Here is a 144179-nt window from a genome sequence, read left to right as displayed (position 1 = left end):
TCAAGATTACAACTACCCAAAGAGGCCAATCTGCATTAATTACTTTAGTTCAAAAGACATTTATTAAGTTCTGCAATACATTGGCCACACAAAAATTCTCTACACAATAAGACTAATGTGGGTCTCTCAAATAAAAAAGAAGAAATAAACGAAAGTAATTCCTCAATAAATGAAAAGGGCACTCAGACCGAATAAATTACCTGATATGAGTACTGAGTGTGCACATCTACTGATGACAAGAAACAAGTTTGGGACGGATGTGTCTGAAAACGAAATTAAAAAATTAGATGATCATGTGAACAAATACTGATAAGTTTTATCCAGAACAAACTGGATGACTAAAAAACATGGGGAAAAAAGAAAAAAAAAAGACCCTCAATAGATGCTGAAGCCTTAATTATTGTGAACTCAGGAAATCTTGACAAACTTCATTGTGTTATTGAAGCCAAGACCCAAGAAATCTTCAAGTACTACCAGTCTTTGAGAGAGCATTGGGAGAACAAAAGAAGTAATGAGAAAGGAATATGCGAAGAAAAACATGGACAGGTATGCATACATGGATCCAACCCACAGGAAAGAGTGATTGCTCATTTTGAATGGCAAAAACTTCCTCCTCATTTATAGCCTGACACTGTCAATTCAGAATTTAAGTCAGCAGCAAGGATTAATGGATTTAGAAATTGAGCAAAAACACAATCAAAGTGAATAAAAAGGCCCTGAATACTAACAGAACTGGAAGTTGATTCCTGTTTGGGTATGATAAGCGTGGTCACATAAAAGACTCCTTCTTCCTGGACACATGAAGGAGACGAACATATCATAACTTCGAGTTAGCAAATCAACCTCTTGAATCAATCCCCACATCTCTAACATTCAAGGAAAGCACACCTAATAAAGAAGGCTTAAACCAAAGTATTAAAAAAAATAATAAATAAATAAAAATAAATAAAAAAAAACGTGACTTTTCCCATGACTATTTTAAGATAGCTATTAGCATAGGATGACACAAAAGATTTGAGATTCTGAGAAGAGATGAGAGACCTTGCAGAAATATTGGTGAAACCTGCAAACATAAAGCATCTAAGTCTGGGTTAAAAGAAAACGACCATCTAATAACTTTCTTTTGATCGAACTACTATCCAATAACTGGACCAATCATACTGTATGAAACACATTCACGATCTAGCATTTAGTATGAAAGCATGATTCTTACAAGAGAGGCACCAAGAATGCCACAGGTTTCCAGATCCTTGTCTGTGTTGTCTTTAGAAAGTTCAAGAAAATCCTCCATCAACCTTGTCGGCTAACACAAATATAATAATCTCCTATTAGCCACATTATTCCTAAGGCAGACATAATCATAGAAAAGGCATGTGCTTGAAGCAATTCAGGGAAGTTGAAAACTGAAAAAGAAGATATTGTTTCAGGTAAGCTTAAAAGCATTAGGCTCAGAGAGATGATTCTGCACAAGTACGGTGTTACCACAAAATAAAGATAACAAAGAATTAAAAGGAAACAGAATAGGGAAATAAAAATAAATAAATAAATAAATGCATTCAGTTCAAGTGTTCTTACTATATGTACATCTCGCAAGACCGTAGATGTCGTCGACTCATCATACGACTTTGGGTGTCCATGTTCTGAATCAGCAACAGTAATATTTGAAGATGTTTCACCTTGAGGTACCTTCTCTACACAAGAGATTATAGTAGAAGGAGAAGACAATGTGACAGTATGAACTGTAATATGCTGACATTTGCAAGCTTTCTCAATTGTTGGACAACGAAATTCCAGTGAAGAGCTACTAGTTTTAGAATCCACTGTATATATAGATACCGTCCCAGAATTCTTGTTGTTAATCATCCTCAAGCTATATAGTGGCAAAACAGAACACAAATTAATATTCTGCAATAACAAGATTCTGCGTAGAAATGGTAAAATTCGAAATTTGCACTGAGGTTCCTGGAAATGAACATAATTTCTCTGGAAAAGGTGAATTATCATTACCTTTGGTCTCACATTTCTGTTGTGACAGAATTTCTAACTTGAAAGGAACTACAGCCAATAAGGAAAAAGCTCAAGATGGGTCATGGCAAATCTGAACAACATAGACCATTCACCCAGGGAGCTATGATCTATTGTAATATTTAACTTCAGCTCCCTACCTTGAACTACAGCCCATTCAAGTTAAGCTCTAAGATTATCCATGGATGCTCAATCCATTTCAAAATAAAAGGGTAGTAATAAATAAGTATTGTTTTAAAAGATCAACATTTGAAAGTAAATCAATTGAGTCGTTATGGCTCTTCATGCCCCATAGAACTTTTTTTCTCTCAAAAGAAAAATAATTAAAGCAACAGTAATGCCAAGTTACACTTTAATTTTCAGCTTAATTACACTTAAAATGCCATAACCTTGATGAGATAGAGAAACACAGGCCACTAGCAGCAGTTTAAGTTGTTTGCATGTTCTTCAACAGACTCTGGGAAATCAGTATCAAGTATTGGAAACATTGAAAAATTTAATTTAGTTAAGAAAACATTTCATAATTAAATATATATCTCATGTGCAGTCCAAATTCTAGAATCTGTGGGGCAAACATACCCCTTATATCTTATGTCTAGCACGTGTTGACTCACTAATTATCATCTGCCATTCTAGATATATGATCGATATGGTTTCAAGACAGGCACCTACAGGGTTTCTGTAACTTGTTATGACGATGTTTTCCTTTTGACGAATTATCACTTCAAATCAGAGACAAAGTCTTGACTAATCCTAAGAGTGAACAGGTCCTCAGCAAGGACTTTCCCACAAGTGCACCTCGACTAATTGGAGGTGAAATTCCCCAGTTCAATTGCGTCAAGAGTGTGAACATGGAATTTCTAACCCAGGATATTCAGTTTCAACGGCTCACCCCAAGACCACTTCGCCACTCCTTAGAATTGCTAAGTTTCATTGGTGACTAGGGACACCTTTTCTCTATTTTTTTCCTTCATTTTAAGAAAGAAAATAGAGAAAAAGTGTCTCAAATCACCGCATACATAGGCGATGCTCTTGTATATGTCCCGTATACTCAGGTCTTTGTCTACTTTATGCTCAATAAAAAATTTTTTATGGATAAAAAAATAAAAATAAAAAAAATACCAATGCCCCCTTGGGGTTGGCTCAAGTGGTAAAGGCCTTGATCTTGGTGGTATGCTCACTCCAGGTCTAACGTTCAAATTCTCTTAGGTGCAAACAATTTCTAGAGCCCATTGAATGTGGGGAACTTCCCATTGAATTATCCAAGATGCACTTACGAAAAACTCCTTAAAGGGCCTGTGCACCCCCGGAATTAGTTGGGACTTTGTTCTCCGACACCCAGTGCCAATAAAAAAAAATCACCAAAGAAACATGGAAATTCCCAATTAGGGAAAAATTCCCTCGGTCAAATACATCTTCAGCTTTTAGACACCGATTCTATGAAGAGAGCTACAAGGTGCAAAGCCCTGATCTTAAAGCATCATTATAATGAAATCAAATCGAACATCTAAAATTGCTCACTAAAAAAATCCAATTCAAAAAGTCACCAATCAGAACAGTTCTGGTTATCAGAGACATATTCTGGTATTTATACTCCAAAGTACCTATCTTTTCCATAAGCAAGCTTTGACAAATTAAAAGAAAACATAAAATTAGAGCATTATTAATTTCACAAGAGTCATTACAAGTCAGTTTCAAGGGGATGTTTTCAAGCAAAAACGAATAAAGAAATTAAGAACTTGCTTTCAGTCTTCGGATATGGAAATTATATACAAAAAAAAATGGTTATCATTTTATTAAAGAACGTAGAAAGAACCTGATTGATGAGGTTGTTGGCGATTCTGCAGTTAAGGATGATCGGAATTCGGCTTTTCAGCTTTTCTTCCTCTACTTTTCCAAAATCAAACTTATCGAAAGAGCTTATCATTTTTCCCTGCTGATCGGTCTGCCATGTCGTTTTTGCGGTCGTTGGCATCTTCGTGTCGTTTCTGTCGTTCTTCTTACGACACGCATTCTAACCTCGTCGTTTGATCCAGTTGTCCGTAGTAAAAAAACAAAAATTATATTTAAAATCGTTTTTGTGTACTCTTTCATGCATTTTACTTATATAATTAATTATATATTAAAAAAATTAATATAATTAATCACATCAATAAAATATATAAAAAAATATGTAAAAGTGACTGTATATAACATTACTAGTAAATAAAAGTAAATCGCAAAATAAGTAAACCATTATTTTATAATTTAGCTTTACTATTCATCATTTTCTCATATTACATACTATATTTATTTTTATTTTATTATTTTATTATTTATAAAACTAATTAAATTCTTCTACTCATTATCTATATACTATAATTTTGTAAGAGAAAAATAATTAAAAAATTATGTGTGGTGTTAGGATAATGAATATAAATTTTTTTTTTTATAATTTTGACACAACTCTTAAATGACATATTATTATTCTTTGAATTCAAGTTCATAGATATTTTTTTTTTTAAATATGAATTTGAGTCAGGGCTAATATTCTGACTCCATTATTTTTTGTGTGTTGGTTTTTATGTGCTATTTTTTATATGTTTGTTAATTTATCAAAATCTAATTAAAAAGAAGTAAGTTTTTATTATTAGTTTTGTTTATAATTTTATTGGATGTGATCCGATGTCTTATTTAAAAGATAATTCATATTTGCAATCTTAGAATGTACAAGTTTCATGCATTCTCTTTGAAAAAAAGTGGACAAATTTGATATTTACATAAAAAAAATATTTTTTAACGATAGATCTCGTACTTTTTTAAAGAGAATGCACAAAACTTAAACATCCTAATACTATATATAACATTGCTCAATTTAAAAACTCTGTTTTCAGTTTGCATTATAGTTGGCATCAAAATATAGCCAGGTTTAGATACAAGAGTGATCTCAACTCATTTCATCTTATCTCATCTCATTTTAAATGAATCGCTTCTCTTGAATAGTGAATAAAACAATATTTATGTTGTTTAAACTTGTTTTATTCGCTTGTTATAGTTTAGCCATAGGTACAAAAAATAAAGGTGAAATATTAAAATAATTCTTGTCCGAAACAATAGAATAACTTTATTTAAATGCATTCTCATATAAATGGCAAACGAATGTATTGTTATTTATTCTTTATAATATTAAAGTACAAGTAACAACTACAGCAAGATACCTTACACAAATTAACTTGTATGGGCTGACGTGGCACTATCACTTATTAATGCGTGGTAGTGCTCGGCCAGGAGAAGTTTTACCGTCATAAAAATAATTCACAAACTAACATAATTTTATGTCATACATTAAATCTAGAGCTAACAACCGAACCAACTGTTACTTATTTGCCCAAAACCAGCAGAACCGAGCTACTAGGGGGAGAGAACCAGCTAGACCAGTTCCTGTCTGTTTGACAATTTGAGGGTCGGTTGTGGGCCTTGGATTCGGCTTCCCTCCAGGAGCTCAAGAACTGGACATCTCCAATTATAAGAATTACAGCCTTCCACATTATCAACAGAGAAAATAAATGGATGGGATCAAGTTTAACAAAATAATATTTTATCGGTGAGCACCCCACCGAAATGAGATCCTACATGTTTAAACTTTTGTGCATATCCGGCAGTAATCTTATTCTTAGTTTAAAAATTGAAAATGGATAGGATGTTTAATATATGCCGTTTATAGATATATTTCTCTTTTTAAAATTTAAAAAGTATATATTAATTACAAATATTTCTCTTAAAATTTATATTTCTCTTAAAATTTAATTACAAATTAATACTTAAATTTTGCGATTTCTCAAATAGCTAGATCGGTTTTCAATATTTGTATAACTTGTGTATGAAGAAACTTAGTTTAATTATACTAATATTGAAAACCAAAGGAAGAATATATTAAAGTACATGAGTAATCCTATACCTATTAACTAAAAATCTCATTTAATAAATTCTTTCTTTTTTAATTTAAAATCTCAAATTTTAAATTTTAAAATTTTCTCAATTTCAATAGCCGACACGTGAGTATGTATAGTTATATGTATAAAATTGTAAGTATGGATGAAATAGGACTCCCACTTAATTGGTATAATGTTGTAGAAGCTTATAGTTTAATTTTATAAATAACTTAGTTTAATTATGTTCTTGTCTAACTTATTTAATCTCTTTTATCCATAAAAAGTATATATTAAACATCTTATGTTCTTTTAGTTTTCAAATTCCGGAATAACATTTATGTTGGATATGTTAAATTTGATCCATGCTGTTTATATTTTCTGTTGATGATGTGAAAGACTGTAATTTTAATAACAGGAGATATCTTATTCTTGAGCTACAGGAGAGAAGCCGAATCCATGGGACTTATATTCATTTCTTTGATCATAACCAAACAAGTAGAGTTACATCTCCAACACCTTCAACATAAGCTAACGCCGATTAAATTCACAAAAGAAAGATTCAAAGAACACAAATATTAAAATTATTATCAAAGAAAGTATTCAAGATTCAACCAAAATGAAAATAAATAAAAAAATAGGGTTTCAGAAAATATTCAAGAACACCTTTGCTTTGCTTCACGCACTTTTCGAGTTGGTGAGAAGGTTTGAGAGAGAGAGAGAGAGAGAGAAAGGCGACATATGGGCTACAGGGCCGACGAGTTGAGTCTCACCTATGGACAGTTGTGCATTGGTAAGAGGTAGAGTAGATAGAGCTTTAAGAGATGAGAGAAAGAAAGGAACTAGAGATTGGGGCTTAGGCTTCAGCCCTAACCCAAACAACAACTTTTAGTTTACTAAACCAAACAACATCATTTTAATATATATATATATATATATATATTTTTTTTTATAACAAATTGGTGCAAAACAACGCGGTTTAATTGAATTAAGTTAAATGGCATCATTTTTTACATGAATAAAACAATATATATTATATCGATTGGTTCATCGATTTGAATCAAAATTGAACCGACCTACGTCGATTGCATGATATTTGGACCATTGGCCCATGGCCGGTTGGTTCTTCACTGGTTTCGGCCAATTTTGACTATTCATTTTCAGTCCTAATTAATTTTTTTTAAAATAAAAATAATTTTATAATTTGACATATCGAATCAAATGATACCAACTTGTAAGTTTATTTTTGTAAAATTTTTTGCGACTAAAATATTTCTACCTTCGTAATGTTCAATTCACGAAAAAAGCTAAGATTATGTTTGGATGTTGAGATTATTTTAGATGTTTTGAGTTGATATATGAATAATAGTATTTTGTGGGTTCTATTGAGATATGTTTGAGGTTAGATTTGGATGTTGAGATTAACTAAATTGATATGTGAATAGTAGTGTTTTGTGGGTCCCATTGAGTTATGTTTGAGATTGCATATGGTCTTTTTGATGCTGAGATGATTTCAGATGATCTGAGTTGATATGTGAGTAGTAAATTTTGTAAGTCCTATTAAAATGAATTTTGTAGGTCCCATTGAAATGTGTTTGTGGTTGCATTTGTGAGGTGATCTAAGTTTATATTTGAATAATAGTGTTTTGTAGATTATATTGAGATGTATTTGATGTAAATAGGTTGAGATATGCATTTGAAATGTATAAAATATATTGAGATGAATTTAACTTTTTTATAAAAATTTTAAAAAAATAGTAAATTTCATTAATAATTAATATGAGATAAATTGAGATGATTTAAAAAAAAAAAGCATATCCTAAGAAGCTATTGAAATAAAATATATATATATATTAAAAAAAACGAAAGTGTGTTAAAGCACTTAAACAAAAGTCGGGCCGAAGAACTGGACCAAACTCGAAACGCCACTCTCGACACTGCCAAGTTGGAGTGGGACAGATTTAAATGATTACATTGAGGAAGTCAGAATGTGGAGCCAAATTACAACTAAAGTGGAGCCAGAATTGGATTTAAAAAAGAAAAAAAAAAAAAAGCAAACTTGTGTTTTGATATGGGCGCTGCAAATATGGTTCAATTATAACATAATTACGGATCAAGCTCAAACTGGTCAATCCCCAGTCCCCATTCCTCAACAACAAGAGTACCAACTACAGATTTCAGCAATCCTATGTAATCTGCACAAACCAATGGAAATTCTGACCAAATTATACATCAACAGAGAAGCTGATTGGGACCTGCGGAGAAGAAGCGTAATTGAGAGACAAAAGCCTTGAATATAATGGCGGCTTTCACGGGAAATTTTTTGACTAATGGAAACTAACTTTTGTTTTGTGCAATGCAAAAGACATAATAAAAAGACGACTTTAAAGCAGCGCAAAACGAGTGGCTTCGGATGATAATGTAGAAGGTGGGAGATTCCGAGCCATAGGGATTTGAGCCCGTGTTGTCTCTACCTTTCCATCGCTTTCTTTATCCCCCCCACAGGCCACTCAGTCGCCACTCTCCAACTGTTTCAATCATGCCCGATAGTCTTGGATGTCTCCCTCATCTCGCGCGGTGGATTTTGTAACAGCGTGTTTGAACTATTCGTTTATGGCTTATTTGATCATAAATTGCAGAAAACAAAACAGACCATTACTTATGTGATTCGAAACTAAGGCCTTACGCGTAGAATTTGATGCAAATTTTCCAATCCTCACTAACTATTTCTGCAATTACTCCCATAGAGTTATCTCTAGGAAAAATAGTTTTGGAGCTGTCTAGTTCTCACATTCTCTCAGCGTCTTCAAATCTCAAATGAAGTAGCCCCTCTCTCTTCTGCCTCCCTTTTTCTTCAGGTCATTTCTCATTATTTTATGTTTTATCTCTCTCTTTTTTTTTTATGTCAAATCAAGTCTTGTCATTATAAAATCCTCTTTTTTTATGCTTTCCTATCATTGAGGACTTCTATCTTTCACGAGATTTTAAAACTTATCAATCCAACCCTTTCATCTATTAGTAGTCAATTGCAATGGAAAGTGCTTCCATGTGCTGCTTACATGCGTAATATTTACTGTAAAAACAAAAGCATCCCTAATTGCATCGAAGGACAGTATATACACATGCCAAATTACTCATTTTCATATAAAGAACATATAAATTCTATCATCTGAATACAGACTTCGACATGCCCATTGAGCGAAGAAGATAGAGAGCAATTTGATGAAGAAGAACCAAAAACAAGCCACTCAAATTGGTGTGTTTCCCACAAAACACTAGTTCTCCTTCTGATCGTCACCATGAGAATAACAACCGATGGTTTGGTCTGGATAGAAGAAAAGGTGTTGACTTAGGGTTTTTGAATTTTCTCCTTGAGTTTAGGGGCAATGAAGGCATTGGTCCTTTTATCTTTGTAGTGAATGTTATACACGTGAGCAGCATGTGAAGGCACTTCTCATTGGATTTGATGCTATTGGTAGACGAAATGGGAGGATCAATAAGTTTTGAAAGTTAGCGAATCCACTATAACGAAATTGTTAGTTTGAAAGGTATATTGTGAATTGCATGGAAGTTTGAGGAGGCAAAATGAAATTAACCCTAATAATTTAGGTGGACCTGACACTCTTGCCTATGTCCACAAGCTCTAGATGAAAATTTTAACCATAAAGATGTACAAACTACTAGCTCTCACTCTATTTTTCCCCCCTATTATATGGTGAAGAAGAAATGAAGAAGCAAAATCCAATCCCAGCCCTTGAAATAAGATATCCTTTTATATTGAAACCATTTTCTTTTCTTGTTTTGGTTGATGTAGTGGTCAAGTAACTCTTTTTCTTGTATTAATCCTCAAATTTTTGTAAATATATAAATGTGCATTGACAAGGCTGGTTGGTGGAGTCTATCCGTCTAAAGAAATTACCTCATTGTGAGACCTATAAAATATAATAAGACTCTGTTTGGATGTTGAGCTGAGTTGTATTTTTTATTAATAGTAATAATCAATTGAGATAATTGAGTAAGTTTTATGAAATCGACTAAAGATGAGTTTAGATGTATTTAGATGTTAAGATGAGTCTAGATATATTTATGAGAAATTGAAAAGGGTTGTGGGTCTCCCATGTAAAGAGTTATTGAGTTGAAAAATGTTATATTCCATGTGTAAAGAGATTTTGAATTTAGACAAATTTAATAATAGAGTTGAGTGTTTTATATGATAGATTTAATTTAAAATTAGACTAAATTAATTAATTGATCTTAGTTCAGTTCAAATTCCAAATAGACACGGGTAAGAGATCACATAAACATTTATAACTAGCCACTTGCATCGATCAGATTCGACTTCGAGTTGCACAAATATCATTCAATTATTTTCAAACCCCAAAACACCGTCATGGAGTTTGGTGTAATCATGTAAATAGAAAAACTCTTGGCCAGGGTCGTCAACTTCTCGCCCGGTTGTATCCATCCCCGTGTTAACCGCACATATCTTTTGTCTAATCCACATAATTTATTTTTGAAACCTGACATGATCCATTTTATTTGACTTTATGTATCAAAATATTCCAATTTTCCTTTACCCCTATTGCTCACACGTTGCATGCACCAATCGGCACACAGAATATTGGTTCATCACTCCATTTATGAGAATGCCTCTTCATTGGACAAACGCTGAGATAAGTCTCTTTAATCATCAATGAAAATTGTGGTTACAATCCACTTGATTAAGGTCTATCGAACTTTAATGGGTTTATACCTTTTTCCAAGCTATTGTCCACAAAGACATCTTATTTATTGGCTTACACTTTGACATATTAAATTTTAGAACAGATGTTGAAATTTTTTTAAAAATTCTATATATCATACTATTATCGTATTTTCATCTCATTATATATAATGTGATACATTTATCATCATTAAATAATCTTTTATTAAATAATTTTTTATCATCTAACGGTTATTAATGTACCACACACTTATATAATAAGATAGAAGTATAATGTAGAACATTTCTCGATATTTCATCTCTACATTAAAATCTAATGATCAAGATTTATCTCATCACTTATTTGTATTCATCTCAACGGCGATAAGCGAATTGTGATGCAAAGTGTCTATTCTTATATTAAATCTTAAAAAACAAATTTTGTTTTTATTTTCCATATTAATTTAAATTTATATGATAGTATCCATCACTTTTAAATTATTTCTTATTTTTTTACAAGTATTTAAAAATTAATAGACAATATAACTTTATTATTGTGTTGTATGATGAAATAATAATATAATATATATAATTATTTTTATCAATTTAAGATGGCTAGCCTTCCAATCGTAGACACGTTCCCTCGACAGGCCATGTGGCTACCATCATACGTCTGCTTTAGTTGACTTTCCCACCGGCCCACCCTCTTCGCCTGCTGTTTTACTTTTTCATTTTTGGATCGTTGGATTGATTTGGTCTCTCCTCCTTACCAAATAGTTGAAAACCCTTCTTGTTTTCAGTTTGAGACTTTCTAATAGAAGAGTTGTACCATATTTAATTTGACATCATTGCTTATAAATAATTATTTTTAGAAAAAAAACTTAGCAATCCTACGCTACGTAATTGTTTTTATTTTAAAAAATTTTACTCAACAGTCATACACTATATATATACTGAATAAAAAATAATTCTTCTATTCAGCACGTGTAGTGTAGAATTGCTGAACAGGTGTGGGATATAAGACTGCTGAGTATAAGAATTTTATTTTATAATTTTTATTATTTTTAAGAATCCTTTTGCCATTCAAAAAAAGTGAAATTTAATATTAAAATAATAAAATTACGGATCTATGATCAAACATAATTAAAGAAACAAAATTAAATCTAACTCAATTTAACGTATGTATAATCAACCTGATTGATAAGCATATCATTTCCAAGTTAACTCACGTAACTCGAGAAGAAATAAATGCATCAAACATCTATTTTAGAGTCAAATCCAAAAATTCATAATTATTGAAAAGTGAAAACCTTTAATTAATGATAAATAATCTTTTGACCTTTTGTATCGTAGTTTTAGACCAAAGATCACTCCAGTTGGTACCGTCCTATCGATGAGAACATAGAAACTGAAGAGCAAATCTATACTACGTTTGAACTTTGAGTTTTATGTAAATTTTGCTGGTTTTTCCAAATTCCTAAAATACTTGAGGTATTTTAAATATCTAGTTTATATTTAATTCTTAAATATTATTTAAACCTTTCAGATTTATTATATATCTTAATTTTATAGACGTTGCTAATGTATTGATGTATCCATATGGGTGACAATAAAATGTTTAGAAGTCCTTTACCACTTGAACCAATCTCTAGAGATTCGAATAGTAGACAAATTTTATAATGAATCCACTCCATTAATACACTATTACTGTATGCTTTCTAGGAAATACAGCTTAGAGAATAAGTTGAGATTAGAATTTTATGAATAGTAGTAAAATAGTTTGTGAATAGTAGTAAGATAGTTTGAGTTAATTATTTTATATATTAGGTTTTGGAAATAAAGGAGAACAAATTAAATAAAAAATATTATAAAATTAAAATATTGTTACAATATAATTTTTTAATATTTATTTTTAAGATTAGAAATTTTTGAATTGTTTTTTATTTTTTGTTTGATAATTTTGAAAGTATTTACATTTGAATAATATTTAGAATAGAAATAAAATAGGATGAGATGAGATATATTTCTAAACATCTCCCTAAAATTGTGTTTGGATGTTAATTAGCTGAGTTGCGTTGAGTTAAGATGAAAGTTAAAAGTTGAATAAAATATTATTTTTTAATATTATTATTATTTTGAGATTTGAAAAAATTAAATTATTTATTATATTTTGTGTTAAAATTTAAAAAATTATAATAATTAGATAAGAGGAGTTGAGATGAGTTTGGAAACCAAACTGATCGGTCTTGGCGGTAGTTCCCTCCAAAATCTAAGATTCAAATTCTATTGAGGACAAACAATCTTTAGAAATTATCAAACTGAATGATTTCCTTCTTAAGTTGGTCGAAGAATCCAATTGGACAATGTTAGGGTGATTATCAAATATGCTCATCAAATATGCACACTAGTACAAATGAGTTTTTTTATTTATTTTTAAATATTTTTTTAAATATTTTTAACTATTAAGAAAAAATTAATATATATATATATATATATATATATGAGTGGACATATTTGATAGACATATTTTATAGTCATATTATCATTTTTTTTTAAAATGTAAATAACTTAACATATCTTAGGTTTTCTCAGGTAAAGTATTATCCAACCAAATTTTAAATTACTAGTTTAATTTATTGTGAAATTATACTTCATAACCAATCAAATAGAGGATTTAGATCTCAGTTTACAGCGGAAAAAACATAGATGTATGAAGTGAATTTTATAATATTTATTAAATATTGAATGATATATGTTATAAAAATTCATTCAGGCAGTAAATTCGACTTCATATATCCATATCTCTGCCTATATCTATATCTGTACCGGTCTAAGCCTTGAATGATCTCAATCCCAAAATCTAAACTACTTGATTTATATTATCAATTTTCTTAATAATTTACCTATAGTTATCTTCAAAGAATGTGTACCGGATACTTTTCTATCTTTGTCGGTCTTGAATTCAAGATTTATGACCTCAACTGGCGCCCACCTCTACCGTAATTAATGATATCTATTTGAAAAATTTTATTTACAATGTTCACATGATATATTGTACATAATTTTTTAAGAGTTGTTCTAGATTCAATCACTTATACGTATTCTTTATATATTCTATTAATATGATTAGTCAAAATAGTTATTTTATATTAAAAAAAGTGATGCATCCAATCACATTAATAGAATGTGTAAAGAGGACGTAAAAGTAACTGTATATAGATTTTTTCATTTTTTTTTATCAAATATGTAGAGTATAGATGATGAGTAGAAAAATTTAATTAATTTAAAAATAAAATAAAAAAACAAGTGTGGTATATATATATTTTTTTGAGAAATAGACTCCATTCATTCATAAAGATGAAGTTATAACTGTAACCTAGTACAATTACAAATCAACTATTCACGATTGGAGCTCTCCCAGTATATAAATTCTTTTGTGATTGACATGATTTTAACTTCTATAACTCTCTACATATAAAACGTCTGAAAGATACATTATATCTTAAAATAGAGATTTCATCATTCACTTTTCTTTTTCAAATTAAGAGAGGATATTTTGGGGGTTGTTATTTATTTTTAGTTAGATAAAGATAAAAAAAAGAATTAGTATCTTGGACAACTCCCAAAAAATAACTCTTTTCATCTTAATGAGAATTATATTTTACACTTCCAAATTTTCATTCATTTGTATTCGATCATTAAAATCTTGGAACTTATGATTTTAACTCTTATATTAAATTTTTCCCAAGAACATTCTATCTTCTTGTTAAGTATTTTAATTTTTAATCCACTTAACTGCTAAACTTTAAGGACGGAGCAACAACTTATTATTTATGAATAGAATATCAATTTGGAGGTAAGGTGAAAACTTTGATAATTTGATGGTAAAAACACAAATGTAAAATCCCGTAAGTTTTTTCTGGTCATCTTCGGACTAAACGGACGTCTAGTCGCCCACAAAACAGGAAATTCACAATAAAATAAGCAGGGTCTATTCCTGCCTTTATCTAGCACTTTATACCTGAGTGGTGGAATGGTGGGTGTCGGAGCCCTTAAAAAGGGAGCGTTTGTGATAAATTTTAGGTCCGTCCTTAATTAATTCTCTTTCAAAACCCAGAACCAGGGATCAGAAGGAATCACACAGAAAGGTCCGTACAGATACTCTTTTTTCTCCTCTCCGAAACTACTCACGCCTTCTCCATGTTTTGACGTCTGTCTTTCTGAAACCTGGATCAGACTCGTTAACTGTACCATGTACTGCATCATGCATCTTCTTCGAATTTGATTTCGATCTCTCGATTCTTGCCCACAATTCTGTATTTCTTTTTTTAATTCCATGATCGTTTTCGAAGCAAGTCAACCGGCTTTCTACCTGCCATAATTGTTTTAGCTGAATTCTTGCATAAATCTGGTGAACTGATTTAACTGCCGATCTATTTTTCCGGCATAATTCTTCTCGTTTTTGCCTGATTTGTAATCTCTGTGAAGTAGCTTCTAAACCAAATCCCAGTGAGAACACAAATCCATTGAATTCCTTTTTCTATGAATAACCACGCTTTTTTAAATCCGTCGATTTGATGATTTCTTCCTCATTTTTTTATCAAAAAGATTGGAACTCGTTCATTTCTTCGATTACCAAATTAATTATGACACGTCGGTTTTCTGGAATTGGCAGAGGGAAGACATGGCTACGGAGTCATACGAGGAGGCCATTGCAGGACTCTCGAAGCTTCTCAGGTTTGCAGTTTTCCATAGTTTCTAGTGTCCATAAATAGAGAATTAATTATATATGTTGCCGTCCTATAATGCCATATCTTACTCCATCTATAAGAACTAGAATGGATTATTCAGACAACCTTGCAACACCGCGTCGGGGTAGTTAAAATTCCCACGTGGGATCCGCGATATGAACGGCTTGGATCAGCCGTCCACGACACCGGGTCCCACTTGAACTAATCGTAGCAGAAAGTCTGAAAATCTGACCGAGCTTTAAACCTCTTTTCGGTTACAGTGTGAAAGCTGAACTCGGGGGCGTCGCCGCCGCAAGGATCAAGCAGATAACGGCCGAGTTGGAGGCGGTCGGTTCGAAGCAGTTTGATCCGGTCGATAGGATCAAAACCGGGTTCGTCCACTTCAAGAAAGAGAAATTTGAGTACGTTCACTTTGTCCTTCAAAAAAAAAAATTAAATGCTGTGGTATTTAAGTAATTTTATATTCTATTTTACTATAAAGAAATGTAGTTATAATCCTAATTGTATAAATATTGCATAATTATTTTTAAAAAATTAAATAATTACATAATTCATGTAAAAAAGATTAATTTTTTTAATAATAGATCTTATTTTTTTAAAAACAATTATATAATATTTATACATTTTATGATTATATATAATGTTACTCTTTACTAAAATATGCCACAAAACATTTCATTTTAAGTAATTAATACGTACGGCAACGCCATTTCAATGGCCTGAATTATTATTTAAATGCAATATAAAAAGGGATAAGGTAGGGTGGCGGTCCACTAATTTTAATTGCTCGTGATGAAGACATTAATTATATGTGTGTCGTCAAAAGTGCATGATTCTCGAAAATACTATAAAGATGCCAAAGGTTTGGATGATATGGACAGGACATTTCACGGATTGTTGGAGAACAAAAGGCTTCGGAGATTCTAGAAAAATAAAATGTATTTGTTTCTGGTAGCAGAGAGAAATTTGCACTGCAAACTTACTTAATTGGGGATGATTCCCAAAAGTTTTGTAGATTATCCGTAAATTATTATTATTATTATTATTTTATAACACTGATTGGTGAGGACGGCATACCTTATTTTCAGGAAGAATCCTGAGTTGTACGGTGAACTTGCCAAAGGCCAGAGTCCAAAGGTTTGTTACCCATTGGGTTTTTATTTTTTATTTATTTTTATTTTTTATTTTTTTAATAAAGTTTAAGATGGTAGCTACTTAGTCGTGAAGAAAAGATTAAGATGGTAGCTACTTCGTCGTAAAGAAAAGATTCTTACACTTTATTGGCATAGGTCACGAAATAAATGAGACGCACCTTCATTTACGCAAATATTTTTTACAACTCTGTTTTATAAATTATTTTACAAAATCGTTTTTCATTTAAAACATAATTTGAAATTGTTGTATAAAATGTTTTTAATATATGCAAGAGTACTTTTAAATTGTCATTTAGTCACAAAAAGATTTTATAAAAGTAAATTTATAAATTGACATTTCATATAATATGTTAAGTCTATTTTATAATAAAATTTATTTTACAATTTAACATATCATATCAAGTTATGGTAATTTATAAATTTACTTTTATAAAATTTCTATTTAGATAAAATATTTCTCTTGAATATAACACACTATAACTATATCTAACATCTTTCGTATATAAAATAAGGCTCGACTTTTTAATGGTCATGAATAAATTGGGTTGGATTTATGTCAATGTTATCCGTCCCTATACATGACGTGTTGAATAGTACCTTCAATATTTTCAACTATTGACTCACGGTCTTTGAAATGTTACTAATGAAATCATTGATGTAAAAATAATTATTAAATTGTTTTAAAGTGGGGGACATGTCATGTAAAAGAATAAAAATATACGTACGTCCAATATCCCATAATCTTGATGTTGTCAATAAGCACACGCTATTTGGTCGGTACTGTAATATTAGAGGTTCAAATCTCTAATATTGTATGATCCACATAATTTGCATATCCCAAAGTCATAATCAATAATATCAGTAAAAGGGGCCAATTAGACCAATTTGTGATTTCTTTTTTGAATGCCAATTTTTTTTAATATACAACCAATCAGTACATAAAATAATACATAAAAGTAACTGTACATAAATTTTTTTATTTTTATAAGAGTAATACTACCTATAGTCATTTTTACGTACTCTCTATACACTTTATTAATATGATTGGTTGTATTAACTTTTTTTTTTTTTTTATATAACTTGTGAATTTGATCAGTTTATAATAAATAACACGGTACATGAGTATTGCATGGATGAAGCTAAACATAATTATATGAGGCATGCTACACAGCAGCTTTACATCCAACATACTAATATTTTTATAGTGTAAAATAAAAGAGGGCAAAAGAGTAAAAATATATTTTTTAATAGTATAAAAAAGTGTAGACTGAATTTCACTAATTATATATATGCCTATGCGCGCAGTTTCTGGTATTTGCATGTTCAGACTCTCGCGTTTGTCCTTCCCATGTCCTGAATTTCCAACCGGGCGAGGCCTTTGTGGTACGAAATATCGCCAACATGGTCCCGCCCTACGACACGGTTTGCCTCCCAAAAACTTTCCTTACTCATTTAGCTTTTTGCTTTCATTGCATTCATAACTCATTTATTACATTGGTTTATGGATTCAAATCTTGACTTTAAAGCTTAAACTTGGTCAACCTAGGCGACATTATTAATTGGTTCATGGATTACGTACTATATGACAATATATAATCAATTCTTCAAGTTTATTTTTGATTGCGATCATTTTTATAAAAAAAATATGAACATAACTATCAAGATTTTTGTCACTTGCTTTATTTTGATTTATGCTTGTGTTTAGATGCTGTGTTGCAATTTTTTTTGATAGTTTAGCATGTAAATCATAATCTATTTGTTTATTGACTGGTTCTGGATGGTGCAGACAAGGCACTCAGGAATGGGGGCGGCCATTGAATATGCAGTGTTGCATCTGAAGGTGAAAATATATGAATGACCACACTTTCTTTTTGCCGTCCGAACTTTATTTATACGCGTAATCTAGACTTCTTTTAATTTAGTGGTAGTTGCTCTTCTGGCAAAGCAAAGGGAGACCTTTGTGGGGCCAAGCTAGCAACGTTAATATATATGTCTTCTAGGCATGTGCGTTGACTCTAGATGCCAACCCAACTACTACCTCATGTGCCATCAGAGCAAAAGATCTGCTAATTTACTCTATGAATTCTGCAATTTTCAAATCCAAGGCGTCTCGTGACCTTGAAATAGCAGCCCAGCTAATCTCAATGTTCCCACTTTGGGGAGAAATAAATAGATCAAAGTACCCTATGATGTATTTATTATTCCTAATAACATGTAAAACAAAAAAAGAAAAAAACGATTATTTCGTGTTAATCTATGTTATTTGTAGTTATTCAGAAGAAATGCGAAGACAGAGTAGTTAAGAGTCTGCCTAAAATGAGAAAGTGCTAGTAGCGTGGACGCCTCCTTTCCTCTTTATTCTGATATTGGATTAACAAGAGAATGAATTTCAGGTGGAAAATATTGTGGTCATTGGACACAGCTGCTGTGGTGGTATAAAGGGGCTCATGTCTATCCCAGACGATGGGACCATTGGCAGGTACGCAATTAAGGGATGAGAACTGGTTAGTTTGATAAAAGAAAAGGAATAGGACTATTTTATTCCAAGTGGTGCCATATTCTTGGAGGCATCCTAAAAAGTATGATAAAGAAAAAAAGGGAGCTTTCTTCCAAGTTTTCTCCAATCCATTATTATGTCTTTCCATGTCAACTCGAAAGGAATTCACGGTGATTTCGATTACAGCACCTAATGGATAGGCTTATCTCTTTAGGCCCGGTGTCATTCAGATTGGCCATTGTTGAAATTGGATCTAATCCACTATGTATTGAACCTTTTATATTTTTTTTTTGTTGCTTTCCTCTCATCAATGAGAAGTAATGACGATCTATCAACCTTGATGCTAGCTACCAAGAACTGTATGAGTAAAAATAAGATAAAATAAATCATGGGAGCAAAAACTCTAGTGTACTCAGTCTTCCTTTCTGTGAATTGAACTTGCAGTGAATTCATCGAACATTGGGTCAAAATATGTTCCCCCGCAAAGACCAAGGTCAAGGCAGAGTACAGTGAGTTAAGTTTCCATGAGCAGTGCACCAACTGCGAGAAGGTAAATTACTCCACACACCAAGTATTATTATCTTATATAATTACATTAATTTAGGGGAGATTTGAATACCAAAATTATCGTAATTTATCTCATCTTATCTTATTTTATCATTACAAGTTTTTCAAATTTTCAAATAAAATATAATAAATAATTGAGTTTTTCAAATCTCAAAATAAAAATAATATTTTAATAATATTTTATTCAACTTTTAATTTTCATCTCATTTCAACTTACTATCAAAACCTCTACTCACGGTCCTTGAAAAAGAAAATGATGTTTAGAGTAAGATCCATCAGGGATTACACATTTGTTAATCTAGGCCCCAATCTCAAAGTCCAAACACCATTGACAATAGTTAGGCATCAATCAGGAAACCATATAGAATATAAATTAAGTAAGAGTCATGTTACATGCACGGACAGTTTTCCCCTGTGCAAGAAAATTGCATGCATCGTGTACTTGTCATGTTTATTTCGGATTAAATATTTGTGACTCACCAAGCAGTAGATGCAAATCAAACCATTCAAAGATCCACTTGTCATGTTTATAAGGAAGATTAAGGGAAAATTAACGTTGTTTGGATCGAAAGTAAATAAATTTGATCCTAAAGATGAATGGCATATTTTGTTACACCAATGCAGGAGGCTGTGAATGTATCACTTGGAAACTTATTGACATACCCTTTTGTGAGAGAGACTGTGGTGAAGAAAACAGTGGCTCTCAAGGGTGCACACTACGATTTTGTCAAAGGAACTTTCGAGCTCTGGGATCTTGACTTCAAAATTATCCCCTCCCTGTCTGCATGAGCATCTGGTATATATTGTCATCCTCAGATCGCAGTCTTTTTGTTTTTTTAATGCCTCCTACGGAGAATGCTGTAAATTAACAATAAATAAGGTATTTCCATCTGGTTGTTATGTTGCCTGAATAATAATGTCTATGAACCATATAAACTTTGTTTATGTCATCTAATCTATTTTGATAATTATTGACGTATTCTCGAACATGTTTCGGATTGGTTTATAATCTTTAAAGACAAAGACGAAACTTTTGAATTCTATAGCTTCTTATTGGCAATGGTTTATGTATCTTCATATGTAAAATCACATCTTTTGAATATTGATTTTGCATATAAAGAAAAACTCATACTTGGATTATGCATTTTTTATCCAAGTAATAATAAAATATTAATTATTTTATAATTTGTTTTCCTATAAATTTGGATGGTCCAATAAATTCAATAAACCATCAACCAACTTAGCAACACTCACAGAAAAATTTCATACAATGTAATTTCTAATTTCATACAATGTAATTCTATACAAATTCAACTCCTAATCAAAATAAATTCCATACAAATTCAACTTCTAACCAAAAGAAATTCCATACAGATTTAAATCAATCCCATATATAAAAATCAACTTGATAGACAATTCACAAATTTGATTTTAACACAACTTGGGCTACATAAAAGTTGGACATGGGAGCTCCACAACAACTCCACTGTAGCAACATTTTGCTCCACAGCAACTCCTAACAGTTTCTATGTCATTGATAGCAACCAATAGTACCAAAAAAAATTATGGAATTTGGGGCAACCAATAGTACAAAAAGACCCAAAATATATCACCACAGTCAAAACAATCACAAAATATCCAAAATATATCGCCACATTCAAAACTATGTACTAGATATGACCTTATTTCTTTGTTCCTCAATGATCTCCATTTGAAAATTATGGAAATACTCTTGCTGCACACCATTCATAGAAACATTATTCTTGCGCATAATTTTCATATCAATTATTCTCTTTTTACGAGCTACTAATTCAGATTTATCTTCTTCAGGCTTAATTTCTAAATCAAGTTTTCTCTTCTCAAGAAGTAGTAACTCAGATATTTCATTCTCATACTTCAATTGTGATTTTCTTCTCTCCATCATACAAGTCCTCTTATCTTCTATCATTTGGCTTAAAGCCTCCTTAATTACTATATTTTGTCTTTCATTATATTTTCTTTTTTTCTCTCATATTTTTTCAACCCTCTTGCCTGTAGGTCTATCGCAATCGACAGTCACATTTTCAATATCTTCCCTTAAAGATATTGAGTTTAGAGTAATACTTGAACTTGACCCATTTTTCTTTTTTATGAGGTCCATGTGTGCTTTCCATTTCAAGTGATGCCTCAATCAATTCCAACAATGATCCATGGTAAAGTTATGTTTTTGGTTATTTTGGTACAAGATTTTTGCTTTATCAATCTATAAAATGGTGGAACAATTAGTACTGATATCATTGCAAATACTTAATAATTAGATCCATAAAACATTGAAAAAAACATTATACCTTGTATTACTCAGTTATACTGCTTGGATGCATTCCTTCAACTTGGGCTACGCTACCACATAATTTATTAACGCATTTTTAAATGACTGACCACCGTTTGGTCAAAGAGGGTATAGACCGTTCTTGACAATTAGGTTTTTTTTTTTTTTATATGTGGAGTAATATTCATAAATTATACTCCACATTTGTGTGAATGATTGGTCAGTCCCCTGTATGGAATCCATACTAATGTTGAGCCAAACTGAAATGAGGAGAGTGTCTTCCTCTGTAGTAAATGACACACCCCGCTAGGATTTTTGTTTCCTTTTTTTTCTGTTGGGGTTGTGTCGCTTGGACATCAACACTTGTACTGCCCATAGGGGGTTGTTAATATCACCTTCATCACTTTCCAACAATGTGGTGAAGAAGAGATCCTCATCAATTAAACAGTTCATCATTCAAAAAAATATTGAAGGATAAAGTGTTACCAAAATAGCACATGGGAAAAGTATGTATATAGTGTGAAGACAGAGCATAAGAGAGCCGTTTATATAGAGAGAGAAAAAAATATTAAAAATAATGTTTGGAGAGTGAAAAGTGGGTCTTCAAAGTTGAATAATCACTGTTTATAGCTATGCATAATTTTAGAGATGTATAAGCCAATGTGGATGATTTTAAGGACATATTATTCTAATTTGAAGATAAAGATAAAGATGAATAACCCAATACTAGTGCTTTAACATTGGTGGTGGAATGTTTCGAGTAACATCAACAGATGTAGATCTACATCCCATACATTTTGCGTTTCACTAGCTGAATTTGAATTTAAAATTAGGCAAGGAAATTCGAATGTATCTAAATCCAAACTAGTCTATTCCGTCCTTGATTCTAGAAATGATATGTATACCGAAGCGGTTCTAGTTTGTGTCAGCAGCTTAAGGTACGTTGGAATGGTTCGGCCCAATTTTGTAGTAAATTGAAGTCGAGTAGGCCTTACAAAACTAGGATACTTTATCAAACCGGAAGTGTGTGGTTTGGGCTTTTCCTCATTTCATGTTGGTTTCCAGCTTTTTAATGAATACACGGGACTTAGGCCTACCCCAAGTTTTGGTACTTCCAGTGCCGAGGTAATAGGGTTGCTGGGCTTAATTTCTACTTTTTATGTTTGAGGTTCGGGGTTACTTTTAAAGGTTTGATGGCACGTAAACTAAAGGGTTTGTGGGGATTGGGTAAAAGTTAAATGACGTGGGTCTTGTTGAAAGAAAATTTTAAAACATAAGCTCATGCACCTCATACTATATTTTATTTATTTTTATTTTATTATTTTTAACCAAATATTTAGTATATAGATAATGAGTAGAAAATTTTAATTAGTTTAAGAAGAATAAATCTAAAAAAATTAAAAATAATATAGTGTGTAGTGTGTGGGATTATGAGTAACAAAAATTGGATCTAATCCACTGTGGAATGGCTACCCCCTTTTCCCAGTTTATGGGGGTGCCCTTAATTTCTAGGGGTTCATGTCAACTGTAATTAGTACCGAGGTGATGTTTATGTTTATGTGGGGGTGAGCTCTATTAATGGAACTAACATTATGGTAGTGAAATAAGTAGAAGGATAGGCGCATGCAAAATATAGAAAAGTCTAGGGTTTTTAAAAGCCAAACCATGAAAATTGAAAATCATTCTTTCAATATATTATTATTATTATATTAGGAAGTTGTGATTTAATTGTAGATGGTGAATTGGTGTTCTATCATCCCCATATTATATATTATTATTATTATTATTATTATTATTATTATTATTATTATATATGCCTCTTTAATATATAATTAGGAATGGGGACCACATGCATAGTATTAATTGTTTTGCTGGAAGAGATAGTTAGGATTTTTTTTTCCCGCTCTTTAATTTATTTGAAGACACGTAGTGAGGATCTAGTGAAATATACCTATAATAACTTTACTATTCATTATGCTCACACACCATATGTTATATTTATTTATTTATTTTTTGTTTGTTTAATTTTATTCTTTCTAAATTAAAATTGATTTCTTCTACTTTTTATGTATACACCACACATTTGGTAAGATAAAAATAAAAATAAAAAATAAAAAATTATGTGTTGTGTGTGATGTAAAAATAATGAATATAATTTTTTTTTTTTTTTTTTTGTGAAATGTACTACAACAGAGCATTCTGCCCTTAAAGAGCACCACACGCCAAAATAAGGACAACGCTTTTTTCCTAATACTCAAAAAGTTTTTTAAAGACAAATGCTATATCTACAGAATGTTGGGTCTCCATACGGGTTAATTAATACAAATTTTTTTACTTAATGATTAAAGAAATATTTTTTAATGATGTTGTGATTTTTTTTAAATGTTTATGATGATTAAAAAAATGCATGAAAAAAAAGAAAAGAAGAATAAAAAAGTAAAATGCACATGTCCGAACACTTTCTCAAGACCATTTTTCGGTGACTGTAGAAGTGCTCTGCTCGTAAAAAACCAAAGAAAAACCTCATGTGTTCTTTTGCCAACACTTTAATATATAAATGTATATAACCACGGTTAAGGACGTATTTCATATCACCAACTGCACAGATACTTGTAACGAAATGAAATGGTAGCACGGGTGCCTGGTAGGACTTTGATGCTTAAGTTAGAAAAGTGATCTTAGTATGGGAATATGAATGAATCAATGTGTTACCTTTAGTTGTTATTTATAAAGGCATGACGATGGTAATAACGACCAACTTTTAAAGTATATATTGAAAACCCTCCATATTAATTTGAGTAATCACTTTCTTGATTAGTCAGAAGCATTATATATTATCTACAATATATATTCACAAAGCTCATCATTGGGCTTGTACTCAGCCATTGGGCTTTTATTACACTTGGTGAGCCTATCAAAATGAGGGTACTGAATATACCTTATATATATATATGAGCAATGTTACATACAGTCATAAAATTGCAAACGCCGCGCAATCGCTTTGAAAAAGAGTGAGGTCTACGATTAAAAAGTTAGTTTTTTTTTTATTTTTTTTTATTTTTTTATATGGGTCCCATATTAATTCATTATTTTTAAAGTGACTGCATGCCGCTTGCACAACCACGACTGCAAATATCATTTCTATATATATATATATATATACAAACAAACCTGGCATCAACACATCAAAATAGAGTGGTGTTAGGGCCACCGAGAATTTCACTGAATTTTTGTACCAAATAGTGTAAAAACAATTATTTTATTTTTTTTGTAAACATTTTTTATATCATTTTAAACATCTAAAAATCATAAACTCATTAAATAAATACTTTTTTAATCATTAAATAAAAAAAAAACATTCGATAGGTTTTTTTGGTAGCCATTCTATCATTCGATATAGATAATAGAACTAGTATATAGCCATGATACAAGATAATAATTAATAGTATATGCAAGAGGACCATTCTGATCAGTAGAACTAGTCATAAGAGATGAAGTGGTGTCCAACCTGCACAGAGACACTTCTACTGCATAATAAATTGAATAATTTTATATATAATCGTAAAATAAATAAACAGTACGTAATTATTTTAAAAAAGAGTAAAATTTATTATTAAAAAATTAATTTTTTCTTGTAGGTCATATATTTTATTATTTTTTTCAAAAATAATTATATGATAGTTATATAATTTATAGTGTACAATTGTGTTTGCATGTCACCCAATATATTTTGTGAATTACATGATTACAGACTGCCGTACAAAGACAATACATGACTATTTTTTTGTTTTTGGTAATGGGAGCCAAAACAACCGTTCATTCGGCCCGATCATGCCAGCCTATCCCTTGAATTATTGTTGCTACTTCACGTGATTAAATTATTTAATCACGTGTAATTTAATCACGTGAAGTCCCCGTGAAGTGGGACAGGCATTTTGGCAAAGGATCCAAACAGCACCTTTCTCCGGGCCGGGCGAGGGTCAAATGCCTCAACCTCACTGTCACGGCTCCAAATTATTTTGTCATCATTTGATAATCATTAAACCCTTTTAGATCTGTTGTATATTGTGATCGTGTGTGTAGTAACCCGTGAAGAATTGTCGCAATCGCTGTTCCAAGCCAGCCCCGCCACTGGCTTTATGCATGCATGGGTCAATGGCTCAAAGTATCTTCTTGTCTTTTCCTTTCTTCCGGTCTGGAATCTATATCCCACAAAGTAAACTTGTCCATTTTGGATTTTGTAAGTCAATAATATGTTAAATCAACGCTTATATAAAATTATAAGTTACCACTCTTCTTAGATGTGAGCTAGAATTCTCTTTATTAAGTGAGTGCATTACGTAAAATATTTTATTAATTGGGAGAACTGTAGAGTTGGTTAGACTAAGACCTATACTTTAATGAGTAATGCTACATATAGTCATTTTTTCGTACTTCCTGTGCAGTCCACTGATATGATTGATTGGATTAATTTTTTTTTAATACACAACCAATCATATCACTGGAGTGCACAAAGGAGTCCGTAAAAATGACTGTACATAGAATTTTTCTACTTCAATATAATGTGAAAATCACCAATTGTCTTGCCAGCTTTGAGAATATGTATATGTATATTTTACTATTTGTATTATATTTTTAACATTCACCTTATGAGATTTTTCCTTAATGAGTAAGCTCAAAATGTGAAATATTTAATTAAATGTGTTTGATTTTGTGGAGCCTGGTTCATGAGTTGAGCGGAGCAAGTTGAGAGTTTACTCGACTCTTGCTTGATATAGTGCTCAAGCAAACATAAGACAGAAAGTTTGCTCGAGGCATACTCGCCAGTTGGCTCGAGTGAAGACCAGACAAAGAGTTTGCTCAAGGGTCACTTGTCACGTGGCTCGAGTGATGAGTAACCCTTGAGTAAAGATTCGGCAATACATTCGCTCAGGGCTTATTCGACTCCTCGCTCGAGCGAATAACGCAATAAATAAAAAATTAGTACTTCTGCCTTGTAACCTTATAAATATGCATATTATAAATAGTATAACCATTCTGAGCATTGTAATTTCACGCCATAATGTACTTTAACATTCCTCAAGAAAATAAAATCAACTGCAACTTTGTAGATGTAAACACGTTGTTGAACCACATAAATTTTGTGTCGTGTGATTGATTGTCTATTTATTTTAGGTTTACTTTTACTTTTATGTTGTCGTTATAGAATAAAAAAAAAAATAGAGGAGTTGATCTAAAACTATTATTTCTTATTTAAATGAATGGCAACGTAAAACTTCAGGCAATACAAGAAGACGAGTATTTAAATCAAGTTACATGACGTAGTTGTAATTCAAAAAATAGTATAAATCCTATAAACCTGCTTTGTTGACATATGATCTTCAGATTTTGCAATTTACGTTGACCTTGAATTTTCTTATTTTGACAGCTTTAAATCAAGATCTCCCTTATTAGTTGAAATTGATGGATTTTCGTGCTGATTTGAATTTTCCTTAAGTGTAGGATTTGTTGAATCATCTCTTTCGTTTGTATTTGTTGCCGTTAGAGCTCCAATATCCATCAATGTCTCTCCATTGATTTCGACTAGATTGTGAGAGGCTTCCACCTCTTTTCTCCAAGAATCCTGTACTTCCTTAACTTTCTTATTGCTCCATTGACTCTCACGGTTGTTGAGTGTGTCGAGTTGTGATATGTTGCTAATAATTATTTCAACAATTGGTATCAAGAGCTAAGGTTTGGATTTGAGGGCGAACAATGGTAATGGAAGAAGGTATTCACATAAAAAAGAACTATAAGAATCATAAGAAAACGGAGAATGATAGTGCAAACATGGTGACTAAAGAAGTACATGATACACTAGTTTTCGTAGTCCACGGTTTGGTTGATGAATGAGTTTTAGATTCAGAAGCTTATTTTCACATCTCTTCACATCGAGAAATCATGCAAAACTACGTTGTTGGTAACTTTGGGAATGCGTACCTTTATGATGGAGAGGCACTGGATGTAATGGTAGTGGGAGACGTTGACATTGTACTCCCTAATAAAAATGTACGGACCTTGCATAAAGTCAAACATATTCCTGAGGTGAAGAAAAACCTAATTTTTGTAAGACAACTTGATGATTGTGGTCATTCGATGGTGTTCTCAGGTGGCATGTGGAAGATTACTAGAGAAGTGATGGTGTTAGCTCGTGGTTAGAAGACGGGTACTTTGTACATAACATCGATGTCGAGTGACACAATTGCTATAACTACAACAGAGTTATGGCACTACTGGCTTGACCACATAAGTTAGAATGGCATGAAAGAACTTCTGTTACAAGGAAAGATACCAAAGCTAAAGTTAGTGGATATGGAAATGTGTGAAAGCTACATATTTGGAAAGCAAAAAAACTTAGTTTTTTTATGGGCAGTAGAGCACTGAGATCAAGAAAGCTAGAACTAGTGCACACGTCTATGGAGGACTTCTTTAGTCCCATCCCTTGAAGGCTCTTGGTACTTCCTCATGTTCATTGACGAGCACAACATAAAGGTATGAATTTATTTCTTGAAATTAGAATCTGATGTGTTTGATGTATTAAAGAAATGGAAAACCCTGGTTGAGACAGAGATAGACCTGAAGATGAAATGCTTGAGGTCTAACAATAATGTAGAAATGTCTTCCTAGCCACCATTTCTATATTGCCCATGCAGTGGAAGTTGTAGGTACATGAGCAACCTAGGAATACATCATTAGAAGGAAGTGAAGTGGATCTGGAGGTACTTGAGAGGCTCCTAAAAGACGTGTATGTATTTCACTTGGAGCAGGTTTGAAACTATAGGGTTATGTTGATGCTAATTTGTTGGTGACACTAACAGCAGAAAGAGTACCACAAGTCTTATATACACTTTGGGAGATACTGTTGTGTCTTGGGGTTTCTAATTTACAGAAGATAGTTGCACTGTCTACCACAGAAGTTGAGTGTTTCACTGTCTCAGAAGCTTCAAAGGAGATGATTTCGCTACAGAGTTTCTTGGAGGAGTTGGGTCAGAGTGTCATATTCCTTGCTAAGAATCCAGCATTTCATTCCAAGACTAAGCATATTCAAATCAAGTATCATTTTATACTATCTCTTCTTGATAATGGTCAATTGATAATTGAGAAGATTTGTAGAAGCAGAAACCTCGCATATATGTTAAATAAGGTTGTTACGCTTGAGAAACTGAAGTTGTGTGCATAACTTTAGTTAGTCTTCTAGCTTGAAGACGGAGGTAGAAGATATTAGTTTTGAGGCAGTGATTATATGTTGGTAGTACCAATCTCTAAGTGGGAGAATTTTTGGGTTTTGAGGAGCTTGGTTTGTGACTTGAGAGGAGCAAGCCGAGAGTTTGCTCGACTCTCTCTCAATATAGTGTTCATGCAAACATAAAACAGAAAGTTCGCTCGAGATGCGCTAGTCAGTTGGTTCGAGTAAAGACTAGACAGAGAGTTCGTTTGAGTGTCGCTTGTCACATGGCTAATGAAGATCTGGTAATACGTTTGCTGGAGACTTGCTCGAAAAATTTTGCTTAGAGAATGTGTTGCTTTGTTTGCTTCCTTTCTAATATGAACAACATAACAACTAGCAAATTCGGATAGCATTTGTTTTGCATCTAAGATAAGCAATCATGTGTTGTTCCAGCTTCCTTCTATACCATTGATAGCCTTGACCACAGGTTGTGCATCACCTTCGAGAATGATCATTTGAAGTCCCAGATTAATCCAAAAAATGATAACCTACGGTGCAACAAAGGATTTTGCTAGTAAAGGGTTTGGATATAAAGATTTGTTCATTCTCATAGAGGCTATGACTTTTCCTTCTTAATCTCTAACAATTGTTCCATACCCCCATCTTGCTTTTATGTTTTTCAACTGTAGCAGCATTCTACTTGATCTTGAAGACTTTCCTTGGAGGTGCCACCCATTCTCCATTACAAGCTAGTGATTTGTTTTGGCGTTTTGAGGGAAGAATTAGATGTCTTAGATCTTGCACTCGTTGATTTACTGTTTTAGAAGGGTGTTTGGATGTGTAAGTAAACACCTCTTGAAAAACAATCTCTTTCTCTTTTTCCAAGTTCCTCTATGATCTCTTTTTCCAGTGTTCCAAGCATATATAGCGAGTACCTAATGTCACCACCGAGATTTTTTTAGAAAATTCCCCAACCTTCTATAGTCTCCTAGTCCTTTGTAATCTTGTAGAATTGTGTGGAGTATTCTAGAATGGTGTAGAACCTTTTAGGGAAGGCCTTATAGACAATTATAGAGTAGTGATCTAGAAAGTTCTTTACCCTTAGATTGTGACACTTATTGATGACAAGTGTCACAATCCTAACAATTCTTTGTACCAAGAGCTCCCTATAAATAGAGGGAGTCTCATTTGTGTAAATCACCAAGCAATAAGAGAAACAAGTTCTCTAGAGCTTCTCTCTCTAGTTTTGTTCTCTATTGTCTCGAGTCATTTAGAAGGCTTACTTAGGAGCTTCGTGGAGAGAAAACCTCCTAAGGCCGCACGGGATGTGTGAAGAAATTCTAAGTCCGTGATAGTTGGTATCAGAGCTGTCCAGGTTAGGATGGTGGATCTAAGCAAGATCACCATGGAGCCCCAGGAGACAAGAAATAGCAAGAGGTCGAAGGATTCAACCTCATCTATGGAGTCTTGTCTCGATGGCATTGAGAAGGCCATGACCAAGATATTGGCCGAGATTGAAGAATGAGATAAGTCTCACAGGGAGGTGAGCACCCTTGACAACACTGTGACGAGGATGGAGGTGGCGGTAGCGGACGTCAGGGACCGACTTGACATCGTGGAGCAATGTTTGGAGGAGCTAGGATTGGAGGGACAATCCGAATCGCTCAAGGAGTCCATTCTGAGCACCATCAACCCCACCATCGAGGCACAACATGTTGAGAACATTATTTTCCAAGACCGGGTCTTGGGGGAGCTAACAAAACTCCAAGAGCAAATGGAGGAATACCGCGTCGGTCTGGAGGAGACCAAGGCGGATTGGGCCATGTGCAAGCGGGCAGTGGCCAATGGGGGCGCCATCGGAGCTGGAATGATCGCGACACCAAGGGTGGATACCCCTAAACCAAAAGAGTTCGATGGCAAGCGGGATGCCAAAGAACTAGACAACTACATGTGGCACATGGAGCACTACTTTGAAGTTTTGAACATGCAAGATGAGCATGTCAAGGTACGTACTGCCTCTCTCTACCTTACTAATCTTGCTGGTACTTGGTGGCGTCGTAAGCATAGTGAGATAGAGAAGGGTACTTGCACCATTAACTCATGGGAAGAGTTCAAGCGTGAACTCAAAAGGCAATTCTATCCTGAGAATGTGGCTATTAATGCGGGGAAGAGAATGAAGGAGTTGAAGCACACCTCTTCTATCCGCAACTATGTTGAGGAATTTTCTGCCCTCATGCTTCAAATCACAAACATGAGTGAAGAAGATTTCCTCTTCAACTTCATCGATGGTCTCAAATCTTGGGTGGCTCAAGAACTCAAGCGTCGTGGGGTCAACGACATCTCCACCGCCCTGACAGTAACAGAAACCTTAGAAGAATTTGAGTATCATAAGAGTAACAACTCTTCAAAGCCCAAGTCGTCAAAGGATAATCACAATAAGGGTGAGGGAGCAAAGGGGTTCAAGCCCCCACAGTACAAAGACCGAGGAGACAAGCCTTCAACATCAAATGAGGGCAAGAAAGACCACTCCAAAGATAAGAAGCCAAAAGATGCTTGCTTCCTTTGCGACGGGCCACATTGAGCTAGAGATTGTCCTAAAAGGAAGGCCCTCAATGCCATGTTGGAAGAGAAAGAAGTTCAAGAAAAGTCGCACATGGGGTGTCTACAACTTCTCAACTCCCTTAAGGCAAGCACGAAGCCAACCGCTAAGGATGGATCTTTGATGTTTGTAGAGGTACTCGTCAATGGGAAGAAGAGTCATGCCATGGTTAACTCAGGAGCTTCTCACAACTTCATTAAGAAGGAAGAGGCTAGACGGCTAGGGATTCCTCTCAAGAAGGGTCAAGGATGGTTGAAAACCGTGAATTCTGAGGCCAAACCCCTTGATGGTATAGCTCACGGGGTGGAGCTACAACTTGGCACTTAGAAAGGTACGGTGGATTTCTCTGTTGCTCCAATGGATGATTTTAACATTGTGTTGGGGATGGAGTTCTTAAGACAGTTCAATGTAGTGTCTCTTCCCTACTACAACTCGGTGTGTATGTTAGAGAGCGGTCCATGCATGATACCCACCGTATCTAAGCCAAACACCACCCAGCTTCTATCTGCCATGTAATTCAAGAAAGGATGGAAGAAAGGCGAGGTGTCTTACTTGGCTTCTATGGAGGAAGATGAAGTGAAGATTTCCTCCTCTCCACCTAAAGAAATCCAAAAGGTCCTTAGGGACTATGAGGATGCCATGCCTCCAGAGTTGCCCAAGCAACTACCACCTAGGAAAGAGGTGGACCATTAGATCGAGTTGGAACCCGGTGCCAAACCACCCGCCAAAGCACCTTATCGCATGTCACCTCTAGAGCTTGAAGAACTAAGGAGGCAACTTAAGGAGCTACTTGATGCCGGATTCATCCAACCCTCCAAGGCACCATATGGGGCACCTGTGTTGTTCCAAAAGAAACATGATGAGTCTTTACGGCTGTGCATTGACTACCGAGCTCTAAATAAGGTAACCATAAAAAACAAGTACCCCATTCATTTGATTGCTGATTTGTTTGATCAATTGGGCCATGCGAAGTACTTCTTTAAGCTTGATCTAAGATCGGGGTATTATCAAGTGACGATTACGGAAGGAGATGAACCAAAGACAACTTGTGTAACTCGCTATGGGGCATACGAGTTCCTAGTGATGCCTTTTGGCCTCACAAATGCTCTAGCCACCTTCTGCACAAAATCTTCCACCCTTATCTTGACCAATTTGTGGTAGTCTATTTAGATGATATCGTCATCTATAGTTCTACCTTGAAGAATATATGGAGCATCTAAGGGTTGTTTTCCGTGTCTTAAGGGAAAACCAACTCTATGTCAAGAAGGAGAAGTGCTCATTTGCACTAACTGAAGTCCATTTCCTTGGCCATAAGATCCAAGGTGGAAAACTCAGTATGGAAAATGGGAAAGTTGAGGCCATCAAGAAGTGGGATCCTCCCACTAAGGTTACCGAGTTTCGATCCTTCCTTGGGCTTGTCAATTATTATAGGAGATTTATAAAGGGATACTCCACAAGAGCATCCTCCCTCACCGACTTACTCAAGAAAAACAGGACATAGGAGTGGTCATCAAGGTGTCAGGAAGCCTTTGATGATCTGAAGACAGCCATCACGGAGGAACCGGTCTTAGCCCTACCAGATTGTACCAAGCCTTTTGAGGTACAATCAGATGTATCAGATTTTGCCATAGGGGGAGTTCTCATGCAAGAGGGACATCCCATTGCATATGAGAGTCGCAAACTCAATGAGACTGAAAGGAGATACACCGTGCAAGAGAAGGAGATGACGGCTATCATTCACTACTTCAGAGTTTGGCGACACTATTTGCTTGGCTCCCATTTTGTGGTCAAGACAGATAATATTGCCACTAGTTACTTCCAAAGTCAGAAGAAACTAAACCCAAAGCAAGCTAGGTGGCAAGACTTCTTGGCAGAATTTGACTTTGTCTTGGAGTACAAACCCGGGAAAGCCAACCTTGTTGCTGATGCATTAAGTAGGAAGAGTGAACTTTCTGCTATCACTCAAGCTCAAGGGGAGCTACTTGATATAATCCGTGAGGGCATGGAGCATGATCCCTTAGCCAAGAACTTGGTAAACATGGCTAAGGAGGAGAAAACTAAAAGATTCTGGGTAGAGGACGATCTTCTCTACACCATCAGGCGGTGAATCTATGTTCCAAAGTGGAGAAACCTACGGAGGAACCTTATCAAGGAGTGCCACGATTCCTTGTGGGCTGGACATCCGGGCCAACGACGTACTCGAGCTTTGCTGGAAGCTTCCTACTATTGGCCTCAATTGAGAGATGATGTGGAACTCTACGTGAAAACTTGTCTTGTGTGTCAACAAGATAAGGTGGAGAATCGAAGTCCTGTAGGATTACTAGAACCACTACCCATTCCTTCTCATCTATGAGAAAGTGTGAGCATGGATTTCATAGTGGCTCTACCTAAATCTGAAGGGTGCGGTACTATCATTGTGGTGGTAGACCGATTCTTCTAGTATGCCACCTTCATAGCGGCCCCTAATGATTGCTCAGCTGAAGAAACTGCAAAATTATTCTTCAAGCATGTGGTGAAGTATTAAGGCTTCCCACAGAGCATCATTAGTGATCGAGACCCTCGCTTCACAGGAAAGTTCTGGTCAGGACTATTCAAGCTTATGGGGTCTGCCCTATATTTCTCTACCAGCTTTCACCCTCAGTCAGATGGGCAAACTGAGAGGGTGAATGCCTTGTTGGAGTTATACTTGAGGCACTTCGTAAGTGCCAACCAATCCGATTGGGCTAAGTTGTTGGATGTCGCTCAATTCTCCTATAATTTACAAAGGAGTGAATCCACAAACAAAAGCCCATTTGAGATTGTAATGGGGCAGCAACCACTTACTCCCCAGTCATTGGAGACAAGCTATGCAGGGAATTGTCCAACAGCCTTCAAGGTTGCTAAGTCTTGGAACGAACAATTGGATGTGACCCGCTCCTACTTGGACAAAGCAATCAAGAAGATGAAGAAGTGGGCTGATCAGAAAAAGAGGCACGCGGAATATCGTATAGGCGACTTGGTGTTAGTAAAGATCTTGTCGAGCCAACACAAGTTCACAAGAAAACTACACAAGGGGCTTGTACGACGTTATGAGGGACCATTCCCAATTATCAAGAAAATAGGGAAGGTCTCCTACAAGCTAGACTTACCCTCAAAGTTCAAGTTTCATCCAGTCTTCCATGTCAGCTGTTTGAAACCTTACCATGGTGATGAAGAGGAGCCAACACGAGGAGAGTCTAAGCGCGCACCATTGTGCATAACTACCACTTTCGACAAAGAAGTAGAAGAAATCTTGGCGGACCATGTCATCAGGCGAAAGAGTCATAAGCCACGCCAAGAATACTTGATCAAGTGGAAGGGATTGCCCGAAAGCGAGATAACTTGGGAACCAAAAGAGTCATTGTGGCAGTTTGAAGATCACATCTGAAGGTTCCATGAAGATATCGCGCCGAGGACGTCGTGAAACTAGGTGGGGGAGAATGTCACCACCTAGATTTTTCTAGAGAATTCCCTAACCTTCTAGAGTCTTCTAGTCCTTTGTAATCTTGTAGAATTGTGTGGAGTATTCTAAAATGGTGTAGAACCTTTTAAGGAATGGCCTTATAAACAATTCTAGAGTAGTGATTTAGAAAGTTTTTTACCCTTGGATTGATGACAAGTGTCACAATCCTAACCATTCTTTGTACCAAGAGTTTCCTATAAATAGAGGAGGTCTCACCAAGCAATAAATAGGAGCTTTGTGAAGAGAAGACCTCCTAAGGCCGCACGAGACGTGTGAAGAAATTCTAAGTTCGTGACACTAATATCTTGTTGCCAATGCTGCATTTGTGTATTATTTTTCAGGATATATCGTTCTTTAAATATTTGTATTATTAGTACCATTCCAATGAAATTGACACATATAATGTTCTATTTAAGAAAAAAAAAAAAAAAAAGTTCCCCATGAGTAGTACCATATAATGTTCTATTCACGATATGATCCATATTTTTTCACAAGTAGCCCTGACAAGAATCTATTTGAATGCAAGTTGCGCGCTTGGGCACTCGAGCTAGATTTGCGTGCCATTTTTTCTGTTGAATATTCAAGTCACTATTTCTGGGCATGCCGGTGATTACTCATTGGTCTTTTTTGTTTCGAGGCAGCTCATTCCGTGACTAGAGATTTTGTTTTTTTCAAAAAAAAAAAAAAAAAAAACCTAATTCTAAAGTTTAGAGCAGAAGATAAAATATATACACAAAATAGATTTTTTTTATTATTTATTAAACATCTACTTCCCGTTAGCAACTATAAATGATACCATATTCTCTATTTATTATTTTAAATCTTAGAGTTCGATTAAAAAAAAAAAAAAAAACTTAAGGATACATATCCCTTGTGCTATTAATATGAATCAGCTACATGTGCTGGGGATGAGCGATCTTACTATGTGCACGCTTTTTCTAATATTTGTAAATATTATAATACAAGGTTGGAAATGGGTTAACACTATATAGAAATTTGACGGGAATACGGTACGGAATAATATTTTTTTTAAGTTCAAACATCATTTACAATCTCATATTAGCATATAGAAAAAAAAATGATAATTGCAATCATGAGTATGCAAGTTTCATGTAATCATTTTGAAAAAAATAAATACGTTTGAGATTTATCCAAATTTTAGAGTTTAAAATAAAGAAAGATGGACGTACATTAATAAATTGGAGTATGAGTATTCAAATTATTCTTATATGGATATTATTATCTATTTTAAGAAAATTTAAAAGATCCTTACTCGACTCACGACAACATTAAAAGTATTTATGTTTTCATCTCTCTCTGTACTCTAGTTCTTAAAGTTTTGAGTAGAAATTTTAAGAAATCATATATAGTCTCAAATATTAATGGTTTGAATACCAATGAAGTTAGATTTGACTGAAATTACGTTTTTCCTTCGCTGTAATAGGTTTCTAAAGAAAAGAGTCCAAGTTTCCCAAAAAAAAATAGTGCTTTAATAGCAAACCTTACTCTTCTTTAAAGGGTGTGAGTGAGAGTTGTATACCTTATAATTGTATCTAATATTACTCTATATTTATATTTTAATATTGCTCGATGAATGAAAAAATGTTCAATTATTTTCTAAGTTTCAATTGATCCTCTCAATTACTAAAACGGTTATAGGATATATTTGAAAGACAACTGTTTTTAGATATTCTCATATTACTTTATTATTATTTACAAATTATTTATTACTATTTTACTATTATTCTCGTTATTATTAATTATTATTAACAAATAATCTGTGATAGGACTTAGGTCTTGTTTGGTTAACCAAAATTAAAAATCTCATCTTATCTCATCTCAACTCATCATTATAATTTTTTCAAATTTCAATACAAAATATAATAAACAATCTAACTTTTTTAAATCCCAATACAAAATTAATATTTAAAAATTATATTATAATAATATTTTATTTATTACTATTTAAAACATTTCATCTTATCTTATCTGTGTAACCAAACGGGGCCTTAATATCCAAAGTAAGCCTTCCTCTCTCTTTCTTCTTTTTTCCTTACCACTTGCGTTTTTGTAACGTACTTTAGGGGACAAAAGTTAGGGGAGTGGTGCTGGAATAGCTCATGTTTTGTCAACATAAGTAGGTGCTAATTACCTAGTCTGATCTCCAAAGATCAATTATACCAAAGAACATAATGAAAGACCTATAAGTATGTATCTTAGAATCGTGATCATGTAGAGGAACGACAGTCATTAATGGCAAAGGACTATTATTCATTAACAAAAGAAAGATTAACAAAAACAGCTCAGAAGCTTTGCCATGTTAGGTCAAGAGGGAACCCATCTAGAAACTCTAGGAAGCCTGGACTCTCCAAAATTGGTTGATAATCAACCTGAAACAAAGGCGATAATTCAGCAAAGTACTGCTTGCTCATCATCCATTGCGATTCTCCATTATTAGATACAGCAGTACCGGGAGTAAAAAGGTTTTCACTTTCCATCACTTCCATGAATTTGTTATGATCATGATCATCACCATTGTGACAGAGCTTAGAGTCCAAAGAATCAGTGCTGGAGAGTGTTTGGAATTGAGAGTCTTCCACCCGATGAAGAAGAGCAGAGTGTGTTTTTTTGGAAGTACCCACAACTTTTTTATTTGGGTTTTTGATGCCCAGCTTCTTGCACAAATGGGTGTTCCAGTGGTTTTTTACTTGGTTGTCAGTTCTACCTGGCACTCTTCCCGCAATCAGCGACCACCTACACATTACACATTACACACACACAGAGTCATCAAGTTCATGTCGGCAATAATATTTACTACCTTATTGAAAGCGTTTTATTTTTTTCCTCTTTTTTGGACTCATGTATATAATATGTTTCACAGACTCAATTCCGTACAGAAATAATGTGAAATAATATGAACACTTATTGCAAGCTAGCTAGCTAAGCATCCAATGTTGTCATCTCGAGAAATGCATCTAGGTTCTCCTCGAAAGTTATTTCAGCTTTTTTCCACAGCTGAGAGGATTTCTCTACCTGTAGTCTGTAGATTTGCCAAATGTATCGGGAAATAACGAAGGAAAGGATAAGGAGTGGATCACTTGGATTGACCATCATCATGTGCAGTAAAATTTGCAAGATCCTTTAACTTTTTAGGTTAAAATATAAATATATGAAATGAGTTTAATTCTTTTTTAATAAAAGATCGAGAAAGTAATAAATTTTATTAATAATTAATTTAAAATAAATTGAATTTACTAACAATCAAGTTACATTCAAGTATATTTGACTTGTTTATATTAAAAAAAGCATGCTTTGACTCTATCAAATGAATGACACTAATAAAGTCTTGCCAAATAGTTATTCAAGCACCTACTCTTGAGTATATTAAAGCGAAGTACGGTAAATATATATTTCCTTTTTTATTATCTATATCCAACAAAATATTTGGAAATATAAGACAAACTCTATACAAATTGTTTTATAAAAACTAATCATATTAATAAAAAATAGATATTTTACAATTATTAAAGTGAAATCTATTTTTTAGAGATGATCAACCTGTTCCCCAGAAGGTTATGGAGTCTGATGATTAGATCTTCTTCTTCCTCAGAGAAACCGCCGCGTTTCACAGTTGGGCTCAGATAATTCAGCCACCTTAATCTGCAGCTCTTTCCGCACCTCTGTAAACCTGCAAACCATTCACATAACAAAGCCAAATCCCAAGAGTTGTTCTTTGCAGCTTCCAGTTGCAGAAATTAAACAGTTATAGATTCATTGTGAAGCTAGCTAGATAGCTCATTCCTAGATTTATCATGTTTCTTTCTTAAATTACCTGTCATCTTAGAGATGCGGTTCCACTTTCCTCGGCCGTGCACCCTGACGTAGTCTAACAGAATCCGGTCCTCCTCCTCTGTCCACAGCCCTTTCTTATACCGATTCTCTACCTCCATTTTTGTTTCAAACGGAGAGAGAGACAGAGGCAGAGAGAGAGAGAGAGAGAGAGAGAGAGAGAGAGAGAGAGTTACGTACTGTGGACTGAGGTGGGCTTAGCCTGTTGGAAAGGCTTTGTATGGCTGGATGTTTTTGGATTTTTTCCACAGTCTTGGGTAGCGTGTGGAATCTGGATCACATGGCTAGGTTTTGTCAACGAAGTCCCAGCAGTTTTTGGTTTTTATAGCAATGACGTAACAGTGCATGGATTTTCATTTAAAATCCAGAAGAAAGATAGACAACTGCTCCATGTAAAACCAAGACTATTCTCTTATTTTAATTCTCACCATTTTCACATATGTTAAGAGTTTTTTATGTACAAAAAATGGGGTAGGTACACATATCAAGATCACACAAACAAAATATGCTTCTCATTCAATGCACAAAGTCAAATAACCTATCGCTACATGGAAGCTGTTCCTTCCCCAACACCACTCTTTATTTGCTTTCTATAATCTCAACTTTGGACCCATGTTTGTCCTTACGTATCTATAATCAATTATCCTTGCAACATCCAACCACGAAATTTGGTTTATAACTTCGACACTTTACACCGATTCTACAATATTTGTTGTTTAGTTGATCGAGTAGTACGCGCGAGAAGAGATCAGCATTCCAACGAAGCTCTTGTGAACATGAAAAACTTGGATTTTGTTGGAGGAAAATATGAATATTAATTGGAGTTGTCAGTTCGATCATAACGATGATTGTCAATTGATGATTACCAAATTCTAAAACCAAAACAATTAAATTAAAGAAAAATAATATTTACAATTTTAAAGTGTACAAGTATCGTTTACTTTTTTGAAAAAAGTGAATACATATAAATGTTAGGCGTGACAATATATGACAAACTTGTGAATTCAACACGAATACGACACTAAATTAATGGGTTTCGATTTGATGTTAACAGGTTTAGGAAAAACATGTTAACCTATTAAGACACGATTTATAAATGGGTCAACCTGCTTAATCCAAAATTAACCTGTTTAGATTTTATCTCAAAATTACAAATATATTATTATTAAGTTGTAATATTGATATTTTTCAATATACTTATATTTATATTGTTGAAATTTTAATTCTGGATCTATGGTGATATTTTTTAGTGTAGAATTTGTAATATTAATTTTATTATATGTTAAAACTTGAAAAATATTCATATTCTTGTTAGTAAGTAGCCTTATTTTTTTAAAAGATATTGTAGCTGCATGCTAAAAATATAAATTTTAACTTTTATTTGAAATTATGTTAAATAGATTAAATGAACTATCGTAACAGTTCAATTCATTTACATAAAACAGGTTTAAATGAGTTTTTTTTTTTTTGTTGACTTATTTCTAATTAATTATTATACAGGTCAAAATAGGTAACACGAAAAGACCCATTATCTAATGAGTGAGGTTAGAGTTTGAAAATTTGATACGTTTAACTTAGTGGGTCCGTTTCAGATTGACTTATATAGTCGAATGTTCATAACTTGACATCATACAAATACGATCTGAAAATACAAAATTTTCATCCCTAGTAAATGTGGGATCCATGTAAAAGATTACATTTATAATGATGAACCCCACTTTTTTTTTTTTTAAACATATGCAAGATTTATACATTCAATCTATCTTGGAAATTGCTTCTCCTATAGAAAGTATTCACTGATAGTGGCCAACGATTGTGGTTTTTTTTTTTTTACTTAATAGTTAAGTAAATATTATTTATTGAGTTTCTAATTTTTATTTTTGTTTAAAAAATATTTAATGAGTTTTAAATTTTTTTTAAAAAAAAAAAAGATAAATGATTTTGCCTGTTCAGTAAGGACTTCGGTGGCCTCCCTCTGTGGGAGTAGCCCCGCCTATCTATCTTTAGCCGTAGATTATTACATTGTACAGTAATCGTGCATGTGTACGTACGTTGGTGTGGGGAATCAATATAATGACATGAAAACAACATGTTTAAGTAGCGACACATTTTGTTGAGCCTGGAAGTCTTAACTATTCACTGATTGTATGATCGATCACAAACATACGTAGATGATAAGGTCCGGGCCGGCGCCGTGTCCTAATGCCCGCCGCGAGTTGGTCACTTGACCAGTACCGAACTTCCCTGGCTTGTCCGGTTAGTGTCCCTACGTACTTACATTTTGCTCCTCGGAGTCCCCACTGGTATTGTCTTTTATTCATTTCCTTCTCTCTCTGGAACATAGCGAATTAAAGAGGGACCAGTTTCTTTAATGGTTGCCTGCCTCCAGAGGCCTGTATTCCATTACTTTGGACTGGCATAATTCTTTGTTAATTACGTTGAAACTGATCTTAACTTAATTAGCTGACGTGTTACTTCTTAGATTATCCAAGTATTATGCTGTATTCTGATCATTAAAGATTATCGGAGTCTAGCTCTCTCTCTCTCTCTCTCTCTCTCTCTCTCTCTCTCTCTCAATTTATTAATGATCCAATTCGATTAAGATTTGTTGTAATTTTTTAGTAGATTTTTAATGACATCTGGGCAATGAATTTTTTTAACCATCCAACCCGATTTTCTAATTAGGAATTTCTATATATATATATATAATTCCTTTTTTAACGGCCATCACACTATATATTTGATTATCAATTGAAATAAAATTTTCATCAATTGAAATAAAATTATTTTATTAACGTAAGTACATTATTAAACCATGTAAATCTTATATCTCGTATGTGATAGACTCTAATTTTGTTTTATTTTTTTCTTTTATCTCTCCTAACAAATTAGCCGTATTTTTGTTTTTCTTTTGAGACCAACTATATTGGACAGTGTACATATAGCCCAAAGTCCGGCTCCAAAAGCCCACGGTGAAGCTGCAACTTGCTTCCATTTTACTTCCATTTTACATCAACTACAAGTCGCCCAGACAAATTGCATAAGAGTGGAAAATGATTATTATAATTACATTTGTATCCCTTATTGAATATTTCATTATTGGTAAATATCTTTAGATGATTAGCTGTATTCTATTTTAGGAAAAGGGCATTATGTTAAGTTGTTAGGAAAACCGTGTATATAAGGCAGCTATTGCACATTCCATTTTTAATTCTAATGCCAGAGCACTGAATATTTAGTCCCTTCTATGCGCATTGCTCTCTATGCACCAGTGCCTTCTTCTTCCCTTTTATTTTCTTACATGGTACAGTCACTTGAGAGCAAACAACCATAGAAGACCCACCTGAAAACTCTGTCAATACTACATCCCACCATCCTGATTCTCTCTCAATTCACTCAAACCCAAATACAAACACCTTCCGTGCTAACAATATAGCTCATTTTTTGAACCTCAGTGACCCCAATAACCCCCTTCACCTTGACAATGACGATAATCCTGTCGTCATTCTTGTCACCAACTTGTTCATCACTGACAACTACACCACCTGGTTGCGTGCCATGCGTTGCACCCTTCATGCCTAAAATAAGGTGGGTTTCATTGCCAACGATATTCCACGACCCCATGACACAACTGACCCCTTGCTTGAACTTTGGGAGCGTTGCAACGACATGGTCATTTCCTGGATTCAAAATTCAATCAGTTCCTCCATTAAATCCATTGTTGTGTTCATTGATGATGCATGGGATATATGGCTCAACCTCCATGATTGCTTCTCTTAACAGAATGAGCCACACATATTCCAACTCAAGAAGACTCTTGCCAGCCTCCTCCAAGAACAAGAATCTGTAAGTGTTTACTATGGTAAGCTCAAAATATTATGTGATGAGCTTTCCATTTCTGACCCTATTCCCATTTGCAATTTTGGTACAATGTCAACTCTCTTAGATCGTTAACAATATGATTGTGTTTTCCAATTCTTAATAGGTTTGCATGATACTTATTCTAATGTCCATGACCAATCATGCTTTTAGATCCCATACCCCTGTTTCTAAGGTTTTTTCACTGATACAACAATAAGAACACTAGCATCAACTTACTCACCATGCTCCATCCCTTGACTCAATGGCCCTAGCCATTAGGAAGCCTTTTCCCCCCTAAAACATTTCCATCCCAACCATGGCCTAACCAAAAGAGAGACAGACTTTTTTGCACTCATTGCAAAATTACAGGCCATACACTTGATACTTGCTTTAAAGCTAGCAATGCTGAAGCCCCTTTATGTTCTCACTGCCATTTGTCTAGTCACTCAACAGACAAATGCTACAAGTTGCATGGCTACACACCAGGCCATAAACTTTTCAACAAACCTTCCAATATTGTAGTTTTTTCTACCCAATCCTCCATATCCCCTCTCTCACAACATGAGGAAAACAACAATGATAAAGTGGGTTTAATTAAGGCACAATTTCATCAACTAATGGCTTTGCTTCAGCCAGGGGAGTCTTCCATTGCTGCTCAACATTCGGCTAATCAGATTCAGTCCAAGTTACCTCCTCCTCATTTCACCTTCTCTAGTATATCTATTTCCTTATCCACATACACACAATACACGGCCATCCAACACTTTCCCTTGGATTAGACACGAGTGCAATATACCACATGGTCTTCTGCCCCTCCTTGCTCATTTCTACCATAACACTTGTTTCCCACTTTGTAAAATTACCAAATGGAATTGAAGTTCCTATTTCACATACTGTTAGTGTTGAGGTCACAGAATCCATTTGCCTCACCAAGGTTTTATGCATCCCATCCTTCACTTTTAATCTCCTCTCACCTAAGAAACTTACCACTTCTCTCACTTCCTACCTCATTTTTTGTTTTCTACTTTATTCAGGACATTCTCTCTTGGACAAAGATTGAGAAGGGTGAAGTGAGGGATGACCTTTACCACTTGCTACAAACTGAAATCTCTCCTTCAAGTCTAGTCACAACATTTTCACAGCTTTCAAACACCCATTTTATTGTTTCAGCTTCTGTTTAAATAATATTGGTGTCCCTGACCTTTGGCATTGTCGCCTAAGTCATCTATCTTTTCTTTGTCTTAGTTTGATTACTAATTCTATTGTAAAGAACAGTGTCTCCTATCTTAATAGTAAGCCTTGTTGCATTTGTCCAATGGCTAAATTGCATCGTCTTCCTTTCCCTACTAGTCAACATAATACATATTACTCATTTGAATAATACATTGTGATTTATGAGGCCCTTGCTCAACAGCTGCATAGGATGAATCCAAATATTTTTTCAAACTATAGTAGATAATTTTACTCAAAGTACGTGGTCATACCTTCTTCAAAATAAATCCAAAACTAGAAAATGCATCGAATTCTTCTACAATCTTGTTAAGACTCAATTCAATCTTAAAATAAAAATTTTAAGAAGTGACAATAGGGTTCAATTTCAAATGACTGAATTTTTCAATAACAAGGGCATCATTCACCAGAAAAGTTGTGTTGTCAGTCCCCAACAAAATGGAATAGTAGAAAGAAAACATCAACATAACAACACTTGTTAAATGTGGCTTGAGAATTGAAGTTCCAAGCCATTCTTCCACTTGAATATTGGAATGATTGTGTTCTAACAGCCGCCTATTTGATAAATAGATCCCCTAGCCCACTTCTTCAAAACAAAACACCTTATGAGCTTTTATTTAACTCTCCACCAACTTATGCTCATATGAAAATTTTTGGATCACTATATTTTGCTTCTACCCTTTCCCATGGTAGGAAAAGGTCTGACCCTCGTGGTCGCATATGTATTTTTCTTAGATATCCATTTGGTATTAAGGGCTACAAAGTTTATTGACCTTGAAACCAAAACTATCTTCATTTCTAGGGATGTTGTGTTTCATGAATCAATCTTCCCTTTCCATTCAATACCTTCACTCACTTTTTTAATCACTAATCCTTCAAGTTTGATTTTTACTAAGCCATTACCTGACTTTCTAGATTTTCCAGCTTCCACTTCCACCACTAACCCTACATCACATGCCAATCATGATGCTCCTTCTCCAAACATTTTACAACCTAATTTCCCCTCCCATCTTCCTATTCCTCCAATTTCTGGGTCCACTCCCACCCCTCCTCTTCGCAAGTCAACTAAACTAAGGAGAGCACCTCAATACTTTAAAGATTTTCACTACAAGCAGGCCTCCCTCCAAGAGCCAGCTCAATCATTGTTCAAGTCATGCACAGACACAACTGGTACCTCTCATCCTCTAGCTCATTATCTCTCTTATCAGAAATTTAGTCCTTCTTTTAGTGCTTTTTCTACCTCCATTTCTATTGTTTTTGAACCAGCTACTTATAAACATGCAATAAAACATCTTTGGCTGGTGCCAAGCTATAGAAACTGAATTAAATGCCTTAGAATGAAACTAAACTTGGATTCTCACTAATTTACCTCCTGGAAAACAAGCCATTGATTGCAAGTATGTATACAAGATTAAATTCAACTTTGATGTGTCAATTGAGAGGCTAGAAGTCAGACTTCTTGCAAAGTGGTTTACGCAACAAGAAGGCATAGATTACACAGAAACTTTTTCTCCCATTGCCAAATTGGTAACTATTCGGGTCCTACTATCTGTGGCAGCAATACAAGACTGGTCCTTATGTCAATTTGATGTCCACAATGCCTTTCTCCATGATGATTTAGACGAGAAGATTTACATGAGAAAACCCCCTTGTTACACTAAAGGTGAACCTCATCAAGTGTGCAAATTAGTTGAGAGCCTCTATGGCCTTAAATAGGCTTTGAGGCAATGGCACTCCAAGTTTTCTTCTTCTCTTATTGCTTTTGGGTTCAAGCAATCTAGAGCCGACTATAGTCTTTTTACTAAAGTGGATAGCACCTCTTTCACTGCCTTATTAGTGTATATTGATGATATCATTGTGGTTGGAAACTGTCCAAAATCCATTGCATCTCTCAAAAATTTTCTGCACACTCATTTTAAGATCAAAGATCTTTCTTGCTTGTGTTACTTTCTTGGTTTAGAGATTGCATGATTCTCTAAAGGAATACATTTATGTCAACGAAAGTATGCATTGGACATACTTTCAGATTCGGGTTCTCTTGGATGTAAGCCACTCAATCTGCCCCTTGAACAAAATTTTAAGCTGAGTAAGGATTCTAGGCAGCCTCTTTCAAATCCAAGTCCATTGAAGACTTGATGAACGTTTATTGTATCTCACAATCACAAGACCCGATATAAGCTACATTGTCGAGATTTTGAGCCAATTTATGGATCACCCTACATTTGTACACCTGTCCACAGCTCACAAGCTCCTTTGATATCTGAAGACAGGTCTTGGTTAGGGTATATTACTGCCCTCCACATCTTAATTACAACTTAGAACCTATTGTGATTCAGATTGGGCTTCTTGTCCTAACACACGTCGGTCGGTCACAAGAATTGTATTTTTCTTGGAAGCTCTCTTGTTTCTTGGAAAACAAAGAAACAAACAGTGGTCTTTCGCTCCTTAGCTGAAGTTGAGTATCATTCCATGGCATCCACCTGTTCAGAACTCACTTGAATCATATTTCTACTCACTGATTTACAGGTCTCACATCCACAAGGTGCCTTGCTCTACTGTGACAATCAAGCGGCTTTACACATCGCCGCCAATCCAGTATTCCACAAAAGAACAAAGCATATAGAGTTAAATGGTCATCTCATCCGAGACAAGATTCAAGAAGGCAGTATAATCCATCACCTCTTGATGGCTTGCAAAATTTCATATTGCAGATTTTACAAGTTCGCTCGAGCGGAGGCTTTTGGCCGCTCGAGCGAATTCAGGCAGATTCAAACGCTCGACTGCCGCTCGACAGGGAGCTCGAGCAGGTTGTTGAAAAACGAAGATCGCTCGAGCGGAGACATTGGCCGCTCGAGCGAAATCAGGCAGAGTCGAACGCTCGATGTGCGCTCGATAGGACGCTCGAGCGAAATCAGGCAGAGTCGAACGCTCGACGCGCGCTCGACACCCCGCTCGAGCGAACATCGTATTTTGACAGATTTTAGGTTTTCCGCCGTGGGACCATATAAAAGGCCATTCTTCACTCTAGAGCCGCGAGTTTTGACTGGAGAACACTCTTTGGGAGAGAAAAACATAGCTAGAGGGATTCAAATCATTTGTTTTGGAGACGGAATTCCAATTTATTGCACGTACGTTGGATTCATACACGAGCACGGACGGGAGAAAAGCGTTGAATCGTTCCCTTGAGCTTTTGACGACGAGTTGAGGCTGCAAGGAGGATTTTTCAGTGTTTATTTTCTTCTTCCCATCTTCTCAGAACAATTATGGTGAATTCGTTTATGTTGAATTCCATTTCTAGCATGAGCTAATTTTTCCTTATTCTAGGAAAACGATGTAACCTATTTCCGAACTATGCTTGTTTGTCCATGCTAATTTAATGCAATTCTCTCTTTGTTTATCTGATTTATTCTGAGTTTAATGCTTCTAATTAACTGGCCACTGATTAGATGATTATTAATCTTGTGATTTGCTATCGAAAGAGGGAATCATAGGGTAGATCTTGGATATTTCAGCATAGGTAAGTATAGAGATCGAAAGACTTGTATGAACCTATGTAGTGATTAAATCGTTGGTCTTATTGCGTTCTTGATTATTTAATTTGCATACTCTTGTGTGAATTGATAAACTAGAATCACTTCCAATTGACTATCGAAAGAGGCTTTTGGATGAATTAGAGATTTGCTAATAGACAAAAGAGGTTTAAGTTAAATTAGCTGGATGAGAAAAGCATAGTGAAGAATTATGGTGAAATCGATTTCCTAGAAGGTTTCTTCCCCATTGAATTTGATCTTTGAAAGTCAGTTTTATTTTCTTTGCTTATTTCTCTTTGAGTTGATCTAAGTTTATTTGCAACTACAAAAACCTTAGCGATTCCTCTAGATAAAATTGAGATTAGTAAAATTTTGGTATTTGGCAAGAGTAAGGTACCAATCCCTGAGGACGATACTCTACTTATTACTTTACTATAAAACTACGATACTGTGCACTTGCAGTTTTGCACCGGTCATGTTCCCTCACAAGCTCAATTGGCAGACATCTTTGCCAAAGCATTGCTTGCCCATCTCCTTTAGCTACACTTTCCAAGATGGGAGTAGTAAACCTCTACTCTCCATTTTGTGAGGGGCTATTAGACAATGTACATGAAGCCTAAATTCTAGCTCTAAAAGCCAGATTCAAGATACCAAAGCCCATGATCAGTGGCGGAACTAGCTATTGTGTCGAGTGAGGGCCAACTTTTCTATTATGTGACACATTTATATAAAGAGTAATGATAGATACAATTTTAAGGTATGCAAGCTCTAGGCACTCTATTTGAAAAAAAAAAAAAAAGTAAAATCCACCATTAAATTTTTTTTTTTCATGTAGGCCCTATATTTACTAATTTTTTTCAAAGAAAGTGGGTGGGACTTGCACATTCTAGAATTGCAAATATCATTTATCTTAGGTAAATTAAAAAGAGATTGAAAAATTATAAAAAGATAACTACAAACTATTTTTCTTATAGATCATCGACTTTAAATAATCTTTCTTATATTTTCACTTTAGATTCCATATTAAGAAACTCAATATTATATAACAAAAAACTTTGGAACCCATATTAATAAGTTTATTATGTCTCTTAAATTTAGTTTTAATTTTAATTTCGGAGAAACCACATATTTAAAAATAGATAATATATAGAAATAAACAAAAATTTGCAACAATAAAAAAAATTGGAGAGATATATTTCTAGGTATATTAAAATTTTAAAAAATCTTAAGGATTATATGGAAATTATAAAAAATTTTTGTAGGGCTATTTTCTATATGTTTAGAATTATGTATAAAATGTAGGAGAGTAATTTATGTTTTCACAAAGTTTTGAGCAGGCCATGGCCCCCCTTAGAACAACGTGGGTTCGCCATTGCCCATGGTCAAGCTGCAACTTGCTTCCATCTTACAGCAACTACAAGCTGCCTAGACAGATTACATAAAAGTGGAAAAGGATGATTATAATTACATTTGTATCTCTTGCTTATTGTTTATTTCATTCTTGGTAAATATCTTTAGATAATGAGCTCTATTCTATTTAAGGAAAAAGGACATTCTGTTAAGTGTTAGAAAAATTGTGTATGTGAGGCACCTACTATACATTCCATTTTCAATTTCAATGACAGAGCAATGAATATTCGGTCCCTTCTATGTGCATCGCTCTCTGCACGCCAGTGCCTTCTTCTTCCTTTTTATTTCCTTACAAACTATGTAAAGAAAAAAAAATCTAATACTAGTTTGCCTCCCCTCCCTGTCCCTTGATCGTGTATTTCTAGGGTTGGTTTAGATACCTACACCTAAACTATCTCATTACATCCCATTTCATATATTCATTACAATTTTTACAAATTCTCATACAAAATATAATAAATATTTCAACTTTTTCAAATTCTAAAATAAAACTAATATTAAAAAATTATATTATAATAATATTTTATTCAACTTTTAACAAAACATCTCATTTCGTCTGAATTGTGTAATTAAATGAGACCTAAATTGCTTTTGCAATTTGCAATCCAAAGTATCAACTTTAGAATTATATTCTTCAAATGATCAAATTTAGAAAACAAAGTGGGGGTATACGTAATGAGAAGCATTCATGTTTACATGCAGTAGCGTTAATAAACAAAACTCTTTGTTTCTCTTTCATTATTTTTCTCGTGATTTAATAAACTATATCTTTTTTTCTTTTTTTGTAATAATTGTACTCTTCATGTGCCGTTGGATCTAGAGGCATCGCTTGAGTGGTTCCTTTCTCCACCTCCTGATGAATTGAATTGTGGTGGTACTGTTGTATTATTGCTGCTACCAAAATGAATGTATCCTTTAGCTTTCTCTGTTCCGGGTGGTGTAGCTTCATTAATCTTCAACCTAACCGTACGGTAGGGGTGTTCTTCTTCTTCTTCTCAGTTCTCATTGGACAGGGTTAGAAATTGCTCATTTTGACACCGGTCGAGCAGTAGGCATTCCGGGCCAACTCCCAAGCGTACATGCATGTCGGATGTCGATCGGGAATGACTTTATTAAGGGCCGGGGCTTTTCAATCCCAATTCAACATAGTTTCAATATTGTTTAAAAAAATTGATTGGGCTGCTAAATTTTACTGGGGTAAGTCCAAAGTCTGTTCGGAGAACTTTTCTTTTCTTTTCTCTGAAAAAAAAAAAAAGAAAAAACTTCTTAAACCTTTATATTTTGAATTAAATAAAAAATGGAGTTTTCACTCAATCCTCAAGTATATAAAGTTATAAAGCCTCTTTCATGTTGTGTGTATGTACGTAGTAGACATTGTTTATGTGTACATGTTTTGCCACTCCACTGCATGTAGACCTAACATTTATATACTATATATATATATATATATATATATATTAATCTTGCATGCTGTGTGTATGTAGGTAGACATTGTTTATGTGTTTAATTTGAAGAATGTTAATCTTTATTTTTGGTTTTGTCATTTCTTAATCACATTGGCTAGCTGATGTTACATATTTTAACTGCATGATTTCATAGATCTTCAACTAAAATAAAAACTACTCAAAACATCACACATTAGATGTTATTAGTATTGGGATTGATAAATTTCAATATAGAGGCCAACATTTTTCATTTTACAAAATATAAGGACTAAGTTACTGAACAAGTCCTAAAATGGAAGTAACCATAAATCTACGTACAAACACTAATTTCAACTGTAAAAACCAAGTTTGGGCAATTTGACTGTGTCAGGAAAGGGGGAGAAAATATTATTTCAAAATCCACAATTATTAATACCTGCAAACATAGAATGTATTTTTTTTTTTTTAAACAAAATATCACATAAACTAACATCCGATCTCATAACAAGTTCATTACATCATATGCATTCATATTCTTTTTTCATTTTTCCTTCTTGCAAATATTAGGAGTGGACAACAGGCGACCGCATTAGGCCCCCCACCATCCTGGGTGGGGGCACTCGCCAGCAAATGGACAAGGTAGCAAGAGAATGGGGCAAGGTTTAGGCTCAAGCTTGCTTGAGGTTTCTCTCATTTGGCCTGGCCCAAATTATATATATTTAAAAAATAAATTCTTTTAATAAAATGACATCATTTTGGTATTTGACTTAGTATATAAAAAAAATCTACAAAACCCTAATTCATTCTCTCCTCTCTTGTCTCTCTCCCTACGTCGTTTTGTTCTACCTTCCCTTCTCTCTTCTTTTGTTTATATCCTTGTCTTCTTATTCTCCTCTTCCTCTTCTTTTTCTCCTCCTCTACCTATTCTTCTTAAATGTTGTGACTATGAGACACCCACGAGCCATGGCACAGCCGTGGGTTTATGAAGAAGAAGCCACACACCAAAGCCATGTTGGGTTGTGGGTCTCTACGCAAACCCACAACCAATCGTGGTTGTGATTCTTGCCTCTTGCATCTTTGCAATTTTTATTTTGTTTAAGATGATATTTTTGGATCTATATTTGTATAATTGTTTGATGATTGATCTATGACTTTGAGGAATAAATATGTGGTTTTGTTGAAGGGATTTGTGAAATCTAAGTTGTTTGATTGACTCTAGATGGTTTGTTAGGCAAATCCACCCCAAGCTTCCAAACGGAGGGTGGGGCTGTGAATGATCCCTTGTCCAGGTGGTGCGGATAGCACCTCTAGCAAATACTGAGTAGTTTATAATGATGCTAATATACTATTGAAGGAACTTAAAAATCTATAATACATACATGTATTATGAAGTGTGGTCTTGATCAGTTGGTTAAGGCCTTGTTTGTGTAACAAGCTATTCTCAGATATTTCTTTCCCAAATATCACTTAAATACAAAACATTTTTCAATTTTAAATCTTCAGATTTTCATCTAATTATTACAACTTTCCTAAACTTCTAAAAAAAAAAAAATACAAATTCTTTCAAATTTTAAAATAAAAATAATATTAAAAAATTGAATTCAAATATTTTTTTTAACTTTATGATATTTTTATTCAATTTTTCCTCTTTCATTTTTCAAAACTCAATAAAATATCTTAACTCAAACAATTTCACTATAATTTACAAAACATTTCACTATTATTCACAAATATTTAGAATGTCCAACTAAGATATTATGAGATTAAAATAATTTTACTATTATTTACAAATTATTTCACTACTAGTCACAAAATACTACAAGATATTCTAAATCTTTCGTTGAAGTACTCCATGTATTCTAGAATTATTTTTTCAAATAAATTTTAGCATAGAATATATTTTTTTTTAATTACATAAAACAAATTTGAATGGATGAACCAAACCCACTTTGAATTAAAGTAATCATCGCACATTTGAGAATATGTAACGAAGCTTTAAAACCTCAATCAATACTTTTTTTTTATATGGAAATTGCAAATTAACCTAACGTGCAAATATCAAGATAATCTCAATCGCTAAAACATTTTATTCCCATTTTTGTAATAAATAAAAATAAAATCAAATTTCATAAAATTTAAAAAAAAAACAATTCATGAATTTTTTCTTCATCTCGTATTCTCAATGAACTCTATCATTTTTTCCATCTCTAGTAAAACAAATTTCTAGTTTTTTGAATCCATAAATAATGTTATTGGGTCTTCATCATTTTTACAAAACTCCATAAAATGAAGTTTTTAAAAGGGTAAGAAATGAGAACCCATAGCGGGCACCCATTCACCTTCTCTTGAGGGTTATGAAGTGGCTCTTAAACCACTTCATGAGCCTTGATGGCAGGACCTTAATGGCTATACAGGAGTTACATTTAGAGAGTCTATTTACATAGCCTCTTTCCCCTTTGGATAGGTCTGTGTGTAGAAATCACAAACAATCTCTTTCTCAAATGGTTCTCTCTAGTCCCATCATCTAGGTTGTGGAATTTATGGGTGTTGCTCAGGTATTACCACGTAGCATACTCCACCATCATCGGGAGGATTTTAGATAAACAACAACACCAGAGAATCTGTGAAACAACTGCACTAGATCTGTGATATTTTCGACGAGGTAATATTACTTCCATTGTACATTCTGATATAGTATTTCTAACATTGGTATCACATCATCAATTGGTTGCTCCCGATTTAGATTTGTTGTGCATGTAGTGATTTCTTTTATAGAAAATTTTTTTCCCGCACGATGATTTTTCTTCTCTCTCTTAGTTTCCAACGAGCCGCTTGAGAGGTGGTTGTGCACCTTAGTTTATCTCATGAGCTACAGAGATGCTCCACCAGTAGCGGTTGCAACCACCTGCACAATGCAAATCATAAGTGAAGGGAGCACTTTGGTGCTGTGTGAACTCTAGATGGCAGTGGTGTGCACCTGAGGTGCTGTGGCACCATGTGCTAATGCCGCGGACCAAACAGGGGTTAGTACACCTTACTACGGCGGTGCATCGCACCATAAGCATGCGATGATGCCTCGCAACATGCTCTGTTGTGCGCATCGTGTTTGTGCATTGAAAAAAGTGGTACGCACCAACAGGGCGCCACCACTCGCAACACACACGAAGGGCCACAATATGCAACGACTTTAACGAATTTGCCACTGGATGTGCGAGAAGCACCTAGGAGCAGCATGGCTGCCTCTGATACATGCAGTGTTGTGTGCACCTGGATTGAGACGTCCTTTTTGCTCACAAAGCAGCACGCACCATGGTGGTGCTGTGAGTTCTACCGCACGTAGAGGAGAAAGGCGCACCATGGTGGAAAGTACTAGGAAGCAACTGCTGCGTGCACCAATTGGGTGCACGCCAAGTAAGGTAGCACACCTGGTGCTGTTGTGCACAAGGTGATGTGCCCACTTGGTGCAGCTCGCACCAGGTGCTGAGCACACAGGCAATGACGCACACTATTTGCGGTGAAGAAAGACTTTAGCATGCGGCTGGAGGAGGAAGTTGAAGGTATGGTGGCTTTAGATTTTTTTTTTCAGAGTAAATATGATGCACAAGCAGCGAGCACCAAGAGGGTGGCAGTGTGGAATTTTTTTTTCCTATATTATATAGGTGTGTAAAAAAAAAAATTGGATCGGACCTGACCGAACCAATGGGTTTGGTCCGGTACCTAGTTTGGCTTGGTCCAATATCAGTTTCATTTTTCTTAAAACTGGTCAAAATTGGTCTGGTTCCAGTTTTTCTTTTTCTAAAACTGGACTGAACTAGTTCGTATATATATATTTTAATTTTTTATATTTTATATAATTTTTATATATAATAAAATAGTTTTGTACTATATGATAAATTACTAATTAAAATTATATTAAATTTATATCACTATAGTTTATTGTATTAATAGTTATACTAATATTATATAGTGAATATTAATAGTTATATTAATACTATATCACTATATATTATAATATACTATAATATACTATATACCATATTATATATAATATAGTATATTAAAACCAAAAAATTGGACCGGACCAGATCAATTACACCTCTACTGTTATATGAAGTAACCCTATACAAGTGAAAGAAGGAAGATGATCTATTTGTTTGGGTTTCATTACTTCGGTTATGGGCTTAGTTGTAATTATAAGCTGACCCATTTGAATTTGTTTTAAAAAAAACTCAGCCCATATTTTAAATATGACCCAGTTATTTTTTTATTAACTGTTTTGGACTTAAACGATGGGCCTGTAATTTGTTTTTAAAATCCTGGACTCGCCCACATATTTTTAATGAAAACCCATCAATTTTATTTTAATAATAAAAAAAAGAGGTCACTAGATGATTTGGGCCATGGACCCAGTAGGCTCAAGCCTGCTCTGCAGCTGGGTGCCCAAGAGGGTGTGGCTCACTTGCTGTCCAAAATTCAATAGCACAAGTTTTTTTTTTTTTTTTTTTTTTTGTGCAAAATGCTTGGGTGGTGTTTTGAATCCAAGACCTCACACACAAGGACAATTAGCTCAACCTGGGCTAGAGTTTATTGTTAGTAAGTTTGCTGATTTTATTTATTTATTCAGCATGTTATTGTGGAATAAAATATTTTTGCATGGGATTATGGTTATTAAATACATGCTTTCCATGATATTATTTTTGTCACATTTGTTAGACATCTTATTTTACGTTATAAATTGTCTAGATTATTATTTTTTGTGAATAATAATTTGGATGAAATATGATGAATTGTTTTTGTACACGTATTGTGATTACATGTAATTGTGCTAGCTTATTTTATCACTTGTAATTGTTAGGCTAATTTTAGAAATTAGTCTTTAAAATATTTTTTAGATGTGATAAAATAGAGGATTAAGTAGCCTGAGTATGAATAGTTAATGCTTATGATTGGCTCAAACTGATTTCTTCGATTGAGGAAGAAAATGTTATTTTGCATATGACTGACTCGATAGATTGCTTATCCTAGTGGGAGTATAGTTGAGATTGATTTAGAATTAATCTCCTATACGATATAAATTTGTTCAAAACTTAAGTTAGAAATTAATAATTAGGCATTGAGGCGCAAGAGATAATTAAGAACCTTAGTGAATTTTTTATCTTGCGACGTGTATTAATTAGTTTTCTTTTGATTTAGATTAATGCGGTAAATTTCTTAGATGTATTTGCAATTAGATGCGCATAGTTTAGTAACTTTGAGATAATTGTGAAGAAAGCTTAGAAATTATTTATATGACTTAATCATCGCATTAATCTCCTCCATGAGCAGTAGTTGGAAATGAACAAATATTATTCTTAGATAATCTTAGACCATCATTATTGTGAAACCTCTAAAAGGTCTATAATAAAATTGGAAGTGCATGTGGGATGCATCTACTATAATTTTCCATAGAAGTTTATGGGATCAACTGTCATATAGAGCTAAACCACTATTTTGCCTTTGAGAATCTTATGGGTAATAACAGAAGTTGCTTGTTGTTTTTATAACACAAAGATTAACTGCTCTTATATTTGAGGTTGAGCATTACAATCTTAAAGCAACTTAGATTAACTCACAAATAAGCACATACTCTCTAAAACTTGCTAGTATGTCTAGCAAGTAAGGATATTAAAATATGAGTGTGCAAGAGTGTTTAGGACATTCTTGATTAGCACATTTATTTTAAAGGTTTTCTTAGTGTACCTCTATGTGGTATTAGCACTGATAATCTTGCTCAAGTTTTATTTTTCTCTAGTGAGAACAAATAGGTTCTTGCAGATATATAAACTTAGGAGCACCCCTTGAGAGTAATGTTATACCAAGCACATTGGAGGTTTGCATGGTAACTATGGCAAAAGTCTAAATAATTAGGTACGACGTCATTAAGTTTAAAAATATTGCTCGTGATTGTACTAATGCAAGATAGGTTTTATGCTAAGGTAATTTCTTGCAAATTTTTTCTCCTCTCCTATAGTGTATTGGAGAATATGAAAAAGATTGGAAGTAAGAAATTAGGATATATTGCTAGTTAGAGGCTAAAGCGTCACATACTGCATTTGTTGCACAAAATGATGTTTTTATTAGTGTTTTTAATGCTATATTAGAGAAGTCTAGAACTAATTTGATTTAAGACTCATTGAAAATAGTGGAGTTAGTGAGAATTTCTAGAGCTTTCGAAGTTGGAAGGTTAATCTTTCACTCAGTAATATTATTTCTTGAGTGGAGAGATGATATTCTAAAATGTGCCGTAGAGGCATAGGATAAGGTAAATATGGGAGTTAGAGGTTGAGATCTTGTTAAAAGGTAAATATGGCTTACTTGTTTAAGTGAGTTTGTAATGCAATTGTCGTTAAAAGTAATGACTAGACTATTGTGATTGTTTTTGCAGGCTAAGGTCCTAATTGCTTTACCCTGAAAGAAAAATAAACGATAGTTATCTCACATGCTTTTATTGAGTACAAGAGATTCATATGAAACCCTAAAGTCGCAAATCAACTTTGCTAAATGAGATTTGAGGTAACCTTGTAGATTCTTAAAAGTTATAGTTGGACTTTCTGACTAGAATCTAAGGTTTATGCTGTGAGTTTGAACTGAATGTGATTTGCGATGAGTTGTTGTTGACTTCATGGCTGTGCAGATGACTTTTATGTATAAAAGCAGAGTCTCTTGGAAGGGTAATGATCATGTTTTGAAAAGTTACTACATATGAGAATGCGCACGGAGAGAAATGGTCCTAAAACTTCACCTAAGAGTTGTGATTTGATTATTTTTAGTTGACCATGTGATTTCCCTCCGTCATGATATTGCTCGTTGTTGCACATGACACTAATGTGTTTTATGATCATATGGTGTGGCTGGAAGCATTTTTTGGTTAGCACACATTCACCATAGATTTGACAGTTATGGTGAAAAATGTATGTCGACAGGCTTAGATTGGCTCACTCACACGAGCAATCATATTTAGCACTACAAAAGGATAGCGAGCAAAGATGAGATAATATGTCACTCAATACTTGTCCAGAAAAGGATAAGTTGTAAAATACAAAAATATGTTGTCTTAGTGGGAGCTAGGATGAGGTCTAAGGACTATGCATGGTTTCCCATAATCTATGTAGCCTGTAATTTTAGCCAGATGCGAGATTCTCTTTGGTACTTTGGATAGCGAGTAAATGGAGGGACTCAGGTTAGGAACTGAGATAGTGACTAGACTAAGATTTGTACGGTGTATTGAGATAAGATATATGCTCTTTCTTTGGAAAGAGAATTGCACTGTAACATGGATTTCATACTACATATGCTTTTGCGACCAACGGTAGAGGTGAGTGAACCTACTTCCTCACCATGTGAGTCCTATAGGTCATAATTGATGACCTTAATTTAGTTATGCCCTTAGAAGACCTTTGACTATGTTACGAGGTTGATGTTTTAGTATCTGCTACTTTGGCATGTTATTTATGGCCATGAATGATGCAATCTAAAGAGACATTGCTGGGAAAGCGACTGGACTGAAACTGAATGACATGAGGGCGAAGGGAAGACTATTTGGTAACACAACGATAATGGTGTCTACTCATTGTCGACAAGCTATGTTGCTTTTTGGGAGTTGTGACATAGTTGTGAGTACATTATGTTTTATGGAGATTAAGCAATGCTCTGAGTCATTTAGACTCGAGAGGGATTAGAGATGTTTAGTCTGATATGACCAAATGAGACGGGGCATAACGAGACACTTTTAAAGATATTACTATGCTAGTCTTCTCTTAGAGAGATTTGGTATAGTGCTCTCGTTTCTCTTTATTAGCTTTGCTCGATGGTCACACATCCTATTTGCCAGTTTGAATTGAGAACATTTTGAGAGATGCAGACCTAGGATCTTGCCCACTATGTGCTAGTGGGAGATGTAAGAAAGGGGTACCCATAGTGGGCACCCCTTCACTTTCTCTTAGGGGTTATGAATTGTGTGATGACCTGCTTTTACGTGTATTTTTACTGAATGAGTGTTTTTAATTTAATTAATATTTTGGTTCTTTTATTTTAAATTATTGTATTTTAAATTGGTTTTAATTTATTTGATATTGTGTTTAATTTATTTAGTCATTTTACGGTTTTTAAAATCGTTTTAGGAGGATCTGTTTTTGGTTTCCGGAGTGAGGATTGGACCTTATTTCTTTTTCTTTTTCTTTTTCTTCTTTTCTTTCCTTTCTTTCTTTTTCTTCTTCTTTTCTTCCCCGTTCTCTCTCTCCCCGTGCGCAGCAGCCCATTTCCCCTTCCCGTCGCCGCCTGTTTACCAGCCCAGTGCACTGCCGTCCGGCCACCGTGTAGTACACCACCCCCACCATTCTCTTCCCCTCCCACCAGAGATCATCCCCACCAATTTTCAGAGCCATCGGACCATCCGTTAGCCGCTATGCATGGATGGAAGTCACGGCACCAGCCCTGTTTTTCCTTTCTGTCGCCGGTTGCTTTCTCAGCCCAGAACCACCGCTCGCCGGCGGCGTGGCCTATACCACCCACTAAGTTTTCTTCCCTCTCACCGGTGAACGTCCCCACCAAGTTTCACCTCCATCTGAGCCATCGTTAGCCACTACGAGCTCCTCCAAGCCACACGAATTTTCACCGATTTCGGCGCTGTCGCACCACCTTCTGCCACTATCTCTTCACACTTTTTCCGCTTCCACCGCCATTTCCACCGCCACTCACGGCCAAAATTCGTTTCCTTTAACTTTATAAACATCTCAAGACCATTTCCTATCAATTTCGTGCATTGGTTTATCCTCGTTTGAAAGTGGGTAATTTATTACCCACGGTTACAGTGTAAATTACACTGTTATGTTGCTTTTCCTCAGCCGTTTGCAACGCCGCGAGCTTTCAAAAAATACCGTATAGCGCTGTAAGTATTTTCCAAACTCTACTTTTAGATTTAAATGTATTTTGCTCTTACAATAATTATTTACTGTTGGTTGGTTGATTCCGGACTGAGTCCGAGGAGTTCGGGGGTCGGATGGATTGAGGACGGAGTGCTTGGTTTTGGTTGTTTGTGATTGGTTGGTTATTTGTGCCATGAGGTGTGTGTTACATATTGCATACATATGCATTTTATTTTAATTGAGAAAATTATGTTTTGTTGGCGTAAATGGAATTTCGAGTGCGTGTGTCTCACGAGCCCAAGCCGGGATGGGTTATTATCTCGGTGGAGCTCCTCTGGTCACTCAGGAGTGGATAATACTATGTGACATCCCCTGAGTTGTCGCAGGGCGATGACCGGATCGCACGATATGATAACGCTGTTTTTGGGCCAAATGGGTTTTCGGCGTGCGTGGAAAAATATGGCTTTACGGGTCATGTGCATTGGCTTTTCTTTCATGCATGTTGTTTGAGTTAATATGTTTTTATCTAGTGGTGTTTGGATTTTACTTACCTGCAGCACCATTTTTGGTTCCATAGATTTTGGTGCAGAGTTCGAGGAGGAGGAGGAGGCTGAGCCCGAGGATGCGGCTCCGCCGAGTTCTGAGTTGGGTTATGCTTTGTATTTGGCTTTGAAACTATATTTGTGTTTTGTAATATTTTAATAAGTAAGTTTTGAACAGCTTTGTATTAAACAAGAAAAATTCTGGTACTTAGTTTATGACTTTGCTATCCGCTGCGTGTTTGTTCGTGCACATTTGTTGCTTATACACACACTTGACACTCGTCGATAGGGTGGTGACCCGTGATGTCATCATCTGGATGTCTCGATTTTTCCGTGTCCGTGCGTGGGGATTTGGGGGCATCACAAATTGACTCTTAAACTACTTCATGAGCCTTGATCGAGAGTTACGTTTAGAGAGTCTATTTACATAGCCCCTCTCCCCTATGGATAGGTGTGTGTAGAAATCACAAACGATCTTTATCTTAAATGGTTCTCTCTAGTCCCAATATCTAGGCTGTGAAATTCGTGAGTGTTGCTATGGTATTATCATATAGCACACTCCACCATCACTGTGAGGATTTTGGATAAACAATGACACCTGAGAATCTGTAGAACAACCGCACTAAATGCGAGATATTTTCGACAAGATAATATTGCTTCCGCTGTGCATTCTAATATAGTATTTCTAACAATAACAAAATTCAAGAACTTCAATGAGAATCTTATATTTATTCCTAACTTCAATATTTAAGACTTGCTTTACTCATCATTTTTATACCTTGTAATAAAAAATGAATACATCAATTATTCTTGAATGAAAAATAAACATAAACTCACTCACATTAATTGAAAAATAATAAAAAAGTAAAATATAAATTACAAACGTAATTGGGTGTCAATCACTATTCTTAGGGATAACCACCCCGCCGATTATCAAATGTAGCATTTGAGGTGTGTCAAATAGGACTAAAAATATTTAATACGATCCATGAAATGATAGAGTTGTAGTTGTGCATAATAAGATTTGAGTCAATCTGAATATGATATGACATTAATTGTATTAAATCCAAGTTGACCCATCGGATTAATGGAGTGAACCCTGTATGAACCGATTATATATAAATATTTAAAACTATATGATATAATATATATATATATATATATATATATATTTATATATATATATATATATATTCGAACTTAGGATGGATAGGAGTGCAAAGTTTGAAATTTTTGCATTTTGAAAACGAAATTAATTTTGCTATATGGAAACATCTTTTAGCACGTGATATTCTTAGAGCATTGACATTGGTTTGATCAAAAGTCTAGCCAAATGCAAAATATAAAGAATATACCCAAAACATAGCTGTATTCGATTAGCCAAAGAGATGTATGGGAAGTTTTGACTTACAATAAATATATGTGTTCCTTCAAATTTGAAGGGCTACTATTTACCTATCAACCATGTATTTTATTCAATTTTAACTTGCAATGGCCTTTTTTTTTCTTTTTTTAATTTCCTTTCCCTCTCTCTTTTTCCTCTCCCCGTATTTTTCCTCCCCCTTTCTCTCATTTTCGTTCTTTGCAGTGCACCGAAACCTTCCTCTCTTCGATTCTTCACGCAAAATCAAGGTAGAACACTGGTTTCTCTTCATCAACGTTTCACGCAATCTTCTTCTCCTTTTCCCCCTCATGTTTTTTCGCTCCCCCTTTCTCTCTCTCTCTCTCTCGTTTTCAAGCTCTGCACCGATTCTTTCTCTCTATGATTCTTCACGCAGAATCAGAGTGAGGCTTTTGGCTAAGTTGGTCTCCTTTCAAGTTTGTGTGACCTTCATCAAATTTTAGGTTTGTCTCATTCTTTTTTGTTGCAACCCTAGTTTTAAGAAGAAATGGATTCATGGTCAGCCCTATTGGGGCTTTTGCTCTCAGTGAACGGCTGGAAAAAATTTATTTTGTGATTTTGCATAAAACTGACTTTGCTTTTTTTTTTTTTTTTGCTAATTTTCTTAGGTTCACTTAGTTTTGCGGATTGTCAAGCAACCACTCAGAAAAGGGTATTGTGTTTTTTCTTTATGTAATGTATTGTTGGTATATTTCTAGATTTGCATTCCCATGCAGTATGTCATAATTTATATGCAGACTGTATGCATTGTTGGTATATTTCATGATTTGCATCCCCAATGTCAAGCAACCTAGTGTTTATTTCTTTCTTTTTTTGAATATTTTGTGTTTCATCAAAAATCATTTTCCAGATTTACATCTATTGGTTGGTATATTTCTTATTTGTTTAGCTTTTATTTTTTGTTAGAATTGCATGATAATCACTCAATGGCGACCATAGTACCAAGTTCTTGCCTCTTGTTGTTGGGACCCCAAAGGCTATCCGCTATAGTACTAAGTGGTAGTAGTATTCATGGAGCAGTGTTACAAGAGAGTGTAGTGACCACTTGTCCCCCCGATCCTTCCATGAAAAGAACACAACAAGCTTACATAATTTTTATCTTTTAAGCATGATACAGAAAGTCTAGGTTACATAACTGTTATCTCTTTAAAATCCTATAGCTATAATCTGCTCTTGGTTTATATACTTTGATTTGAGTTTAGAGCAAAGTTTTTTTTAATCATTTTTGGGTTGACAATAAAATAGGAGAAGTCACAATGAACATAGAGAGGAAGGGTTTGTGGAAGTGTTTGTTAGTTTCAAGAATTGTAAATGTAAGTATTGGTTAGAAGAAATATTGGCATAATATAATTGTTAGATGAACGAATAGTAGATGTATTTGTTAGTTCCATAAATTATATATATGATTGTTGGGTAGAAGAAGGGTTGGCAAAATATATTTGTTGGGTAATTAGATTGAGGAAAAAAATTTGCTAGGAATTAATAATTTAAGTATCAAATTAAATTATTAATGTACATATGGTTAGTGTAATTGTAAAATATGAAAAATAAATAAATAAAAATATTATTATTAAAAAAATAATATTATATTATTATTAATATTATTTTTTTAATGAATCCAATTGCCAGTCCAATGTGAGAGGTTATGGATAGGAATGTTTTGGATTTATGAAAAATATGTACTTTTTATCTGATTTTGAAGATGGTTATGATTAAGCCAATTATGTGGATGCTCTAAGTATTCTAGTTTATTTGTTATATTTGTTATAGCTACTGTTCTTCTTAGCTTTATTACATACCTCTTGTACTTGGTATAGTGAAAAAAACAGTAATCGATTTAGAGAAAAATATAAACAATAAAAGATAATTTCATATCTCGCATGGGAAATGATATCATTTTATCATCTCACGTGGAAAATTATAAAAGATGGAAGGTGACGTCTGATAAGTCAAATAAAAATATATATTAACAATTCTATGTTGTAAAGTTTCAGATAAGAAACTTATATTTTGTTGTGAGTTTTAATTATTAATTAATAAGTGTTAATATACGAAATATATCTTCTTTCCATGTACTGTAGTCTGTAACAACTTAATGCATATGATAATCATGTTTTTAAATGAATTTATCGGAAAATGTATATAAGCGCATGAATATTGAAAAAAAATAGGATAACCTAATGATATGGGGGATTTTGTCACAGGGCCCAAAAGAATTCTCAAGACTCAGCCCATCAAATGGTCATTGCTAGAGAACAAAAGAGAGGATGTAGAAGTAAGGGAAGACAAGGTGGTGTCAAGGATCCGGAGGAGAATAGGGGAAGAGACATATAGGGGTGATATAATGATTATGCCTAAAGAATAATGCAGTAGTTATAACATAGTTTTGGAGTATTGATTCTATAGAGAGACAAATTAAAAGAATACCAGAATGAACAAAAAAACTAAAAAAAAATATTAAATGATTGATGGAGAATAAAGATTAATTTTAAATGTAAATTAAAATGAAGCAAAGTGATTAAAGAAAAAAGTAATCAAATTGATAAATAGTAGAGCGTTTAGAATCCCTTACTCAAATCCGATATTTTAATTATTTATAATTCATTAGATAACTCAAGGAACTCAATTCCTGAAATTCTCAATCAGAAGGTATAGATTTATAAATCAAAATTAAATCAAATGTAACTTTTTGAAAAATCATTCACTACTTTTAAAATACGTAAATTATTATTCATATTGAGAAAATTCAACGACGATAATATACTCAAGAAGCGATATTGTAGTAAAAAACTAAATCAATATAGATAAATAATTGATCCAAACATAATCAAAGAACTAATTCATTCAATAGAAAAAGTATGACTGATTCTATAAACAGAATAAATTATATGTTATTCAGAGAAGAAAACATCAACAATGAATTGAGAATAATAAAATAAAATAGTTTTAATAATTGAAAATCAAATATATAAATTAAAAATATTATCTAATGTGCAAGTTCATCCCTAACCCTACTTGAAAATTTAGTTACCCATAAATATAATAGACAACAAAAATTTTCATAGAAAACTGAAGTGAACGGTGGCTATGGAAGTGATTTTTTCCTCTCTTTAAATCTGCCTCTTGTGCCTCCCCTCCCCTTTATTTCGTGCTAATGATATACTTATATAGGGTAAGAAAAAAACCCTAATATTTTCATAATTTTTGTATAAAAAAATCGTCTAAATTTTAGGAGTTATCTTGGCAGCCACGTATGTACTTCAAGAGTTCGAATTTGGAAATACTTATTAGAGACAAATTTATAGCCCTTTAAGATAGCTTTCTAATGCATTAATAATCGCATCAATCTGATATGTGAGTAACAATTTACGGTCAAAATACTAAAGTATGTCCAGACTATCTCCTAGCAAATTTTGGATTTGGACTTCTTGCAGTTTTATTTTGTGATTTTTTTTTTCTTGATCCAAATTGATCTCAAACCCCATGAATCTCCTTTGAATTTGACTAAGCTTTGACTTGCTCTTTTATAAACTCTGAAATTAAACATAAAAAACTGTTTAGAAGTATCCCAACGTAAATAAAAACTCAATTTAAGAATACACATTAATTTCTATTATTTCTATTCATATTTTAGCATTTTAATCAAATAATAGAGTATTTAGAGTGCACTTTCACTCACTCATCACACTCACAACTTACTAATTGCTAGTTCCTAGCAATTTTCATGTCAAAATAATGAAAGAGACTGAAGAAAATCACATAAAGACCACCAAGTTACACTTTTCAGATTCACATGTCAAAGCAATGTAAGGAATTCAATAACCCATCAAGATCAATCCACCTATAGCAATCCACAAAATATGTGTGTTCTCCAAGCCATAACCATCTTATCACTAATCTTGACACATGCAACATCAAGAACGTCTCAAGCAAAAGGTTCAACTGCATAACTCATGAGTATAATAGTGTTTCGTACAAGGACTCTCTCTATGGAGTTAAAAATGGATGTATACACACTCTCATGGGAAATTAGGTAATTATGTACAAGCAACAAGCAAATATTGATCTTATAATATGAATACTAACAAATGAGACTTCCATCACTCTTTTTAAAAGTTTACTTAAGATCAGAATGGTCAACACAAAAGGCTATAATGAGACTTGGGTTCTGGGCTATATGAAAAAAATAATGGAAATGATTCAAAAACTTCCAAGTACATACAAATGGAATCTTATTAAATATCTCAGTATACCACACTTCTCACTTGATGTACTCTCCAACTTTTCAGATCATTAAATAATAATTCTTGTCCTTCTTCTTCCTCTTGTCTTTCTCTTTCTTTTTTTCCAACAATTTGATAGATAAACACATGCCACTTTGATATTCTTGCCATTTCTACCCAACTTTGATTTTTTTTTTCTTTTTTTTTTTCCCTTTGTTTTTTCTTTTTTTTTTTTTTTTGGCCTGTAAAGCTCACTCAATTGAACACTTTGCAACTTGTACTCTTCTCTTTTTTTCTTCTTCTTTATTTTTTTAATTGAAAATGGTAAAACAAAAGAAAAAAAATACAAATTCCACACCTAGTATACACTTAGAAGTAAAAATGGTAGAATAATCAATGTATAGGTTATACTCCAATATGGAGAGGCATGAATGATATGGGCATAGAAAAAGAAAAAGTTACATGTGTTTATTAGCTCAAAGTTGGCTACTGGGGGTCTATGATGGAAATGGTTAGTTTAAAAGGTTCAAATGTTGATCTTAAGTTGACTTTCGTCATATCCTAAGTATATCCACCATTTTACCACAAACCATGTAATAATATTCTCAAAAGAAGTACCAATTCAATAGATCAATGAACGCTTATCACAATTTACTGCATTTGTAAGCTCTCAATCCTCTCTAAACTCACATGAATACTTAAACAAAAGATTTCTCTAGCTACATGTGTCAATCCACCATCTTACCACAAAACTTGGATGAGTGCATTAGAGGCTATGAATGAGCATGAGTACACATCATGTGAAAATGGTGCACGTGTGATGTAAAACATTGACACATAAAAATATGCCACAGAGTTCCAACAAGCATTTTAAATATTGAATTTGCACCACCACTCCCAACTTAAATAAAACATTATCCTCAATGTTGAATGGGGAGTAAATAAAAAGTGTAGAATACACCTGATAAATGACGTAGGTAGTTCGCTAAGCATCAAAGATGGTAACCTTAAATGACGAAATGAAACTATCTTCCAAACAAAAACAAAGAAAGCAACAGCAAACAAAAGAAAAAGAAAGAAAATAAGAGAAAAAAATAAAACAAAACAAACAAAACAAATACATAAAAACATACCTACGTGGTGTGGTCAAGGTTGATAGACCAGGTCTACAAATGGAATGTCTTCCACTTTCGAAACTTGCCTATGAAATAATACTTTAAGGCGTTGACCATTTATTTTGAAGATCCGATCATCCTTAAAATCCTCTATTTCTACTGCCCTATTTTCAAAAGCATGTTTCACTACAAAGGGACTAATCAACCTAAATCGAAGTTTTCCTTGGTGCTTGTGAAGTCCAAAATCATATAAGTATATTTGGTTATTAGGCTCAAATCTCTTCCTAAGAAAATTTTTACCATGAAATGTTTTCATTTTAACCTTATAGATTTTAGGCTTAGGCAAAGGTTTCAATTTAACTCTTCGTGCCTTCATACTTACAGGAATTTGTCTTTCACCTTTGTTAGGCAACTCCTCAAATTTTGATTGCCAAGCCCGTATTACATAATCCTGAGTTTTATAAATAACAGCGCAAATATCAACAATATCAGATATATCATTAATAGTATCAAACTCATAATTAACAAGGGAATACTCATGAGGATCAAAATCATGAGTTGTGTGAACTCTCTTGTCTATGAGTGCTTCAATCATGTACGTTTGGTGGCACTCTTCATCTATTGGTTGTTTCTCAATATGGAAAATGTTGACCTCCATGGTCATGTTTCCAAAAGATAGTTTCATCAACCAATTTCTATAATTTATAAGTGCATTAGCCACAGTAAGGAAAGGTCTACCTAATATGAGAGGAACTTTAGAGTTAGACTCAATAACTGACTGAGTGTCTAAAATTAAGAAATCAACAGGATAATAAAACTTGTCAATTTGGATGAAAACTTCATCAACTATCCCTCTCAATTTCTTAACTGAACGATCAGCCAACTGAAGCACAACAAAAGTAGGCTTAACTTCACCCAAACAAGCTGCATATAAATGGAATAAGGCATTAAATTAACACTAGCTCTTAAATCTAGCAAGACTTGCCCAAACTCATGATTCTCAATACTACATGCAATCGTTGGACAACCATGATCCTTGTAATTAGGAGGAATTCGCTCCTCAATTAGAGCTCTAACTTGCTCCGTCAAAAATGATGTCTTCTTCACATGATGCTTCCTCTTAACTGTACACAAATCTTTAAGAACTTTTGCATAAGTGGAAACTTGTTTAATAACATGCAAAAGAGGAAGGTTAATCTTTACCTACCTGAGGTTCTCCAATATTTCATTACTAGACTCCAAAGTTTGAATACCAAATTTTAAAGTTTGAGGAATTGGTACCTTAACTGAGCTCTTGATTACCTCGACTTCCTTGGGGAACTTGGTACTATCATTGCTTTGTTCCTCTTCAACATCTTCTGCCTTATCAGTTGTTGGGATGTGTAAGGACTTACCACTTTTTGTCACAACGGCATTGACCTCTTTCAAATTTTTTTACGCCATATGTTGACCTTGGGGCATGGATTGAGGTTGAGAAGGGAACTTGCCACGCTCATTCAAACTCAAGTAGCTCATCATCTTGGATATATGACTCTTTATCTCTTTATTTTCTTCAACAATCTACGTAATCAAATATTCAAACTTTTGATTAATTTTACCTTGTGCCTTAATAAAAGCATGTAAAGTATCTTCTAAGGAGTTCCTAGAATAAAAAGATGCATGATATGGTGCAGGATATGATCTAGGGGATTGTGCAGGCGACTAGTTTTCAAACTTCCAGCTAAAGTTTGAGTGATTTCTCCAACCAGAGTTGTATGTATTTGAGTAGGGTGAAAAGGGTTTTTAATACATGCCAAGAGAATTGCAATGTTCCTCATACACTACTCTCATCTCAGCAAGTGTTAGGCAATCTTGTGTAAGATGATCTACTCCCTGACAAATAAAACAAAGTTTAGAGGCATCAACTTGGGGAATAATACGAGCTACCATAATTTCCTTCATCTTCAATGCCTCTAACTCTCTAGTTAGGCCCTCCATCCTTGCCTTCAAGTTATCTTCTTTTTTCAGATGATAGATGCCTCCACTAGAATGAGTTTGATTGGAGCATGCTCGATTGGTACTGTCAAAAGCATTTAGTTCTGCCCAATTGTGAGCTTTTTCTACAAGTTCATTCAAATACTCTATTACCTCATCCGGGTCCTTATGCCAAACCTCACCATTACACATCATTTCAACAAATTGACACTCTCTAAGAGTGAGACCTTCATAAAAATAGCTAACTAGACACCAGTTTTCATAACCATGATGAGGACACAAGCTAAGTAACTCTTTAAAACGTTCTCATGCTTTCTTTAAAACGTTCTCATGCTTGATACAAAGTCTCGCTATCCTTTTGTATAAAAGTTGAGATTTGCCTTTTCAAAGTATTAGTCTTATGATGGGGAAAGTATTTATTGAAAAAAATTTGGGTCATCTCAACCCTTGACCCAATCGACCGTGATCTCAATGAATACATCTAACTCTTCACCTTATGCTTTAGTGAGAAAGAAAAGAACTTAAGTCAAATAACATCTACAGATAGTGCCAGGTTGACCATGGAATACAGCAACAACCTCTTCAAACTCCCTAATATACACATATGGATTTTCACTTTCTAAACCATGAAAAGTAGAGAGAAGTCGTATTATACCTAGTTTGAAATCCAATATTGGTGGAAATATAATGCATGATGGTGTTGCTATGCGTGTCGGGTGAAGGTAATCATGTAGAGTCCTATGTTGATCTTCGTGCACACTCATTTTTTTAGGACTAGATGGATTATCAAACAAATAATTAGAAACATTAGATTCTAACTCTGACTCTAACATTGGTCTATAAGCAAACTGACCCAAGCCGTCTCTATACCTGTGCATGTAAGGTAGAGAAAAATGCAACACTAAAAAACAAAAACAAAACAAAACTATAGAAAGAAAAAGAAAATAAAATAAAGATGCAACAAGTTAAAAGAGGAAACAAAGTTACACCTTTACAAACTACTAAAAAGAAAAACTATCTAGCAATTCTTCTACTGTCTCCCTAGCAATGAGGCCAAAATTTGATTACACCCAAAGAATAATGCGATAGTTGTAGCAGTGCTGGGGCTGAGCAGAAATCCAAAAATCTGACCCCAACTCCGATCCGGCTCCGCTCGGAGTCGGAGTCGGAGGCCAAGCGGAGCCGACTCCGACTCCGATGCTCCGACTTTGACTCTGCATTCGACTTCGACTCCGACTCCAACTCCGCTCCGCTAATGTACATATTTTATAAAAAATATATGTGTTTTTCTATATATTAATCATATAAATATAAATAAAATAACATGTAATATTAATATATAAATACTAAAATGCTTAATAACATGTAACATTGTAATACTAATGTATAATATAACATGTAATACTAATGTATAATAATTAAAGTTGATTATATAGAATATAGATTTTATATAACTATATCTTATATAGTTAGTTAAACTCAATAATATAATAGCATAGCGACATGGGTTAATTATTATAAAATAATATATTTATGCTATAATATATAGACTAAATTAACTAATAATAGTTTAGTATATGTAAACATCACATCATGACTCATGCTGTTTCAATATTACTACCATGTAACACAGTAAAACTAAATTACTAATGTATAAATATGTGTGTTACATGTAATAATAATATATAAATACTAAAATGCATAATAACATGTAAGTTATAGTATATAGTAAATTACTAATATATATAATAGTATACTATTAGTTATATATATATATATTAAATTAATATCTTTAAGTTATTATCTACTAGTACTAGTGTAAGTGTGTAACTAGTGTTATTACATATTATTAGTTACTAGTTATTACATCTAGACTATCTAGTTATTAGACTATAGTAAATAAGTTAATAAATATTACTAATTTACTATATACTAATAGACTAATAGTATTAGACTATTAGTATAGAGTAAATTACTAAAATATATAATAGTATACTATTACTTATATATATTAAATTAATATCTTTAAGTTATTATCTATTAGTACTAGTGTAACTAGTGTTATTACATATTATTAGTTACTAGTTATTACATTTAGACTATCTAGTTATTAGACTATAGTAAATAAGTTAATAAATATTACTATTAGACTATATTAATAGACTAATAGTATTAGTATTAGTGTATTACTAATATATAATGTATATATATAGTAGTATACTATTAGTTATATAATAGTATACAAACTTTAAGATTAAAATTTAATTTAATATTTTCTAAAATATGGTTTAGCTCAAGATATGGGAATATAAAAATTAAAAAACCCAAAATATGTATAGAAGAAGGCCAGCCGGGCCGGCTGCCCACTGGGCCACTCCTACATGCCTGCAACCAAAAGTTCAAAACCCAGCCCATTGCTCCTTAAATTGATCAAAACGACGTCGTAGCATCTATTGCCTTCAATGCATTCTGTCCTGCAGCCCTAACTCGGTAGGTCCTAAGAGTTTTAACTTTTCTCCAGTCCCCGTCGCCCTGAGTCGCCACTCCTCACTCCCAGTCGGCCAGTCCCATACCCAGTTCCCAACTTCCCAAATTGGCAAAGAAGGCAGACCATCGGTCATCGCACTGTGCCGTCACAGTCAACCAAATCCGATATCATCGCAGATCTAGGTCATCACACGGTGCCGTTGCAGTCAACCAAATCCAACGCTGATGCAGGTCTGGGTCATCGCACAATGCCGTCGTAGTCAACCAAATCCAACGCCGTCGCAGTCAACTAAATCAATGCCGTCGCCCAACTCTAACTCCGTTCCGACTCCGCTCCGACAAGTCGGAGGCGGAGTCGGAGCAGAGTCTAACGTCGTTGGAGTCGGAGTCGGAGGTCGGATTCGGCCTCCGACAAAGTTGGAGTTAGATTCGGATGTCTCCAATACCGACTCCGATTCGTCGGTGCTCAGCCCTATGTAGCACAGCTTTGAGGTGTCTATTCTACAAAGAGACAAATTAAAAAAAATATCAGAAGGAACAAAGAAAAAATATTAAATGATTGATGAAGAATAAAGATTAATTTTAAATATAAATTAAATTAAAGCAAAGTGATTAAAAAAAAATCAAATTGATGAACAATAAAGTGTCGGGAATCCCTTATACAAATTCGGTATTTTAATTATTCTTAATTCATTAGATAACTCAATTGGGAACTCGATTTCTAAAATTTTCAATCGAAAGGTATAGATTTATAAACCAAAATTAAACAAAATGTAATTCTTTGAAAAATCATTCACCACTGTTAAAATACATAAATTATTATCCCTATTGAGAAAATCCAACGACAATAATATACTCGGGAAGCGCTATTGCAACAAAGAACTAAATCAATATAGATAAATAATTTATCCAAACATAATCAAAAAACTAATCCATTCAGTGGAAAAAGCATGACTGAATTTATAAACAGAATAAATTATATGATTATTCGGAGAAGAAAACATCAACGATAAATTGATAATGATAAAGTAAAAGAGTTTTAATAATTGAAAATCAAATACATAAATTAAAAATAAATTAAAACTACCATCTAATTTGCAAGTTCATCCTTAGTCCTACTTGAAAATTTAGTTATTCATAAATATAATGAACAACAAAAATCTCCAAAGAAAACTGAAGTGAACGACTGCCATGGAAGTGATTTTTTTCTCTTTTCAAATCTACCTCTTGTTCCTCTCCTCCCCCTCTATTTCGTGCTAATGATATGCTTATATAGGGTAGGACAGAAATCCTAATGTCTTTATAATTTCTACATTAAGAAAATTGCCTAAATTTTAGCACTCATCTTGATAACCATGTATGCACTTTAGGAGTTTAAATTTTGAAATCCTTATTAGAAACAAATTTATAACCCTTTAAGATAACTTTATAATTTATCAATAATCACATCAATCCGATATGTGAGTAAAAATTTACGGTCAAAATACTAAAGTATATCCAGACTCTCTCCTAGCAAATTTCGGATTTGAACATCTTGTAGTTTCCTTTTTTGATTTTTTTTTTCTTGATCTAAATTGCTCTCAAACCCCATGAAGCTCCTTCTTTGAATTTGATTAGGCTTTGACTTGCTCTTTTATAAACTTTGAAATTAAACATAAAAAAAACTACTTATGAGTATCTCAACGTAAATAGAAAATCAATTCAAGAATACACATTAATTTTTATGATTTCTATTCACATTTTAGTATTTTAATCCAATAATAGGATATTTAGAGTGCACTTTCGCGCACTCATCATGTGACATAAAGCAAGGGAAGGCAGGAGATAAAAGGGAAGGAGCTTATGACTTTATGGGGGATTCTAGTAGACTCTTGGCTAGGCTTTAGGGGCAAGGCTTCTTAGGAAGGTTTCTTCAACCTCCAGACATAGGTTCCAGCTATGGAGTCGAGACCGGGAAGAGAAATATATGGAATCTATTGTATAGTGAGGATGAGAGACTCGAAAAAATTGTAAATCAAGTTTATTACAGTGGATTCTCCCCTCCACAAGCTCCCATTGACGAAGACCCAGTACCGAATTACGTAAATCTGTGTGTTTATTACTCCCCATTTTCTCTATATTTATATACTATTCACTGCCATAAATACGCATCAACACCATATAACAACACCGAATCAATTGCGGGGGGTGGGGGGGGGGCACATAGCACCGATCCAGACTCGGCACTATCTCAACACTCCAGGGAGGGATCCTTCTCCCCTTCTCCATATAAGTATTCTCTACTTTCACACTTTTATTTTTATGAAAAATATTCCCACAATGAATGGGCTAGTGAGTCTTCCCTTACCCAGTCAATCAAATATATTGCACACTTGATTCGTGCAGTGTATAGAGCGAGAGTCTAAGCCCCCGCGCAACTTAAACTATGCATTTAAAGTCTACTGAGTACTCACATTAAATGCAAAGCGAGAGTCTAAGCCTCGCGCAACTTAAACTATGCATTTAAAGTGTGCTGAGTACTCACATTAAATGCAAAGGTACACAAAATACAAGAGCTGAGGACTGTGTGCCTAGCACTATGCACAATTCTCGTGCATGTGAAAACTGTATAGTGCCATGCACTGCCCACAACGAGTGCACCTCATCCAAACACCTAGAAGCCTCGCGGCAACCCGCTGTGAGGTCCAATGACCATCGACTCCCACCACATGGATTGTTGACAATCTCTGTTCCATACCAAGTGGTCCTCCTCCTGCGAGGCCACACCTAGTGCCTAGGCCTTGAATGGCAGGAGAATGGGTATAGTGTGCACCCATGCAAAGCTCGCAGCCTCCCAAATGACCCACCAATGGTCCACCCTCGATCGCCAGTAGTTTCTAGCAACAACCCAAGCGGGCCCCATCCGCAAGGGCATGAACAGTGCACCCGCATACAACTCACTTTGCACGCAAGATAGCAGCCGTGCCCACCCACAGCATGACCAAAAAAGGACGTTGGCAGCCACCATCTGCCCCGATGTCGCCGTCTATCTCCACTGGTGGGGTCTTCAACCACCACGGCGGACGCGAAGTGACTTACGACAGTGCACATTGTTAGCTACACGTAGCGGGAGCCCAATGAGCCCACGACATCGCAGCCATGAGTCCAACGAGAGGAACTAGTAGCCACCATGTGATCCATCGCTGTTTTTTGTCCATGCCAAGGTGGCTTCCATCCGCGTAGGCTTTGCACTTTCCAATAAGCGAGTGCACCTCGCAGTGCACCCAAGAGACTCCTCGGTCCAATCCCATCCGTGGTGCAGTAGGGGAGTTGGCGGCCTCGAGGTGGCTACCGGCATTGTCCACTAGCGCCAGTGTGGCCTTTGACCACCATGGTGGGAGCAAGCTGTCTTGCGGACATTTTGTCCTACAACATGCACACATTGTGCGGGGAGCTCAAGGAAAACTACCACGAGCCCTTTCTCCCCGCTAGCAGCCATCCCCTGAGGCACCGACATCTTCTACCTAGCAGAGAGTGGTCCTCGATCACCATGAAGAGCTCGTGAGCAATGTACTAGCAGGACCACTAGAGAGGCTCACGGACAGCACGAGCACAACTGTGTGAAGAGCCCATAGACAACACAATAGGCTAGCGGGAAAAGCTCGCAAGCACCATAATGACTGTAGGAAGAGCTCGCGAATAGGAACATTGAGAGAGCTTATAGGCAGGGTAAGCATGACCACCGTGAAGAGCTCGCGGACAGCGTGAGCAGGACCACCGTGGAAGATCACGGGCAATGGGAGCGGGACCACTTGATGGGCACCAAGGTGGACCAAGTCTTAAAGAAACTTGTAAGTTCCAAATAGGGTAATCACAAGATCAAGAGTTAGCAAGAGCCCAATATTCAAGATGGATTTGAGAGAAGGAGATCCAGTTTTCATCTACTTGATACAAGCTATGGAAGACATGACTTAGGATTTATTGAATATTTGGATTTGAGTATGTTTGGCCCAAATATGTTTTATGAAATAGGGTTTCAAGAGAAGTTTTTAAGGGTAGTTTAGGGATTCTTTTAATTTTCAGGCAGGGTTTCTTTTAGGAAGGCCTTGTATTTCGCCTAGGGGTATTTTGGGAAAGATACTTAAATTTTTAGTTTAGGGTTTTATCTTATTTAGTGGAAGGGTACTATAGCGCATCATTATTCACTCAGGGGCATTTTTGAAAAATGGGGCTTTAGTTTACCTAGGGTTTTGTGAGGTTTTAGTACACATACTCTTTGTAGCCTCATTTTAATATATATATATATATATATATATGAAAGTTTATGAAATTGATGAATTTTATTCATTGTGAATTGAGTTTATCTCCTCTTATTCTTGATTGAACTTTCAAACTTATCAAAGGTAAATTACAATCTTTGCGGCGTTCCTCCTTTGTAATCTGGGTTATTGAGACGAGTTCTTCGATAGGTCTAGATTTTAATATAATCTAGGTTCTTGAAATGAGTTTCTCAACGGGTCTAGATTCTTCCATCCCATTGACTTGATTTTGACCTTCTTGGGTTAGTTTTCAAACTAATTGTGGGTTCAAGAGATTTTACTTCCACGGGTCCACATCACCACTACTGTGAAAAGCTCACGGGCGGCATGGGTGGAACCACCGCGAAGACTTGTAGGCAACGTGAGCAGCACCATTGTGAAGAGCTTTAAGGCAACGCGAGCAGGACCACCATGAAGAGTTAGTGGGCAACGCCATCCTCTACAAGGACCCCCGGTGATCTTTATCCCCAACTAGGCACTTTGCAGCTCAACCACCCCAAGGGACAGCAAGTTGACAAGCTTCTTAACCGTCCAACTTGCAAAAGCACTCATCGGCCATTACACTCATCGCTAAGGGACTCATCGGCTAGAACACTCTGCGACCACAAGATCATCTTTCTTATCATCCAATGGCATGTCCCCTCGCCAAACCACTCTGTGACCATGGGTTGGACTAACTCAGAGTGAGAAACCTCATAATCACGTTACACGGGCCATGCAACATGCTCCACGGCTCACAGCCAGCTACCTCAATTGATTGGCTACCTCATGCGTGACTTGGCAACTTCGCATGACACATGCACATAACCCAACCACCATGTAACATTGGACAATCTCAGTCCCTACCAGGTGCAAGTGGGCAACTGACATCCACAGCCATACTCGGACCAGGGACAAGCATGCATTTTGGAGGATAGAAAAAAAAAAGAAGGAAATGAGAAGAAAGAAGAAGATAAAAGCAAAGCAAGGAAGAGAAGAGATGACAAGCAATAGTGGGCAATTTCGGTCAAGCAAAAATTGGCTACAAACAACTAAAATACTTCGGTTTGTCTTACTCAAAACTTGTGTGAATTCTGTTTATCCTAACATAATTGCTTCTTGTGGCTTGGAACACCAGCTATGTAGCCCCACTCGAGCATCATTTGAATCTTCACCAATGAAATCTCCATCAACAATATTTCCACCCATGGAATCTCCATCGACAAAATCTCCATCAACGGAATATCCACCAACTGCTTACTTCCCCACAAGGTACCGAAGGAATGTATGTAATGCCTAAGGCTTCTTGATCCCTCCCACGGTGGAGTACGATTTTGCCCTCAGCAGACTAACAACCTACCTTCCTTGTGGACTTTGGCTTACAGGAGTGGGTCCAGTCAGACACACTGCTCGAATCAATTACCCCTACGTAAGGGTCAATAGGCGGGACTAGCCCCGAGCTAACCCAACCTCCCTGTGGAGGAGAGCGGGTCATGCCCTGAGGCTGCCTGAACATTATTTCATCCCACCACGACAAAAATTGGACACGGCAATGGCCTGAGTCTCACCTACTTTCCCTGTGGTATCAATAGAAAGAAGTGGGTCCAGTCAAAAATAATGCTCGAACAAACTACATCTACATGAGGGTCAACAGGCAGGACTAGCCTTAAGGCTGCCATAACAAATTACCTTGTCTCACCACGGTGAAGAGTAATCTAGCTTTAAGGCTGTCAACTGGTTACCTCCCTTAGGGGGACTAATGGGGAGAGCATGGTTTGAGGCACCTATACCCCTACCTCGATGGAGTGCAAGCTTGTCCTCAATAGCCCAACAACTTACCTTCCTCACAGGTGTCAATTGACGAGAGTAGTTCCAGTCGGGACTGCCCGAATAGACTACTGCCCCATGGGGTACCAAAGGGCAAGATAAGCTAGAGACCATCTCGACCCTCCCAGGGGGAGAGCAGGTTATGCACGATATTGGCCCACCCTCACCTATTGTATCAACAAACGGGAACGGATTCAGTCAAACACACTACCTGAATAGATTACCTCCACACAAGGGTGAACAGGAAGGACTAGCCCCGGGCTAACCAAACCTCCCCCACAGAGGAAAGCAAGAACAGCCCTGAGGCTACCTGAACAAATTACCCTGTCCAGCCACAATGAAAAGTAATATGGCTATAAGGTTGTCGACTAATTACCTCCTCTGGGGGGATGAACGGCGAGAGCGTGATTTGAGGAACCTCTACCCCACCTTCAGTAGAGTGCATGATAGTTCCAAGACTATCCGACACAACTTCAAAGAGATTGTCTGCTCCAATGGATAACGATTTAGAGCTTCCTCACACCTTAGATAAACAAGCATCTTTATCGCACATCAACCAGATAGTTCAGGTTTGCAAACTTTAGTGATTATTTACACTAACTAGTTTGACTTCTGCAGTGTACTCAAGCTTCGGTTGAAGGTTTGGGTTGAGCCCAGCTTTACTTACTGCTCAACCCCCTCTCATCAAGTACGAGGTTCAATGTGGCGAGCCCAGCATGACATGCCACTCAACCTCCATTAGAGAATCTGGGTGAGCCCAGCCTTACATGTTGCTCGACCCCCTCCTGCCAAGCACAAGGGTCAATGAGGTGATCTAGGTTTACGTGCCGCTCGAACTCCATCAGAGTATCTGGGTGAGCCCAACCTAACATGCCACTTGGCCCCCTTTCGCCAAGAGTGAGGGTCAACGAGGCAAACCTGGCCATACATGCTGCTCGACCTCTGTCAGAGTATCTGGGTGAGCCTAGCGTTACATGACACTCGACCCCCTCTTGCCAAGCACGAGGGTTAACAAGGCAGGCTAGGCTTACACGCCACTTGACCTCCATTAGAGTATCTCGGCAAGTGCGGCCATACAAGCACAAGGGTCAATGAGGCGAGTTAGACTAACGTGCCACTAGACCTCTGTCAAAGTAACTGGGCGAGCCCAGCCGTACATGTCGCTCGGCCCCCTCTTGCCAAGCACGAGAGTCAACGAGGTGAGCTCAGCCATACATGCTGCTTGACCTCTATAAGAGTATCTGGGGGAGCCTGGCCTTACATGACACTCGGCCCCCTCTCGCTAAGCTCGAGGCTCAATGAGTCAAGATAGGCTTCATTAAATTGAACCTATTTGTGCTACCCCAATACTTGTCATACTTGCTTCTCATATTTATGCCCATAGTACTAGTGATAATATCTTTACTCAAACACATATCATTTAATACATCTTCAATTATGCAAAGTTACTCAAAACATATATTAGCTACAAATTCAATAAACCCATCATGCTCTACAAACATTATTCCTCATTTCCCTAGTGGGAACGACCCTATTAGGTCAAACTTCCATTGCTCAAATGGTCAAGGGGACACTATAGGGGTCAGCTTCTCTGGCAGACAGTGTGATACTGGAGCTAACACTTGGCACTCCACGCATTTATTGACAAACTCCATCGCGTCCCTAAGGGCATGGGGCCAATAGTAACCCGCCCTTACAACCTTTCTTGCCAAAACTCTTTGAGTGGTTCCTACACACGCTTTCATGTATCTCTGCTAGGACGTATTGGGCTTCCTATGGGGAGACGCACCTTAATAATGGGGTTAAGAAACCCTGCTTGTAGAGAATTTCGTCGATCCGAGTGAACCGTACATCTCTTCTTTTGATCTTCTCCTCCTCTTCCTATTCTGTTGGAAGCTCTCCAATATCTAGGTACTTTACCACTTCTTAAGCCCATTCTAGCTCTCCTAGTCCCATCTCGATGACCTCAGTCCTAACAATAGGGACTTCTATCACTCTACTTTCAACTTCTCATGGTAGGACAGATTCCTCCATTCTTGAGGTTGTTCACATTATGCTATTACTTTCCCTCAGTATTTGTCCGATGCTGAAGTGACAAAACTAGTCACGCTTCTCTCATGCCAGCTACAAGTACTTTTTCAACATTTCGCCTTTTGCCGTGTACACTCCCAATACCTAATTAACGATTACTTAGGAGTCCACCTTTACCTCGACCTCAGTAGCTTCTAGTGCCTTAGCTATCGAAAGTTCTGCTATCAATGCTTCATACTTAGCTTCATTGTTGGTGGCTTTGAAAGCGAGTTTCACCATGTGGACCCCTACTCCCCTACCAGGGTGGCAAGATGAGCTGTCAACGAAGACCTGCCAGGACTTCCCAACTAGTGTGGTCGCCACTTTTTTAGGAAAGTCAATAAGTTCGGCGATAAAGTCTGCTAGGGCCTACCCTTTCAGTGTGTGTCTTTGGAGATAATCAATGTTGAACGCACTCAGCTCAATCGACCAACCCACTAGGCATCCTGAGACATCTAGTTTTCATAATATCGTCTTTAGAGGAGTTTCTGTCAGGAACTTGATCGGAGTAAGCTTGGAAATACCATCTAGCTACTGTTACCAACATGAAGGCTAGCATATCCATTCAAGGGTATCTCAACTGCATGCCCCACAAGGCACAATTCGTGTAGTACAAGAGCTTCTGAACTACTCATTCTTCTTTGACTAGAGCCATCGACACGACATGGGATGAAACTGCCAAGTCTACATAAAGTGTGTCGTTCGCGTGAAAATATATGCAAGTGCACAGAATCGTAACGAGTAATAAAGTGTTTTAGCGAAAACGGATATCGAACCCACAGAGATTAATTATGCTATTGAGTACTAAAATTTACTAAATTAAATACTATTTAAAAAAATCAAGATTTAAGGAATAAGTTATCTAAATTAAACTGAAGAAAATAGCATTAAAATTAAGATTGTAAATATAATAAGAATAGATCTAGTGCATTTGATTTTACCTAGCAAATCGCACACAATTTATTATTAGTCGTTATAAAATTTTAAAATTTTCAAGTTGATGATAAAAATCCCTTAACTATTTAATATCCTCTCTTGAATAATATTAATAATATCTTCAACTAATAACTCCATATCTCTATGTGAATTAATTAATTTGAGACTCATTAAGTTTTTTGGGTTTTTATTGAAAATTAAACTAATCGTGGTAAAGTATCTCTACTTTCGCTCAACTAATGGTGCTTAATCCTAGAGATCTAATCACAAATCACCTCGCAGTCTCATTGTGATTCAATAAATCAAACAATAATTAGCTAGAGAATTGGAAGCATTAAGAATAAGGAATAAACACTCAATCATGAAAATTTTGAAAATAAAATGACTTAGAATATAAATTGTGTATTCAATACCAGACTACATCAAAACACTAGAAAATAGGGGTGCTACCCACACCATACGATGCGGGGTAGCCCCCTCCCCGCATGGTGCGGGGGTGGGGTTTTCCCATCAGTCCCCTACCCCCGCATCCCTGGGGCGGGGTATGGAGCGGATACCCACCCCGCTTCATAAAAGTAATAAAAAAATATATTTTTAGATCCAAATTGTAAATCTAAATTTTGTAAACATGACTATAATTTAAAAATTATGTAGTTTTTAAATTTGCTCATGCATATTTTATGTAAGTTGTAGTGTAGTAGTTTTAAACTATATAGTTTTTAAATTTGCTAATGCATACTTTGTAAACAAATCTTAACAAATCGTAATATATATTTATATATACACAATTTGTAAAATATAAAGATATATTTATATTTATATATATAAACATATATATATTTATATATATATAGGGGGCGGGGCGGGAGAAATAGTGGGTGGGGTTGGGCCCTCCCCGCCCCCCACCCTCACTAGGGGGACTAGATGCCTAGCGGGGGGCCCCGCCCCCGCCCATGCAAGGCGGTGTTGCCCGCCCCTACTAGAAAATAAAATTAGTTCATAATGAAATTGAAAAGAAAAAGAATAAAACTAGTATTCTTTATTGGAGTCGGTTGATGAAGTATGTAGCTCTCGCTTCTGCTCTCCAGATCCGCCTCCTCCTTAAGGGATAATAATTGAACTAAGAATTAGATGTTGACTCTTGACTAAAAAAACCTCTAACTCTCTAGATCCTTTATTTATCCCATAAGTCTAGATTAAATAGATGTTGAATTTGAAATATGGAGTCAGAGAATTACTGCTATAATCTAGCCTGAAATCTAGAAAATAGTTTCTAAAGATAAATGTTAACAAAAGAGAAAATTATCCCAAGAATAACAGGATTATAAAAAATGGAATATTCAATGATAAGCGACTTGATTTGCTTAGCTCTCCTTGATAAGCGACTCGGGAGGATCCCATTGGGTAGATGTCGTGTGTGCTGAATATAACTAGTCTACTCAGCCAATGGCCAAGATGTGAGGTTCCTGATTGAGATAAAAGACTCTTGACCGGGATGATAAATTACTGAGCGGCAAGTTTCCTCTCCTTTGGGTCTCCTCGCCTATAGAGAGGAAAGTTTATTTGCCTTTGGGTTTCCTCACTTACTGAGAGGAAAGTCTACTTGCCTTTGGGTCTCCTCGTCCAAATCTCCTCGGCTTTCTTCAGATCTCGTTGCCTCTCGTTGATCTGAATCCATATTCTCTTTTTTTGTACGAAAATGCTCTCCTTTTGCATTAAATCTTCTTATTCCTTCAAATACAAGAAAATAAAGAAAAATATAAAATAAAATCAATAAAATTAAAGGAAACTGACACTTTTTTATAAATAAAAGAGTAATACAAATCACATAAAAATCACACTTATCATGTGTCCTCTTACTCAGGTTGGCTTAATAATGGCGAGCTAGATAGGCATTCTTTCAGTGCCTGAAATTCTTGATTGCAGTTGTCATTCTAAGGGTGTACTTTTTGCAGGACCCTAAGAAATGGTAGGCATTAATTTGTGGACCTACACACAAATCTATTCAATGTCGTTACCCTGCCAGTTAGCCTTTGGGTCTCGCTGATGTTTCGAGGGGGCTTCATATCCATGATTTCCTTGATTTTCTCTTTGTTAGCTTCTATCCCTCTCTCAGACACTATACAATCCATGAGTTTACCCGAGTCGACACCAAATGCTCACTTAGCTGTGTTCACTTTTATTTTGTACCAGCATAACATGGTGAAGGCATCCCTCAAATCTTCAAGGTGCTAAGATGGCTCTTTGCTTTTAACTAGTAGATTGTAGACGTAAACCTCTATATTCCCCTCAATTTGCTTCTTAAACATTCGATTTAAGAGTCTTTGATATGTTGCCCCTACATTTTTCAACCCAAAGGGCATGATTTGATAGCAGTACAATCCTTGATCTATTATGAACGAGGTCTTTTCCTCATTTGTCGGGTTCATCCAAATCTGATTGTGCCTCTAATAGACATCCATAAAACTCAACATTCGATATGCTGCCATATAGTCGACAATTATGTCGATCCATGATAATGGAAAAATATCATTTGGGCATGCCTTATTAAGGTCGGTGAAGTCTAAACACGTTTTCCATTTTTTGTTAGATTTTTTTACTAGTACAACATTGGACAACCACTTGGGGTAGTGAACTTCCCTGATGATAGCAAGGAGTCGGTCGACTTCTTCAGCTATGGTCGTATATTTCTCTGTGCTGAATAATCTCTTCTTCTAGTAAACTTTTTTGCATGCAGGATCAACACATTATTGATGTTCAATGATTGTGTTATCTACTCCTGACATGTCTTCATGGCTCTATGCAAACATGTCCCTAAGTTTGACCAGAAGGTGATTCAACGCCTTTCAGACCTCATGCTAAAGCTTGGTCATGATCTGTGTTGCAGTTTCTAGCCATTCTAGGTGTAGCATCGTACTAGCCTTAGCGATTCATTGGTTTCTGATTGCTGCAAGTTTTCTTCAATCTACATTTCTACGTCACTGCCGAGAAGGAACAGTGGGGGAGGGAGGGATGGGGGGACTTTCTAATCTTCCAAGATATAGATATCTGCTCCCCCCAACTTAAGCTCTTGCACATAACACTTTCGGGCTTGTTCACCTTGGACCTCTAGTACTCCCGCCTCCATCAAGAATTTTATCTTTGAATGGTAAGTAGAGGTGATTGCTCTAAGGCTATTCAAGAATGGACTCCCCAATATAGCATTGTAGAATGAGGGGGCCTTGAACACTAGGAAGTTGGTCATCGAGTTGGTGGTCTACAACCCCTTCTTGTCTAATACCGGTAGGGTTATTGCACTCAAGGGTTGTATCGCATCTTCGAAGAATCCCTTCAATGGTGTAGGCAACGACCGTAGTTTTCTAGGATCAATGCTCATTGTGGCAAACACATCCCAAAAGAGGATGTATGTTGAGCTTCCATTGTCGAACAAGATCCTCTTGATGGTATAGTTGGCGACTAACAACGTTACCAACAATGCATCGTCATGTGAGTATATGAACCCTTTGTAATCTTCTTCCCCAAAAGAGATGCTCTTCGTGCTCTTTTGCCTTGGCTACTTGGTTGGTCTATCTTTGTGTATGCTTTCTCATATCTAGCCCTGCTGGAGTGCACTTTTCTACTAGTCGCAGAGGTTCCTCACCCGATGAACCCCTTGCTATAGTACAGATTTTTGGTCACCTCACCATTGTTTGGAGGAGCATCTCAATCATCTCCCCTTGTTGATCGCCGCCTTTTTAGGCTCCTGCTTCGTTTGGTATCTTGATCTTAGGGCTGTACATTAAACCAAAAAATTGGCCTACACCGACGAAGACCAACCGCTGGAAGCTGGAACCGGCTGAAACCGGCGAAGAACCAGTCGGCGGTCGAGTTAAATTTATTAAAACCGACGTCGACCAGTTCGGTTCGCAGTTTGACTCAGGAAAAACCACTGAACCGGCCAACGTCTGTTATAACCCTTTTTTGTTTTTTTTTTGTTTTTACCTATAAAGAAACGACGCCGTTTCACTTTAATTAGTGAAATGACGTCGTTTAAGACCCTTGAATGAGAAAAAATTTCAGTGGAACGGCGCCGTTTGGCTTAAAGCCAAAGGGCGCCGTTCCAAAATTGCATTATACGACCTCGCCCCCTTCCTTCTTCTCTGTCTTCTTCTTCAAGCTCCGATTTCTTCTATTTCAAACCTTCGTTGCACACCCATGGCAGAGTCGCAAACGCGGCTCCTCTGTCCCAGACGATGCCGATGGCAGACCGAAGACCGCGCCGACGTTAGTCGAGACCAATGGAATCGGTTCTCTCTCCTCCAGTCGATCGGTTTCAGCCGGTTATAAAGGACGTTCTCCCACGTCGGTGGGGTTTCAGTTTGGCACTGAAACCGATGCCGACGAGTTAGTTTACACCCCTCTTGATTTTGCTTTGTTCTTTGCCCAGGTGCTCCAACTCACTACTTCCTCGTAACTCCTCGAATCTTCTTTTCATCGTATAGTAGTCCTCTATCCAATGGGTTTCACTTTGGTGGTGGGTACAAAAAAGTCATCCTCTATTTGCCCAACTACGTTCTATTCGATCTAGCGACCTATCCTCTAACTGCACATTTAGGTTGTTGTGAACGAATCTTGAACCACATATTCGAGGGGCGCTTACCTTTCTTACCTTTATCATGGTGGCTTCGCCTCATTTTCTTTGAGGCTCTTCATTCGCTTGACCTCTTAGGGCTTCACTCGCTTGACCTCTTAGGGTCCCTACCTTCCTATTTCATATTCACTTTCTATGGTGCAATTAGGTCTTGTAGTGTGTATTCAACATTGATGAAGTCGTCGACCCTATCCTTGAATTCTTTCAGTGTTGAGGGAGTCCTCCATGCTAGCTCAGCCATGAATGGACTTGGGGGCCACACCCCCCCCCCCCCCAATAAGGGCTGCTAGTGTAATTTTTTTCATCTTGATCATTGGTGGTCAATCGCTCTTTATTGAATCGGGCGAAGTATGCCTTTAGGCTTTCTCATTCTTTTTGCTTGATGGTCAAAAGGTATGTTATTAGTCATCTTCACCTCCTATAGGTCATGAATTGTGTTAGGAGGTTTTTGGCCAATCCTTCATAACTCATAACGATTTGAATTAGCCTCTTGCCATGCCTTTCAATGTCGAAAGCCTGGCATGCTACCTCCTAGGAAATCCGTGAAGGGTCATGTGTGTTTTGAAGTTCTCTAAGTAGTCTACTGAATCTCGCAACCCATCATATAGCTCTATTTGTGAGACTTTAAACTTTGACGAGAGTGGCACAACCCTCATCTTCGAGCTATAGGGTAAATATGTGCGGTTAAGCAACTAATCAATTGAGGATGACCCTCCCATCTTCTCGGCCATCTCCTTATATAAGACTATGCAATTCGTCGAGTGGCTTCTTTTTTTCCGCTTCCTTGATATTTATTCTACTTGCCTTGTATGCCTCTCCTTTTGGTTGTTCACTATGTTCTGTCATGGCACTCTCATTGTAGTCTTGGTTTTTCTGTCTCAAGCTCTCATTCTTTTGCTAGAAGGCCTCCATCGCTATACTTATCTTCTTTAATTGTTCTTCTATCTCCATAAGTCATGCTTCCATAATAGTGGAAGTAGTTTCCTGGTCATGGGTTGTATGGGAGCTTGTCATAGCAGGTATGTGAAAATCACATTGAAATGTCTTTAAGAAATATGCATTGATCCCACATATGGCATCACTGTTTTGGATGTGTTTAACTGCCATTTGATCTTGACCGCTAACTTGTGACAAGGAAAGAGGATGGCTAGTGTGCTTGGTGCACTTCCTATGCCTAAGTTAAAAATATATATGTTCTACCTTGCAATGGGGAATCAGAAAAATTATCTTGGACTGCTAACGTTGGTCTTTTATATTGGAGTAAATTATTGCTGATAATAATAGTTCATTCCATTTCTTGAATCTCAAAATCTTGTTATCAAATTCTCGAGATATGCTTTAATAAGGATAGGATTAACGTATTGATGATAAACATTTCGAATATCTTGTTGTTTCCTTGGGGCTAAATATCATTGATTGACGACAACTACCATATTAATCCTATTGGGCGTTACGAGCTCATGGTAGCAAGTAAATGGTGCACATGCAATTTTCTAACTTGTTGGGCCCATCATATCTCTCACTCGATATAGTTGGACTCGTCTTATGGAGATAAAAGAGGTGGGGGTAGCATAACGGTTTTCTTTCTCCGTTGCATGCTAGTGGCAGAGAAGGTGTTTAGTGGTGGCGAGGATTACATCTTTTTTGGGAGTGAGTGAGGGTGATTGATACTGTGAGTGAGTCGAAGAAGTGGAGGCAAGATGAATGAGATTGAGAACCGCTGGAAGAAGCTGAGGTTGATGAAGGAGGAAGCTCTTAACATTTGATGATGGAGGCTCTGAAGAAATAAAGTTCAAGGAAGATGTGTGTTTGGTAGGGAAGGTCTGGTTAGAGAGGAAAATCAATAAGGTGGTGATTGAATCGGTAATAGCTAAAATCTGGAGAATTAGTAGAAGAGCTAAATTCCACGTAGTTGGTTCGAATATTTTTGTGGTAGAATTTGGTAGCATAATGGATAAGTAGAGAATACTGGATGGGAGACCAGGCTTTTTGATGACCATCTATGCTCTTGGATTTCGACGGCTGTACACTTCCACACAAGATGCAGCTCAATGTTGAGAGATTTTGGATACAGATGTCTGAGTTGCCTCTCAAATGCATGAACAAGACGAATGGGGAGACGGTAGGTGGTACAATTGGAAGAGTCATCGAGATTGAGATAGGAGATGATTGGTTTGGGTGGGAGCTCTTTCTAAGGGCCTTAATTGAAATAGACATACCAAAACCATTGGCAAGAGGCAAGACCATAAACCTGATGGGGAGGAGTTACTGGATTCCTTTGATGTACGAGAAACTGCCCCGCTTTTGCTTTAAATGTGGATGCATTATGCATGATGAGTCAGGGTGTAAGGGGAAGAAGGGAGGAAAGGCTCAGTTTGGGGTTTGGCTAAGAGTAGGGAGTAAGTCAAAATTTAGAGATGGTTGGAGGAATATGGAGAGGATTACTAAAGTACCTTTAGAAGGAGATTGTAGTGGGGATGGTAGTGAAGACATAGGAAAGGGGGGAGGTACAGATAAAGATAAGGGAGGGGTTATGGGGAATGACGTAGAGTTTGTCCATGCCACTCAGGATAGTGATTTTTCAAGTAGGAGAGGCAGTGAGGAAAAGAGGGGGGAGTAGGCCGAGAGAGAGTTTTGGGCTTGATGTCTCTAAAGAGGGAAGGGAAATTGGGGAACAAAAGGGGCTATCACAGCAGAATCTAGAGGAGATTATTGGGGTGGAAGAGAGTAGTGAACTGCCTGAAAATATTAAAAGAGGCAAGGGGAAGGGGTTTGGAAAAGAAGAGCTATGGAGGTAGGGAAGAAGGGTGAGGATCTTACTAAATCATCATCACCTTCTAAAAGAATGTTGAGATCCGAGGTTGACAAAGAGGAGGTTGAGAGAGTTGACAAAAAACCTAAATGGTTGGAAGGATGTGGAGTCAAACCAAAGGAAGGTAGTACAACTAATTTGGTGGTGGCTGTGAAGCAGCCCCACCTATTCTCATGAAAACCTTGAGCTGGAACTATTGAGGGCTTGGGAACCCTCGGACAGTTCAAGACCTCTGCCATTTGGTGGAGGAAAAGAAACCCAATGTAGTGTTCTTGATGGAAACAAAATTGAGGAAAGTCAAAGGTGAAAATTTAAAGAGGTTGAAGTTTGAGGGTTGTATGGTAATTGAACCAGTAGGGTTGAAGGGGGGGTTGATATTGTTATGGGACCATTTGGTAGACGTTGAAGTGGTGAACTACTCTAAATGTCACATGAGTGTATGGATTAAAGAACTAGAATGTGAAGATAAATGGCTATTAACAAGCTTCTATGGATAGCCAGACTCTAATTTGAGGGAAGAAACATGGAGTCTATTAAGCTCTTTAAAGCCACAGGTTGATAAAGGATGGTGTGTGGTAGGTGACTTTAATGAGATTTTAGCACATGATAAGAAGATTGAGGGAAAGCAGAAACCAGAAAGATAGATGGTCAGATTCAAAGAGGTACTGGAATTGGGGGGTTTGTATGATTTGGGTTGGAAAGGGGATAAATTCACATGGAGTAATAAGCATGAGGATGAGACTTTTGCAAAAGAAAGGCTCGATAGGGCAATTGCAAACTTAAAATGGAAGGAAAACCATGTAGAAGGGTGGGCGGAAGTGTTGGCGGCCAGAAGTTCAAATCATAGGCCTATCTTGCTGAGTATGAAAGTAGGATTGGTTGGTAGACAAAAGAGGTTGTTCAGGTATGAAGCCAGCTGGGCATTAGAAGGAAAATGTGAAGAAATTGTAAAAACAATATGGCAAAAGGGTCCTAAGGATGGGAACTCTACCATGGAGTTTACTCACAAGTTGTCTAAAACTGAAGGTGTTCTTTCAAGGTGGAGTAAACAATTGGTCACTAATCAGAAAAAATCATTAACAAAAAAGACTACTTTGTTAAGAGAGTTACAAGAAAAAGAAGGAAGCCATAACACTGCAGTTATAAAAGAACTTCAAAGGGAATTAGGGATCATGCTGGAAAAAGGAGGATTTGAGGTGGAGGCAAAGTGCCAAGGTGAACTGGTATCAACTTGGAGACAAAAATACCAAGTTTTTTCATAGTTGTGCAAATCAGAGAAGGAAGATTAACAGGATTTAAGAAATTTTTTATGAGATGCACAGAAGACACACTAGTCCTGAAGGTTTGGCAAGGATTTTCAAGTCCTATTTTGAGAAGTCGTTTTCCTCTTCTGATCTATGATTTGGTGAGATTGACAAATGTCTGAGAAGTGTGGCACCTTCTGTTATCAGTAGCATGAATGAACAGCTGTCCAAAATTTTCACTAGAGAGGAAGTTGAGGCAGCTGTGAGGCATATGGCCCCATACAAGTCATCTGGACCTGATGGATTTGGGGCTTGCTTCTACTAGAAACACTGGCATCTTATAGGAGAAGGAGTTAGCACTTCAGTTCTGGCTTGGTTGAATGGTAATTCTCTAAATACTCTTGCTAATTATACTTATATTACCCTTATGCCCAAGAAAAAATATCCTAAACTGGCTAGTGACTACAGACCTATAAGTCTCTGTAATGTGGCTTACAAAATAATGGCAAAGGTAATGGCAAATAGATTAAAAAATGTACTAAATGCTATTATTTCTCCTAACCAAAGTGCATTTATTCATGGGAGATTAATCACTGATAATATCATGGTAGCCTTTGAGGTTTTGCACACCATGAAAGTGAGGAAGAAAGGGAAAGTAGGGAATATGGCCATCAAGCTTGATATGTCAAAAGCTTATGATAGGATTGAATGACCTTTTTTGCAAGCTGTCATGGAGAAAATGGATTTTTGTTCCAAATGGATAGAGCTGGTTATGAAGTGTTTGTCTTCTATTACATACTCAATACTTGTAATAGAACACAAGGAAACCCTTTATCTCCTTATTTGTTCATTTTATGTGCTGAGGGGCTTAGCTCTTTGTTAAACAACTCAGACCAGTAGGGGGAGACAAGGGGAGTTACTGTCTCCGAGGAAGGACTCGAGCAAACCATCTTCTTTTTCCAGATGACTGCATTCTATTTGGTAGAACCAAGTTTGAGGAATGGGAGAAGATCAAAGGGTTACTTTGGCAGTATGAAAAAGCCTTAGGCCAGTTTTTGAACAAAGACAAGACAGTAGTTTTCCTTAGCTCTAATTCAAAGGAGGAAGAGAAGAGGAAGACCATGTAGAGTGGTGGAGCTATGATGAAAGGCTCTTATGAGTCTTATTTGAGGTTACCTCCAATAGTGGAAAACTCAAAATACAATGCCTTCAGGTGTATTAAAGAGAGAGTGTGGAAGAAGATCAATAATTGGAAGAACTCATTTCTGTCTGCAGGTGGGAAAGAAGTTTGGATTAAAGTAGTTCTTCAAGTAGTGCCCATGTATACAATGAGTGAATTTCAACTCCCAAAGCAGTTGTGCAAGGAACTCAATGTCATGCTAGGCAAGTTTTGGTGGGGTAATCACCAAACAGGGAATGACATGCACTGGTGTAGTTGGGAAAGACTGGGGAAACAAAAGGGGAAAGGGGATTTGGGTTACAGGGATTTAGAGAGCTTCAATTTGGCTCTCCTGGCTAAGCAGGGGTGGAGGTTACTTTAAAATAATTCTAGTATGGCTGCTAAGATTATGAAAGAAAAATATTTCGATGATAAGTCTCTTTTGATAGCAAAATTGGGCCATAGACCCTCTTATCTTTGGAGGAGTATGTGGAATGATGTGAGCCTATTGAAGGAGGGACTGAGATGGAAGGTAGGGAATGGGGGAAAAAATAAAGATTTGGCGTCATAGATGGCTTGCATTACCATCTTCTGGTATGGTACAGTCTCCAGTTTCTATACTAGATAGAGAAGCCTATATGTGTGAGTTGATACATAGTCGAGGGGTGTGGAATGAACTTTTGATCAGGAGCATTTTTAACAAGGTGGAATCAGATCATATTTGTAGCATGCCACTAAGTGAAATGGGGTTGGAGGACAGGTTGATATGGGAACCCTCAAATAAAAGTTTGTTTTCTGTTAAAAGTGCATATCACTTGGAGAATGATAGGAAGCAGGCTACTCGAGGTGGATTTTCAAAGCAAGTAGAGAGGGAAAGAAGTTGGGACAATATTTAGAGGTTGAATGTACCAAAAAAGACCAAACTTTTCTTTTCGAAAGCTATTAATGAACTCCTGGCCACTGAGGAAAATTATCAACAACCCTTTGTGTCATATCTGTAGAAGAGAGGAGGAAACCATTATGCATGTAATCTGGCAATGTCCAACAGCATGTGATGTATGGTCAGAATCCCTGAGTAAGTTGTAGAAAATGAGGACCAATGAACCTGATTTGTTGGTACTATGGGATAAACTTAGGGAGTTACTGAATGAGGCTGGGTTGGAGGTGACAGTTGCAGTGATGAGTGGTTTATGGTTGAGGAGAAATGAAAACATTTTTTAGGACAAATTCAAAACCCCAAGTCTAGTCTTAAGAATAGCAAAGAATAATTTGTTGGAATTTCAGTAGGCTCAACAGCTGGTTAAAGCAAGGGACAGCAGCACTGAGGGAAGTTGCAAAAGAGCCTTAAAGTTGCAAGAGCCAAGCTTGGGTTTTGTGAAAGTAAACTAGGATGCAGCAATAAGAAAGATGGAAAAGAATGTGGGTATAGGGGTTGTAATTAGAGATGAAGAGGGGGAGTTTTTAATGGCTGTGGAAGGACAGAAGCTCAATGTTGATCAACCTGTTGTAGCAGAGGCTTATGCTTTGTGGAACGCTATGGATGTGTGCAAAGAACTTTGTCTGATTAAGGTGCTGTTTGAAGGGGATGCTCAAGTGGTTATTAATGCAGTTAACTCGGCAGCTGAAGATCTTTCCTTCTATGATGGCTTAATAGAAGACATGAAAATCTTACTAAAGCAAAGGATTGAATGGACAGTAGCAAAGGAAAGCTTAGACTGATTTAGTTTGAATCGAAGATATACTTGATTGTATTCAAAGAATTGTAAAAAGTGAGAGTTTATGTAATGACAAGTGATTAATAAATATAGTTTTATTCAAAAAAAACCTCTTCAGATATTAGAGTAATTTTTGTAAATCTTAAATAAATTATTAAAAATTATTTGACGTATTTAAGGAAATAAAATAACCTCCATGTTCAAACATCCACGATAAAAGACGGTCGAGTAAATTGTTTTTTGGGACCAGCACGTGTAAGGCCAAGATTAGTGCTCACGTGATCGAGATCAAGGGCCATTATTTTATATACCAGGCCATTTCTGCGTCCGACTGTGACGGCTACGTTTCGCATTCTCAGATCCCACTCCAATTCGCACCTTCTCTGGCCTCTGCAAAATCAAGGTGATCCGCAAACCCTATTTTTCTCGACCTCGTTCTTCCATTATAAAATTCTTAAGCTCTCTTACATATTATTGAATCTTGTTAGTTATCGTCCTGTTGACTAATTTATAGAAGCAATTTGTGTCTCGATTTCGGATGTCTAGTTTTGATTTCGCTTTCCATTCGCTCTGATCTGTTACTTCGACCATCTAAATCGAAAAAATTTGGATTAAAAGCTGCGATTTCTCACTTATCAAAAAAAAAAAAAAAAGCTGCGATTTCTATGTTTTATTTAGTACTTTATTGGATATGATTGATTATACGCATGAGTTCTTAAGGTGTATTTTTGAGTTTTAGAGGAGTGAATTTTTACATGTAATTGTTGCGCAAGTCCTGGTTTCGACTCCACGATATAACGTGTGTGTGTGTGTGTGTTGTGGGATAAAGTGGCATCCCATGAATTTTTTTTATCTCGCGATATGTGGGCGCGCGCTCGTGTGGAGAGGGGGATCGAATGATATTCCATGGTCTTTTTGGTTGATGAGAGAACGTGAAAGAAAGATTAGTTATTGGAATTTAGGTCCTTTGATTATTTTAGTTATTATTTTCGGTATTTGGTTTCAGAGAAGTTGGCCATCGCTGTTGACAGAATATTTGTGTTAGGCTGAAGGGGTAATCTGGGGTCGATTGGTATTTTTAGCTGCTTGTTTCATGATGATTATAGGCAACAAATGAAATTAGGTGAGCTGTGTATTGGTAATAGGACCAGAAGAGTTTTATTAGAGTTTGAAGAAAACTAATTTTGGTAGCTCCGTGTGCGGGTCTGTGAATTAGATTGAGTTGTTGCTGGTACATTGTTCCATCTGTTTTTTTTTTTTTTTTTTTCTTGTTTTCTAACTGAAAAATATTTTTCTTGCTGTGGGTTCTGTAGTTTCAAAATGGCAGAATCAAAGCCCGGATTGAGGAAACCAGTGTTCACTAAGGTTGACCAGCTTCGCCCAGGCACTAGTGGGCATACCCTCATTGGGAAGGTTGTCAGTACAAAAATGGTATTGCAGAAGGGCCGTGCTGATGGTCCTCAAGTACGCCAAATGCGAATTGCTGAATGCTTGGTGGGTGACGAGACAGGAATGATCATTTTCACTGCTAGAAATGACCAGGGTACATATCATTCAATATTAATTGATGGAGCTTTGATATGTTTTCTTTATTGTGGCATTTTATAATTGCTATTTTCATTTGGGAATGGTTTTGACATCATCAGAGGACTCTATAGTGTTTTGTCAGGTTTCTTTGATTTAATTTTTTATAGTTAGTGTTTTATAATACTTTTATTTTCTGGTGTAGACCGTATTTTTTTTCCTCCGATTAATTGTTTACATTATGCATATAAGAGTTGAGCGAATACCTAGTTGGTATTACACATCTGAATGGAAGATTATTGGGGTGAGTAACGTGGATGATTAACACTTTTCATTTGGTAAAAATAATTAAAGTTTTGAGCTTTCTGGCCAACAATTAAACATCTTTGCAATGAGGGATTTCTGGAAAGTTTGCTTGTGGCTGGGTGGACCTATAGAGGGCCTGATGCAGTTATTTGATTTGTATAGCTGATTTCCAATTAATTTGAGGGGGCAGATTATCATTTAAATAATGCAGTTTTTGGTTTTTTATGTGATCAAAAGTTGAAGCCCTCTCCTTAAGAGTTGAGATTGATTTTAATTATCAAAAAAAAAAAAAGAGTTGAGATTGATTTTTGTGTTGTGAAACGTGTTAAGATATGAGTGTATTCACATGCTATTTTTTTAATTTATACTTATAAATATGCTGATACCAGTGTGAGAAAGCCAATTGATACTTTTCTTTTACATTTCTATATATATATATATTCTGTTGAATGATTGGTGGCTTGAAATTCGGAGTCTACTTGTTGTGGCTCCTTTGCTCTACATTTTTTTTTTATTTCTTTTGGAAGTCAATATAACTTTGACAGGATGCTTTTTAGTATGAGAGTTCAGAGTATTGAAAGGTTTCTACAAATGATTAGATTGGTGAGCTAGTAATAAATCTTGTGCGGGCCAGGGGTTAGATTCCTTGTTCAATTTGATATGATCATTTTGGGTTTCTGCATAGGCTAGGGAACCTTTAGTAGATGCGTACATTTTGGAAATGCTTATGCTGTGATTTACTGTCATTGTAATGGCTGAATTCATTGACTTTGCATCATTCTTCGTGAAATGAAGACTAGCAATAAATGGCATCCTCAGTGATGTTTCATTCAAAATTTATACTGGTTGACGGAAAACATTATGAGCAACTTTAAAAAATGGAGTGGCAAGTAGGACCAGCAGTTTTGGAAATAATTTTGTGTAGCGGATTACAAGATTTCTTTTTCCTTTTCATATTACTTACATTTTGTGTAACGCCCCAATAGAAGGCCCAAACCACATGGCCTATACTCCAAAATGACTAGTCAATGATACAATTGGAGCCCCATTGGAACCCTATAAAGAGCAAGAACTTCTCATTTTTAAGTAAATGCAGGATCCCATAAGCCACCTACCCTTATCCTTATCACATGGGGTATCACACTTTGCTTCTAACTAAAAAAGATGCTAGGATTTTTAATAAAACAACTTTGCCTGCCAGCTAAAACGAAGATGATGCAGTGTTTTGTTTCATTTGAAAATGGTAATGCAAACTAGAGACTATCCTGATACTAGGCAGCCCAATATGTCAACACATTGGATCTCTCATGAGGTGTATTGGACCGGAATGATAGAACTTTTGAGGGCAGGGAACATATGTTGGAGGAGCTAAAATATCTCTATTTATTCTTTTCCTTTGGACAGCTTCTACGGACTATAATGGTCTTAACTTCTGTAATTTTCCTGTATTTTGTTCACCTTGTAGTTAGGTGTCTCTTGTATAATCTGATGTACTTGGGTTGCACCTTTTGAGCCTTTTAATAAAGTTTTATAATTTATAAAAAAAACATGTTGGGCCACCCATACAACTTGAAAGTCCAGGTTTTAAAATTTAAAGTTATTGTGTTCGATTGGGAGATGTGGTGCTTCCAGATTATCTTTTGTTGTGCTTTCAGTGATATTTTTGTATTCTATGCTGCAATCTGGCTGATAGCATAAATGCTAGCACTATTAGTTTAGCAGTTTTTCTGATAATATTAACTGAAGATTACATAGTTTAGTTTAGTTTATTTGCTGCTGTAGTTCCATTGGGTTGTGTTTGTGATTTAACTGATATTTTCTCTGGATAGACAACAAACTTTCGTTAGTATAATCTCAAATGCTTTTCATGCAACTTCACAAAAAAGGGAAAAATAAGTGTTTCCTTGTGTTTGGAAGCTTTACAAGGAGCATCGGCCATCGGTATTCTCAAATTATTTTTCGTTGAGTAAGATACATTTTACTATTGAGGGAAAGGGATATTACCTTGGTACACAGGGAGTATACATGGATCCACTCAACTAACAAAAGGGAAAGCATTGGTATTAAAATAAATGGTATATTTGGTTTTATATTTGGGGTTTACTCTCTTGTGCCAAGTCTGAAGGGCCTTACCGTGATGAGGTTTCACATCTTAAAATAAATGATAAATAAGAGTTGCGTGAAAGGGTATCGGTAAAAACTTTATAATATTTTGCATAAAGATTACTTCCAAACAGGTGTGAAGGCATATTGAATTACTTACAGGTCTTGCGACACAGTGAGCCTGAGAAATTTCTCATTGGCTTCCTGTTACTATTTCCCTGTTTACATTTTAGCTTTGATATTATTAAAACTTATCAAAAAAAAAACAGGTGTGAAGGCATATTCACCTTTTTTCTTCTTCTTCTTCTTCTTTATTTTATTTGAACACTAAGAAAAACCAATTAATATGTTTGAATTTTTTCTTTAATTTTTTCTATTATGTTGTTGTGTAGTGGACTTGATGAAAGAGGGCACCACTGTAATTCTGCGAAATGCTAAAATTGACATGTTCAAAGGATCAATGAGGCTTGCTGTGGACAAGTGGGGCCGTGTTGAAGTTGCTGAACCTGCCGATTTCACTGTGAAGGAAGATAACAACCTGTCACTGATTGAATATGAACTTGTGAATGTTGTGGAAGAGTGACTTTTCTGGACAGTTGTCACTTCCTACTAAATCCTCATCCTGACCAAAAAATAAAATAAAATCCAGAAGAGAGAATTACCGTTGTCTTTGGGGCTCCCACTCTCCCAAATGCTCTTTAAGAGTTCACTTTTTAGTAGAGGAAATCTGGAAGCTAGTACTACGCAAGTTGTTTCTACCTTTGCAGCAGATCAGGTGGAACCATTGGTTGAACCTCCAAGCACATGGTGACAGCTGCAGCTCGATGAAGATAAAGCAACTGGCTTTTGGGTATTGCTTTTGTTTGTTTTCTATCTATTTAGTTTTGGCGAGTACACGTTTTTCCTCTATTAGAGTATACATTTGATACTAAGACTATGCACGATATGTCTCTATACTCTGTATAACTTGGTCTTCTATTTCTGCCTTCATGACACTTCTATTTTCATGCTCTTTTGCTGTGAAGTTACATGTTCACATCTGTTCATCTGAAAAATTCACTTTCTTGATTGGTATGAAGCATCATAGCTAGCAGATATGAGGAAATGCCCTGTTTTGGTTTGGGAATGTACTAGACACTGCTCACATGGTTTTTCCCCATGTGATGTGGATGATATATATTCCATTACTGACTTCAAAGAAATAGTTGTGCCCTTGCACTGCTTTTGCAAGCAGTAGGACTTGGTTGATTGACAGGAGAGATTAGCCAGATTTTTTGAGGCGTGATTTTTATATTATTGCCAAGAAGTATGGGATGTTTACTGCTTTGCCTACTGCTGAAGCTGTAAATTTCTCTACTGTTGCACTGAATTTATGTCGACTGGATACGGTAGAGGAGATTTATAGAAAGTAAGCTGTAAGTTTTCAGCTGGATATGGTACACTTGTCAGTGCGTGGCACCGGATCTGGATTTCTACTTGTGAATTACATATGCATACGGCTTCTGGGCTCGGGGACTCGGTAGCCCACTTCGTTTCTCATCCCTCTGTCGTCTTCACTCTCTGCTCGAGTCCTATCTTAGGTTTCCATAATTATTTGAGCTTGGTTTTAGATGTTGATTTCGACTTTTATCGATAAGCTTTACTTTACAGAGTTTTCTCTTTTTGCGTCTTTTCTCAATTTCAATCAGATTAACTATAGACTACTTGAATAATCTTAATTCTCCAGCACGGATTGCTGCCTTTAAATATTTGAAGAAGCACATCAATACCAGTAATAAAGTCAATGGCTTTTTCAGCATTTTACTGTTCCCAGTTTAATAAAAACACAGGTTAAAGACGAGAGTTTTTCGTTTTTGTCTCTTTTTTTGGGGCGCCACTCGCCAGGGGGTTGGCTCGGACTCTGGCTCTGGAAGTAGGTGGCCGTATCGCACGCAGGCTGTTAATAAACTTATTAACTTTCTCGAGACGTTGAATTCACAGAATATGAGGTTTTTAATACTCATTAACTACATCTATTGTACGAGAAAAGCAAAAATCTCAAGTAGGCGAAACAATTGCTTATCCATCTGTACCCTACCCTCTACGGAGTCGGTGGTTTAGTTGTCCAGACACAGGATCACAGAAACAATTGGCCCTACTGGAAATTCCCACTTTCTTTGTCTCTATGTAAGTGGGGGGACTCTAGCTTATCATCCCCTCAGAGCAAGTGAAAGGACCACTCACATGGCAGATAATCAAATAATTTTTTTTGATAAATAAACAACCGGCAGATAATCAAATAATATAAGAGCAGAGCACCAAAACAATGGAGGAAAAAGAAAAAGACAACTCACGCTCTTCGAGATATGATGTACCTCGCAAAATAGACAAAACAATATTTGATTATGCCGATTGACAGACGTCACAAGGCTAAAACGAACAGATTTTGCAGTATTACGATTGACAGACGTCATATAGGGTATTCTTTGAATCAGTAAGGCTAGTGAGGAGTTTGATGCAAACAGAATGGTACCAAGAAAATGACACGGTAAAACCGTAATGTATAATCTAACGATATGTTTCTTAACAGCAAGGACGAACCATAGGACATTTCCTCTATTGTCTGCTCCATTTTCAGTGCTTTTTAAAGTTGCCTTTTATCATTCTCTGACTCTGTGCGTACAGAATTTGTAGTTAGAAGTTCTGAGTACTCCATGGATAAAATTTAAGAATAATATGGCTTGGATCGTTCCATACCAAAGGTTAAAAATATTGATCTCATATATGTACTTAGCAGATAAGATCGATGTAGATGTTGCAGTCAGATGATGCGAGTGTTCGAGAATTCTGCTGTCAGACGTTGCCTCTTCGTAGCAGCTCCCTCTTGAAGTTTTCATCATTATTTTTCTTACTGGCTACCAGCCTTCTGTATATTTTGACTGCTTTCTGAGGGATATCAAGTACCAGACCATGCTTTGCTTGGTGGGCGTGGTGGGTACAATTTGCACATGTTTAAAAAGTTGGATAGACTCAAAATGATCATGCAGTGGCCCTTTGTTTGTCACTAGGCTGATATATAGGGCATTTGGCCTGTGTGACTTTGCTGTTGCACATGGATGGCTTGGGTTTGTCTCCCACGCTAATCGATCGAAGAAGTTAATGCTCATACGGTTCATTATTTTCTGGAGTAGGAATAATTACTTCTGGAGTAGGAATAATTCTATCAAAAGTAATGATCAATATTGCATAAATAGATTAGACAATTGACGCTCCTGCATGTTCTACATCCATCAAATCCCACTTGCAGCTTCTTTAATTAATTAATTTGGAAGGTTGTTTGGTGGCATCAACCAGAAAAAGCTACAGTATCGCCCATTTTGTACCTTGTATCTCTCTTTAGGCTATTTGGTATGACATCAGGCTGACCGTTCTACACCTGGAATTACGTAATAAAACTCAAGGCAGGGCGTTCTGCGCCTTTATTTTTGCTAAAAATCAGCTTCACCTAGAGGAATATAGATAGACGTTCATGCACAACGTACAAAACAACTTTACTTCATGCCACACTCCCATATAAAAACGGAGAAATAGATGATAGCAACCCCAAATGAAGTACTTCAGAGATTATTAATTGTAAATGGAATCTTGGACTGTTGCATATAGGTTAAATGCCACAATTAATCAGTCAAACCAGGATGCTGAACTTGCACTTATTTATAACCTTGATGCATGGAAAGAGCACTGAAGTCTGAATTGGTAATCCTTTGGATGTGGCATCCGATCAAATGTCAAAGCACTGGTGTCAATAAGTAGTCAAATTATAAATGAAATTAAGTTGTATAGTAAAGAGCTCTCTCTGCTTTAAAGTATGTCTTAATCATATAATGCAGGAATCTTGACATGATATTAAATTAATTTTGTATCCCCCGGCCATATATAATTCGGGGCGTGACACTCACAGGTTGACTAGAATCAGTGTTCCATTATATCCCTCTTGCATTGGATGATTCAAATTTTTCTGTCTTCCCATGATCAGGGATTATCTGCTTACCTATTTTTCAAATCTGCAAAGAGAAGGAAGATCTTGCTTTAGGGAGGTGTTATTTCCAAACCCTTTTTAGCATCTTTACCTCCAACAATTTTTCCTGATAACTAATTCCCATGCATACAGATTGTCCTTAATTTCTTGTCTCATACACCCATTTACCTGTTTATACCCAACCAAGCTTACCCTTCTCTCTGTCTCTGTCTCTCTCTCTCTCAAGCAAAAGATAATACTCTACTGAGATACTCTGCTGCAAAAGAAACTACAAAATATCGTACTCATGTCGGGCACAGCTCTTGTACGTAGTTGGTAGAATCTTCCTTATAATTATAACCACAAGCCTGAACGATTAAAAATTTGTAATGAGTTGTCATTTTGCGAAATTAATGGCTGAACATGTGAAATCACATGAGGTTAAGAAGCAATGATAGAAACTTTGAGGTCTACATCAACAACTCTCCTAGCTCCTGATCTGATCTTTTTCTCATGTATCATAGAAAAACCATGAGAGTCAAGAGTAATTAAGAACCTTCCTTAAATAATCTTTTAATACCCACATTGCATATATTTGATTGCTACCAATCACAATCATATATATCTAATGTTTGTTATCATCAAGTATTAGAAAACTAGTCGGTACTGGACTTTTATACTATTAATCACTAAATAATCATGAACTAAATGAAATGTCTTCTGATTACATGTGATCGATCCCTGTAGAAATTGAACTGAAAGGATGATGCATGATTTGTGTTGCGCTGGCGTGTGCATGGGTGTCAGTATGTGTTCCACAAATAGAGAGAGAGAGAGAGAGAGAGCAGATTCATCAAGTGGGAATATAGGATCATGGCTGTGTTTGACAATGAGTGATTCCTACTGCAGTAATGCCGCTCATGGGAATGAAACAGTTGCATGCGCCTTTTCTCTTCTTCTTTCTTGATAATTATCTTTTGGAACACGATGGCTTTGAATCCTGGTGCCCAATCTCCGCCCAAGGTGGAAGGTACCATGCATGCATTAGGCTCAAAAGACGATGGGCTAGCTATTGTCTCACTTTTTATTGCATGTATAAAAAAATGTGACTTATCCAGTAGTACTGGGTTTAATTGAAAAAAAAAAGAAAAAAAAAATCTTGGAGTTGATACATCAACAGCTTGGTAGATCAGATGTCCTGGGATTGGCATTCTGGCATGGAAAACAGTTTATAATGGTTTATTTCCTGGTTTCCAAAATTAGTTTGCGGACATAAAAATGTGATACAGTGCTAAAAAAAGAGAGAGCATACTTTACCAATCAGAAAGCATTCATGATACGATTCTCTATGAATCCCTATGGCTAAATAAACGCAAGAATCTGGTTCCCTTTCTATATAGTGAAGGCTCGTTTCGTTTTCTACTGGAGTTTGGTACACGAACACACATACAAAGACAGATCAGCGAGGGATCGAGGGAGGACACTAGAGATAACTGATCATTAATTGCATGTAAAGATATCCACACATATATATAAAAATGGACCGAGGCTGCATGTGCATGGGTTCTTGATAAGCTGCAGCGAAAATAGTAGTTTAAGATTCGAAACCATTGGATACATATAGAAAAAGTAGGGCTGAAGATGCACAAAGCTAGCTAGCCTCATTGGCAACGCGTTGTGCCCACACGGGAACTCGATCCTTTGGCTTGGGTTGGGACAGCTATAATTAATTTATGTATTTACTTTATACCTGGGAAAATGAATGTTATCCGCATCTCTACATGATGAGTACCACAGATCATGAGTAAGCAGTCATAAATCTCATGAGATAGAGAAACTTTAGAGATTATTAGAAAATGTTTAATTCTGGATCGAGGTATAACATTTTACATGGTGGGCTTTTGTTTGGACATTGGATAAGATAGAAAGATAAGTTCTTTTTAGTTCCAATATTGGCGGAATGATCAATCGTTTAGGATGAAAAGCTGTACGTGGAAATGGCATGAATGCTGATGATATCTATGATCTGTTACTTCTGTGGTAATCCTGATCGTCAGCTAATTTATAATATGGCATTAATGAGAGATCAAGTACTTCTATGAGCAGTTTTTCTTCTTTAATGTATATTAATCTCACCAAATCACAGACACAGCACCAACATTTAATACCAGGCAGAAGATTGTATATGTCATGGAGTAACTAAGGCCGCGATTTGTTTTCAAAATCGTGAGAAATTTGGCAGAATTAAAGGAATCAGACTGAGTTGGACAATGGCGTATTGGCTGTGGGGCTACGAACTGAAAACAAATGGCAGATAGTGGATATACGTAGGTCTTGGCCGCCTTAACCAAACCCAAGAAATGGTTGTACAACTTTAGTGCATGTCAGCAGAAATGAAGGGCACTCATGAGGATTAATGATGAGCTTCAAAAGAAAGAATGCGATGTCATTGGATTTTTAGGTGAAATTTGGATTTTGTAAAATATTATTTTTTAATAATATTTTTATTTTATAATTTTAAAAAATTAAATTATTATTATATTTTATTTAAAAATTATAATAATCAAATAAGATGAAAATATTTTTAACGATAAAATTTACTTTTTTAAAAAATAAACGATTACTTGACATTTAATTAATGTTGCATTAATCTTAATTATATATGTCTGTAACATATTAAATACATCCAACCATATGCATGGCACTGTTGTGTGTAATTAATTAGCCCTGTTTTCTGAGACACGTACAGTTGGCGGGATAAGTGTGTACCACTGAGTATGGATAGTGCTAGAGCCACAGCAGTGGCTTGAAGTCACCGTTAGTTAAAAAGTTTTTTTTAATTATTTTTAAATATTTAAAAAATTTAAACAATTTTTTTTAAGAAAAAAAAACCAGTTGTGACCCCAACGGGAGCCACTAGATGTGACCCTAGTGGGAGCAATCAGCGGTGGCCAAAGCATTTTCCTATACTGTATTGATATGACATTAATATTCATTGACCATTATATCAATTCTTATTTATTAAAATAATAATTTCAAGAATGATAAGTTAGAGTAGTAGTGGGCTCAATAAACTTTAGCTAAAATTTAGTTAGAAAATTCACTTTTACAAATTTTAGCTAACCACTTTTTATAATACCAAATAATAGGCTCAATAAATCTTTCACTATTCTATTAAAATATTGATTTTAAAATTTTTATTGAATTTTAATTCTAGTTGTAATTTGAATATAATTATATTAAATATTATGGTTGCATTAAAGTTTATTTTTGTATTAGAGTTCAAATAGAGATCAAAGAAGAAAAATTTCATCCTATCCAAAAACAGATTCCATAAATCGCATAGAAAAAAACAGAGGAGAATGGAGTTCACGATGGCCTAGGGATTTACTGTTGCTCAATGAAATTCTCACGAAGGAATCTTGCTATTTCGGTGCTGCAGCTGGGAGTCCGTCCGATGCCATGAACCCCGTCCGATACCAAAACCAGAAGTCCTGTTCGGTGCGGCCCTTCACCAAAAATCGCATACAAAAAAAAAAAAAAAATTAGAGGACAATCAGTTCAAACGATGGCCTGGGATTCGGCAGCTTATTGGTGGTCCTTAAATTCTCACGAAGTCGTGTCACTGTTCGGTGCTGCAGTTGGGAGACAATGGAGTCCGTTCAGTGCAATGGGTTGCTCAGTGCTGCAGCTGGGAGATGATGGAGCTGGGAGGCAATTTGGGACAGACGGCTCCGTTTGGTGCTGTAGACGATAGAGGCAACCTATTGCTCTAACTGGATTTTGCTCAAAGGAGGGAGATGAATGGGGAAAGGCAGAAGGGATTCGACTACGCGGGAGACGATGGGCAGCAGGAAGTAATATTTTACTCTAAAAATATTATTTAGCTAGTGTCTTTCTTTCAACAAATTTGGCTAGCCAAAGGGTGGATGGCTAAATTTATTGTATATTTATTGAGTCCATTGTAGAGATTTATTTCACATTTTAACTATTCTTTGGTTATAATTTAATTTTGTTGAACTTAGTACTAGTGTTCTTAATTAATAATATATATATATACAAAGAGTAGTAGCATCGTGTTTCAATTGATCCCCTTGTTTCAAATAAAGGCATTTGGGTGTAGGTATAAATAATGCCAATTATATATATAATTAGCTTTGTGCGTGGAAAAAACAATGTCATGAGTTAGGTAAACCGAAGATTGTTATTTTATAAATTATTTTGGTTTCTTGTAAATTAGCCGACAAAGGGAATCCAATGTGAAAGCTGCATTTGGTTGCATTATTAGCTAGTGAAGCATACCCGAGGACTAAAGTGCAACTGTGCATGCAGCATGCCGTCTCCACATAGCAATATATCGAAGGAATAAGTGAAATATAAATGTACTCAAGATCGCGCCATATTAAATATATTTTTTTAAAGGACCACGCGACATTAAATGGATATATTGATGCAATTGTATTATCTTGATTATATTCATCTAGATCTCTCTTTCCACCTTAGAACATTATATATGTTTATTCATAACATCAAACTATCAAGTCCGTAAGATTTTCTCATAAAAGTTGTAATTCTTTTGGATTTTAGAATAGAACTTTTGGACATATTCAAGGGACAATATAGCCCGTGATTGATCTCAATTCATGCCGTCTTATCCCCAATTCAAGACTATGTGTTTACGGTCCAAAATTCTATGTAAATCACGTAGCAACTATTCTCTCTCTCTCTCTCTCTCTCCCCTAGTTTAAGTACTACTTCTACATAATTTTCACGGATGATCGACACTCTTCTAGAATGTGAGAAAAATTAAGGGTGGTAACGATCATCTCGATCATTTTGTACTATAGAGTGAGGCAAACCCCATATTTTAGAGAAAAAGAAATCATGTTAAAATAGTAAATTAATATATTTATTTAGGAGGAATTCATGAGTGTTTTTTTTTTTTTTTAAAAAAAAAAAAGTTGTCAAATCGGCAAGAATTTTCTTAAAAAATGGGTATTATTTTGAATTGAGTAATACTATATATAGTTGTAAAGTGTATAAATATTGGATAATTATTTTAAAAAAGAATAAGATTTATGATTAAAAAATTAATTTTTTTATGTGAATCTCCTATTAATTTATTTTTTTAAAAAAAACTATACAATACTTACATAACTGTAACTACAAATACCATTTTCTTTTTGGATTACGAATGTAACATTTTGGTCATTATCAAGGGACAACATACACTGCGATTTACCTCATTCAATGTTGTCCTATGAAAAAGAAAAAATAAAAACAAAAAAATAATCAAAGATTTCGTTTAGTTACTCAGATGAAATAAGATATTTTAAATAATAATAAATAAAATATTATTATAATATAATTTTTAAATATTAATTTTATATTAAAATTTATAAAAATTAAATTATTTATTATATTTTATATAAAAATAAAAAAATAATAATAAATTAAAATAAAATTTTTAATTTTAGTTAATCAAACAGGTACTGTCATGTTCTATAAACTATTTAAATGGAGCCATCGTTTGTCAACTCTTGTCTGTCCTAAATTCTACCGATAAGAAAAAAGTTATTTGAACTAGTTCTCTACTTTTTGGCCATCTGTACGTACACATGTGCTGCTTGCACGTGTATCCCACTTTAATGCATGACTAGTGACTATATATCAATTAATTAAGCATCTGAAGATCATCACGTATATGATCATGTTAATCAAGTTCTCTTCATCTACCCACAATCTTCTTCTTCTTTTTTTTAAAAAAAAAAAAAAACATTTTCTATTTAATCACATATTCATCAATGGCTAGAGTTCACGTAATATTGGAAACGTACGTGGTATCATCAAATTATAAAGAAATTCGATACAGAATGAGAAGTTGATCGATGTTTAATTGTCATGAATTGAAGATGTGTGCTGTACTCGCCTTTGGCAACAAGGTGATCTTGGTCAAAATATTTTAAGGTAAGACAAGTTTTCATGATGACTTTAGAAAGCCAAATGGAGAATTTTAGCTCCATCCTACGTATCATGTTCTCTAAATTGATGAACTTTTCTTCTATGATTACTCAAGTACATTCATTGTAGAGAACTATTTTAGTCATGAATTAAGGATTTCATTAAAAAAAAAAAAAAGAAAATAAACGTACAAATAAATATTGATTGAGGACGTACGTTAAATTATAAAATAATTTTTATTATAAAATAATAAAATAGATATAATGTAATATATAAAATTATATTATTTTATAAATTTATTTGTAAAAAATACTTTTATAACTGAAGCACTCATTTCAGTTATATTATCACGCATACCTACTTTGAAAATTGAATCTAGCTATATCATTCTTAGTAGAGCCATAATTATAACCTAATGATACTCAAATTAGAGTTTATGTTTGAGATCGAGGTTGCATGGTTGTTACATTATTGATGACTCTGATATATATCTGCAAATGGTTGAAGATGGAGATGATGAGGGTGAGATAGAGAGTTCGTAGATATTTTATATTAGAGTAATAATATATATAATTATGGATTATGTAAATGTCACGTAATTATTTTGAAAAAAGTAAAATCTATGATTAAAAAGTTAATTTTTTTTCATGTAGATTTTATATTAATTTATTTTTTATAAAAAAAACTATGCGACACTTATACAACCATAACTACACATATTATTTTTCTTTAAATTATGGTCTAAAATAAATTTGTTTTTTAATTTTTACATTCCTGATAATGCTAAAAACAATAATTAACAACGAATAATGCCACAATTCACGAGCCTTGTCGCTGCCCCAACGGATGGAGCTTACGTTGAATCAGTGTAATAATGCATCCCCATGTTGGAAAAAGAAAGTAAGAAAGAAAGGAAGGAAGGAAGCAAGGGAAAGAGGATTCACGAAAAGATTCCGAGTTACTAAACAAAAACTTTAGCGGCTAAACGCGTCGAAATCTACATTGAAAAACGACGTCTGACCCAGTCAGTGAGTGCCACGTACTCCGAACGCGGCTCTGAAGAGTTGGACGCATCGTAGTGCTTCTAACTCTGTTTTGCCAAACTTTTTCTTTTTCTTCTTTAGTATTATTATTTTAAAATTTTACTAGAAGAGTCAGAGCTCTCTCTCTGTCTCCCTCACTCTGCAGCCTGAACCCTTTTGGACTCCACCGACTGGGCAACTAGCCTTGGACTTCTGACGTATGCCATAGAACATAAACATTTGTTTCTCGTGATTTAATATTGAAAAATTTTACTCTTTATTTCGCTCTTTTCTTTTTTTAAAGAAAATTTTATATATTTTACTATTATCTCAATTCTATTTTTTTAAATAAAATATAACACATTTATTACATATTTTTTTATCATTTAATAACAATAAATTTATCACACCTTACTTAATAGGATGACTAAATAAGATAGGAGTGTCCTGTATAGCATTATACACCACACTCTAAATAAAATTATGCCTTTTCACGCTATGTAAGTTTCAATCTTTTAAATCATAAAGTGTTGTTATTTAGCCTACGTTTGGATGATAAGAAGATCTTAAATGATCCTGAATTGATTTATGGATAGTAATATTTTGTGAGTCTTATTAAGATATATTTAAATATAAATATATATTGAGATATGTATTTAAATATATAAAATAGATTGAAATGAGTTTAATTATTTTATAGGAAGTTGAAAAAGTAATGAGATCTCATTAATGATTTGGTTGAAATGAGTTGAATTGAAATAAGTTGGATTGAACTGTCCATTTTATAGTAATTTTCTATTTCTTATTCGGTTTTATTTATTTTTACAAATGATTTATGTACTCAAAAGACATATAAATTTTCCTTATAGTACTGTTATATACTGTTAAATCTATAAAGAAATTACACAAAATAATCTAAAAATTTGACATTACTTCATTTGATATGTTAAATCTATTTTATAATACAAATAATTTTATAATCTAACGAATAACATCAAATTATATCAATTTATGAGATTACTTTAATGTAATTTTTTTGTAGTTAGAATATTTTTCTTTTTACTTTTTCTTAGAAAAAGTTCCCAAGGAGAGACAATCTATCGTTCCTATTACATGGTGGTCTTTTAGGCAGTATTAATCTTTACTCTTATATTTATCTTTTTTACACCTTAGAAAAATTAAATTATCCATCGTATTTTTCTTTTTAAATTAGTCAATCTACATTACAATAAGGAGGTAGCATACTAAGTAGGCATGCTTCTCTTATTTTCTGCATATCATATATCTTCTTTTTGCAGCACGTACGCGTATCTGTATTGATTATATATAAATGACTTGTTTTTTTATAAAGAGACGAGAGATCTATGTAGAAATTAGAGAATTCACGATTTCGCTCTTTCATTATAAAATGGTGACGTACGGGTTGAATTACAAATCAACGAGATTGAGATCTCTTTAAATACAATAAAAAATATAGGAAACTAAAGTTTTGAAGAAGAAGAAGAAAGTGTGTCTTCGATGGTAGACAGACTCATTGAGCTTCAAAAGCACCATAAAAAGCCGAAACAGCAGCCGAGAGACCCATCTCTTTATTAAAACCAAAGCGCACAGACACACACAGACGCGCATACACTCGCCCTTTCTTTCTCCACACTAATATAAATCCCTGCCTACTACATCCCTACAAACCCACCAACATTCTCACTCCACCACCTCTCAACCCATTTTTTTGTTTTTTTTTTTTTATAGATACAACAAAATCAATTTGCACCAAAAACTCAGCGCCATGACTCCTCTCCTCCTCTTTATCTTTTTCATTTCCCTCACTGTAAGTATTCTCAGTCGCACTCTGTGTTTCTTTTTCCCTTTATCTTTTTTGAAAGTCTGGTATTCTGTTCCCCAATGCCTCTCTGTCTCACCCATGTCTTCTTCGCTTTCTGTCGATGCAGGTTGTCTCAGCCGGTGCCGGCGGTTCTGTTTCCGGAGAGAACCCATTTACTCCTAAAGCCTATTTGAGTCGTTATTGGACCAAAGAGATCCGAAACGATCTGGCCAAGCCCGCCTTTCTGCTATCCAAGGCGTCCCCATTGAGCGCGGTGGACTCGGTTGGTTTCTCCAAACTCGCCGCGCAGAACGATCTCTCCTCCCACCTTCCGGCATTCTGTGCCGCGGCGAACCTGCTCTGCTTCTCCGATTTATCACCGAGTTTGGAGAAGCACAACAGAGACTCGAGCTTTGCCAGGTACTCGAACCGGAACTTCACTAATTACGGTTCCGATCGGCTCGGCGGAGCAGACTCGTTCAAGAATTACTCCAAGGACGAGAACATCCCGGTGGACTCCTTCCGCCGGTACAGCCGAGACTCGACAGGCCACAAGGACAATTTCGTCAATTACGGCTCGAACGGAAATGTGGTGGATGAGAGTTTCAACAGCTATGCCACAGAGGCCACTGGCGGTTCGGGCCAGTTCACCACGTACGCCGACTCAGTTAACGTTCCTAACCTCCGGTTCAGCTCCTATTCGGACGACTCCAATGGCCGGGGCCAGTCATTCAAGGAATACAGTGTAAAGGCAAACGCTGGTGACCAGAAATTCGCCAGCTATGGGAAGAACGGCAATGCGGCTGTTAACGAGTTCAGCAGCTACGGGACGAGCTCAAATGTAATCGGGTCGGGATTCTCAGGTTATGGACAAAAGGGCAATGCTGCCAACGATACGTTCATCAATTACGGGAACGACCAGAACAATCCGCAGAACAACTTCAAGAGCTATGCCGATGGAGGTAATTTTGCCGTCGATACCTTCACGAATTACAGAGAGAACGCCAATGTGGGTGACGATTCGTTCCAGAGTTATGCCAAGGATACGAACTCGGCTAAGGTCAATTTCGCCAATTACGGCAAATCCTTCAACATCGGCACAGACAAATTCAGTGGGTACGGGCGGGGCGCCGACAAATCCATCGGGTTCAAGATCTACGGCGTGAACACTACTTTCAAGGAATACGCGAAAAAGGGTGTCGCATTTGCCAAGTACACCAATGTGAGCTCAGAGAAGAGTAATACAACTGGGGTTAGTGGCAATCTCGTAAAAAGATGGGTGGAGCCGGGCAAATTCTTTCGCGAGTCGATGCTGAAGAAGGGGAAAGTGATGCCAATGCCGGACATTAGGGATAAAATGCCCAACAGGTCGTTTTTGCCCCGGTCGATTTTGTCAAAATTACCGTTCTCGACATCGAAGATCTCGGACCTGAAGCGGATTTTCCACGCGGGTGATAATTCCAGTATGGAGACCATGATTGTGGACTCGCTAAACGAGTGCGAGAGGGCTCCGAGCCAGGGCGAGACGAAGCGGTGCGTGGGCTCGGCCGAGGACTTGATCGACTTCGCAACCTCGGTTCTGGGTCGCAACGTCGTCGTTCGCACTACGGAGAACGTAAAAGGGTCAAAGCAGAATATAATGCTCGGATCAGTCAAAGGAATCAACGGTGGAAGAGTCACGCAATCGGTCTCTTGTCACCAGAGCCTATTCCCTTACTTACTCTATTACTGCCACTCGGTCCCAAAGGTCCGGGTCTACGAAGCGGACATACACGATCCGAGTTCTAAGGCCAAGATTAATCATGGCGTTGCCATCTGTCACATAGACACCTCAGCTTGGAGCCCGAGTCACGGAGCTTTCTTGGCTCTGGGTTCGGGTCCAGGACGGATCGAGGTTTGCCACTGGATATTCGAGAACGACATGACCTGGACAGTCGCAGATTAAAGAAAGTTGTAGTTTGAATTGAGAAGTTGGTGTGTTGGGAATCGGTGGCTTAGAAAGCTTAGCTGCCGTTTAGATACCAAGTTGATTTATTTAAGCCATATCTAAGTTAAGGCTGTTCAGGTTTGATAGGAAAGGTATGCGCTATGGTTTACTCTTTACATTTGGAAGATATGCCTACATGATTTTGAGTTTTGGTAAATGTTCCTAAGGTTACCAATAAATAATTGGAGACCCAAAAAACAAAATGTTTTTTTTTTAAGCTTTCGATTTCCTCTTTACCCTTGTATTTCCCGAACATTTATGTGAAACTCTTTATTCATGAATAATGTAATTAATTTTATGAGAGAGAGAGAGAGAGAGAGAGAGAGGATGAGATTCAAAGCGCGGAGAATATTTGGAATGCCAACTAAAAAAACTAACAAAAAAATGGATGCTTCTACATGTAAACAAAATCATGTGAACAAGGATGAAGTGGTCCAAATGAACCATCCAAAATGTGGTTTTGTATTGTATGGGGGAAAGGCTATTGAGACAGCTGTTGTTGGTACGGGGGTTGTTTTTTGGTTTTTTTAATGATAAGATAGATAACCATATTGCATTTTTCTTTTTTCGTTTTTTTTTTTTAATTTTAATTTCCTAATTGTGAAATGGTACACTCAAACGAAACAGCTTTGTGTTGTCCTGGATTTGTAACATCCTTTTGTATCACATGCCACGGGTTTTATAATTTGCAACTCGGTTACAAAAACAAAGTACATTTGTTGATTTTGATATGTTTGAAGAGTACCACCCACGGAAAATTTGTGTGCAGTATATTAAAAATGGGCCTCAACTAATTAAATAATTAATTATAAGTAATGTTATATACAATTTTAAAATGTGTAATTGTTGTGTAGTCATTTAAAAAAAAGATATTATATTTATTCAATTTCTTAAAATAATTATGTAATATTTATAGTCTCAACTGTAAATATAATTTTTTATTAATTTATATAATGCAAAAAAAGTTTTAGGGTTTAGGTTGGCCCTTGGTATTGGGGATTAGTTTATTTTTGGTGCTGGATGGACTTGGTTTGAATTGATTGATGCTGCCCTTTTAGAATAGACGAGTCTTATATTAAAAAAAATATTTTTTAAAATAATAATAAATACAGTACTATACAGTAGTAAATGTTGTTCAATCCTTTAAAAGATAATAGAGTTTATAATAAAAATTATGGGTTTTGTTATAAGCAGTCAGTAAATACAATTGACATGCAGTCGACTGTATAAAATAAATAAAAAAAATTATAAAAACGACTAGACGTAAACTGCATTTATCGACTAAACGAATCATTTCTCATCCCGTAAACCATATAAATGGTTTCTCTTCCTGAAAACCTTTGGTGAGACGCAATAAATGAGGACTGCAAATTATGCTTGCAATCCGTACACAGAAGCACAGAGATTCCGACACAAGGCGTGGGTAATAACATGGGACGGTGCACACTCGATTACATAGTTACGTTTAGATTTTGGTATGGTTTGGCTCTTCGAAATTTTTAAATTAAATTTAAAATTTTTATTTTATTATTATAATTTTTATAAATTTTTATATAAAATATAATAAATAATTTAATTTTTTTAATTTTTTCAAATCTTAAAACAATAATAACACTAAAATATAATATTTTAATATTTTATCTTAAAATTTAAAATTCTCTTCTTACTATCAAATCATATCTTGACATTAACGTAATTTAAGATTATTTATAAATAATAAAAAATTAATAAATAGTAATAAAAAAATAATAAATAATTTATAAATAATAATGATTGTTAATATGATTTTAAATAATTACAAATAATAAATAATTTCTTAATTAGTTTATGTCACAAAATGAAAAGATGATAAATAACATTAATCTTGATCTAAAACTTTACTTTATATATATATTTATATATATAATGTTATGTTTTTTAATGACTCGTTGGTAGAGGGTCATTTTACAACTTTGTATTGTAATTTGGTCCATTAATCGACTGATATTTGTTGTTTTTTAAATGAAGTATAATAATACTTTATGGTGTTTAAATAATGGAAATGTCAAAAGAATGGAGTCGTTATAATGATCACAAAGGCCAAAATAGATCATATTATTAAAACTGATCGTGTCATCATCATTTACACCACCCACTCTAAAGTTGGTTTCCAGCAGCGTGTTTAGTTCCCATGTGGAAATACTCCAATGAAATTAAAAAAAAGGCTCCATTTCGATTTCAAAATAAACAAATAAAAGGAAGAAAGGAAAGAGCCAACATGCACTTTTACTCGGTTCATGTCTACTCATTTGCAACCAACGGTAACAAAATTTTTTAGTTACCGTTTGGATAATGGATTGAGTTGAAATAAAAATTAAAAATTGAATAAAATATTATTATAATATTATTTTTTAATATTATTATTTAAAATTTTAAAAAATTGTAATGATGAGATGAGATGAGATATTTTTACTATCCAAACACTTTCAGTATTCATAAATAGACGTAACTTAATATGATATGTTAGACCGTAAATTTACTTTTATTGTAAAATAGATTTAAAGTAGTATCATATGTTAATTTGTAAATTTATTTTTATAAAATCTTTTTATTGACATAGTAGTACTTCTCACCCAAATTAAGCTGAACGTGACAATATTATTCTAAAAACCATCATGGTTATTGAGGATTACAAAACATTAAAAAAGTAAAAAGTTTTTCTTTTGATTTGTTATCATCCATATGTTGTGGGGGGCCATTTGGGTATGATTTTGGCATCTTAGAGACAGAATCAAAAACCAAGAAGTAAGAACAGCAATTTTGGAAATGAATTTATAAAGTATTATCCATTCTATTAAGTAAATGTGACCCACTTGTTGTGAGTGGGGAATACATTATTTGCACCAAGAATCAACACCCAACAACTCTAGTATTCTATGTTTTTCATAGGTTAGATTAAGTTAGGGACCCCATATATGGCTTCAAATTTCAATGAGAGAATCCCATCAATGCTTTTATTTCACTCTATTATTATAAGCTCTTATCAGCAGATAATGCCTTGAATTCACTTGTTACAAAGATAGTGTTGACCACGAAGGTAATAGTTTTAATCCCGGTGAGGGCCACTTTGTGTGCACGCATTGTCCTCTTGGGAGTGTAGGACAACGTATCCCATACTTTAGGGGATCATTGAGTACTCAGCATTGAATGCAATTTATGCAAAGCTGTACTATTTTAACTGTTTAAATATTGCAATAGCTCATTGTCCTCGACTCCTTGTAGTAAGATTATTTATGCGGTTCCGCCAGCTGAAAACTTAAAACAAACTTGATTATTCGGTACCAATAACCTGTAGACTACAGTAGTCATGCTTTGTCTCTCATCAAGATCCTCGATTTGTTTTTTTTTTTTTCTACCGAACTCTCCACCCGTTTCTCTGTATTTGTTTGTGTTACTGGTTGGACCATTCGTGGATTTCGGTATTGAATAGATAAAAAAAACAGGAAAGACATCATGATGCAGCAGCAAATTAATGGTTAAATGCGGATGTAACGTTTAATGTTATATCAGTCATGGGTTAGAGAAAGAAATAAAAGAGGAGGGCAGAGGCATGCCCTCTGCTTTCGAGATCTACGACATCAGGTTTTTTTTCCCCCTCACCTTCATTTTTTTTTTTTTTAATTTTTTTTATTTGAGAACTTATTCTTCAAGTCTATCAAGTCTTCGGGACAGAAGGCTTTTCTCAGAAACTGCAGCACAAATTTTGTCTTATCCAGCCAGTCAATGAAATTGGTTTCGGTTGCTACAAATAACAATAAAAAGGTGTTGTTGCTGCAGTTTATTTTTCATATCAATTGGAAAAACTCCCAGTCTAACAAGTGTCCAGCAAACTCATTGTTTTTGTAACTCTCTTTTACAGTTTTAACTTTTAACTTGATTCATGCAGTTTTATTTAGGATTAGTGATGCATTATTTTCAAGAAGTGCCCCATCAATGGAAGCCATGTAAAAGGTGATTTCCACTTCTCCAAATCCCTTTTTATTGGAAGTTTGTAACCGATTACTGGCAGATACAATGCTTAAAGTAAGCTTTAACTTGGATAATGCCTAAACAAATTGTCGTTTTTACCTAGTTTTTCAGTTTTTATTACAGCGCGAAACAAGGCTCTGAAGTGGGAGCTTAAGAGGCGAAGAATCGGGGATTCTCTCAACCAACTATATCTTGTATAGACATGTTCCAAGCAATAGCGTCCTTTGCCATTAACTGGGTAGCCAGGGAGCCATAAAAGAGGTCCCATTCTTAGGTAGCTCAGCATTTCCTTTCCCAACCTTCCCAACATTTGAATCATAATCAATGACGAACGTAAAGAGCAGCATGAACTCAACAGACGTTTTTGTTGGCTCATAAATATATAGTACAGATTTTTAAATTTTGCTGTTGGCCATTGTTGTCCTCTTTTGTTTTTATCGAGGCATAATTGAAGACACAAGCCCAGTTCCTTCAGACAATACCTTATCATCTCCAGCGAAGGACAATCTCATGAAACTGCAACCAACAGATAATGATGAACTTCAGTCCTGTGATCGACAAAAGTTGAAGATATATGTACACAATTCTAAATATTTTCCATTATAATTGTTAACATTCAAATGATGCAAAACCATTCATATATAAAATGCGAACTCTGCCACAAGATTACAGCACTATTCTTGCAGACTACCGCAGTATCAGTTGTCAGTTTTTTCTTTCATTTTTTCAAGTCTCCATCCAGATTTGAGAATTCCGGCAGTTGTTATCTCTTTTTTTGCCCTGTTAATCAAGTTCTTTGAATGTGGTATCTTATAGTAAACGAGATTCAGAACCAATCAATGGAAAGCCCAAGACCAGTACTTCGACAAAACTTCACTTTTTTTCCCCAACAGCACGTTCTGTTGATTTGCACGTTAATATCTGGTGGTGACTTGGGTTAAATAAACAGATCTCCCCCACAATATCCTTTCTCTTATGTTTTTCAGAACATTATCTGGCCTGAAATAAATTTAAAGCTCCATATATCTGATGCAGACTGCTCTTGCAGTGTACATTTCTGGGGGGACAGGAAATGTCATAACCCCTGCAACATTAGAGTTGGGGAAGACCATGAACTCCCCCGTGTAAGAGCAATCCTACCGGTTCCCTATACTCCCCAGATTTCTAAAATTTTAAGAAATCAACTTAAACAAAATAAGTACTCCATTCAATTCCCTATTTTAAGGTATAAGTTTATGACGTAAACAATGACTACTTATATTTTGAGAGTTACTATTCAACCACTAAATCAGTTTATATATATATATATATATTATAGGGAATATAGTTAAAGATGTAGAAATAAAATAAAAGAAATAATAATAAAAATAATAGAAAAAGATTATTTTAATAGAATAAAAATGATATGGAATGAAATGTAGGAGTTTTTTAAAGATGAGTAAAATTTAGAAGAAAATTATAAAAAATGTGATTTCTACTTAAAATTTAGAGAAAATTATAAAAAACTAAATGTGAATGTTCTTAAGAGTTGTAAATGATAATTCAGTTTCAGGGTAGAAAAGTAAATCTCAGTACAGAACCAATGTAAGTGCCAGACTCCCCATAACTCTTGTCCTGATAGTTAGCTTGGCATGATAAATACGTATACATGTATGTATTTATGTAAGTGTGTATATATCTGTATATATATATAGTTGTTTTTTATGATGTGTCATGGGTGACGTCTATTACGAACTCCAACGACCAACATCCCCTCCAACTACAAATGATAATGTTAATCTTTCTTTAATAAAACTATATTAAAAGAGGCTGTCGAAGTTTCAAGAAAAGCCACACAACAATGATCAAATCGCAGAAACTGGGGTAGCATTATTTCTCAATCCCATGCCAGCATATATATATAATATTATATGCTGCAAAACCAGAAATATATATAAGTTTCGACATGTATCTGTTCCATACAGTGGTCGTATTTGAAAAAAACACACTACGGAGTCATGAGCTAGCTGTGCGCTCCGAATTATGTCATTAATATGGGCCCGTTCGTAGAGCATGCAGATGCGCGTAAACAGATAGACATCTGCACAGCACATTAGTTCATTTTCCATAAACCAGGTTTTTATACTAATTCGAAAGCAATTCCGGTCTTTACATTAATTTCTCGATTGATCTCAGTCTCTAGCCAGCTTGTTCCAATCCAAACAAGTTGTCCCGATCCCGATCACAGCAGGGTTAAAATAATGTCCAAACAAGAATGGTATATACCAGTACAGTACTACAGATGGTGCCGTACGTCTTTTGTTTGACAAAAACCAACCTACCCTAGTTTAATTGGTTTTGTCATTGGCCACCAGTTGTGGCGCCTGACATGCTCTCCTCCTGATTGCCATTTGAAATTTCAAGGCATATATGATATAATGCATGGTCAAGATCTACAATTATTGCATATGCCTTTTGTAATTGCAAAAGCAATACGCGGCCCGCGTGGTGTCCTTATCCTTGCTAGCTTCAATGCTCGACATAAGCCAACACATTTTATGGCCTTTTTCTTCATTATCATCGACCTCATGTATGACACGTCTATGTCCCGATTAAAGTGCACATTCTTTGCATTATCATATATGTATCATGTTCACTGGCTCTCAAACACAATATTCTTTTTTCCCTGCATGCGCTCACGATCGTCCCAACAGACCGTGGCCTGACAAGTATATAATCGGGGCTCTGCTTTTCAAAGTTTCAAACACTGACTATTTGCAGTCTATTTCCCAAAATGTCGTAGAAAACGTGCCTATGGAAGAGTATGACACCTAGGTGGCATTTTATAGGATTGTAATATGGACACGACTCATTAAGCTAATGTGAACACAACATAAAATTAGTAAACTTGAGTTTGATATAAAGGATTTTCAGTTAAAAAGGGTTACCCCATTAAAAGAAAATTAATAAACAGAACAATCCACTTAATTCGAAATCAACTTGAAATAACTCATTTAAAGTTTTATTTCAAAATTATAATTTTATTATTATTAGATTTGTAATATTGTTTTTATTGTAGGTTAAAATTTAAAATTATTGACATTTTTTGTTAATAGGTAATCTTATTGTTTTTTAGATATTGTAGTTACTAATAAATATAGACTACAATTAATAAATATATATTTTAAATTTTTATCTAAAATTATGTTAATAAAGTCAAATCGGTTATATGGATTATTTCAACTAATTTATATAAAATATGTTGAAATGAATAGTGTAGTATTAATCAATTTATAATTAATTATTAAATGGCTTAAACCGAATGACATAACACGATCCATAATGGGTGGGTCGTGTTAGGATTTAAAGGTTTGATCCATTTATCTTAACGGGTTAGATTTTGGTTGACACAACATAAACATGACTCCTGAACACAAACTGTCACCTTAGTAATTTGTGCTTATAAAAGACTAACTTTTTAGTTGGGTCATGCCAATCAGACATGTAAAAAGTTCTAAATTTTGAACTTTTTTGGTTCTAAATTTATTTCCGTGTGAGGTTACAAGTGCCCATAATTCATGCATAAGAGGCTTCTAATTATGTCACAATTAATCCAGCAGCCACATGGATGGTGTGCGATATGAAGAGATTTAAATAAAAAATTATTCGTTTCTAAAAATGACAAATTCATTTTCCTCCAAATCTCAACATCCGCCCTGTAGAAAGCCATGGATGAATCTTTCCTCCACCAAGCCCATTTGATTTAAAAAATTGACCATAACAGGCCCAAATTTCTTTTTGTAATCTTACTCCCCACAGGACCAACCCAAAAGAACGAAATCTAGGCCCATTTTTACTTAGACCCAGTCCACAAACCCTCTTACCCTGGGCGATTGCAATTCGAACACCGAGTCTGAGAGCGGCTTCGGGTAGAGCAGAGAAGGGCAATGGCGGCTAACTGTGCGAGAAGAACCCTACTAATCTCTTCCGCTTCTGCCAAAGCCCTGCTAAGCCGTACTTCATCACCTTTGGCTGCGAAAGCTTCCAAGTTGACTGGAGGACTCGCTGCTCAGAAGCGCGTATTATCCAGGTTACGCTTTTGCCATTTTTGTACCCATTTGATAGCTCCCTAGAAAGTGAAATGTATAATAAAACTTGCAACTCGTTTCGTTTGTGAAAATGATGAAAAGAGTGGATTTTGTGTTCTTATTTCGTTTCTTTATTTGAAATTGACTAAGAAACCCGGCCAAGTTTTGCTGTAATGTAGTGGGCAATAAACGTTTGACAACTGATATATCAGTTTCATTATTATATTTCTTCGTCTTCGCCACCAAACGGCGCATTAAGGTTTTTGCGGGACTCTGCCCCCCACCCCCCAAAAAAAGTTTTCTTCTGGGTTTGAAGTGGTTCTCCTGGGGTTACTCTTGTCACGATATTCCTGATATTTCCATTCGAGATATCCTGTTTAACCGATCTCTTGCATCCAAAGGTTCTTCCCCCCCGGCTCATCCAAAGTCTCTTTTTGTGGTATCTTATTTGATTCTGTTTAGGAATCCTTACTTTTCAAGTATTTAATTAGATAACCATGGACGTGGAACTTGCTAATATACTTTGGCTGCCTCTTTATGATCTTGAATACGTTATATTGTAAGCCTTAGAAGAAGTTTAATGTTGCCGTTTAGGCTTCCTGTGGAGTTGACTGGTATGCAGCAGTCTTTGATGCCGTTGCACAGCGTTACTGCTTCTGCCTTATTCACTTCGTTGCTGTCTTTGCACAATCACAATTGGGGGTGTCTATCGGAAGGTATAGATGGTCGAGAATTTTCTATATATTTTATTTTTGTGCTCTCAAGTCTTTCCTCTGTTTTTACTCTCTTAATGTAGTTGCTTTATAGAAAATGGTCAGCGAACTAGCTGCTGATTTGGTACCATGGAAATTGTATTTTACCAGGTTGATATGGATGATAATGGTTTTGATTACCAAAAAAAAGGAGGATGTGTTTGACATGAATCTGCAGAGTGGACCTTTTGGATTTATATCCTTTAGGCATGAAGTGTATGTCTTTTTGTTCACAAAGTTTGCTAGGAGTTGAGTTGGATGTTTCATGCTGAGTTTATTGTGGTTCAATCTGAAGATAACTGGATCTTATAGACATCACCTAAAAAGAGGACCCTTGTTTAATACAAATGGAAATTTTTATTTTGCCTTGTTGATATGCATGATGATCACAAAAAAAGGAGGATGTGTTGGACATGTTGTCTGTTCTTCTAATGAGGGTGCCAGGGAGCATTGACATGAATCTGCAGAGTCTTTAGATTTCTAACCTTTAGGTGCAAAGTTGATAGGAGTTGAGTTGGATCCTTCATGCTTATTTTATAGTGGTTCAATCTGAAGATAACTGGATCTTATAGACATCACCTAAAAAGTGGACCCTTCTTTTATATGAGTGAAATATATTTTACTGTGCATATATAATTTTTGGATTACAGCTGTAAATTAATCCTCAAACTTTTTTCCTTTGCTCTTGTTCTTTCAGTTTTGCTGTGAAGACATTGTAAATAATTTTTAGTACCAAGAAAATGGCTTGTGGATGGTGATAGCTTATTGTATTATTTCATTTTTGAGAGTGGGAAAGAACACTTTGTGTAGACCTTTCATCTTGAAACGTGTTTTGTGTTGAACCGAATCCTTTTGCCAAAAGCAAGTGGATAGGTATTATGCTGCGAGACAAGGTGGTATGCGAGAACTGGCGATAGAAGCATAAGGAGACAGTTATGTTCTTTATATATATATTTTTAGAGTAAACCCCCGGTGCACGGGACCGAAGTTTACTCTGCAGGGATGGGTCTGAAGGGCCCTATCTTGGAGAGGTTTCCTGATATTAAAAAAAAAAAAAAATTATATATATGAATAGTAGTAACCAAATACACTGGACGTATACATGACAACACCTAGGCCATACTAGAGAGCCTCTAATGACCCAAAAAGCATGTGAAAAACTACCCAAAATACACTAAGCCTGAATTGGAATGGAACACACCTCCCCAACCCCAAGCCCAACCCCTTGTTTTCCATAAAACTAATACTCTACTCAAAACTCCCACTGTGAGAACATCTTCACAATGCCATCCCTTTAGTCAGCTACCACCCTTAGCGCCTTAGTTGATTGCCCGATAAAGACGCTTTAACTCCTTGCTTTTCTTAAAACTTGATTTGATTTCAAGCGTGTGGCTCACCTCAATCGCAGTGAGTAGTGCTTTAAATTGGTCTTCACATCTTCCATGTGAAAGCCCCACGATATGCTGAATTTCGTTAATTTTATGCATAACCTAATCCGATGGTGAACCTGCCATATCCTTTATCAGAGGAAGAGAAACTAGGAGAATAACATTATCCCAAGACACAGTACCCAACTACACTCTCGACTCTAGACATTCCTCCTCACAAGGTACCAACAACAAACCCATAATTTCCTCGTCGCCATATCCTGCATTCAAATCCTGAACCTCCTCAACAGCTATATGGTTTGCTGTCCATTGTTTCTGTCACCATTAAAGGTTCCTCCCTTCCATTGACGAGTACATTGCTTGTATGTGCTCCCTCAGGAGGCATAGAATTGGTAGGGGAAGCACTACCTTCTGTTACCCCATTTTCATATTCTAAAAGAGGCTCGTCTGTTTCTTCCAAAGTACTCAAGACCCTAGAGGGACTCCCTATCTTCAACTGAAAGTGACTCCTGGAAAAAAGTACCAACCCCATTTGCAACTGGTGATTGAGGGCCTTTTGCTCCCTCAAGAGGCATAGACGACAAGCTATCGATGTCTTGAGTGACACCGACGTGGACAATGATGCCGGCGTCCAATGACCCTATCTGTGACGATGTTGAAACGCTCTTTGCCGGCCCACTTGAGGCCTTCAAACCTGTAGGATCTACCCCTCGCCCCCCTTATCCATTTTCGACCCACCATCGAAACCCACGACTAGGTCCAACCCCTTATTCACTTTAATCATTAGATCTCTCACATTCTTCATAACTCCTGTCAATTGAGCTTTGACAGCCCACAAAACCCCCTCAACTTCTCCCAATGTCACCTGACAGCCTTTGTCTCCTACAAGTGCCTTACCCTTTCCTTCTGCCGTGCCACCTAGACATATGAACTTAGCCATCCTTTTACTATGTTTAGAGATATGAAAAATTTCCTCCCTCTTTCGTAAAAACGAAAGTTTTTTATTCCACCTTCAACCACTTCTCACCTTCCAATTGAAACGAATCCACATCGAGTGTCGTCATCATCTGATCCCAAATCACAAGATCATGCTTTGTCATCTTAAGGAAAAAGATGTTATACAAAAAAATGCAGATCAAAATCCTGATCGCCGGAGGAGGACTGACTTCGGAGGCCCCTCAATGGAGTCGCCAGAGCCTGTCGGTCTTGTCTGTGGCCGTGACGGAGGCACATATATTGGCATGTATGTATGTATGTATGATACATACCCTTTGTGGCTGCATGAACCATGTTGTAAATTTATTTTATGTTTTCCATCTTGACATTATTCTTGGATTTCTGATTACCATTATAGATTTCTGCAGGTAGTTTATATTAGAAATATTTGATGGGCCTAGAGCCATACGAAACAGTAATTTCTCCTTAAGTCTTTGTTATTTTAGTCTTAGTAACGGAATTGACCTACTTTTTGTTGTCCTGGCAGGATTTGCAACGCCTCTATAACATGGCCAATGAGTTCCTGTTCTAAGTAACCAGCCAGATAAACACTCGCATCGGATTTTATTTCAATCCATGTTTCTAATTGTGGTTGCACTAGATTCATCGTCAGAGCAAGATGGTTATCTCTTTCTTCGTTTTTGTTGTTTTTTGTTTTCTTTTTTTGAAGTGTAATGATGGTGGTGATCACCTTCGCCACCTTCTGATTTAGGTTCGGTTTGGTAGTAGAGAATTTTGAGATGAGAATTTTGAATTTTAAGATGAACTATTAAAATATTATTTTAATATTATTATTGTTTTAGGATTTAAAAAAGTTAAGAAAAATTTGAATTATTTATTATATTTTGTATATGAATTTGTAAAAGTTGTAATAATGAGATGAAAATTTTAAGATTAAGAAAAAATTCTTATGTGCCAAATCGAACGAGTTCTGAAAAGAGATGGGTCTCTCCCGGTGAGAAACTCTGCTATTTGCCAAGTTTTGTGTTTATCATAATTGGCGAATTATTTCTAGAATAGTAAAGAAGAATAATGAAAGCTCTTATGATTCACGACGACTAGAATAGTAGCTTTTTAACCTCAAAGCAGTTTCCTTGCGCTTTCTTTTCTATCAATGAATGTAGGTTTGATGTGTTGTTGATTTGTGCTTTCTGAATCTACATTTTCTCCATGCGATCAACGATCTTCTACATCTACATTTCTCCTGCTTGGGTCAAGTTTTGACTTGTGTAGTTAACAAGGAAAAGGATAAATGCACAGTACTTTTCACAATTTTTTACGTAACTTTTTTTTAAAATAAGGGATATTTTTGTAAAATATCTCATGAAAGTTACATTGTCTCCAATGTGGTTTGTGTCCTTCTGAACTCGATCGATGACCAAAAAAAAATATTGAAAATTTTGTTGGATGCGTATGGATTATTTAAATCACAAGCAAAGCAGTCGAACGACCGGCAGATTCACGTCCGTTTGGCTCTAATTCGAAATGATTATGACGCGACGCGCCAGCAAAATATGACCGTTGCCCAACGTTCCTGAAATCTATATTTCAAAAAAGTTGGACCTTTCTGGGAGCTACTTACCCGTAGCCAACGTCCACTTCGTCCTTCCAAGGTGATGAAAACTCTGTAGAAGCTGAGAACCACCGGGTCAATTCATGCCATATATTCTGTTGCTTTAATTTTCTTCCTTTTTTCCCGAGTTCTGGGTTGGTGGGTGGGTGTCTTAGGTTGGTTCCGATCCTTTTCCTTGCAAATCGTAGTCGCTTTCCAAGAATCTAACTGGAGGTCGATCACTGTTTGGGGTAACTTTTTTTACTCTCGAAGGCCATGGCGACATTGGCACCGGGAATTCTGTTGAAGCTTCTCAATGGAATGAACACAGGCGTCAAACCGACCAGCGAGTACAGGAGCTCACTTCTGCAGGTGACAGACATCGTCCCGGCTGATCTCGATGAGAACAGTCTTTGGCCGAAGCACGGGTTTTACATTAAAGTTTCCGACTCTTCTCACTCTATCTATGTCAGTCTTCCCTCTGAACATAATGATTTTGTTCTCAGCAATAAAATGCAGCTGGGTCAGTTCATCTATGTCGATAGATTGGAGCCAGGGTCTCCGGTTCCGGTTGTTAAAGGTGCGAAACCACTTCCTGGCAGACACCCGTTTGTGGGCACGCCGGAGCCGTTAATGGGTCTTAGAGAGAAGGGTGAGCCAAAGTCCAACTCAAAACCCTCTGCTCCCAGAAGGGGCTCTTGGGGAACGGGACCGGATGGTACCGACTGTGTTTCGTCCCCTATGGTTTGCAAGCCTATTAATTTAGACTTCGATCAGTGTACACCAGTGAAAGATCGTAATAGCTCGGTGAAAGAGGGAAATGCTAACTTTCCGATGTCTCCGATGATAAGGGGGAAGGTGGGGAAGGATGGAAACTGTGTTAGATGTTCTTTTGGCGAAGGGCTATTGGCGAAGATGGTGGATGCAAAGGGAGAAAGCCCTGCTTTTCTTAGGAAAAGCTGTGTAGTCCCTTCTCCTTCGAAATTTCCAAGGAGCAGGAGCGTTTGCGAAAGAGATCCTAAGGTCCCAGTAAATCCCTTAAACTCAGCCGTAAGTATATATTTCCTTTTTGCCGTTTGATGAACTTTTCCCAACTTTTGCAAAGAATTGCAGCCTTTTTTAACCATCATAACTCAAAATATGTCTTTGTTGATATCACACCATTTGCTGAGAATGTCTTTTCTCACTGCAGGAAAAGAAAACTTCAACTCCCGCTCCGCGCTCAAGGAGTGCTGCAAGAGTGGCAACTTCTCTCAATATGACGGGGGAAGCCCAGAACTTCGGTTCAAAAATTACTCAATTACAGTCAGAGTCTGGTAATTCAGCTCCTGATATCAGCACAAGTGTCCCCATGAATTTACCTGGAAAACTTGGCATGCTGGGAAAGGTGGATTTCCCAAGTCCTGTGTTCCTTGTATCTCTCAACTAATTTATCTTTCTTTTCCAGCTCCAGTTAATTCACTTTTTTTCTTTTTAATAGGAAGCAGTGCAGCATCGAGAAACAGCTCAGAAAATTGCCCTTCAAGCACTCAGGGATGCTTCAGCCACGGAGGCATTAGTTCGGTGTCTCAAGTATGTACCTTTTATAAGCTTGTTTTTTGTGATTTTGCGATGCTACTTTGACTTTATTCCTCCATATTGTGAACTCTCTGAGTTAATCGGACTCCTTTCAGCTAATATACTTGAGTGGTTTGCTGTAGGATGTTTTCAAACTTAAGCAAATCAGCTAAACCTGACAGTCCAGTGGCCTGTTTTGATCAGTTTCTAGAATTTCATCATCAAATTGTGCAAGCAGTGACTGACATGGTGTCCATTCAAGCAGCTACTTCAGCCTCTGAAATGGCTCAAAACCCAAATGCTAAAAGGAAAGATTGCCCAACTAGCGAAGATTCCCAAATTTTACACAAAATCATACCCAACTCGTTGGACCAAAGCCGAAATTCAGAACTGACATTATCGAAAAGGAGAACAGCATTATACAAATCCATTGCATCCTTTCCTGAAAGAGATGAGCAGAGGACAAATCTGGGAAAACTCCTGAGATCAAATAGCAACCCGAAGACATGCTTCGAACGAAAAGGACCGTCTACTCCACTTGGGAAGCTGCCACTTGAAGCTGCCGGTGAGAATGACGAAAACAAAAAACCTTCATCTTGTAGCCTACACAATACAATCAAATTGGGAAGGCAGATTGAAACAGAAGCTGGAAACTGGTTTATGGACTTTTTGGAGAGGGCTTTGGAAACAGGCATGAAGAAAATGAAAGGTGCAGCAAATGGGGATGCTCGGAAGGTTCCTCAATCTCTTATACTTAAGGTCATCAACTGGGTAGAAGTAGAGCAGTGTGATACCAGTAAGCGATCTGTTCATCCCAAAGCAACACAGCTAGCTCGGAAGTTGAGGATCAAGATGAAGAATCCTTGAGTGTCACTAGAATGCTGAAATATATAATTAGGGTATGAGTAAAGTTCTGGCAGTGTTTGTGTTCTAACCATATGAAGATTCTGTTTCATTTGTTGAATCACATATGTGCATATATGCATGCATGTACACGTAATAGGCTTTATTGCTTGAAGCATTTATTCATATATTCTTTCATTCCCTTTTTGTGTAAACTACTTGCCTTGCCTATTTTTCCATTTTCATCGACCATATGGTTTGGATAAAGCTTAAACCAACTAACTGCTGGTTGTGAAGGAAATTTCATGCGTTTCCGAAATGACAAGAGATGTTTTTACATCCCAATAGAAACATTCAATATAAGAAAAAATGGAGACACTTTTGGAGATTGGAGAAACTTGTTTGATTGTGTCCGCCGTAGACTATTTCAATCCAGTGTCCAAAAACGTTGCCAAAGTAATTCCAAATGGCAGCGAATATTTGAAATCTGAATATTTTTCCAAAACAAAGAAAAGACACACAGGTGGGGAATTTAGTAGCCTTATTATCTTTTTAATTGGAATTCCACTTCGTAACGATTGCAATTATATATTCCTATGGAGAACATATTGAACTTGGAAGCAAGCTAAAGAGTTTTTTTATTTTATTTTATTTTATGGCCAATTGAAATGGTGCCTTTGTGCCTTTGAGTAAAGAGTATGTGATACACAATACATTTCTACCGCCAATTGAAATAGTGCTTTTCTTTGCAAGCTTGAGAAGAAAGAAACCTGCTAATGCGAGCAAACAAAGAGTTTTGTTACATATAAGTAAGTCGCGTACTAATTTACGTACAAATACATCATTTGTTCATATTCAAAATTTAATTAGCATTTTTTTCAATAAAATTTATTTTTTGACCAGACACAATAGATTAGTGCACATATTAGTGTGCAATTATGCTTGCAATTAGATTTTTCCACCAAACAATATTCAAGAATTTAGTAGCCTTATCAATTGGAATTCGACTTCATAACGATTGCAATTATATTCCGACGGAAAACAGGTTGGAAAGTGGAAGCAAGCTAAAGAGTTTTTTTGTTTTGTGGCCAATTGAAATGGTGCCTTTGAGTAAAGAGTATGCGGTACACGGTGCATTTCCACCACCACTTGACATGGTGTTTTTCTTTGCAAGTTTGAGAAGAAAAAAACTTGATAATGCGAATAAAGAGTTTTGCTATATACAAGTAAATTCACGTACTAATTTACGTACCAGTACTGATTCGTAAATATTCAAAATTTAATTAGCACTGTTTTCAATCAAATTTACTTTTTGACCAATTACATGAGATTGGTGCATATATTCGTGCGCAATTATGTTTGCAACTAGATTTTTTCAGGAAACAATATGCAAGAATTTAGTAATCATATCAATTGGAATTTGACTTCATAACAATTGCAATTATATTCTGACGGAGAACAAGTTGGAACTTGGAAGCAAGTTAAAGAGTTTTTTTCGTTTTGTGGCCAATTGAACTGGTGCATTTGAGTAAAGAGTATACGGTACACGATGCATTTCCACTGCTACTTGAAATAGTGTTTTTCTTTGCAAGTTTGAGAAGAAAGAAACTTGTTAATACGAACAAAGAGTTTTGCTACATACAAGTAAAGTCGCTTACTAATTTACGAACCAAAACTGATTCGTTCATATTCAAAACTTAATTAGCATTGTTTTAAAACAACTTTACTTTTCGACCAATCACATGAGATTGGTGCACATACTAGTACGCAATTATACTTGCAACTAGATTTTTCCGCGAAACAATATGCAAGAATTTAGTAGCCTTATCTTTTAATTGGAATTCAACTTCATAACGATTGCAATTATATTTCAACAGAGAATAGGTTGGAACTTGGAAGCAAGCTAAAGAGTTTTTCTGTTTTGTAACAAATTGAAATGGTGCCTTTGAGGAAAGAGTATGTGGTACATGGTGCATATCCACTGCCACTTGAAATGGTGTGTTTCATTACAAGCTTGAGAAGAAAGAAACTTGCTAATGCGAACAAAGAGTTTTGCAACATACAAATAAAATCGCGTACTAATTTACGAACCAATATTGATTCGTTCATATTCAAAATTTAATTAACACTGTTTTCAATCAAATTTATTTTTTGACCAATCACATTAGATTGGTGCACATATAAGTGCGCAATTATGCTTGCAACTAGATTTTTCTGTGAAACAATATGCAAGAATTTAATAGCCTTATCTTTTAATTGGAATTCAACTTCATAACGGTTCCAATTATATTCTAATGGAGAATAGGTTGGAACTTGGAAGCAAGCTAAATAATTTTTTTTGTTTTGTGGCCAATTGAAATGCTGCCTTTAAGTAAAGAATATGCGATACACGGTGCATTTCCACCGCCACTTGAAATGGTGTTTAACTTTGCAAGTTTGAGAAGAAAGAAACTTGCCAATGCGAATAAAAAATTTTGCTACATTCAAGAAAAGTTGCGTACTAATTCATGAACCAATACCGATTCGTTCATATTCAAAATTTAATTAGCACTGTTTTCAATCAAATTTACTTTTTAACCAATTACATGAGATTGGTGCATGTATTAGTACACAATTATGCTTACAACTAGATTTTTCCGCAAAACAATATGCAAGAATTTAGTAACTTTATCTTTTAATTGGAATTTGACTTCATAACGATTACAATTATATTCCAACGGAGAACAGGTTAGAACTTGGAAGCAAGCTAAAGAGTTTTTTTGTTTTGTGGCCAATTGAAATGGTGCCTTTAAGTAAAGAGTATGCGGTACACGGTGCATTTCCACCGCCACTTGAAATGGTGCTTTTCTTTGCAAGCTTGAGAAGAAAAAAACTTGCTAATGCGAACAAAGAGTTTTACTACATACAAGTAAAGTCGCATATTAATTTACGAACCATTACTGATTCGTTCATATTTAAAATTTAATCAATACTGTTTTCAATAAAATTTTGACCAATCACATTAGATTGGTGCACATATTAGTGCACAATTATATTTGCAACTAGATTTTTCCGCAAAATAATATGCAAGAATTTAGTAGCCATATCTTTTAATTGGAATTCGACTTCATAACGATTGCAATTCTATTCCGACGGAGATGAGGTTGGAACTTAGAAGCAAGCTAAAGAGTTTTTTGATTTGTGGCCAATTGAAATGGTGCCTTTGAGTAAAGAGTATGCGGTACACGGTGCTTTTCCACCACTAGTTGAACTTGTGCTCTTCTTTACAAATTTGAGAAGAAAGAAATTTGGTAATGCGAACAAAGAGTTTTGTTACATACAAGTAAAGTCACGTACTACTCTATGAATCAATACTGATTCGTTCATATTCAAAATTTAATTAACATTGCTTTCAATAAAATTTATTGTTTGACCAATCACATTAGATTGGTGCACATATTAGTACGCAATTATACTTGTAATTAGATTTTTATGCGAAACAATATACAAGAAGTTAGTAGCCTTATCTTTTAATTGGAATTCGACTTCATAACAATTGCAATTATATTCCGACGGTGGGCAGGTTGGAACTCGGAAGCAAGCTAAAGAGTTTTTTGGTTTTGTTGCCGATTGAAATGGTGCCTTAGAGTAAAGTGTATGCGGTACACGGTGCATTTCCACCGCCACTTAAAATGGTGTTTTTTTTTTTGCAAGTTTGAGAAGAAAGAAACTTGCTAATGTGAACAAAGAGTTTTGTTACATACAAATAAAGTCGTGTACTAATCTACGAACCAATATTGAGTCGTTCCTATTAAAAATTTAATTAGCACTGTTTTCAATCAAATTTACTTTTTGACCAATCACATGAGATTGATACACATATTAGTGCGTAATTATGCTTACAATTAGATTTTTCCACGAAACAATATGAAAGAATTTAGTAGCCTTATCTTTTAATTGAAACTCGACTTCATAATGATTGCATTTATATTCCGATGAAGAACAAGTTGGAACTTGGAAGCAGGCTAAAGAGTTTTTTTGTTTTGTGGCCATTTGAAATGGTGCCTTTAAATAAAGAGTATGCGGTTCACGGTGCATTTCTACCGCCACTTCAAATGGTGCTTTTCTTTGCAAGCTTGAGAAGAAAGAAACTTGCTAACGCAAATAAAGAATTTTGTTACATATAAATAAAGTCGTGTACTAATTTACAAACCAATACTGATTCGTTCATATTCAAAATTTAATTTGCACATTTTTTAATAAAATTTACTTTTTAACCAATCACATTAGATTGGTGCACATATTAGTGCGCAATTATACTTACAACTAGATTTTTCCGCAAAACAATATGCAAGAATTTAGTAGCCTTATCTTTTAATTGAAATTCGACTTCATAAGGATTGCAATTATATTTTGACGGAGAACAGGTTGGAACTTGGAAGCAAGCTAAAGAGTTTTTTTGTCTTGTGGCCAATTGAAATGGTGCCTTTGAGTAAAGAGTATGTGGTACACGATGTATTTCCACCGCCACTTGAAATGGTGTTTTTTTTTTTTTTTTGCAAACTTGAGAAGAAAGAAACTTGCTAATGCGAACAAAGAGTTTTGCTACAGACAAGTAAAATTGCATATCAATTTATGAACCAATATTGATTCGTTCATATTCAAAATTTAATTAGCACTTTTTTCAATAAAATTTACTTTTTGATTAATTACATTAGATTGGTGCACATATGAGTGCACAATTTTGCTTGCAACTAAATTTTTCTGCAAAATAATATGCAAGAATTTAGTAGCCTTATCTTTTAATTGAAATTCGACTTCATAAGGATTGCAATTATATTCTGACAGAGAATAGGTTGGAACTTGGAAGCAAGCGAAAGAGTTTTTTTGTTTTGTGGCCAATTGAAATGGTGCCTTTGAGTAAAGAGTATGTGGTACACGGTGCATATCCACTGCCACTTGAAATGGTGTGTTTCATTTAAAGCTTGAGAAGAAAGAAACTTGCTAATGCGAACAAAGAGTTTTGCAACATACAAATAAAATCGCGTACTAATTTACGAACCAATATTGATTCGTTCATATTCAAAATTTAATTAACATTGTTTTCAATCAAATTTATTATTTGACCAATCCCATGAGATTGATGTATTTATTAGTGCGCAATTATACTTGCAATTAGATTTTTCCGCGAAACAATATGCAAGAATTTAGTAACTTTATCTTTTAATTGGAATTTGACTTCATAACGATTACAATTATATTCCAATGGAGAACATATTAGAACTTGGAAGCAAGTTAAAGAGTTTTTTTGTTTTGTGGCCAATTGAAATGGTGCCTTTGAGTAAAGAGTATGTGGTACACGGTGCATTTCCACCGCCACTTGAAATGGTGTTTTTCTTTGCAAGCTTGATAAGAAAGAAACTTGCTAATGCGAACAAAGAATTTTACTACATACAAATAAAGTCTCATATTAATTTACGAACCATTACTGATTCGTCCATATTCTAAATTTAATTAACACTGTTTTCAATAAAATTTACTTTTTGACCAATCACATTAGATTGGTGCATATATTAGTGCGCAATTATATTTGCAACTAGATTTTTCCGCGAAATAATATGTAAGAATTTAGTAGCCTTATCTTTTAATTAGAATTCGACTTCATAACGATTGCAATTATATTCCGACAGAGATGAGGTTGGAACTTGGAAGCAAGCTAAAGAGTTTTTTATTTTGTGGCCAATTGAAATGGTGCATTTGAATAAAGAGTATGCGGTACATGGTGCTTTTCCACCACCACTTGAAATTGTGCTTTTCTTTACAAGTTTGAGAAGAAAGAAACTTGGTAATACAAATAAAGAGTTTTGTTACATATAAGTAAAGTCGCGTACTATTTTACGAATCAATACTGATTCGTTCATATTCAAAATTTAATTAACATTGTTTTCAATAAAATTTATTGTTTGACCAATCACATTAGATTGGTGCACATATTAGTGCGCAATTATACTTGCAATTAGATTTTTATACGAAACAATATACAAGAATTTAGTAGCCTTATCTTTTAATTTGAATTCGACTTTATAACAATTGCAATTATATTCCGACGGAGGGCAGGTTGGAACTTGGAAGCAAGCTAAAAAGTTTTTTGGTTTTGTTGCCAATTGAAATGGTGCATTTGAGTAAAGTGTATGCGGTACACGGTGTATTTCCACCACCACTTGAAATCGTGTTTTTTTTTGCAAGTTTGAAAAGAAAGAAACTTGCTAATGCGAACAAAGAATTTTGTTATATACAAGTAAAGTCATATACTAATTTACGAATCAATACTAAGTCGTTCATATTCAAAATTTAATTAGCACTGTTTTCAGTCAAATTTATTTTTTGACCAATCACATAAGATTGATACATATATTAGTGCTAATTATACTTGCAATTAGATTTTTCCACGAAACAATATGAAAGGATTTAGTAGCCTTATCTTTTAATTGGAATTCGACTTCATAACGATTGCAATTATATTCCGATAGAGAATAAGTTGGAACTTGGTAGCAAGTTAAATAGTTTTTTTGTTTTGTGGCCATTTGAAATGGTGCCTTTAAGTAAAGAGTATACGGTTCAAGGTGCATTTCTACTACCACTTCAAATGGTGCTTTTCTTTGCAAGCTTGAGAAGAAAGAAACTTGCTAATATGAACAAAGAATTTTGTTACATACAAATAAAGTCACGTACTAATTTACGATCCAATACTGATTCGTTCATATTCAAAATTTAATTAGCAGTTTTTTTAATAAAATTTACTTTTTAACCAATCACATTAGATTTGTGCACATATTAGTGCGCAATTATACTTGCAACTAGATTTTTCCGCAAAATAATATGCAAGAATTTAGTAATCTTATCTTTTAATTGGAATTCGACTTCATAAGTATTGCAATTATATTCTGACGGAGTAGAGGTTGGAACTTGGAAGCAAGCTAAAAAGTTTTTTTGTTTTGTGGCCAATTGAAATGATGCCTTTGAGTAAAGAGTATGTGGTACACGATGTATTTCCGCCGCCACTTGAAATGATGTTTTTTTTTTTTTGCAAACTTGAGAAGAAAGAAACTTGCTAATACGAACAAAGAGTTTTGCTATAGACAAATAAAATCGCGTACTAATTTACGAACCAATATTGATTCGTTCATATTCAAAATTTAATTAGCATTTTTTCAATAAAATTTACTTTTTAATCAATCACATTAGATTGGTGCACATATGAGTGTTCAATTTTGCTTGCAACTAGATTTTTCCGCAAAACAATATGCAAGAATTTAGTAGCCTTATCTTTTAATTGAAATTCGACTTCATAAGGATTGCAAATATATTCTGACGGAGATTAGGTTGGAACTTGGAAGTAAGGTAAAGAGTTTTTTTGTTTTGTGGCCAATTGAAATGGTGCCTTTGAGTAAAGGGTATGTGGTACACGATGCATTTCCACCACCACTTGAAATGATGTTTTTTTTTTTGCAAGTTTGAGAAGAAAGAAACTTGCTAATGCGAATAAAGAATTTTGTTACATACAAGGAAAGTTGCATACTAATTTACGAATCAATACTGATTCGTTCATATTCAAAATTTAATTAATACTATTTTCAATAAAATTTACTTTTTGACCAATCACATTAGATTAATGCACATATTAGTACGCAATTATACTTACAAGTAGATTTTCTCACGAAACAATATACAAGAATTTAGTAGCATTATCTTTTAATTGGAATTCGACTTCATAACGATTGCAATTATATTCCGACGGAGAATAGGTTGGAACTTGGAAGTAAGATAAAGAGTTTTTTTTGTTTTGTGGCCAATTGAAATGGTGCCTTTGAGTAAAGAGTATGCGATACACGGTGCATTTCCACTGCCACTTGAAATTGTGTTTTTCTTTGCATGGTTGAGAAGAAAGAAACTTGCTATTACGAATAAAGAGTTTTATTACATACAAGTAAAGTCGCGTACTAATCTACGAACCAATACTGATTCGTTTATATTCAAAATTTAATTAACACTGTTTTCAATAAAATTTACTTTTGGACCAATCACATTAGATTGGTGCAAATATTAGTGCGCAATTATACTTATAACTAAATTTTTCCGCGAAACAATATGCAAGAATTTAGTAGCCTTATCTTTTAATTGGAATTCGACTTCATAACGATTGCAATTATATTCCAACGGAGGTGATGTTGGAACTTGGAAGCAAGTTAAAGAGTTTTTTGTTTTGTGTCCAATTGAAATGGTGCCTTTGAGTAAAGAGTATGCGGTACACGGTGCATTTCCACCACCACTTGAAATTGTGCTTTTCTTTGCAAACTTGAGAAGATAGAAACTTGCTAATGCGAATAAAGAGTTTTGTTACATACAAGTAAAGTCGCGTATTAATTTATGAATCAATACTGATTTGTTCATATTCAAAATTTAATTAACACTGTTTTCAATAAAATTTATTGTTTGACCAATCACATTAGATTGGTGCACATATTAGTGCGTAATTATACTTACAATTAGATTTTTCTGCGAAATAATATACAAGAATTTAATAGCCTTATCTTTTAATTGGAATTCGACTTTATAACGATTACAATTATATTCCGATGGAGGACAGGTTGGAACTTGGAAGCAAGCTAAAAAGTTTTTTGGTTTTGTTGCCAATTGAAATGGTGCATTTGAGTAAAGTGTATGCGGTACACATTGCATTTCTACCGCCACTTGAAATGGTGTTTTTCTTTGCAAGCTTAAGAAGAAAGAAACTTGCTAATGTGAACAAAGACTTTTGATACATATAAGTAAAGTTGCATACTAATCTATTTACCAATACTGATTGGTTCATATTTAAAATTTAATTAGCATTGTTTTCAATAAAATTTACTTTCTGACCAATTACATTAGATTAGTGTACATATTAATGCACAATTATGTTTGCAACTAGATTTTTCCGTAAAACAATATGCAAGAATTTAGTAGCCTTATATTTTAATTGGAATTCGACTTCATAAAGATTGCAATTATATTCCAACAAAGAATAGGTTGGAACTTGGAAGCAAGCTAAATAGTTTTTTTTTTTTTTTTTTTTTTTTTTTTTGTTTTGTGGCCAATTGAAATGGTGCCTTTGAGTAAAGAGTATGTGATATACAGTGTCTTTCCACCGCCACTTAAATTTGTGCTTTTCTTTGCAAGCTTGGTGCCTTTGAGTAAAAAGTGTAGAGTAATCCTTGCCTTTCCACCACCTCTTGAAATAGTGCCTTTTTTTGCAAGCTTGAGAAGAAAGAAACTTGCTAATGTCAAAAAAGAGTTTTGTTACGTACAAGTAAAATTACGTATTAATTTACATATTAATACTGATTTGTATATATTTAAAATTTAATTAGCACTATTTTTAATAAAATTTAATTTTTGATTAATTACATTAATACTATTTAATTAGCACTATTTATTCATTTTTCTGCAAAACAATATGCAAGACATTTGAAACTTACTGCCATGGTCGCATTTGTTCGTCTGCTTTTCGAAATGCTATTAAATTTTGTAAAGTCCAGTGTTATATCTCCCCTAACCTATTAGTACTTCAATTCATTGAAAGCTCTCAATCAATGCACGTGAAAATAGATTAGGATGCGTTAGAATTTTAATAGTTTTGATAAATATAAATATGGTCTATTAAATACTCTTCACAAATAGTGCATGGATATCAACGTATTTAGAATAATGCTCGATATAATTCTAGAATGTATTAGTCAAGTCCTGTATGACTATTTTAAAAATTATAAAAAGAAAAATTTATTATTAAAAATTACTTTTTTTAACGTAAATTTTAGATATATCCATTTTTTTTAAGTGTGCGAGACTAAGATACTGCCAAGCAGTGATTGCTGGACATGCCCCTAGGCAAAATCTATTTTATATTTAATTTTTTAATTTTTTGTTTTTCATATTTTTTAACATCTTAAGACACTTTCTTAAAAAAATATATTAATAGATTAATAGTCATTTCCTTAATAATTTTTTTTTTTAAAAAATATTAAATGCATCAGCCGAAGATAAGAGACAATAGTAGCATTATTAAAAAAATAAAACTTCTTTCTATGTTATTATTTATTAAAACGCCGTCTTCTAAACTTGCAAGTATAATTTCTCATTACAATTTACAAAAGGTACGCCGTACGCGACCTTGGTGATATGTAATTCATTGAACGGTGCTTCACACGCGCGCGCTAATGTTCGCATAAGCAAAACAGAATATCTTTTGGCGGCATCACTACTACGCCTCCACGACTCCCTTGTTCCTCTATTTACACGTAAGTCCTTTCTATTTCGCTTCTCATTGTTTCTATTGATTCGTTATTCTCTGTGTGTGTCTCTCTCTCTTTGCTTTCACGGAAATATACCGAGAAGAGCAGCAGCGAGCAATGGGAGTTCGTACGGACGCAGAGCTCTCGATGGACCGTCGTGTGTTGAAGCACGTCCACGACAACGTTCACGGCAACATCTATATCGAGCCGGTTTGAACTTCTTTCCAACAGCTTCTCTTTTCTTCGCGTTTCAGAGTTATCCGTGATTTAGCTTTCTTGAATTGCTTTTCTTTTTGTCTGCCTTGGAGTTGGACTTTTAGAGTAGTGACTGAGTCTGTTCGTGTGAAACTACGTAATTTCGATCCGTTAAACGTTTTCTGTTATTTTTAATTGTCTGAGAGAAATGTGTTATTCTTGAATGAGTTTTCAAATAATTTGTTTTGTAGCTGTGGAACTGTGATTTAGTCAATGTTGTCAATAATGTATTATGTATACTTTGTCTCCTAAATCGTTCTTTATGCCTGTGATTTCTGCTTTGGCTTTGCTCATAGCCGAGAAATGCTTGATATTATTCTTCATTGAGTGAAGTTTTGATCTCGTTGATTAATAATTAGATGCAACTTTTCTTCCTAGATCATCTTTTATATCTGTGTTATTTGTTTTAATATGGTTTATAAGAGGTATGTTGAACGAGTCAGGTGAATTTTACTTTTGTCTGGTTTGGAGCTTGAAATTGTAACTTACTCGCTTCAATAGTTCTGATCTGATTTGTTCAATCATGATATGATGCGCATTTTGTAAGTCAGTTTATAAGCTATATATGTATGAAGACATTCCCAATGAATATCCTCAATATCCTCAGATTATTGATTCATTCCCGAAATTTTATTTTAAAAAATTGAACGAATAAGGAAAGAAATTAAACCAAACCTAATTCAGAACAGAATGAAGCTACTGAATTTGCTTAGGTAAAACACTTGGAAAGGGGAAAAAAGACAGACAAATAGTGAACAGAAGTACCTAAACGGGTAGGTATTTGGAGTTAAAGTACCTAGAATAAGTGATCTGGCAGGGAAAATTGCTTCGGAAAGTATTTAGAATAGTTTCCTTCCAGAAATTTAACGGTTGTGTGTGAATTTAAGTATTGTATTTGTCGTCAAAAAGAAAGAATCGATAAAGAAAAAGAAAGAATCAATAAAGAAAAAGGGAGAAGAAAACTACAGGAGATCCTGTATGATTTTGTTATGTTATTAACCATTTTTATCATATGCGGTTCGGTAACCTTTCTCTTCTATATTGCAGCTCTTTTTAAAGTTTATTGATACCGAACAGTTTCAGAGGCAAGTCCATTTTACCATCAACCCACAAAATGGTTTTTTCTTATTTACTTAATTACTTACATTATTTTCTCATGATTTTACTACTTATTGCAGGCTTCGTGAGCTAAAGCAACTTTGTGAGTCACATTTTCCAGAATTAACTATTGGGATAATTAATGGATATGTAAATATTTTTAAAAGTTTGCAAATACCAAAAATTAATACCTGCACATTCACTGGCATAGTCTATAACCTCTGCAAGGAAATAAATGCAAATTATTTTTCTCATTGGAATTAAAAAAACTTTTTTTTGGCATAATTCATCTTCATAAAAGGTTTCTACATCCTCCTCCACACGTGTTCATAGCATGGGTGGCTATGATTCTTTTAACCATATTTCCCTTTAACTTTAATCTTACCCCACTCGGGTTTCAATCTTTTTCATATAGTTTTTACACATTATATGGAAGTAATGAACCAAGTTGTGGCACCTATTAAAGGTTTCTAATGTGGTTATGTTGACAATTGAAAGACAAATTTCATTGAATTTTATAGTTACTGAAAATCTTTCATAATCGTAGAGCTCATTAACTGTAAAACCAGGTTCATGGTTCACATTGCAGTTGAACCATAAGGTTAAAGGGTGTATTAATTAATGAGTACAAGGTCTATGTTAAGATCAATTTTCAGAATGTTATTTCCGATGTAGAATTTTTGGGGTCAAGTCTACTTTAAAAAAAAAAAAAAAAAAATTCTGATGTTGAATGTTGAGAAGATAATTCTAGACTCCAAAAATTCTGCCCTATTTAAGAATCCAGTATTTAAGTTGACAAATATTATCTGTCTGGTATTTGATTTTGTGTATTTCTATGTTGAGTTGACATTGCAGATTCCATCTTATGCTAACTGCACAAAGGCTTAAAATTTTTTGTCTAGTTTCTCTTGAGTACTTTTTTTTCTGCAATCATGTTGTCTCAAATGCAGTTATCAGGAAAAAGACATATGTTGAGGCCAATGCATTCTTTTTGTTTTCCATACAGGCAACTGGTTGCTTAAATGCCCTTTTAACTTAATCTGTGCTTTTGTCTCAGCTTTAGCACACATGGTTTATCCAGGGGCAGTGCATTCTCGCTTTGAACATTCACTTGGGGTGTACTGGTTGGCCGGCAAAGCTGTTGATACAATCAAGACTTACCAAGTAGGCACACGTCCTTAGGGGCAATTCTCATATTCAATGCTGTTATTGAGAATATCATCTTCATCCAAATCCCATCCTTGCAGGGCTTCGAGCTCGATATTGAGCATTCAGATATACAGACAGTAAAACTTGCAGGTGACTAACTGCATCTATGGTAACAAATCTTTGTTTTTATCACCTGATTTCACCTATCTTTTGTTTTCTTGATTGTCTTTCTAGGACTACTACATGATGTTGGCCATGGGCCGTTCAGCCACTCGTTTGAGCGCGAGTTTCTTCCTCTGGTTCTTAATGGCTTCAAATGGTGACTCTTAATATTCATCCCTAGAAAAAAAAACGACTTCAAATTCTGATAGTAGATAAGTTGGAATCACCATATTTAGAAAAAGTACCGTAGATTCATTGGAAGATTCCAACTTTCATAATTTTAGTCCCAGGTTTTTATAGGCAGCTCAATTATATAGGATTTATTATTAAATTTGAAATTAATGTCTAAAGGACTCTTTTTTCATTACCAGAAGTATTTAAACCACATTGGTTTTCCCCTGTGCTCAATTCTGCTTTTTCAGCAAATGCCTTTCATGTTGATTCAGTATTACTGATGTTATTGGATAGGTTCAAACAATCTTTTCACGCATTTACAAAATCTTGCAGAATTTATTGTAGTAGTAACTGGCACTTGTTTTCCATTAGAGAATTTAATACTTCTTGTGGTTCTTATTTGGATAATTACCAGGTGTCATGAGGACATGTCTGTGAAGATGATAGACTACATTGTTGATGAGCACAATATCGACATTGGTACTGAACGCCTTAAGAAAGTGAAGGTTGAATGTTATCTACAAATGTTTCTTTCCTTTCTTTAGCATTCAGTTTTCTCCCAGAGTATCACTTTAACGGCTACTCAAGTTCCATCATAAAGTACTAGCTTCATTTTGCCATACTTTAATATAAATTATGGGGGATATAGGTAGATCAGTACAATCCAGCAAGTAAAAACTTGAGATCTTTGAGCCAATGAGGTCTGGTTCATATGATATTTTCTCAACCCCTAATATTGAAGTGGGTGATGTCGTGAGTTCTGAATCCACTAGGTGTACATGTAACTTTCGAATCCAAAGGAAAAATAGAGATCTGATAATAATTATGTTCTTGGCAGGAAATGATAACAGCTAGCCATGAACATACTCCAACAAAGGTAAGCTATCTTATATCCCAAGGTTCTTGGTTTTTTTGGGCTTTTTTTTCTCTCATTATTCGTTTCAAAACAATTTTTTCCTGCTCTTTATTTTACTTTTAACTTCTATTGTATATTATGTCGTTATTTGCCTTTTATTAGAATATCTTAAATGCAGAGTATGGTTGAAAAGCATTTCTTGTATGATATTGTTGCAAATGGTCGGAATGGAATAGATGTAGATAAGTAAGTCAATTTCATTTGATTTTTTTTCTTTCCAACTTTCATACATAAATGATACTGTTGCAAATGGTTGGAATGGAATAGATGTTGGCAAGTCAATTTCATTTTTTTGTCTTTTCCTACTTTTCTTTTTGGATGATTTCTGATAACAGTTATGAAAAATTGCATTCTACTGCAGGTTTGACTACATAGTTCGGGACTCTCGGGCTTGTGGTCTAGGTTGCAATTTTCAATTTGAGAGGTATTCATTGTATTGTGAAGTTGGCTCAAAACTTGTGCAATGTTTGCAAATGTGCAGAAGTTTGAGCTTGGCTTATGTAAAATTGTCAACATACTTTTTATTATCATACTATTCTTTTGTCAAACAATGGCTTTTGAGAGAACCAGGTTTACCATTAAATTTGTAGGTTGATGGAAACTATGCGAGTCATTGGTGACGAGATATGTTATCGAGCCAAGGATTGTCAGTATATGTTGGAAATTCATTCATTGATTTTTTTTTTGTTAGAGGTTGTCATATTCTTCAGTTTGTGATTGATATCTTTGTCAGATCTGACAATCCACAAGCTGTTCGCCACTCGTGCTGATTTGCATAGAACAGTTTATACACATGCAAAAGTAAAGGTGAATATTTCTACTGTAGAACTTCAAAATAGTATTTGTAGCCTGAATATCTCTATTATGTTTTCTTCTTTAAAAAACAATGTCTCTAGTAAGCATCTGAAACTAAATGCATTAGATTTAACAGTGTTCATTTGTCAGGCAATAGAACTCATGGTTACCGATGCTCTGCTAAAAGCTAACGATTCTCTAGGCATTTCATCCTCAATTCATCAACCAGCTGAATTTTGGAAGGTTTGTACTTTCCGCATTGGTAGAGTCTGTTTGGGGGCTTCCAAGTTCTTGGTAATGGTATTGACACCAGTTGAAAGTGCAGTTGGATGACTCAATATTAAGACGAATTGAAATTTCTACTGAACCTGAGCTCAAGGAATCAAGAGACTTGATCCTACGCATTCGGAGAAGGGAGCTATATCAGGTATCTTAATATAATGAGGAAAATGGGTAAGAGGCAGTTATATTCAAATATCTTAATTTGTCACCATCGTAACTTCTCCCAGAGTAAACTTTGGTAATAACCACTGCTAAGGCTGGACAATTTTATCGATTTATCACGTTTTGCAGTTCTGCAATGAGTTCTCTGTCCCCAAGGACAAAATGGAGCACTTCAATAAAATCACTCCACAAGATATTGTCTGTTCCCAGGTCTAAAAACTTGTATTACCGTACCATTTTATTTGTTTCTCAACAGTAAACGAACAGCATCCTAAACTGTGGTTTTTTCAACCAGAAAGCTGGTGGTGTTACACTAAAAGAAGAAGATATTGCCGTGAGCAATGTAAAGATTGATTTGACACGTGAAAGGAATAATCCTCTTGAATGGTAGTTGACTAAGATTCACATAATGATTATGATGAAGGCAGATTTGTCTTCGTAATTTATTTGATGCATTTTCCACTTCTGATCCAATTTGACAAATGATCTATCTTTCCTCCTCATGCATGCTTCTCCCCCATCCAGCATCAAGTTTTTCAAGGTACTGATATCTTCTTCAATCTGGATTTTTTTTAATGTTTTTGATATTCATTGTTCTCTTTAAGCTTGAACAAGGACCAAGAGAGATAATTTTCATTTTCTGTTATGTTTCAACATCGATGCAGCAGGTTAGCCTGAAAATCTGGTGACATTGATTGCATGCAGCATCATATCACATGAAGAATTTAGTGATGCTGCAAACGATTTTCTTGATGATTTAGATTATGAGGACTTAAAACCCCTTTATTGAATAAATCAGTAGCATGCTACGTAGTGAACTACATCCCCAACATAGAAGGGGTAAAACCGCACGTACAGAAAACCACTTACAATGCAGGCTAGCTACCTGTTAATCAAAGCCATAGCTCTTACTGGTAGCTTTGCTAAAATTTAAAGGCACTGAATTATTGGTTGGAGGTAAATTAATGGAGAAACAATCTTTCTTCTAGAGGACAAAACATCACTTGCACATTGGAGAATTAACAGCTTGGCCGTTTTCAGGATTATGAGAGCGATGAAACATTCCCAATCCAAGATGACCGCATCAGCCACCTGCTACCCGCATTTTACCAAGACATGATAGTTAGGGTGTACTCGAAGAAGCCGGAACTGGTACGTGGAAAATGACATACTGATCATATACATATATATTGCCATGATATCAATGTGGTAATTAATAATTTGGATATTACTTACTAACCATGGATTATACCAATACATAAATGTTACATACAGGTGGATGCAGTATCTGAGGCCTTCGAAAATTTTCAGTTGAAGACATATGGAAAGAAAGCACAGGTTCACGCAACTCCGGAAAAGAAGAAACGCCGAACATAATTGCAATAATTAATTGTGTCCGGCCTCTACCTTGCCTCAAATAGGTAAATACTCGTGTTTATATAGGAACAAAGTTGGAATAAGTAAATACTCATTCTTGAAGAAACATATTAATTACTCCCATCACTAGCATATTATATACTTGTAAACTCAATATACCGAATTATGATATTAATCCATATATCTAGCTCGGTGCCAAGTGAAAATGTATATATAGTAATCCATGTCTTCTGCCTCTCTCTCTAGCTCTTGCTCACACACAATTTGATTTAGCTTGGTATACCTACACAATCGTTACCCTTTTCGTTCTTTACCGGATTCAGGCCTGAAATGCTTCTAAAATACTAACCATAGTGACTTCATCAGGATGTTTATATATAGATGGCCTGAAAACTGTAAAATAAGATCCACAAAAATGTATTCTCTAACAATTAATGCAGCCATGACTAGATCTTCATATTGTTATGAAGGAAAAACATGTAATATTGTAGATTGAGAAATGCCGGAGTCGTACAGAAATTCTATAAAAGTAAACATATAGAATTGACATGGTTTTATATAATATTTTTTATTTACTTTACAATAAAATTAGTTTTGATAATCTAACATACAATATCAAGTCATGTTAATTTGTAGATTTACTTTTGTACATGAGATCTCAATGTGGCTAAACTATTTCTCTTGTAGACTTGTATATAGTACAATCCAGGACTAATAATTACCTTCTTGAATGTGATGATTACTGTACAAATTATAACAAATTTTTAATTGATCACAAGCAAATTTCAAGCAAGTGCATGTGTACATAATTAAATATAATAAAAATTAAGAATTAAGATTAATAAATAACAGTGAAAACTCAAGGCTTTTATATATGATCTTCAATTAATATTGTTGTGTGGCGCCCACAGCCCCCACTTGGGATTTGACGGTGATTGAGACACCGGGATATGCAATACAAGGTTACATGCCATTTGTACATGACAGATAATATGCATGCTCTTAGATATTCTAGAAGTATATAATAAATGTTCAGCGGAAAACAATTAAAAGGTAATGAGAAATTTAAGCAATGTCATAGGCAATTGCAAAACACATGGTATAAAAAAACTTTAATCCTCAAACTTGTCTCAAAATACCATCATTCATAACAAGAGAGTCTCAAAACATAATCAGAGTAGTAGATTCCCAAAACACGGGACCAAAAGTTTCTCTCTCTTTCTTTTTTTCTTTCTTAAAGCGGTTCATCCTTCACCCACCCCTCTAAGTCTCGATCCTTATCCCTATTATTGAGGCGTTGAAACGCCTCAATAAACTGGAGGATCTTAGAGATCTCCTCATCGATGACCTCCAAGTGCTCCAAAATTATATGCTCGGGTCTACTAACGTTCATCTTAGGCACAATACTCTCTGGATGAGGGGGTGCCGTCCTCTTCCTCTTGGTCATTGTCGTTCTCTTCTACTCCTTTAACAATTTCTACCATTCTGAAAAATGAATGATAGTCGTAAAAATGCAACAGTGAGAAATCTCAGTAAGTAATCACACAACATACCAAAGTTAATCACAGGCATACAAGAGGTATATCATGCAATGCATGCATGGTCATGTACTTAACACATGACGTGATTGAAAACTTGACTTATGCACTGACCGGTGCAAAACTGCAAGTGCACAGTATCGTAGTTTTATAGTAAAGTAATAAGAAGAGTATCGTCCTCAGGGATTGGTACCTTACTCTTGCCAAATACCAAAATTATGCTAATCTCAATTTTATCTAGAGGAATCGCTAAGGTT

General features: G+C 35.4%; 8 protein-coding genes, 1 long non-coding RNA gene and 1 pseudogene across 21 annotated transcripts in view; 8 read left to right on the top strand and 2 right to left on the bottom strand.

Moving 5' to 3' along the window:
- Positions 1–4000, bottom strand: part of LOC122310955 (AMSH-like ubiquitin thioesterase 2) — a 6270-nt gene extending 2270 nt beyond the window's left edge. Inside the window, exons 1-8 of one of the 6 annotated variants that reach the window (XM_043125246.1) lie at positions 3842–3938; positions 2008–2055; positions 1576–1870; positions 1214–1303; positions 1042–1080; positions 729–791; positions 557–631; positions 201–263 (exon numbers count right to left, since the gene is read on the bottom strand). In XM_043125246.1, coding sequence (XP_042981180.1) covers positions 201–263; positions 557–631; positions 729–791; positions 1042–1080; positions 1214–1303; positions 1576–1863 — 618 coding nt within the window. In that variant the 5' untranslated portion in view covers positions 1864–1870; positions 2008–2055; positions 3842–3938. The other 5 variants (XM_043125247.1, XM_043125245.1, XM_043125242.1 and 2 more) reach the window with 5 other exon arrangements.
- A 10628-nt stretch (positions 4001–14628) lies between these two features.
- On the top strand, positions 14629–20583 carry LOC122311902 (carbonic anhydrase 2). Of its 3 annotated transcripts, none has more exons than XM_043126668.1 (9): positions 14629–14783; positions 15311–15372; positions 15647–15787; positions 16475–16523; positions 17846–17962; positions 18327–18380; positions 18934–19019; positions 19482–19587; positions 20229–20583. In XM_043126668.1, the coding sequence occupies exons 2-9, from the start codon at positions 15320–15322 to the stop codon at positions 20391–20393; spliced, it is 771 nt and encodes a 256-aa protein (XP_042982602.1). In that variant the 5' UTR covers positions 14629–14783; positions 15311–15319; the 3' UTR covers positions 20394–20583. The 3 variants fall into 3 exon arrangements, with proteins under 3 accessions (XP_042982602.1, XP_042982603.1, XP_042982604.1); XM_043126669.1 differs by having other exon boundaries at positions 14744–14889; XM_043126670.1 differs by lacking the exon at positions 14629–14783 and adding an exon at positions 14804–14882.
- A 16866-nt stretch (positions 20584–37449) lies between these two features.
- LOC122309257 (transcription factor WER-like) lies at positions 37450–39338 on the bottom strand. The gene is made up of 3 exons (XM_043122656.1): positions 39032–39338; positions 38758–38887; positions 37450–37953 (listed from the first exon to the last, which is right to left on the bottom strand). Exons 1-3 carry the CDS (start codon positions 39147–39149, stop codon positions 37503–37505), a joined length of 699 nt encoding a protein of 232 aa, XP_042978590.1. The 5' UTR covers positions 39150–39338; the 3' UTR covers positions 37450–37502.
- A 29586-nt stretch (positions 39339–68924) lies between these two features.
- On the top strand, positions 68925–69055 carry LOC122312095 (annotated as a pseudogene).
- A 23008-nt stretch (positions 69056–92063) lies between these two features.
- LOC122310932 (uncharacterized protein At4g28440-like) lies at positions 92064–96807 on the top strand. The gene is made up of 3 exons (XM_043125204.1): positions 92064–92222; positions 93133–93362; positions 96145–96807. Exons 2-3 carry the CDS (start codon positions 93140–93142, stop codon positions 96333–96335), a joined length of 414 nt encoding a protein of 137 aa, XP_042981138.1. The 5' UTR covers positions 92064–92222; positions 93133–93139; the 3' UTR covers positions 96336–96807.
- An 11413-nt stretch (positions 96808–108220) lies between these two features.
- Positions 108221–110758, top strand: LOC122311199 (polygalacturonase 1 beta-like protein 3). The gene is made up of 2 exons (XM_043125639.1): positions 108221–108560; positions 108682–110758. Exons 1-2 carry the CDS (start codon positions 108519–108521, stop codon positions 110497–110499), a joined length of 1860 nt encoding a protein of 619 aa, XP_042981573.1. The 5' UTR covers positions 108221–108518; the 3' UTR covers positions 110500–110758.
- Positions 110759–113994: 3236 nt separating this feature from the next.
- Positions 113995–115223, top strand: LOC122308809. 2 transcript variants are annotated; one of them, XR_006242248.1, is made up of 3 exons: positions 113995–114342; positions 114467–114531; positions 114673–115223. It is a non-coding gene; the product is annotated as an uncharacterized LOC122308809 (long non-coding RNA). The 2 variants fall into 2 exon arrangements; XR_006242247.1 differs by having other exon boundaries at positions 113995–114531.
- A 3192-nt stretch (positions 115224–118415) lies between these two features.
- On the top strand, positions 118416–122538 carry LOC122310873 (protein NUCLEAR FUSION DEFECTIVE 6, mitochondrial). The gene is made up of 3 exons (XM_043125097.1): positions 118416–118618; positions 119211–119332; positions 122240–122538. The coding sequence occupies exons 1-3, from the start codon at positions 118476–118478 to the stop codon at positions 122257–122259; spliced, it is 285 nt and encodes a 94-aa protein (XP_042981031.1). The 5' UTR covers positions 118416–118475; the 3' UTR covers positions 122260–122538.
- Positions 122539–122862: 324 nt separating this feature from the next.
- LOC122310872 lies at positions 122863–125914 on the top strand. Its single transcript, XM_043125096.1, has 4 exons — positions 122863–124354; positions 124497–124691; positions 124785–124876; positions 125005–125914. Exons 1-4 carry the CDS (start codon positions 123581–123583, stop codon positions 125726–125728), a joined length of 1785 nt encoding a protein of 594 aa, XP_042981030.1. The 5' UTR covers positions 122863–123580; the 3' UTR covers positions 125729–125914.
- Positions 125915–135952: 10038 nt separating this feature from the next.
- On the top strand, positions 135953–142623 carry LOC122311258 (deoxynucleoside triphosphate triphosphohydrolase SAMHD1 homolog). 5 transcript variants are annotated; one of them, XM_043125735.1, is made up of 19 exons: positions 135970–136224; positions 137317–137354; positions 137448–137470; positions 138425–138531; positions 138615–138666; positions 138751–138835; positions 139268–139358; positions 139691–139729; positions 139887–139954; positions 140130–140192; positions 140359–140414; positions 140502–140575; positions 140714–140806; positions 140889–140990; positions 141137–141217; positions 141303–141394; positions 141533–141548; positions 142049–142159; positions 142283–142623. In XM_043125735.1, the coding sequence occupies exons 1-19, from the start codon at positions 136132–136134 to the stop codon at positions 142382–142384; spliced, it is 1386 nt and encodes a 461-aa protein (XP_042981669.1). In that variant the 5' UTR covers positions 135970–136131; the 3' UTR covers positions 142385–142623. The 5 variants fall into 5 exon arrangements, 3 of the variants coding, with proteins under 3 accessions (XP_042981670.1, XP_042981668.1, XP_042981669.1); XR_006242750.1 differs by lacking the exon at positions 137448–137470 and having other exon boundaries at positions 135953–136224; positions 137317–137386; positions 141673–142159; positions 142283–142322; XR_006242751.1 differs by lacking the exons at positions 137448–137470; positions 142283–142623 and adding an exon at positions 141673–141964 and having other exon boundaries at positions 135953–136224; positions 137317–137386.
- The last annotated feature ends 1556 nt before the right edge of the window (positions 142624–144179 follow it).

This window comes from Carya illinoinensis, chromosome 5, assembly GCF_018687715.1.
Source record: "Carya illinoinensis cultivar Pawnee chromosome 5, C.illinoinensisPawnee_v1, whole genome shotgun sequence".
NCBI lineage: Eukaryota > Viridiplantae > Streptophyta > Magnoliopsida > Fagales > Juglandaceae > Carya > Carya illinoinensis.
Note: the sequence above shows the minus strand (reverse complement) of the source record. Positions and strands in the feature narration are given on the sequence as shown.

Bases quoted from the DNA above. Each gene is read 5' to 3' on its own strand.
- LOC122309257 (XM_043122656.1), bottom strand. From the start codon at position 39,149: ATGGAGGTAGAGAATCGGTATAAGAAAGGGCTGTGGACAGAGGAGGAG. The intron at 38,888-39,031 runs GTAATTTAAGAA...AATGGTTTGCAG, and splicing joins CCGCATCTCTAAGATGACAG to GTTTACAGAGGTGCGGAAAG. The intron at 37,954-38,757 runs GTTGATCATCTC...TGTAATGTGTAG, and splicing joins CATAACCTTCTGGGGAACAG to GTGGTCGCTGATTGCGGGAA.
- LOC122310872 (XM_043125096.1), top strand. From the start codon at position 123,581: ATGGCGACATTGGCACCGGGAATTCTGTTGAAGCTTCTCAATGGAATG. The intron at 124,355-124,496 runs GTAAGTATATAT...TTCTCACTGCAG, and splicing joins TAAATCCCTTAAACTCAGCC to GAAAAGAAAACTTCAACTCC. The intron at 124,877-125,004 runs GTATGTACCTTT...GGTTTGCTGTAG, and splicing joins GCATTAGTTCGGTGTCTCAA to GATGTTTTCAAACTTAAGCA.
- LOC122310932 (XM_043125204.1), top strand. From the start codon at position 93,140: ATGGCAGAATCAAAGCCCGGATTGAGGAAACCAGTGTTCACTAAGGTT. The intron at 93,363-96,144 runs GTACATATCATT...GTTGTTGTGTAG, and splicing joins CACTGCTAGAAATGACCAGG to TGGACTTGATGAAAGAGGGC.
- LOC122311258 (XM_043125734.1), top strand. From the start codon at position 136,132: ATGGGAGTTCGTACGGACGCAGAGCTCTCGATGGACCGTCGTGTGTTG. The intron at 140,415-140,501 runs GTCAGTATATGT...TATCTTTGTCAG, and splicing joins ATGTTATCGAGCCAAGGATT to ATCTGACAATCCACAAGCTG. The intron at 141,218-141,302 runs GTCTAAAAACTT...TTTTTCAACCAG, and splicing joins AAGATATTGTCTGTTCCCAG to AAAGCTGGTGGTGTTACACT.
- LOC122311199 (XM_043125639.1), top strand. From the start codon at position 108,519: ATGACTCCTCTCCTCCTCTTTATCTTTTTCATTTCCCTCACT. The intron at 108,561-108,681 runs GTAAGTATTCTC...CTGTCGATGCAG, and splicing joins TCTTTTTCATTTCCCTCACT to GTTGTCTCAGCCGGTGCCGG.
- LOC122310873 (XM_043125097.1), top strand. From the start codon at position 118,476: ATGGCGGCTAACTGTGCGAGAAGAACCCTACTAATCTCTTCCGCTTCT. The intron at 118,619-119,210 runs GTTACGCTTTTG...GTTGCCGTTTAG, and splicing joins CAGAAGCGCGTATTATCCAG to GCTTCCTGTGGAGTTGACTG. The intron at 119,333-122,239 runs GTATAGATGGTC...TTGTCCTGGCAG, and splicing joins TTGGGGGTGTCTATCGGAAG to GATTTGCAACGCCTCTATAA.
- LOC122311902 (XM_043126668.1), top strand. From the start codon at position 15,320: ATGGCTACGGAGTCATACGAGGAGGCCATTGCAGGACTCTCGAAGCTT. The intron at 15,373-15,646 runs GTTTGCAGTTTT...TTTCGGTTACAG, and splicing joins GGACTCTCGAAGCTTCTCAG to TGTGAAAGCTGAACTCGGGG. The intron at 19,588-20,228 runs GTAAATTACTCC...ACACCAATGCAG, and splicing joins AGTGCACCAACTGCGAGAAG to GAGGCTGTGAATGTATCACT.